General features: G+C 42.5%; 2 protein-coding genes and 3 pseudogenes across 3 annotated transcripts; 2 read left to right on the forward strand and 3 right to left on the reverse strand.

Annotated features, from left to right (window-relative positions):
* The first annotated feature begins 18,873 nt into the window (after positions 1-18,873).
* LOC138439611 (GTPase IMAP family member 5-like) lies at positions 18,874-109,536 on the forward strand. 2 transcript variants are annotated; one of them, XM_069588677.1, is made up of 4 exons: positions 18,882-18,965; positions 102,141-102,292; positions 106,136-106,184; positions 108,282-109,536. In XM_069588677.1, exons 3-4 carry the CDS (start codon positions 106,142-106,144, stop codon positions 109,157-109,159), a joined length of 921 nt encoding a protein of 306 aa, XP_069444778.1. In that variant the 5' UTR covers positions 18,882-18,965; positions 102,141-102,292; positions 106,136-106,141; the 3' UTR covers positions 109,160-109,536. The 2 variants fall into 2 exon arrangements, with proteins under 2 accessions (XP_069444777.1, XP_069444778.1); XM_069588676.1 differs by lacking the exon at positions 102,141-102,292 and having other exon boundaries at positions 18,874-18,965.
* On the reverse strand, positions 48,148-49,289 carry LOC138439840 (asparagine synthetase domain-containing protein 1-like; annotated as a pseudogene).
* On the reverse strand, positions 49,364-49,599 carry LOC138439778 (ASNSD1 upstream open reading frame protein-like; annotated as a pseudogene).
* LOC138439610 (GTPase IMAP family member 4-like) lies at positions 70,101-78,562 on the reverse strand. The gene is made up of 4 exons (XM_069588675.2): positions 76,532-78,562; positions 75,802-75,900; positions 74,438-74,491; positions 70,101-71,829 (listed from the first exon to the last, which is right to left on the reverse strand). Exons 3-4 carry the CDS (start codon positions 74,475-74,477, stop codon positions 70,910-70,912), a joined length of 960 nt encoding a protein of 319 aa, XP_069444776.1. The 5' UTR covers positions 74,478-74,491; positions 75,802-75,900; positions 76,532-78,562; the 3' UTR covers positions 70,101-70,909.
* On the forward strand, positions 93,081-94,164 carry LOC138439612 (GTPase IMAP family member 1 pseudogene; annotated as a pseudogene).
* Positions 109,537-132,453: the final 22,917 nt, after the last annotated feature.

Raw genomic sequence — 132,453 nt, forward strand, 5'->3', positions numbered from 1 at the left:
CAAGTTTAGATTTATGGCCCAGGATGTGATCTATCCTGGAGAAGGTTCCATGAGCACTTGAAAAAAAGGTGAAATTCATTGTTTTGGGGTGAAATGTCCTATAGATATCAATTAGGTCTAACTGATCTAATGTATCGTTTAAAGTTTGCATTTCTTTGTTAATTTTCTGTTTAGTTGATCTATCCATAGGTGTGAGTGGGGTATTAAAGTCTCCCACTATTATTGTGTTATTGTTGATTTCCCCTTTCATACTTGTTAGCATTTGTCTTACATATTGCGGTGCTCCTATGTTGGGTGCATATATATTTATAATTGTTATATCTTCTTCTTGGATTGTTCCTTTGATCATTATGTAGTGGCCTTCTTTGTCTCTTTTCACAGCCTTTGTTTTAAAGTCTATTTTATCGGATATGAGTATTGCCACTCCTGCTTTCTTTTGGTCTCTGTTTGCGTGGTATATCTTTTTCCAGCCCTTCACTTTCAGTCTGTATGTGTCCCTTGTTTTGAGGTGGGTCTCTTGTAAGCAGCATATAGAGGGGTCTTGTTTTTGTATCCATTCGGCCAGTCTTTGTCTTTTGGTTGGGGCGTTCAACCCATTTACGTTTAAGGTAATTATTGATAAGTATGATCCCGTTACCATTTACTTTATTGTTTTGGGTTCGGGTTTATACACCCTTTTCGTGTTTCCTGTCTAGAGAATATCCTTTAGAATTTGTTGGAGAGCTGGTTTGTTGGTGCTGAATTCTCTCAGCTTTTGCTTGTCTGTAAAGCTTTTGATTTCTCCTTCATATTTGAATGAGATCCTTGCTGGGTACAGTAATCTGGGCTGTAGGTTATTGTCTTTCATCACTTTAAGTATTCCCTCCTGGCCTGAAGAGTTTCTATTGAAAGATCAGCTGTTATCCTTATGGGAATCCCCTTGTGTGTTATTTGTTGTTTTTCCCTTGCTGCTTTTAATATTTGTTCTTTGTGTTTGATCTTTGTTAATTTGATTAATGTGTGTCTTGGGGTGTTTCACCTTGGGTTTATCCTATTTGGAACTCTCTGTGTTTCTTGGACTTGGGTGATTATTTCCTTCCCCATTTTAGGGAAGTTTTCAACTATTATCTCCTCAAGTATTTTCTCATGGTCTTTCTTTCTGTCTTCTTCTTCTGGGACTCCTATAATTCGAATGTTGGAGCATTTCATATTGTCCTGGAGGTCTCTGAGATTGTCCTCATTTCTTTTAATTCGTTTTTCTTGTTTCCTCTCTGATTCATTTATTTCTACCATTCTATCTTCTATTTCACTAATCCTATCTTCTGCCTCCGTTATTCTACTAATTGTTGCCTCCAGAGTGTTTCTGATCTCATTTATTGCGTTATTCATTATATTTTGACTCTTTTTTATTTCTTCTAGGTCCTTTTTAAACCTTTCTTGCATCTTCTCAATCTTTGTCTCTAGCCTATTTATCTGTGATTCCATTTTGATTTCAAGATTTTGGATCATTTTCACTATCAATATTCGGAATTCCTTCTCCGGTAGATTCCCTACTTCTTCCTCTTTTGTTTGGTTTGGTGGGCAACTCTCCTGTTCCTTTACCTGCTGTGTATTCCTCTGTCTCTTCATCTTGGTTATATTGCTGCGTTTGGGGTGGCCTTTTTATATTCTGGTAATTTGTGGAGTTCTCTTTATTATGGAGCTTCCTCACTTTGGGTGGGGTTCTATCAGTGGCTTGTCAAGGTTTCCTGGTTAGGGAGGCTTGTGTTGGAGTTTTGGTGGGTGGAGCTGGGTTTCTTCTCTCTGCAGTGCAGTGGAGTAACCCATAATGGGTTACGAGACATCAAAGGTTTGGGGATAATTTTGAGCTGCCTGTATATTGAAGCTCAGGGGAGTGTTCCTGTGTTGCTGCAGAATTTGCGTGGTATGTCTTGTTTTGGAACTTGTTGGCCCTTGGGTGGAGCTTTGTTTCGGTGTAGGTATGAAGGCATTAGATGGGCTCCTATTGCTTAATGTTCCCTGAATTCAAGAGTTCTCTAATGTTTTCAGGCTTTGGATTTAAGCCTCCTGCTTCTGGTTTTCAGTTTTATTTATACAGTAGCCTCTAGACTTCTCCATCTATACAGCACCAATGATAAAACATCTAGGTTAAAGATGAAAAGTTTCTCCACATTGAGGGACACTTAGAGAGGTTCACTGGGTTATAAGGAGAAGAGAAGATGGAGGAGGTAGTTAGAGGTAACTGGAATGAGATGCGGTGAGATCAAAAGAGAAGAGAGCAAGCTAGCCAGTAGTCACTTCCTTATGTGTGCTCTATAGTCTGGACCGCTCAGAGGTATTTACAGAGTTATACAGGGAAGAGGAGAGGGAGGAAGTAGACAGAGGTGACCAGGAGGATCAGAGAGAGGAATGAGTAGGAGAGAGACAAATCCTGCCAGTAACTTGTTCCGTAGGTGTTCCCCACAGTCTGGAACACACAGAGATTCCCAGAGTTGGATAGAGGAGAGATGGGGGAGAAAAGAGACAGAGGCCACCTGGTGGAGAAAAAGGAGAGTCCAGAGGAGGAGAGAGTGGTCAAGCCAGTAATCTCGCTCTCAGGTAAACTGGGGTAGTGAAGTTTGGGTTTTTAAATGTACAAAATTGGCAACAAACACCTAAGAGCAAAGATTAAAAATCTAGAGTAGAGGTTGGATTTTCAAAGATACAATATTAAAGAGAAGCAGAAGGAAAAAGGAAGAAAGAAAAAAAAAGAAAAAGAATTATTAAAAAACAAACAAACAAACAGACAAACAATCCAAAAAAAAAAAACCATCAACAACCATCCAAAGACTATATATGGTGTTTGCCTTAAAAAAAAAAAAGTCTTAAAAAAATAGTAATAATAGGTTATAGAAATAAAAATTAGAGGAGAAATAGAAGACTTAACAATTAAAAAACGTTAGAAAAAAAAAGCAAAAAAAAAAAAAAAAGGAATGATTTTAAAAATATTAAAAAATATCTGGCCCTTTCTGTTGTTATGGGCCGTGTGGGATCACCTCCAAGGTGGTTCCCTCTGTTTAACTTCTTCTGTTTGCTGGTTTTTTAGGCTCACTAGTTCAGTCGCGCTGTGGGGAGGGGGGATGCTGCAAACAAATAGCACTGTCGTGTGCACACAGTATCTCTGCCCCGCTTGACCTGTCCTTTCTCGCCGCGCACAAACCGCTCCGGTTCTAGGATGCTCAGCCGGGAACTGTCTGGGGCCGGCCCTAGGCTGCGTGCACTTCCCCGGTCCAAGCCGCTCAGGTTCGGCGCTCAGGCAGCCCTCAGAGGCACAGATTCTGCTGGGACTGCGCTTTGTGCCCTTCCCAGGTCCGAGTAGCTCAGGAGTTTGGCGAGCGCGAGTCTTGTCACCTTTTCTGCCGCTGCTGCTCAGCTTTCTGGGTGGACCGCTGGCGCACCCCGTGAGGCAGATGGTGACTGTCCAGCACCCCCAGAAGTCTTAGCAAAGGAGCCTGCTTGCAGTTAGGTACGTAAAGTCTCTCCGGGTCTGCAATTGCCCCTTTCCAGTCCTTACGGCTCTGGCTGCCTGTCCCCGGCGGGGGATGGTCTGCAGCCGGCTTTTTCCGTTCCGTCCTTTGTTCTGTGCTCGGTCCTGGCGGTGTCTTATGTTCGAGCTTTTCGCGTGGTAGCTATCCCACAGTCTGGGTTGCTAGCCCAAGTTGGATCGTTCTGGTTGCGCGTGGGGTGTTCCTGCCCGATTCTTGCAAAGCGCTGCAGCCCGCGCCTCCCGCGCGTCCCTGCCCTGCCCCCACTTCCCAATGGCGGATGCAGGCGTCTGTGCTGCTTTTCCGCTGGGGGAGTTACTGGTGGGCTTGTAATCTATTGGTTTTAATTATTTATCTATTTTTCCTTCCTGTTATGTTGCCCTCTGTGTTTCCAAGGCTCGCCACAGACTCGGCAGGGAGAGTGTTTCCTGGTGTTTGGAAACCTCTCTTCTTAAAATTCCCTTCCCGGGACGGGCTTCCCTTCCCGGGACGGAGCTCCCTCCCCACCTCCTTTGTCTCCTTTTTCGTCTTTTATATTTTATCCTACCTGTTTTTGAAGACAATGGTCTGCTTTTCTGGTTGCCTGATGTCCTCTGCCAGCCTACAGAAGTTGTTTTGTGAAGTTTGCTCAGCGTTGAAGTGTTCTTTTGAGGAATTTGTGAGGGAGAAAGTGGTCTTCCCGTCCTATTCCTCCGCCATCTTTTTCTGTTGGAAGATTTCTGATTACAGTTTCAATTTCCGTGCTTGTGATGGGTCTGTTAAGATTTTCTATTTCTTCCTGGTTCAGTTTTGGAAAGTTGTACTTTTCTAAGAATTTATCCATTTCTTCCACGTTGTCCGTTTTATTGGCATATAATTGCTGATAGTAGTCTCTTATGATCCTTTGTATTTCTGTGTTGTCTGTTGTGATCTCTCCAATTTCATTTCTAATTTTATTGACTTGATTTTTCTCCCTTTGTTTCTTGATGAGTCTGGCTAATGGTTTGTCAATTTTATTTATCCTTTTAAAGAATCAGCTTTTGGCTTTGTTGATTTTTGCTATGGTCTCTTTTTTTTCTTTTGCACTTATTTCTGCTCCAATTTTTAAGTTTTCTTTCCTTCTACAAACCCTGGGATTCTTCATTTCTTCCTTTTCTATTTGCTTTATGTGTAGAGTTAGGTTATTTATTTGACTTTTTTCTTGTTTCTTGAGGTAAGCCTGTATTGCTATGAACCTTCCCCTTAGCACTGCTTTTATAGTGTCCCACAGGTTTTGGGTGGTTGTGCTTTCATTTTTATTTGTTTCTATGCATATTTTGATTTCTTTTTTGATTTCTTCTGTGATTTGTTGGTTATTCAGCAGTGTGTTGTTCAGCCTCCATATGTTGGAATTTTTAATAGTTTTTCTCCTGTAATTGAGAGCTAATCTTACTGCATTGTGGTCAGAAAAGATGCTTGGGATGATTTCATTTTTTTTCTTTTTTTGAATTTATCAAGGCTAGATTTATGGCCCAGGATATGATCTATCCTGGAGAAGGTTCTGCGTGCGCTTGAGAAAAAGATGAAATTCATTATTTTGGAGTGAAATGTTCTGTAGATATCAAGTAGGTCTAGCTGGTCTATTGTGTCATTTAAAGTTTGCATTTCTTTGTTAATTTTCTGTTGAGTTGATCTATCCATAGATGTGAGTGGGGTATTAAAGTCTCCCACTATTATTGTGTTATTGTTAATTTCCTCTTTCATACTTGTTAGCATTTGCCTTACATATTGTGGTGCTCCTAAGTTGGGTGCATATATATTTAAAATTGTTATATCTTCTTCTTGGATTGATCCTTTGATCATTATGTAGTGTCCTTCTTTGTCTCTTTTCACAGCCTTTGTTTTAAAGTCTATTTTATCTGATATGAGTATTGCTATTCCTGCTTTCTTTTGGTCTCCAGTTGCATGGAATATCTTTTTCCAGCCCTTCACTTTCAGTCTGTATGTGTCCCTTGTTTTGAGGTGGGTTTCTTATAGGCAGCATATATAGGGATCATGTTTTTGTATCCATTCAGCCAGTCTTTGCCTTTTGGTTGGGGCATTCAACCCATTTACGTTTAAGGTAATTATTGATAAGTATGATCCTGTTGCCACTTACTTTATTGTTTTGGGTTTGGGTTTATATGCCCTTTTTGTGTTTCCTGTCTACAGAATATCCTTTAGCATTTGTTGCAGAGCTGGTTTGGTGGTGCTGAATTCTCTCAGCTTTTGCTTGTCTGTAAAGCTTTTGATTTCTCCTTCATATTTCAGTGAGATCCTTGCTGGTACAGTAATCTGGGCTCTAGATTATTTTCTTTCATCACTTTAAGTATGTCTTGCCATTCCCTCCTGGCCTGAAGAGTTTCTATTGAAAGATCAGCTGTTATCCTTATGGGAATCCCTTGTGTGTTATTTGTTGTTTTTCCCTTGCTGCTTTTAATATTTGTTCTTTGTGTTTGATCTTTGTTAATTTGATTAATATGTGTCTTGGGGTGTTTCACCTTGGGTTATCCTGTTTGGGACTCTCTGTGTTTCTTGGACTTGGGTGATTATTTCCTTCCCCATTTTAGGGAAGTTTTCAACTATTATCTCCTCAAGTATTTTCTCATGGTCTTTCTTTTTGTCTTCTTCTTCTGAAACTCCTATGATTCGAATGTTGGGGCATTTAACATTGTCCTGGAGGTCTCTGAGATTGTCCTCATTTCTTTTAATTCATTTTTCTTTTTTCTTCTCTGATTAATTTCTACCATTCTTTCTTCTACTTCACTAATCCTATTTTCTGCCTCCCTACTATTTGTTCCCTCCAGAGTGTTTTTGATCTCATTTATTACATTATTTATTATATATTGACTTAAAAAATTTCTTCTAGGTCCTTGTTAAACCTTTCTTGTATCTTCTCAATCCTTGTCTCCAGGCTATTTATCTGTGATTCCATTTTGACTTCAAGATTTTGGATCATTTTCACTATCATTATTTGGAATTCTTTATCAGGTAGATTCCCTATCTCTTCCTCTTCTGTTTGGTTTGGTGTGCATTTATCCTGTTCCTTTACCTGCTGGGTATCCTCTGTTTCTTCATCTTGTTTATGTTGCTGTGTTTGGGGTGGCCTTTCTGTATTCTGGCTGTTTGTGGAGTTCTCTTTATTGTGCAGTTTCCTCACTGTGGGTCATGTTGTATGGGTGGCTTGTCAAGGTTTCCTGGTTAGGGAAGCTTGTGTTGGTGTTCTGGTGGGTGGAGCTGGATTTCTCTGTGGAGTGCAATGAAGTGTCCAGTAGCGAGTTATGAGATGTCAGTGGGTTTGCAGTGACTTTGGGCAGCCTGTATATTGAAGCTCAGGGCTGTGTTCCTGGAGAATTTGCATGGTATGTCTTGCTCTGGAACTTGTTGGCCCTTGGGTGGTGCTTGGTTTCAGTGCAGGTATGGAGGCGTTTGGTGAGCTCCTGTTGATTAATGTTCCCTGGATTCAGGAGTTCTCTGGTGTTCTCAGGATTTGGACTTAAGCCTCCTGCTTCTGGTTTTCAGTCTTATTTTTATAGTAGCCTCAAGACTTCTCCATCTATACAGCATCATTGATAAAACATCTAGGTTAAAGATGAAAAGTTTCTCCACAGTGAGGGACATCCAAAGAGGTTCACAGAGTTACATGGAGAAGAGAAGAGGGAGGAGGGAGTTAAAGGTGACCTGAAAGAGATAAGGTGAATCAAAAGAGGAGAGAGCAAGCTAGCCAGTAATCACTTCCTTATGTGTGCTCCACAGTCGGGACCACTCAGAGATGTTCACGGAGTTATACAGAGAAGAGAAGAGGGAGGAAGGAGACAGAGGTGTCCATGAGGATCAAGGGGGAATCAAAAGGAGAGAGACAGATCCAGCCAGTAATCAGTTCCCTGTGTTCTCCACTATCTGGATCACACAAAGAGACTCACAGAGTTGGGTAGAGAAGAGAAGGGGGAGGGAGGAGATAGAGGTGACCTGGTGGAGAAAAAGGAGAGTCTAAAGTGGGGAGAGAGCAGTCAAGCCAGTAATCTTGCTCCCAAGTAAAAACGGGTACTGAAGATTAGGTTCTTAAAAGTACAAAATTGATAACAAATACCAAAAAGCAAAGATTAAAAATCTAGAGTAGAGGTTGAATTTTAAAAAATACAATATTAAAGAAAAGAAAGGAAAAAAGTCACAAAAATTATAAAAACATATATATATGAAGTTTGCTTTAAAAAATAGGGTCTCCCTTTTTTTCAAATTAATAGTAGGTTATAAAAATGAAAATTAAAGGAGTAATAGAGGACTTAAAATAAAAAAAAATAAAAAGAAAAGAATGATAGTAAAAATAGTAAAAATATATCTAGGACTTACTCTGGTATTGTGGGCAGTATGGGGTCAGTTCATTTTCGGATAGTTCCTTGATCCAGATTATATTTCTCAAGATCTATAGGCCCCTTCCTATGTAGTTGGTCCTAACTACAGGGTTTTAATCTATTGCACCTGTTACTTCCAAGGCTGTTCCCTCTGTTTTAGCTTCTTTTGTTTGCTGGTCTCTTCAGTGTCTGATTTCTGCCCTGACACAAAGTGGCGGTAGTGGACACTTTTTAGGCTCACTTGTTCAGTCACACTGTGGGGAAGGAGGGATGCTGCAAACAAATAACACTTGCATGTGATCGCAGTGTCTCAGCCATACTGGGCCTGCCCCCACTCACGGTGCATGTGCCCTCCCTGCCCACACTGCTCAGGCTCTAGGTTGCTCCGCCGGGAACCGTCTGAGGCTGGCCCTGGCCTGCATGCACCTCCCAGGTCTAAGCCGCTCAGGCTCAGGCCCTCGGGTAGTCCTCAGAGGCAGAGACTCAGTTGGGCCTATGTTTTGTGCCCTTCTCAGGTCCGAGCAGCTCAGGTGATGTGTTGTTTGGCAAGCACGGTCTCTGTGACTTATTGCCTCCCCAGTCCCTGCTGCTCAGTTTTCTGGGTGTACAACCGGCGCACCTTCTCAGGCAGATGTTGACCGTCCAGAACCCCAAGAAGTCTTAGTTAGAGAAAGAAGAAGAAAGAGAAGAAAGAAGAAGAGAAAGAAGAAGACTGCTTGCAGTTTGGTAGATAATACCTCTCTGGGGCTGCGATTGCCCCCTTCCGGTTCTGGCTGCCTATCACCGGAGGGGTATGGTCTGCAGCCAGCTAGCTCTGCTCAGTCCTTTGTTCTGTGAGTGGGCCTGGTGGTGTCTTCAGTTCACTACGGTTCACTTCAGTTCAGTTGCTCAGTCGTGTCCGACTCTTTGTGACCCCATGAATTGCAGCACGCCACCTCTCCCTGTCCATTACCAACTCCCAGAGTTCACTCAAACTCATGTTCAAAGAGTCAGTGATGCCATCCAGCCATCTCATCCTCTGCGGTCCCCTTTCCATCTGCCTCCTATCCCTCCCAGCATCAGAGTTTTTTCCAATGAGTCAACTCTTCACATGAGGTGGCCAGAGTACTGGAGTTTCAGCTTCAGCATCATTCCTTCCAAAGAACACCCAGGGCTGATCTCCTTCAGAATGGACTGGTTGGATCTTGCAGTCCAAGGGACTTTCAAGAGTCTTCTCCAACATCACAGTTCAAAAGCATCAATTCTTCAGCACTCAGCTTTCTTCACAGTCCAACTCTCACATCCATACATGACTATGGGAAAAATCATAGCCTTGACTAGACGGACCTTTGTTGGCAAAGTAATGTTTCTGCTTTTGAATATGTTATCTAGGTTGGTCATAACTTTCCTTCCAAGGAGTAAGCGTCTTTTAATTTCATGGCTGTGATCACCATCTGCAGTGATTTTGGAGCCAAAAAAAATAAAGTCGGACACTGTTTCCACTGTTCCCCCATCTGTTTCCCATGAAGTGATGGGATCGGATGCCATGATCTTCGTTTTCTGAATGGTGAGCTTTAGGCCAACTTTTTCAGTCTCCTCTTTCACTTTCATCAAGAGGTTTTTTAGTTCCTCTTCACTTTCTGCCATAAGGGTGGTGTCATCTCTATGTCTGAGGTTATTGATATTTCTCCTGACAATCTTGATTCCAGCTTGTGCTTCTTCCAGCCCAGCGTTTCTCATGATGTACTCTGCATAGAAGTTAAAGAAGCAGGGTGACAATATACAGCCTTGACGAAACTCCTTTTCCTATTTGGAACCAGTCTGTTGTTCCATGTCTAGTTCTAACTGTTGCTTCCTGACCTGCATATAGGTTTCTCAAGAGGCAGGTCAGGTGGTCTGGTATTCCCATCTCTTTCAAAATTTTCCACAGTTTATTGTGATCCACACAGTCAAAGGCTTTGGCATAGTCAATAAAGCAGAAATAGATGTTTTTCTGGAACTCTCTTGCTTTTTCCATGATCCAGCAGATGTTGGCAATTTGATCTCTGGTTCCTCTGCCTTTTCTAAAACCAGCTTGAACATCTGGAAGTGCATGGTTCACATATTGCTGAAGCCTGGCTTGGAGAATTTTGAGCATTATTTTACTAGCATGTGAGATGAGTGCAACTGTGCAGTAGTTTGAGCATTCTTTGGCATTGCCTTTCTTTGGGATTGGAATGAAAACTGACCTTTCCCAGTCCTGTGGCGTTGTTTTAGGTTAGGGTTTTTTGCGTGGTAGCTATCCCACAGTCTGGTTTGCTAGTCCAAGTTAGTTCCCTCAGAATGCCCTCAGGGCATTTGGGCCTGATCCTTACTCTAAGCAATGCAGCCTATGCCTGCCTGCCCTGCCTCCGCTTGCTAGCAGTGGGTGCAGGCTTCTGTGCTGCTTCTCCACTGGGGGAGTAACCATTGGGCATGTAATCTGTGGATTTTAATTATTTATTTATTTTTCCTTCCAGTTATGTTGCTCTCTGTGGTTCCAAGGCTCGCCACAGACTCAGCAGTGAGAGTTTTTCCTGGTGTTTGGAAACTTCTCTCTCTCTCTCTTTTTTTTTTTTTTCTGTGGGATATAATTTTTGTGCCTTTTTACTTTTTTAAAAAAAATTTTACTTTACAATACTGTATTGGTTTTGCCCTACATCAACAACTTCTCTCTTTTTAAGACTCCCTTCCTGAGACGGAGCTCCATCCCTACCTGTTTTGTCTCTCTTTTTGTCTTTTATTTTTTTTCCTACCTCCTTTTGAAGACAATGGGCTACTTTTCTGGGTGCCTAATGTCCTCTGCCAGCATTCAGAAGTTGTTTTGTGCAATTTACTCAGCGTTTAAATGTTCTTTTGATGAATTTCTGGGGGAGAACGTGGTCTCCCCGTCCTGTTCCTCTGCCATCTTAGGACCGCTAATGGTGTAATTTTGGTAGTTTCCCCAAGGCTCTTTCTTCACTTGTTCCAATGTAGAAGGATGTTTCTTGTCCACAGTTGGAAACTATTGTTTTGCTGACATCTGTACTAGCTATTATCAGCACAGTAGTAGCTTTACATTCTATATGTCTGAATTTTTATTGTCTATAGACAGATTTGTGGCTAAAGTTTCATGATACCTATCACAGTAAGGTACAGATTTACTCTAATAAAATAAGGTGTGCCCTTATCCTTAGGAACATACACATTTGACTGTATGGTTGAGGTCCTGGGGATAACACAAAAGAATTGATCTTTTTTTGCTGTTTAAATTTATGTGTAAAATATAATCTAATATGGCTTCCCAGATAGTGTTAGTGGTAAAGAGTCCTCCTGCCAGTGCAGGAGACCGAAGAGTTGCAGGTTCGATCCCTGGGTTGGGAAGATCCCCTGGAGAAGGAAATGGCAACCCACTCCAGTTTTCTTGCCTGGAAAATTCCATGGACGGAGGAGCCTGGTGGATTCCATGGGTCCACAAAGAGTCAGACATAACTGACCAACTGAAAGTCGGGTCTGACTCTTTGTGACCTTATAGACTGTAGCCTGCCAGGCTCCTCTGTCCATGGGATTTTCCAGGCAAGAATACTGGAGTGGGTTGCCATTTCCTTCTCCAGGCGATCTCCCTACCCCAGGGATCAAACTCCGGTCTCCCACATTATGGGCAGACTCTTTACTGTCTTAGCCCCCAGGGAATCCCTTTCTGTTAAGGGAGGTTTGGAAAATGCCATTTTGACCTTTGATTACTGCTGCATTTCTTCACCCCAGCATTAGGGAGCTCTGTGATTTGGAAGAAAATTTGCAAATTGATGCTTTTTTTAAAATTTAAATTGAAACTTTGCAAATGACCCTGTTCTTTTTTTTTTTCCCCTCTCATCCAAAATGTACTCATTTAAATTATTCATCACAAGGGCTCAACCAGAGACTAAAACGAAAAAATTGAAACAAAACAAAGATGACACAATTACCAACTCAGGTCCTTGGATAGTTTAATCAATAGAAACTGTTAAGAAGTCAGATGAGAAATTCAGGCACAGATTTACTGGGACCTGTGCTATAGCAGGGGGGAGTGATAAGAGAAAACAGGTGCCCTGGCTCACTCTCTGAGGAGGACAGGCTGGTTCCTAAAAGGAGTGAAGCTGGGGGCAGATCAGCAGGTTGACTCTAGGGACAGCTTAGGTGGTCTGCCCACCTTCTTGGCGGCACTGGGCACAGTGATCATGAGCAGTACTTTATTCAGAAGTGTATCTTATTTGTTCATAATTGCCCAACTTTGCACATGCATGCAGTTATTTTTATTTTATTTATTTATTTGGCTGCATTGGGTCTTAGTTGCATAATGTAATGTAATATGTTAGTTGCTCAGTTGTGTCCAACTCTTTGCAACCCCATGGACTGTAATCTGCCAGGCTCCTCTGTCCATGGAATTCTCTAGGCAAGAATTTTCAATGGAGTGGGCCATCATTTCCCTCTCCAGGAGATCTTCCTGACCCAGGGATTGAACCCAGGTGTCATGCATTGTAGGCAGATTCTTTACTGTCTGAGCCACCAGGGAAACCCCTAAGTGTGTGGGCTTCTAATTGCGGTGGGTGGGCTTAGTTGCCCTGAGGCATGTGGGATCTTAGTTCCCCAACCAGCAATTGAACCCATGTCCCCTGCATTTCAAGGTAGATTCTTAACCAGTGGACCACCTGGGAAGTCTCTGTCCTTTCATTCATTTTTTTGTTTTTTGGTTTTCCAAAACAAGTGTTTTATTTGCTCACAATCCTGTGGGTCAGATATTTGAACAGGGCTTGACTGGATGGTTCTTCTGCTTCATGTTGGCATCAGCTGAAGTCTCTCATGAGGTTGAAGTAAGCTGGTGACTGAGATTGGAGTATCCCTGATGGCTTCTGTCCTTTCATTCTTGAAGGATGTTTTCTCTGGTTATAGAATTCTGGGTTGATAGTTCTTTTCTTTCAACACTTGGAAAATATTGTGTCACTTCCTTCTGGCCTCCATGATTTCTGATGAACAGTCTGGAAATGGTTCTGAACCACCATAGAGGCAGAACATGACATGTCTTTCAAGCATCTGCCATTTCTGTCTCCCTGTCTAAAGAACAGCAGGATCCAGGCACTACTCCCCATCCCACTATGTAAGCAGGGTTGGGGGTAAAATTCTGTGTTTCTGAGTTTGGCCTTGCACATTAGCTACTTCATGATCACAGTTTACTTGAATGCCACTCAGCTCTGTAGTGAGTCTCAGCTTGATTTGGTTTTGGTCAGCAGCTGACCTCCAGGATCCATGTCCTCCTTAGGTCATTGTTGCCACTAGCATGCAATTCTCAGAGGAGACTAATGTGGAGGCAGCCTGCATTCCCCTTTAGTACCCTGCTGACCCACACCTATATAAGACCTGGCATTTCATCTCCCTGCACTGCAACAGGGATTTTCTCTAGGGGTAACTAGAGAAAATCACTACAGAGGGACATGTTCTTTTCCCAGGGCTGTCATAACAAAGTAGCACAAATGAAGTGGCTTATAATAACAGATAATAAATCATTTTTATAATAATTTATTCTCTCACAAGTCTGGAGGCTGGAATTCCAAAATAAAGGTGTTGGCAGGGCCATGCTCTTCCTGAAGGCTGTCAGGAGGATCCTTCTGAGAGAGTAACAGGCAGGAAGGCTAGGGGTCCTCCCAAGGGGAGAAAATAGACTGCAAGTTTCAGACGTTTTTCCCCTCTCTCTTAAGAGGCAGGAGGAAACAAACCACAAGTGTCAGATTTTTATTCCTCCTCTATTAATTAAACAAAATTAAAAGGAGTTTTCTTTTAAAATTCTGTGTTGCCCTGATGACACCTGGTTCCCCCTGAACTTTTCTTATGCTGTGTTAATGAACTATGTATTTATCTTAGAATCTGCCTTTCGTCAAGATTCATGTCAATTGTTTCATGGCCTGGGATGACTTCCTGGTGCCAATGCTATCTCAAAATGCATGTTATGGGTGAGGGGCCTGGTGCAACTCTCTCAGTTTTGAGGCATTTCCTTTCTCTAATTAGCATCTTGCTAATAGGTATATAACCCCTTACTATAAACTAGCAAGTGGGCACTCTTTCTGCCCCCTTCTGATGTCTATGTCAGAAGCTCTCTCTACCTCTTTTATACCTTAATACCGTTTTATCACACAAAAGCTCTGAGTGACCAAGCCTCGTCACTGGCCCTGGATTGAATTCCTCTCCTCCAGAGGCCAAGAATCCTGGTGTCATTCATGGATCATAATGACAAACTTCCTTGCCTCTTCTAGCTTCTACTGGCCCCAGGCAGCCTTACTTCAACCTCTGCTTCTGCCTTTATATGACTGTCTTCCCAATGCATGTGTCTGTGTCCAATATCTCCCTTCTAATAAGGATACCAATTGTATAGATTAAGGCTCATCTCAGTGACTTTACCTTAACAATCAAGTCTGCAGAGACCTTGTTTCCAAGCAAGGTCACATTTGTAGGATTAGAGCTTCAGTATCCTTTGGAGGGGAACACAATTCAAACCATAAGAGAGAAGAAAGGCCTAAAAAGTGAAGCTGAATATAAATGTTAATAGAGTACAAGAAACTAAAAGCTAAAACCTTCCTAAGGACACTCTCATGAGCTCACTCTCATTTCTGGACATTCATGTAAATATAATCATATCTTTATGTATCTTTTCCCTGGTTTCTTTCACTTAGTATAATGCTGTCAAGGTTCACTCACATTGTAGCATGTAGCCAGACTCCACTCCTTTTTATGGTTAAACAATACTCCATTGTATGCATATATCCATTCATCTGTTCATGTGCATTTGGGTTATTTCCACTTGTTTTAGACTATTATGAATAATGCCGCTTAACCATTCTTATAGAATTTTTGGTATGAACATGTCTTGGCAGTTCTCTTGGATGGACACTTAGGAAGTGGAATTACTACATCATGTGTTAATCTATGTTTTAAGTTTTACAGGATACACTGAAGTGCTTTCCACAAGCAACTGTGCCATGTTATATCCTCCCCAGCAGGGTATAAAGATTAAATTTATCCAGATACTTATCAGTATTTGTTATTTTTTCTTTTTGAAAGATTGTAACCCACTGAGTATGAAGTGGTATCTTATTTGGTGTAGATTTGAATTTCCCTAGTGACTGATGATGTTTGTCTTTTTTCATATGTATTATGCCCAGAGTCTGAGTCCCCAAAACTGAGAGAATAAGACGTCCACAGCAATGCAAAAGCATAAAGGGGTTTATTGCTAACTCGAGTTAGGGCCCACATCTCATCCAGCACAGTGGAATCCGACAAGAGCCCTGAGCTCTGAATCACATATACTTTTATACAGACAGTTCTTTGTTTCTGTAACAGCATAGCTGATTGGTTAAACCGTACACACGCATGGGACTTTTAAACCTCGCATCCCTATCTGGATTGGCTCCGGTCTGGTACAGGCGGGGGGCTACGGGGATTTCTCTGATTGGTCTAGCTACACTGCCTGCGGGAGGTTCCAGTGCCTCAGCTTTTCCAGAGACTAAACCTCAGGCCTAGCCTGCCCCTTAGAGCCTGTCCTGGCTCCAGTTTGGTCCTAACAATATGTTTATTGGCCATTTGTGTATCTTATTTGAAGAAATTCCTATTCAAATCTTTTGCCCATTTAAAAATTAAACAATTTGTCTTTTTATTGTGGAGTTGTTAGAGTCATGGCTTCCCTGGCTGCTCAGTCGGTAAAGAATCCACCTGCAATGCAGGAAACGTGGGTTTGATCCCTGGATTGGGAAGATCTCCTGGAGGAGGGCATGGCAGCCCACTCCAGTATTCTTGCCTGGTGAATCCCTGCAGACAGAGGATCTTGGCGGGCTACAGTCCATGGTGTCGCAAAGAGTCAGACATGATTGAGCAACTTAGCACAGCACAAGAGTTTGCTATATATTCTGGGTATTAGATCTTTACCAGGTATATGGTTGGCAAATATTTTCTCTCATTCTGCAGGTTGTCTTTTCACTTTTTGGATAGTGCTCTTTGATGGGAAAGTGTTTTAAATTTTGATTAAATATAAATTATCTGGGTTTTTTTTTGATGCTTTTGGTGTCATATATTACAGTGGGACACAACTTAGCGACTAAACCACCACCACCATTAGAAACTATGGCTTAATCTTAGTTATCATACATTTAGTCTCTGCAGATCAGAAATGCTACCCCTATTGGTAAGATACTATATTCTCAATGAATAACTGTGGGGAGAGGGAGCCTCGTCTTCTTGGTCACCCTTGCCAAGAATGGAGTTTCTGTCAACTGAAGCTGGGTTGGGGAGGGAGGAAGTAGATCATGGTTCAAGTATGATGTAGATGCTCACTGTTCTTTCTAAGATTCAGTGTATTTTTTTTCTGAAAAAATGTCTCATTTGTTATATGAACATAGGACAATGTTTAGAGACTTTTAAATTTTTTTCTTCAAATAATGTTTGTCAGTTACGGATGTTCATCAGTGACAAGTTTGCAGGGCTCCTCTCAATGTTTTGGAGGAGACCCTGTCAGTAGCTGAAATTAAACATTGGCCACATTGCTAGCTCCCCTCCTCTTCCTTTCTGCAGTGTGCCTAGGCTTTGGACAGTTTAGTTTCCCCTTCTTACTGTCCTCTATTGTAGTTGAATGAAATAGAGCTAATGGGGACCCAGGTGACACTGTCTTCCAGATTGCTATCTTATTGGGAATCTTTGAATCTCCACTAAACACAAATATGTTATACTTGCAGAGGATGAGAGAAATGCTAGTGTCACTTTTCATTTCCAGATAGTCATGTGTGACCTCTCAAAGCTTAGTGTCACTTAAGTACCATTCTTGAGGTTTTTTTTTTTTTTCATAATAAACAACAGTTAAAAGCCACGAGGCTGTTCAGCTATTTATTATCCATCTGATTTATTTATTTCCCCTGGTGGCTCAGAGGTTAAAGCGTCTGCCTGGAATGTGGGAGACCTGGGTTCGATCCCTGGGTCAGGAAGATCCCCTGAAGAAGGAAATGGCAACCCACTCCAGTACTCTTGCCTGGAGAATCCCATAGAGGGAGGAGCCTGGTAGGCTACAGTCCCTGGGGTCGCAAAGAGTGGGACATGACTGAGCGAATTCACTTTCACTTTCATTTTGAGAACTTCCTTGTTAGGATCTTGAAAGATAGCAATATAATATCCACACACCATTCCAGTTTACAACAGAGTTTATTTTGTTTCATTCATGTGGAACTCAGAAGTGCTGCCTGCTGGGTCTGCTCTGAATGAGTCCTGATGTGCTTTGGAGCCTCCCAGGAAAACCCTTTCACTTCATCCTCAGGCCAGGTCTGCCTCAGGGGTCTGAAAAGGATTCTAAGGACCATTCAGTGCAATTTCCATGATGAGATTTCTCCCTGGCCCAGCCTTTCTCTCCTATCCCTTCCTATCCACTTCGGCAGGAATAACCAGGGGGACCCAGGCCTGTAACCTAGGTTTTCTAGCCTGTGCTGTGACCTCGTGGTGATGAAGGTGTGCTGTGACCTTCAAGTGTCAAATAAGGGAGAGTAGCTTCTGAGGCACGATGTGTATTTTTCTCTGCACAACTGAATTTACAATAAATCACCCAGTTGCCCATTTGCTGAAAATATAGGGGTTTACAAGAAACAGAAAGAAGTCTGTGCTGTGATACACTGTGGTGTACATGGCAGTTGTTCCTTTACTACTTGTTAAAGTTTTACTTATAGCATCCTCTTTACTAAGAAAGCACTGATGAACATTCTCTTCGGGGAAGGATTGAAATGAAGCAAAAAAAAAGTCAAATTGGAACCAAAAGGGAGAAATGAAAATAATAGCAGAAATCGTGCAAACAAAATGACAAGTTATGGGATGCTGTCTGATGGTTATGGCAGCCTCCACATTCTTTCCTCAATTCCTGTTCTCCAAATCAACCTCTTCCACCATTAGGATCACGGAATGGCTAAGAATTCGGGGATAGCTAAGCAAACATTGTGGATTTTGGAGGTGTGGGGCTAGGAACCTAGGTAGGCAGGTAAGGAAGGAAACTGGATTTCCTGAAAGAAATAGAAAACTGTGGGAGAAAAACCCATTTCCTTGCTTCTTGCTTTCTTGGCTATTGGAGCCAAGTGGCAAATAAAGCTTATATCTGTAACTGTCTGTAACTATCCATGGCTCTGATGACACTTGGGACTCAGGAACCCTGGGAGGAGTGAGCCTGGACTAACAGAGATTCCTCATGCCAGACTCCTGGAGCCAAGGGCTGCATGAATGGTCCCCTCCATGTAGTCTCCCTTTTAGTACCACTGCTCTCTGTTCCACTGCTGGAGGTTTATAAATATAACCACGTACATCTGCAAATCAGTGTGAGTAAGCACACCAGGTCACAGTTCCTGCCAGTGGGAGTCTGGGGATTTGTTCTTGTTGGGTGAGGCCTAAATATTAGAGTTGATACCATTCCATGGGTTTCCCTGATAGCTCAGTTGGTAAAGAATCTGCCTGCAATGCAAGAGACCCCGGTTTGATCCCTGGGTTGGGAAGATCCCCTGGAGAGGGGGAAAATCTACCCACTCCAGTATTCCATGGCCTGGAGAATTCCATGGGCTGTATAGACCATGGGGTCACAGAGTCAGACATGACTGAGTGATTTCACTTCACTTTACTATAACCCCATACAGCAAGTAAAATTTTCAAAATTCTTGTGTCATAGCAGGCACATGGAGAAAAAGCTTTCAACTTGGCAAAACTGAAGTGAAGTTGCTCAGTTATATTCGACTCTTTGCGACCCCATGGACTGTAGCCTACCACACTCGTCCATCCATGGGATTTTCCAGGCAAGAGTACTGGAGTGGGTTGCCATTTCCTTCTCCAGAGGAGCTTCCGGATGCAGGGATCGAACCCTGGTCTCCCGCATTGTAGGCAGACACTTCACCATCTGAGCCACCAGGCAAAACTGAGCCACCCACCAAATGATGGGGCAACATTTCTGTCTTTTTAAAAACAAAACACTGTTTTCACTGGCCCCACCCAATCTGCTTCCTGGCTCCGAGGTCTCAGAGGTGCAGCAGTTAGAGCAAACACTGGAGCTCAAACAGCTTCTCTGGAGGAAACCAGACAACTCATCAAGCCCTTAAATCAGGTGAGCCTGTCTGAGAACAGATCCCAGGGAGACAGAGCTGCAGGGACAGTATGATAGGGGACTCTGGGAAGGGCATGGATTCTGGCCTGAGAAGGGACCAGGTGCTGTGCAAACAAGTCAAGAGGATGCTGCCAGAGAGGGGGAGTTGGCGGTAGGGAGGGGAGTAAGGATGTCTGTTAACATATTGTCCATACATCTCATTTTAACATGACAACTTTTTGCTGAATACTGCACCTTCCATCCAGTAGTTGTTGTTTGGATAGACATTGAGTACACTTGATAACCCAGACATTTCTTTTAATAGGAAATGTGTCCCCAAGGTCTTTCGAGTTAGAAGGCAATTTAGAGACCACTCAGTCTAAATCTTTTTTTAAAATTTAATTGTTATTTTATATTGCAGTACAGCTGTTGTTTAGTCACTAAGTTGTGTCTAACTCTTTACGAGGTTATAGTGAACTATAGCCTGCCAGGCTTCTCTGTTCATGGGGTTTCCCAGACAAGAATACTGGAGTGGGTTGCTGTTTGCTCCAGGAGGTCTTCCTGACCCAGGGATCAAACCCCGGTCTCCAACATTGCAGGCAGATTCTTTACTGTCGAGCCACCAAGGAAGCTCACATTGTGGTACATGTAAATCAACTAATTTTTTGGCAGGAAATGAGCATTTGAAGACTGCAGTCTGGCACTAAGGGTGCTCATTTCTACTGGGCTTATCATTGTTTTGTCTTTCCAATGGACTTCAGAACTATACACACACACATACACATACACATACACATACACACAATGAAGAATAGGATTCCTGAAAATTTTGGGGCAAGGGTTGGGGGGACTTAAAGTATATCCCACTGGACATGGACAGAGAAATGACTGCGTTATCAAGTCTCTTGGAACAATTTTTTGTGTGGTTCATTCATCACACAAAATACAATTAGGCTTGTTTCATTTGCTTTTGATTTTTACTAGGATTTTAAGTATAATTTTTGCTGTGTGATTATTTAAACTATTTACATGGTTTTAAGATCAAATCAATGAAATATAAGTATATCCAAACAAGTCTGATTCCCAGTTTCTGTCCCCATCCTCTCTTACCTTTTTCCCCCATACCCATATAAGTAACTTTTTTGTTTGTTTAGCTTTCAGATTATGTGGCCATTGTTTTTACAGATGAATGAAAAATATATGTATTACATTTTATATAAGTAGATCACATTCCTCCTTGTTAGAGAAATGCTAGTAAACTATACATTATTTTCTTCTTTGCTTTTTCCGCTTAATGCTATATCCTGGAGATGTCTCCATGCTAGGATATAAAGATATACCTCATTTTTTCTACAGTTGACCAGTGCTTCACTGTGTGAATATACCTTAGTTAATTCAACTGGGTCCCTACCCTAGTGATGGGCATTTGATAGGTTTTTGGTATTCTGAGATTCAAATAGTGGCACAGTTAACAGATTTCTGGGGTTTCCCAGGTGGCTCAATGGTAAAGAATCTGCCTGCCAAAGCAGGAGATGCAGGAGACATGGGTTCAAACCCTGGGTCATGCAGATCCCTTGGAAATGGCAACCCACTCCAGTATTCTTGCTGGGAAAATCCCAAGGAGAGAGGAGCCAGGGAGGCTAGTCCATAGGGTTACAAAGAGTTGAACATGACTGAGCACACACACACACACGTGTATGTGCACACACACACACAGAGCTTTCTGCATAATTTTCTTCCATATTCTTGTTGGGTACGTTTGGAATAAATCCTAAAATTGAGGTTGATAATAAAAGGGTAAGTGCGTATGTAAATGCACATACACAAACCTTGCTAACTTCTCCTCTAGTTGTTTTAGACTGTTCTTTTATTCCCAACAGCCATGCAGGAGAAGATCTGTTTCCCCTATATCTTTTATTTATTTAAAAAATGTATTTATCTATTTGGCTGCACTGCATCTTAGTTGCAGTATGCAGGATCTTCCTTGCAGCATGTGGGATCTTTCACTGTGACACACGAACTCTGCAGTTGTGGAGGGATTGGTTGCTCCATGGTATGTAATATCTTAGTTCCCTGACCAGGGATTGAACCCACATCCCCTGCATTGCAAGGTGGATTCTTAACCACTGGGCCACCAGGGAGTCCCTCCCCTATACCTTTTACCAATAGATTATGCCAACTAATTTCTGGGTGTTTTCAAACCTGTAGGTGAGAAATAGTATCCTAGTGCAATATTAAATAATTAATTTTAGTTTTTCTATGTTTTGATATGTTTTTCTCTATTGTGAGTGAATGTTGGTATCTTTTTATATATTCAAGGGATATTTACATTTTTATTTGAACTGTTTATTCTTATCTCTTACTCCATTTTCTATCAAGTTGTTGGTTTTTTGTTTCTCTACTTTTAGGTATTGTTTGTTTGCTAAAATATTTTTATTGAAGTATAGTTGATTTACTATAATTATAGCCAAGCAATTCAGATTTATACATATGTGTGTTTGTGTGCATGCTCAGTTGCTTCAGTCATATCCAACTCTCTGCGACCCCATGAACTGTAACCCTCCAGTCTCCCCTGTCCATGGAATTCTCCAGGCAAGAATACTGGAGTTGGTCATCATGCCTTCCTCAAGGTGATCTTCCTAACCCAGGGATCAAACCTGTGTCTCCTGTGTCCTCTGCATTGCAGGCAGATTCTTTACTGCTGAGTCACTGGTGAAGCCCATATATATATGTGTGTGTATATATATATATATATATATATATATATATATATATATATATATATATAATGTATATATATATATTCTGATTTTTTTCCTTTATAGGTTAATACAAGAAATTGAATATGGTTCCTTTTTACTATACAGTAAATTCTTGTTGCTTATGTATGTTATATATAGCAGTATGTACATGTAATGTATATGTATATGTAACATACCACTATATATAACAAAAGGTCAGCTTTCATTCCAATACCAAATAAGGGTAATGCCAAAGAATGTTCAAATTACTGTACAATTGCATTCATTTCACATACTAGCAAGGTAATGCTCTAAATCCTCCAAGCTAGGCTTCATTAGTATATGAACCAAGAACTTCCAGATGTACAGGCTGAATTTAGAAAAGGCTGAGGAACCAGAGATCAAATTGCCAATATCCATTGGGTCAAAGGAAAAGCAAGAGGATTCCAGAAAAACATCTACTTCTGCTTCATTGACTATGCTAAAGCTTTTGATGGTGTGGATCACAACAAACTGGAAAATTCTTCAAGAGATGGAAATACCAGACTAGTTTACTTACCTCCTTAGAAACCTGTATGCAGGTCAAGAAGCAACAGTTAGAACTGGACATGTAAACAGACTGGTTCAAAACTGAGAAAGGAGTATGTCAAGGCTATATATTGTCACCCTGCTTATTTAACTTATATGCAGAGTACATCACACAAAATGCCAGGCTGGATGAAGCACAAGCTGGAATCAAGATTGCTGGGAGAAATATCAATAACAGATATGCAGATGACACCACCCTTATGGCAGAAAATGAAGAGGAACTATAGAGCCTCTTGATGAAGGTGAAAGAGGAGAGTGAAAAAGCTGGCTTAAAACTCAACATTCAAAAAACGAAGATAATGGCATCCAGTCCCATCACTTCGTGGCAAATAGATGGGGAAACAATGGAAACAGTGACAGACATTATTTTCTTGGGCTCCAAAATCACTGCAGATGGTGACTGCAGTCATGAAATTAAAAGATGCTTGCTCCTTAGAAGAAAAGCTATGACCAACCTATGCAGCATATTAAAAAGCAGAGACACTACTTTGCCAACAAATGTCCATCTAGTCAAAGCTGTGGTTTTTCCAGTAGTCATGTATGGATGTGAGAATTGGACCATAAAGAAGGGTGAGTGCCAAAGAATTGATACTTTTGAACTGTGGTGTTGGAGAAAACTCTTGAGAGTCCCTTGGACTGCAAGGAAGTCAAACCAGTCAATCCCAAAGGAAATCAACCCTGAATATTCACTAGAAGGACTGATGCTGAAGCTGAAGCTCCAATACTTTGGCCATTTGATGGAAGAGCTGACTCATTGGAAAAGACCCTGATGCTGGGAAAGATAGAAGGCAGGAGGAGAAGGGAACAACAGAGGTCGAGATAGTTGAATGACATCATGGACTCCAATGGACATGAGTTTGAGCAAGCTTTGGAGATGGTGAAGGACAGGGAAGTCTGGCATGCTGGGGTCCCTGGGGCCAGAAAGAATCTGACAGGACTGAAGGACTGAACAGCTACTATGTATCCATAAACCGCACACACCTAATTTATCCCTCTTTCCTGATTTTCCCCTTTGGTAATCATAAGTTTGTTTTCTGCATCAGTTAGTCTGTTTCTGTTTTGTAAGTAAGTTTATTTGATTTATTTTTGATTCCACATACAAATGATACCATGTAATATTTGTTTTTCTCTAACTTCCCTCAATATGATAACACCTCAGTTCATACATGTAGTTGCAAATGGCATTATTTCTCCCACTGGGAGCCTGCTGGTGTCCCTAACGCTTTCCACTGGTGCCCGGTTTCACTGACAGGAGACCCCAGAAGCATGGAACCGGTTCGAGGTCCCACCAGAAATCAGTAGCCCTGACTCAACTGCGGCCTCCAGAACCCTCCCTCTTTGCCCCGCTCCCAATCCTCCAGGACGCAGGGACCCCCGCAGGGCCCCCTTACCAGGCTCGGCTCTGTGAGCTGGGTGCTGGAGTGTCGGCGGGAGCGCGTGGCTGAAGGCTGCAGGGCACGACTGCAGGGCAAGAAGGAAACCGGGGCTGACCGAGCCCGTGCGCCTCCTGTCCCTGCAGTTGGGGACACCCCTCCGGGCAGGGCAAAACTGCTGCCGCGGAAACTGGAGAACCTCGAGTTCGCTGCGTGCGCACCCCCAAAAGATGCTTGCCTTCTGAGACGGTGAGCGCCTCGTCCCCTCCCATTTCCTCTTTAAGATGGGTGAAAAGAGACCACTCTGATCCATCTCTTGCCACCTTCTGTCTTTCCATGATTAACTGAAAGAGTCCCAGACACTGTTTGTTCGTTTATTCATTCATCAAACAGGTGTAACTCCCTACAATATGTCTGGCCAAGTCCAAACAGCTGGTGACCCCACTCATAGTTCCTCCTCTCCCCTGAGCACTGGAATTTAGGGAAGACGTTGAGGAGCCTTACTGAGTTGGGATGGTGTTGTGAGAATACCTGGTGAGCTCGACTTTGTCTTCTTAGGATCTCCAAATGCAAAGACCAGAGGGGAGATGATAACATTCCATGCCAATGAGTAAGCTTTTGGTTCAGTTCAGTTGCTCAGTCGTGTTGGACTCTTTGAAAGCCCATGGGCTGCAGTGTGCCAGGCCTCCATGTCCATCACCAACTCCTGGAGCCTACTCCACCTCATGTCCATCACATTGGTGATGCCATCCAACCATCTCCTCTTCTGCTGTCCCCTTTTCCTCCCATCTTCAATCTTTCCCAGCATCAGGGTCTTTTCCAATGAGTCAGCCCTTCACATCAGGTGGCCAAAGTATTGGAGTTTCAGCTTCAACATCAGTCCTTCCAATGAATATTCAGGACTGATTTCCCTTAGGATAGACTGGTTTGATCTCCTTGCAGTCCAAGGGACTCTCAGAGACTTCTCCAACACCTCAATTCAAAAGCATCAATTTGGAGCTCAGCTTTCTTTATAATCCAACTCTCACATCCATACATGACTACTGGAAAAACCATAGCTTTCACTAGATGGACCTTTGTTGGCAAAGTAATGTCTCTGCTTTGTAATGTGCTGTCTAGTTTGGTAGTAGCCTTTCTTCCAAGGAGCAAGGATCCTTAATTTCATGGCTGCAGTCACCATCTGCTGATATCTTTTTTTTTTTCTCTAATTTTATTTTTACTTATTTTACTTTACAATACTGTATTGGTTTTGCCATACATTGACATGAATCCACCACGGGTGTATACAAGTTCCCAATCCTGAATCCCCCTCCCACCTCCCACACCATATCATCTCTCTGGATCATCCCCATGCACCAGCCCCAAGCATCCTCTATCCTGTATCGAACATAGACGGGCACTTCGTTTCTTACATGATAGTATACATGTTTCAATGCCATTCTCCCAAATCATCTCACCCTCTCCCTCTCCCTCAGAGCCCCAAAGTCCATTCTATACATCTGTGTCTCTTTTGCTGTCTCGCATCCAGGGTCATCATTACCATCTTTCTAAATTCCATATATATGTGTCAGTATACTGTATTGGTGTATTTTCTTTCTGGCTTACTTCACTCTGTATAATTGGCTCCAGTTTCATCCATCTCATTAGAACTGATTCAAATGTATTCTTTTTAATGGCTGAGTAATACTCCATTGTGTATATGTACCACAGCTTTCTTATCCACTCATCTGCTGATGGACATCTAGGTTGTTTCCATGTCCTGGCTATTATAAACAGTGCTGCAATGAACATTGGGGTACATGTATCTCTTTCAATTCTGGTTTCCTTGGTGTGTATGCCCATTAGTGGGATTGCTGGGTCATAAGGTAGTTCTATTTGCAATTTTTTAAGGAATCTCCACACTGTTTTCCATAGTGGCTGTACTAGATTGCATTCCCACCAACAGTGTAAGAAGGTTCCCTTTTCTCCACATCCTCCCCAGCATTTATTGCTTGTAGACTTTTGGATTGCAGCCATTCTGACTGGTGCGAAATGGTACCTCATTGTGGTCTTGATTTGCATTTCTCTGATAATGAGTGATGTTGAGCATCTTTCCATGTGTTTGTTAGCCATCTGTATGTCTTCTTTGGAGACATGCCTATTTAGTTCTTTGGCCCATTTTTTGATTGGGTCGTTTATTTTTCTGGAGTTGAGCTGCATAAGTTGCTTGCATATTTTTGAGATTAGTTGTTTGTCAGTTGCTTCATTTGCTATTGTTTTCTCCCATTCAGAAGGCTGTCTTTTCACCTAACTTATAGTTTCCTTTGTTGTGCAGAAGCTTTTAATTTTAATTAGATCCCATTTGTTTATTTTTGCTTTTATTTCCAGAATTCTGGGAGGTGGATCATAGAGGATCCTGCTGTGATTTATGTCTGAGAGTGTTTTGCCTATGTTCTCCTCTAGGAGTTTTATAGTTTCTGGTCTTATGTTTAGATCTTTAATCCATTTTGAGTTTATTTTTGTGTGTGGTGTTAGAAAGTGTTCTAGTTTCATTCTTTTACAAGTGGCTGACCAGTTTTCCCAGCACCACTTGTTAAAGAGATTGTCTTTACTCCATTGTACATTCTTGCCTCCTTTGTCAAAGATAAGGTGTCCATAGGTGTGTGGATTTATCTTTGGGCTTTCTATTTTGTTCCATTGATCTATATTTCTGTCTTTGCGCTAGTACCATACTGTCTTGATGACTGTGGCTTTGTAGTAGAGCCTGAAGTCAGGCAGGTTGATTCCTCCAGTTCCATTCTTCTTTCTCAAGATTGCTTTGGCTATTTGAAGTTTTTTGTATTTCCATACAAATCTTGAAATTATTTGTTCAAGTTCTGTGAAAAATACCGCTGGTAGCTTGATAGGGATTGCATTGAATCTATAGATTGCTTTGGGTAGTATACTCATTTTCACTATATTAATTCTTCCAATCCATGAACATGGTATATTTCTCCATCTATTAGTGTCCTCTTTGATTTCTTTCATCAATGTTTTGTAGTTTTCGATACATAGGTCTTTAGTTTCTTTAGGTAGGAATATTCCTAAGTATTTTATTCTTTTCGTTGCAATGGTGAATGGAATTGTTTCCTTAATTTCTTTTTCTACTTTCTCATTATTAGTGTATAGGAATGCAAGGGATTTCTGAGTGTTGGTTTTATAGCCTGCAACTTTACTATATTCATTGATTAGCTCTAGTAATTTTCTGGTGGAGTCTTTAGGATTTTCTAGGTAGAGGATCATGTCATCTGCAAACAGTGAGAGTTTTACTTCTTCTTGTCCAATTTGGATTCCTTTTATTTCTTTTTCTGTTCTGATTGCTATGGCCCAAACTTCCAGAACTATGTTGAATAATAGCAGTGAAAGTGGGCACCCTTGTCTTGTTCCTGACTTTAGGGGAAATGCTTTCAATTTTTCACCATTGAGGGTAATGTTTGCTGTGGGTTTGTCATATATAGCTTTTATTATGTTGAGGTATGTTCCTTCTATTCCTGCTTTCTGGTGAGTTTTTATCATAAATGAATGTTGAATTTTGTCAAAGGCCTTCTCTGCATCTATTGAGATAATCATATGGCTTTTATTTTTCAATTTGTTAATGTGGTGAATTACATTGATTGATTTGTGGATATTGAAGAATCCTTGCATCCCTGGGATAAAGCCCACTTGGTCATGGTGTATGATCTTTTTAATGTGTTGTTGGATTCTGATTGCTAGAATTTTGTTGAGGATTTTTTGCATCTATGTTCATCAGTGATATTGGCCTGTAGTTTTCTTTTTGTGTGTGGCATCTTTGTCAGGTTTTGGTATTAGGGTGATGGTGGCCTCATAGAACGAGTTGAAAGTTGACCTTCCTCTGCAATTTTATGGAAGAGTTTGAGGAGGATAGGTGTTAGCTCTTCTCGAAATTTTTGGTAGAATTCAGCTGTGAAGCCGTCTGGACCTGGGCTTTTGTTTGCTGGAAGATTTCTGATTACAGTTTCAATTTCCATGCTTGTGATGGGTCTGTTAAGATTTTCTATTTCTTCCTGGTTCAGTTTTGGAAAGTTGTTCTTTTCTAAGAATGTGTCCATTTCTTCCACGTTGTCCATTTTATTGGCATATAATTGCTGATAGTAGTCTCTTATGATCCTTTGTATTTCTGTGTTGTGTGTTGTGATCTCTCCATTTTCATTTCTAATTTTATTGATATGATTTTTCTCTCTTTGTTTCTTGATGAGTCTGGCTAATGGTTTGTCAATTTTATTTATCCTTTCAAAGAACCAGCTTTTGGCTTTGTTGATTTTTGCTATGGTCTCTTTGTTTCTTTTGCATTTATTTCTGCCCTAATTTTTAAGATTTCTTTCCTTCTACTAACTCTGGGGGTCTCCACTTCTTCCTTTTCTATTTGCTTTATGTGTAGAGTTAGGTTATTTATTTGACTTTTTTCTTGTTTCTTGAGGTATGCCTGTATTGCTATGAACTTTCCTCTTAGCACTGCTTTTATAGTGTCCCACAGGTTTTGGGTTGTTGTGTTTTCATTTTCATTCATTTCCATGCATATTTTGATTTCTTTTTTTATTTCTTCTGTGATTTGTTGGTTATTCAGAAGTGTGTTGTTCAGCCTCCATAGGTTGGAATTTTTAATAGTTTTTCTCCTGTAATTGAGATCTAATCTTAGTGCATTATGGTCAGAAAATATGCTTGGAATGATTTCGAGTTTTTTGAATTTATCAAGGCTAGATTTATGGCCCAGGATGTGATCTATCCTGGAAAAGGTTCCGTGAGCCCTTGAGAAAAAGGTGAAATTTATTGTTTTGGGGTGAAGTGTCCTATAGATATCAAGTAGGGCTAACTGGTCTATTGTATCATTTAAAGTTTGCATTTCTTTGTTAATTTTCTGTTTAGCTGATCTGTCCATAGGTGTGAGTGGGGTATTAAAGTCTCCCACTATTATTGTGTTATTGTTAATTTCCTCTTTCATGCTTGTTAGCATTTGTCTTACATATTGCGGTGCTCCTATGTTGGGTGCATATATATTTATAATTGTTATATCTTCTTCTTGGATTGATCCTTTGATCATTATGTAGTGGCCTTCTTTGTCTCTTTTCACAGCTTTTGTTTTAAAGTCTATTTTATCAGAGATGAGTATTGCTACTCCTGCTTTCTTTTGGTCTCTATTTGTGTGGAATATCTTTTTCCATCCCTTCACTTTCAATCTGTATGTGTCCGTTGTTTTGTGGTGGGTCTCTTGTAGGCAGCATATATAGGGATCTTGTTTTTGTATCCATTCGGCCAGTCTTTGCCTTTTGGTTGGGGCATTCAACCCATTTACGTTTAAGGTAATTATTGATAAGTATGATCCTGTTGCCATTTACTTTATTGTTTTGGGTTTGGGTTTATATGCCCTTTTTGTGTTTCCCGTCTACAGAATATCCTTTAGTATTTGTTGGAGAGCTGGTTTGGTGGTGCTGAATTCTCTCAGCTTTTGCTTGTCTATAAAGCTTTTGATTTCTCCTTCATATTTGAATGAGATCCTTGCTGGGTACAGTAATCTGGGCTGTAGGTTATTGTCTTTCATCACTTTAAGTATGTCTTGCCATTCCCTCCTGGCCTGAAGAGTTTCTATTGAAAGATCTGCACTTATCCTTATGGGAATCCCCTTATGTGTTATTTGTTGTTTTTCCCTTGCTGCTTTTAATATTTGTTCTTTGTGTTTGATCTTTGTTAATTTGATTAATGTATGTCTTGGGGTGTTTTGCCTTGGGTTTTACCCTGTTTGGAACTCTCTGTGTTTCTTGGACTTGGGTGATTATTTCCTTCCCCATTTTAGGGAAGTTTTCAACTATTATCTCCTCAAGTATTTTCTCATGGTCTTTCTTTTTGTCTCCTTCTTTTGGGACTCCTATAATTCGAATGTTGGAGCGTTTCATATTTTCCTGGAGGTCTCTGAGGTTGTCCTCATTTCTTTTAATTCGTTTTTCTTTTTTCCTCGCTGATTCATTTATTTCTACCATTCTATCTTCTATCTCATCACTTCATGGGAAATAGATGGGGAAACAGTGGAAACAGTGTCAGACTTTATTTTGCGGGGCTCCAAAATCACCGCAGATGGTGACCGCAGCCATGAAAGTAAAAGACGCTTACTCTTTGGAAGAAAAGTTATGACCAACCTAGATAGCATATTCAAAAGCAGGGACATTACTTTGCCGACTAAGGTCTGTCTAGTCAAGGCTATGGTTTTTCCAATGGTCATGTATGGATGTGAGAGTTGGACTGTGAAGAAGGCTGAGTGCCGAAGAATTGATGCTTTTGAACTGTGGTGTTGGAGAAGACTCTTGAGAGTCCCTTGGACTGCAAGGAGATCCAACCAGTCCATTCTGAAGGAGATCAGCCCTGGGATTTCTTTGGAGGGAATGATGCTGAAGCTGAAACTCCAGTACTTTGGCCACCTCATGCAGAGTTGACTCATCGGAAAAGACTCTGATGCTGGGAGGGATTGGGGGCAGGAGGACAAGGGGACAACCGAGGATGAGATGGCTGGATGGCATCACGGACTCGATGGATGTGAGTCTGAGTGAACTCCGGAATTTGGTGATGAACAGGGAGGCCTGACATGCTGCGATTCATGGTGTCTCAAAGAGTCGGACACGACTGAGTGACTGAACTGAACTAATCTTCTATTTCACTAATCCTATCTTCTGCCTCAGTTATTCCACTATTTGTTGCCTCCAGAGTGTTTCTGATCTCATTTATTGCATTATTCATTATATATTGACTCTTTTTTATTCCTTCTAGGTCCTTGTTAAACCTTTCTTGCATCTTCTCAATCCTTGTTTCCAGGCTATTTATCTGTGATCCCATTTTGATTTCAAGATTTTGGATCATTTTCACTATCAATATTCGGACTTCTTTCTCAGGTAGATTCCCTATCTCTTCCTGTTTGGTTTGGTTTGGTAGGCATTTCTCCTCTTCCTTTACCTGCTGGGCATTCCTCTGTCTCTTCATCTTGGTTATATTGCTGCATTTGGGGTGGCCTTTCTATATTCTGGGAATTTGTGGAGTTCTCTTTATTATGTAGTTTCCTCACTGTGGGTGGGGTTGTATCAGCCACTGTGGGTGGCTTGTCAAGGTTTTTTGGTTAGGGAGGCTTGTGTTGGAGTTCCAGTGGGGGGAGCTGGATTTCTTCTCTCTGGAGTGCTATGAAGTGTCCAGTAATGGGTTATGAGATGTCGATGGTTTTCAGTAGTTTTGAGCTGCCTGTATATTGAAGCTCAGGGGTGTGTTCCTTTGTTGCTGGAGAATTTGCATGGTATGTCTTGCTCTGAAACTTGTTGGCCCTTGGGTGGTGTTTGGTTTCAGTGTAGGTATGGAGGCATTGGATGAGCTCCTATTGATTAATGTTCCCTGGATTCAGGATTTCTCTGATGTTCTCAGGATTTGGACTTAAGCCTCCTGTTTCTGGTTTTCAGTTTTATTTTTACCATAGCCTCAGGACTTCTCCATCTTTACAGCACTGATGATAAAGCATCTAGGTTAAAGATGAAAAGTTTCTCCACATTATGGGACACCCAGAGAGGTTCACTGAGTTACACGGAGAAGAGAAGAGGGAGGGGGTAGTTAGAGGTGACTGGAATGAGATGAGGTGGGATCAAAAGAGGAGAGAGCAAGCTAGCCAGTAATCACTTCCTTATGTATGCTCCACAGTCTGGACTGCTCAGAGGTGTTCATGGAATTATACAGGGAAGAGGAGAGGGAGGAAGTAGACAGAGGTGGCCAGGAGGATAAAAGAGGGAAATAAAAAGGAGAGAGAGAGATCTGGCCAGTAACCAGTTCCCTGAGTGTTCTCCACCATCTGGAACACACAGAGATTCACAGGGTTGGGTAGAGAAGAGAAGGAGGAGGGAGGAGACAGAGGCCACCTGGTGGAGAAAAAGGAGAGTCCAAAGGAGGGGAGAATGGGCAAGCCAGTAATCTTGCTCTCAGGTAAAATTGGGTACTGAAGATTTGGTTTTTACATGTACAAAATTGACAACAACTACCAAAAAGCAAAGATTAAAAATCTGGAGTAGAGATTGGATTTTCAAAAATACAATATTAAAGAAAAGAAGAAGAAGAAGAGGAAAAAAACAAAACAAACGAACAAACAAAACAAAGCCACAAGAATTAGTAAAAATCAACAACATCAACCACAAAAAGACTATATACAGCATTTGCTTTAAAAATAGGGTCTTTTTTTTGAAAAGTAATAATAGGTTATAAAAATAATAATTAGAGAAATAGAGTACTTAAAAATTCAAGAAAGTTAAAAAAAAGAAGAAAAAACAATCACACAACCCCATCAACTCAAAAAAAAAAAAAAAAAAAAGAATGATTGTAAAAGTAGTATAGGTGTATCTGGCCCTTTCTCTGGTGTTGTGGGTTGTGTGGGGTTACTTCCAAAGCGGTTCCCTCTGTTTAACTTCCTCTGTTTGCTGATCTCTTTAGTGTCCGGTTTCCATCTTGACACAGGGAGGGCGGTGGTGGACACCCTTTTTTTTTTTCCTAGGCTCACTATTCAGCCGTGCTGTGGGGAAGGAGGGACGCTGCAAACAAATATCTCATCCACTCTGGGCTTGCCCCTGCTCGCGGCGCACACCACTCCAGCTCTACGTAGCTCCGCGGGGGAACCGTCTGAGGTCGGCCCTAGGCTTCATGCACCTTCCTGGTCTAAGCCGCTCAGGGTCAGCGCTCAGGAAGCCCTCAGAGGCGCAGATTTGGTTGGGTTGGGCCTGTGTTTTGTGCCCTTCCCAGGTCCGACTAGCTCAGGAGTTTGGCAAGCGCAATTGCTGTGACTATGGCCTTTCCCTGCTGCTCAGTTTTCTGGGTGTACTGCTGGCGTTCCTTCTCAGGCGGATGATGACTGTCCAGAACCCCCAGAAGTCTTAGTTAACAAAGAAGCCTGCTTGCATTTTGGTAGGTAATGTCTCTCCAGGGCTGCGATTGCCCCCTTCCAGCCCTAAAGGCTCTGGCTTCCTGTCACCGGAGGGGGATGGTCTGCAGCCAGCTATTACCATTCCATCCTTTGTTCTGTGCGTGGTCCTGGTGGTGTCTTATGTTCCAGCGTTTCGCGTGGTAGCTATCCCACAGTCTGGTTTGCTAGCCCAAGTTAGTTCGCTCTGGTCGCGCACGGGGCATTCTGGCCCGATTCTCAAAAAAGCATGGCAGTCCACGCCTTGCGAGGCCCAATTCTTAAAAAGCATGCTGCCTGCGCCTCCTGCTCCTCCCTGCCCAGCCCCCACTTGCTAGTGGTGGATGCAGGCGTCTGCACTGCTTTTCCGCTGGGGGAGTTACTGTTGGGCTCGTAATCTGTTGGTTTACTTATTTATTTATTTTCCCTTCCTGTCATGTTGCCCTCTGTGCTTCCAAAGCTTGCCACAGACTCAGCTGCGAGAATGTTTCCTGGTGTTTGGAAACCTCTCTTTTTAAAAAGAGTCTCTTCCCAGGACGGGATTCCCTTCCCGGGACGGAGCTCCCTCCCTACCTCCTTTGTCTCTTTTTTCATCTTTTATATTTTTTCCTACATGTTTTTGAAGCCAATGATCTGCTTTGCTGGGTGCCTGATGTCCTCTGCCAGCATTCAGAAGTTGTTTTGTGGAATTTACTCAGCGTTAAAATGCTTTTTTGATGAATTTTTGAGGGAGAAAGTGGTCTCCCCGTCCTATTCCTCCGCCATCTTAGGACCGCCCTCTGCTGTGATCTTTGGAGTCCCCCAAAATAAAGTCTCTCACTACATCCATTGTTTCCCCATTTATTTGCAATGCAGGGATGGGACCAGATGTCATGGTCTTAGTTTTCTGAATGCTGAGCTTTAAGCCAACTTTTTCACTCTCCTCTTTCACTTTCATCAAAAGACTCTTCAGTTCTTCTTCAATTTTTGCTGTAAAGGTGGTGTCATCTGTGTATCTGAGGTTATTGATATTTCTTCTGGCAATCTTGATTTCACCTTGTGCTTCATCCAGCCTGGCATTTCTCATGATGTACTCTGCATATAAGTTAAATAAGCAAGGTGACAATATAGAGCCTTGACGTACTCCTTTCTCAATTTGGAATTAGTCTGTTGTTCCATGCTAGTTTTAACTGTTGCTTCTTGACCTGCATACAGATTTTCTCAGGAGACATGTCAGGTGGCCTCATATCCACATCTCTTTAAGAATTTTCCACAGTTTGTTGTAAGCTTTATATATTAGTTTTTCCAGGTGGTTCTGTCAGTGACATAAGCTGTAGAAATAAGTTTTAACCAGGAGATTGAGCAGCTGGATTGGTGGGGGTGCTATGGAAAACCATGAGAAGAAGAAGGTTTGCTCACTGACTTAGAACCTACCTTAGGATTGCTGGCCTGGGAGACAAACAGGAAGAAAATTGGGAAAAAAACATATTTCCTAAACTGATCTCAAGAGCTTCTGCTCTCAGAAATCCACATAGTTTGGCTTATCCTGATATGTCTAAGTATGGGGAGACTGGGATGTTGCCCGCTAGCTCTTTATGTTCTTGCCCTCAAACCTGAGGCTTCTCAAAGTAATGTGATTACACTCAAACATCATTTAATACAATTAAAATTCTGTGATCGTTTGCCTGATCTTGTGAGCACCTGCATCCCAGAGCACAGTCTCTCCTCAGCCTACTTCTCCAGCCTCATTTCCAGTGAATCCCCTCCCCAGTCAGCCATTCCAGTGGCAGAAGATTTCAGTGCCTTTCCCAACCCACCTCGTGCTTTCCCTCCTAGGACCCTTCATCCCACCCCACATTTCTGCCAGAGTCCTGTCTGTGCTTTACCGTCCATTTCAAACTCTACCTCTTCATGTCGCCCTCCCCCCCACCCCCCCCGGTTCCTATAGGCAATTGTGTTCAGCCTGCATTGGCTCCAACAATGAAGGAAAAGTAAAGGGAGAGGCTGGCTCAATCACCCCTCTCTGGCCAAAGGACTCAGAGGACAGGTTTTTCTAGAACTCAAGCCGAAACTATTCGTGTTTCTGCAGTAACTCTCCTACTGCCCACCCCATCAAAGCTTTCAGTAAAATTTACCCTGGGGCAAATCACGTGATATGGGTAGCTATTTTGTGTCTAGACATCAACAAACTTCCATAATTGTCACCAGAGCAGAAATGAAGAAACAGCCACAAGATTCAAACCCAAGAAGAAGGCTAGCTAAAGCAAGAGGTCCTCGTCAAAAATGGAAATGAAAGAGTGCTACAGGTAATCCATAGAACTCTAGAGGAGGTCACTGGAATTTTCATATAGTTTGAAATACAGGTTAAAATCAACTTAAAATAATTTTTAAGAAGGAGGTAAGCTCCTAGTGAAATCTGGGGTGACAAATTGTTCTTAATTATTGTAAAAAATGTTGGTTCCTGTATTCTGAATACTCCACAAGTTCAAAGTTCATGTAGCTCAGTGCCCCTCAAATGTGTTATTTTTTAGAATTGCTTGGGTATTCTTTAAAAATGTCGATTCTGGGGGGACCTTGCTCAGAAATTCTGATTTATGAATCTGATGTATCTGATATTATCAGTCCACACATCAGAGTTTGGAAATGAGCCATTTATTAGGACCCCTTCATTGTACAGATGAGAAAACTGAGGTGTTCCTACAGCAGGGGTAGGAGAGACTTGAATTAGGGAGCCAATGTGTCAGGGCTCATGAGCACAAGGGGTTGAAGACCTGGTTCCTAACCTCTTTAGTCTCTTGAGGGTCCCTTACTGTGGACAGAGGGGAGAGGGGGAATCTGGGGCGGGGTTGAATTCTGATGGTTTCCTGACTCAGCACACTGTAACTTGCTCTGAAGTTAGACTGTTTTCGGGCCACAGGAAAGATCATTTGCCTGTGCTGAACGTGCAGTTTGAGCAATGTTGAAAGCCTTTTAAAATGCATTTTACTCCTAGAAATGGTTCCAGTACAGACTTTTCTTACTGTATTGGGGAAGTGTGGAAGGAGACAGACATGTGGGCCCTCCAGACTGGGGACCATGCTCATAAACCTTTTTTGAACTTCCTCTATTGGAAACTTTGACCATCTTCACAAATCCGGACACCCCATCTTAATGGGTCTGGCTGTTACTGAAAGGTCCCTGGTGGAGCCCGGGTGCTCAGACAGTAAATGCTCTCAGAACCATGTTCCTTCTGGTTGGTTGTAGCTCCTGCTCCCTGCGGGGCTCGCCTTTCCTGGTGACAGGCTCTCACTGGTGATCCAAGAAGGCCCTGATCTCTGCTTTCTCTTAGGTTGTGAGTCGGGCACCCAGTTTCCTTCCACTGTGCATAGAGGAAGTCTTTGAGACTTCAGGCCTGGAAAGCCCAGAGAAGGGGTTACGTGGTGATGACTTAAAGAAACAGGAACATTCTTTGTGGGCTTAAAGCGTTTCTTTTACAAAACCTCCCTCCTGTTGTGACTAATGTGCTGTACTCTCCAGCAGGGGCCCCTGACACCAAATATCTTGTAGGACCCCAAGGCCCCAGTCTCTTTCTAGAAGAGCTTAGGGATCTAAACGTCAGTTACTTCTTACCCTGTGGCATTTCTTCCATATAAAATAATTCCAGAGTGTCTCCTGCCCCAGAACAAAGAATATGATATTTACTTCTGGTTAAGTTGGAGAAAGATTCAAAAACCTTCAGCTTCTACACTGACAACAAGAATTGGACAGAATGAAAATATAAGTTCTCTGTGTCAAAGGATGACTGAAGCAAGGAAGCATTGAGGAACTGAATTCTGGATATAAACAGCCTTTTGTAAGTGAGGAGAGAGCTGAGGAGTCTTTTATACCTAGGGTGCTTGGTCTGGATACAAACATTTGCAGGTGTTGGCTTGTTATAGACACTATTTGCAAAGTGGAGGCAAAATCAGATGATCATTTTACAACAACATGGGCTATCGAAATAAATTGGAATCCATATGATCTTAAGGAAACGCTAAATTGTCTATCTTGAAAGCTCCTTCCTTTCCCATCACAGTATTTTTTTTTCCTAAGAAAGCAGCAGTGGAAAAGGGCCAGGAAAATAATGAGAAATTCTTCTATTAGGCCCTGCTAGTGAAGTCAAACCATTTAAAATAGGAGCCTTATACTTTTCTCAGTTCAGATGTTGGCTAGATTAAAAAATATATACAGGATAGATAGGAGATTGTTATGCATAGTGTGAATCAGGAGTGAAATTAATCGATTTAATGTGGTTCATTCTCATTTCAATTCAAGTTTTGGAGCCAATGATGTGATCACTGTAATCAGTAAACAGATAAATTAACTTGCACTATCCAGAAATTAAGCCAAACCAGGGGAAACATAAGCTTTCAGTTCAGTTCAGTTCAGTTCAGTCAGTCAGTCGAGTCCAACTTTTTGTGACCCCATGAACCACAGCATGCCAGGCCTCCCTGTCCATCACCAACTCCCAGAGTCTACCCAAACCCATGTCCATTGAGTCAGTGATGCCGTCCAACCATCTTATCCTCTGTCGTTCCTGTCTCCTCCTGCCATCAATCTTTCCCAGTATCAGGGTTTTTTCAGATGAGTCAGCTCTTCATATCAGGTGGCCAAAGTATTGAAGTTTCAGCTTCAACATCAGTCCTTCCAATGAACACCCAGGACTGATCTCCTTTAGGATGGACTGGTTGGATTTCCTTTCAGTTCAAGGGACTCTTAAGAGTCTTCTCAAACACCACAGTTCAAAAATCATCAATTCTAAGGTGCTCAGCTTTCTTTTCTTTCTTTTTTTTTTTTTTTTACTTTATTTTACTTTACAATACTGTATTGGTTTTGCCATACATTGACATGAATCCACCAAGGGTGTATACAAGCTCCCAATCCTGAATCCCCCTCTCACCTCCCACACCATATCATCTCTCTGGATCATCCCCATGCACCAGCCCCAAGCATCCTCTATCCTGTATCGAACATAGATGGGCACTTCGTTTCTTACATGATAGCATACATGTTTCAATGCCATTCTGCCAAATCATCCCACCCTCTCCCTCTCCCTCAGAGCCCAAAAGTCCGTTCTATACATCTGTGTCTCTTTTGCTGTCTCGCATCCAGGGTCATCATTACCATCTTTCTAAATTCCATATATATGTGTCAGTATACTGTATTGGTGGTTTTCTTTCTGGCTTACTTCACTCTGTATAATTGGCTCCAGTTTCATCTATCTCATTAGAACTGATTCAAATGTATTCTTTTTAATGGCTGAGTAATACTCCATTGTGTATATGTACCACAGCTTTCTTATCCACTCATCTGCTGATGGACATCTAGGTTGTTTCCATGTCCTGGCTATTATAAACAGTGTTGCAATGAACATTGGGATACATGTGTCTCTTTCAATTCTGGTTTCCTTGGTGTGTATGCCCATTAGTGGGATTGCTGGGTCATAAGGCAGCTCTATTTGCAATTTTTTAAGGAATCTCCACACTGTTTTCCATAGTGGCTGTACTAGATTGCATTCCCACCAACAGTGTAAGAGGGTTCCCTTTTCTCCACATCCTCCCCAGCATTTATTGCTTGTAGACTTTTGGATTGCAGCCATTCTGACTGGTGCGAAATGGTACCTCATTGTGGTCTTGATTTGCATTTCTCTGATAATGAGTGATGTTGAGCATCTTTCCGTGTGTTTGTTAGCCATCTGTATGTCTTCTTTGGAGACATGCCTATTTAGTTCTTTGGCCCATTTTTTGATTGGGTCGTTTATTTTTCTGGAGTTGAGCTGCATAAGTTGCTTGTATATTTTTGAGATTAGTTGTTTGTCAGTTGCTTCATTTGCTATTGTTTTCTCCCATTCGGAAGGCTGTCTTTTCACCTAACTTATAGTTTCCTTTGTTGTGCAGAAGCTTTTAATTTTAATTAGATCCCATTTGTTTATTTTTGCTTTTATTTCCAGTATTCTGGGAGGTGGATCATAGAGGATCCTGCTGTGATTTATGTCGGAGAGTATTTTGCCTATGTTCTCCTCTGGGAGTTTTATAGTTTCTGGTCTTATGTTTAGATCTTTAATCCATTTTGAGTTTATTTTCGTGTGTGGTGTTAGAAAGTGATCTAGTTTCATTCTTTTACAAGTGGCTGACCAGTTTTCCCAGCACCACTTGCTAAAGAGATTGTCTTTACTCCATTGTACATTCTTGCCTCCTTTGTCGAAGATAAGGTGTCCATAGGTGTGTGGATTTATCTCTGGGCTTCCTATTTTGTTCCATTGATCTATATTTCTGTCTTTGTGCTAGTACCATACTGTCTTGATGACTGTGGCTTTGTAGTAGAGCCTGAAGTCAGGCAGGTTGATTCCTCCAGTTCCATTCTTCTTTCTCAAGATTGCTTTGGCTATTTGAAGTTTTTTGTATTTCCATACAAATCTTGAAATTATTTGTTCAAGTTCTGTGAAAAATACCGCTGGTAGCTTGATAGGGATTGCATTGAATCTGTAGATTGCTTTGGGTAGTATACTCATTTTCACTAAATTGATTCTTCCAATCCATGAACATGGTATATTTCTCCATCTATTAGTGTCCTCTTTGATTTCTTTCATCAATGTTTTGTAGTTTTCGATACATAGGTCTTTAGTTTCTTTAGGTAGAAATATTCCTAAGTATTTTATTCTTTTTGTTGCAATGGTGAATGGAATTGTTTCCTTAATTTCTTTTTCTACTTTCTCATTATTAGTGTACAGGGATGCAACGGATTTCTGAGTTGATTTTATATCCTGCAACTTTACTATATTCATTGATTAGCTCTAGTAATTTTCTGGTGGAGGCTTTATTTTCCTGTGTAGAGGATCATGTCATCTGCAAACAGTCAGAGTTTTACTTCTTCTTGTCCAATTTGGATTCCTTTTATTTCTTTTTCTGCTCTGATTGCTATGGCCAAAACTTCCAGAACTATGTTGAATAATAGTGGTGAAAGTGGACACCCTTGTCTTGTTCCTGACTATAGGGGAAATTCAGCTTTCTTTTAGTCCAACTCTCACATCCTTACATGACCACTGGAAAAACCATAGCCTTTACTAGACAGACATTTGTTGGCAAAGTAATGTCTGTGCTTTTCAATATGCTGCCGAAGTAGTTCATAACTGTCCTTCAAAGAAGTAAGCGTCTTTTAATTTCATGGCTGCAATCACCATCTGCAGTGATTTTGGAGCCCAGAAGAATGACGTCAGTCACTGTTTCCACTGTTTCCCCATTTATTTGCCATGAAGTGATGGGACCAGATGCCATGATCTTAGTTTTCTGAATGGTGACCTTTAAGCCAACTTTTTCACTCTCCTCTTTCACTTTCATCAAGAGGCTCTTTAGTTCTTCTTCACTTTCTGCCGTAAGGGTGGTGTCATCTGCATATCGGAAGTTATTGATATTTCTCCCAGCAATCTTGATTCCAGATTGTGCTTCCTCCAGCCCAGCACTTCTCATGATGTACTCTGCATATAAGTTAAATAAGCAGAGTGACAATATACAGCCTTGACGAACTCCTTTTACTATTTGGAACCAATCTGTTGTTCCATGTCCAGTTCTAACTGTTGCTTCATGACCTGCATACAGGTTTCTCAAGAGGCAGGTCAGGTGGTCTGGTATTCCCATCTCTTTCAAAATTTTCCACAGTTTATTGTGATCCACACAGTCACAGGCTTTGGCATAGTCCAGAAAGCAGAAATAGGTGTTTTACTGGAACTCTCTTCCTTTTTCAATGATCCAGCACATGTTGGCAATTTGATCTCTGGTTCCACTGCATTTTCTAAAACCAGCTTGAACATCAGGAATTTTATGGTTCATATATTGCTGAAGCCTGGCTTGGAGAATTTTGAGCATTACTTTACTAGCATGTGAGATGAGTGCAATTGTGCGGTAGTCTGAGCATTCTTTGGCATTGTCTTTCTTTGGGATTGGATTGAAAACTGACCTTTTCCAGTCCTGTGGCCACTGCTGAGTTTTCCAAATTTGTTGGCATATTGAGTGCAGCACTTTCACAGCATCATCTTTCAGGATTTGAAATAGCTCAACTGGAATTCCATCACCTCCACTAGCTTTGTTCATAGTGATGCTTTCCAAGGCCCACTTGACTCCACATTCCAGGATGTCTGGCTCTAGGTGAATGATCACACCATCATGATTATCTGGGTGGTGAAGACCTTTTTTGTCCAGTTTTTTTCTGTGTATTTTTGCCACCTGTTCTTAATATCTCTTGCTTCTGTTATGTCCTTACCATTTCTGTCCTTTATTGAGCTCATATTTGCATCAAATATTCCCTTGGTATCTCTAATTTTCTTGAAGAGATCCTTAGTCTTTCCCATTCTTTTGTTTTCCTCTATTTCTTTGCATTGATCACTGAAGAAGGCTTTCTTATCTATCCTTGCTATTCTTTGGAAGTCTGCATTCAAATGGGTATATCTTTCCTTTTCCCATTTGTTTTTTGCTTCCCTTCTCTTCACAGCTATTTGTAAGGCCTTCTCAGACAGCCATTTTGCATTTTTGCATTTCTTTTTCTTGGGGATTTTCTTGATCCCTGTCTCCTGTACAATGTCATGAACCTCATTCCATAGTTCATCAGGCACTCAGTCTGTGAGATCTAGTCCCTTAAATCTATTTCTCAGTTCCACTCTATCCTCATAAAAGATTTGATTTATGTCATACCTGACTGGTCTAGTGGTTTTCTCCACTTTCTTCAATTTCCGTCTGAATTTGGCAATAAGGAGTTCATGATCTGTATATTGTCACCCTGCTTATTTGACTTACATGGAGAGTACATCATGAGAAACTCTGTACTGGAAGAAACACAAGCTGGAATCAAGATTGCCAGGAGAAATATCAATAACCTCAGATATGCAGATGACACCACCCTTATGGCAGACAGTGAAGAGGAACTAAAAAGCCTCTTGATGAAAGTGAAAGAGGAGACTGAAAAGGTTGGCTTAAAGCCCAACATTCAGAAAACGAAGATCATGGCATCCGGTCCCATCACTCTATGGGAAATAGATGTGGAAACAGTGTCAGACTTTATTTTTTGGGGCTCCAAAATCACTGCAGATAGTGACTGCAGCCATGAAATTAAAAGACGCTCACTCCTTGGAAGAAAAGTTATGACCAACCTAGATAGCATATTCAAAAGCAGAGACATTACTTTGCCAACAAAGGTCTGTCTAGTCAAGGCTATGGTTTTTCCAGTGGTCATGTATGGATGTGAGAGTTGGACTGTGAAGAAGGCTGAGTGCTGAAGAATTGATGCTTCTGAACTGTGGTATTGGAGAAGACTTTTGAGAGTCCCTTGGACTGCAAGGAGATCCAACCAGTCCATTCTGAAGGAGATCAGCCCTGGGATTTCTTTGGAAGGAATGATGCTAAAGCTGAAACTCCAGTATTTGGGCCACCTCATGGGAAGAGTTGACTCATTGGAAAAAACTCTGATGCTGGGAGGGATTGGGGGCAGAAGGAGAAGTGGACGACAGAAGATGAGATGGCTGGATGGCATCACTGACTCAATGGACGTGAGTCTGAGTGAACTCCGGGAGTTGGTGAGGAACAGGGAGGCCTGACGTGCTGCGATTTGTGGGGTCTCAAAGAGTCAGGCACGACTGAGCAACTGAATTGAACTGAACTGAACTGAGCCACAGTCAGCTCCAGGTCTTGTTTTTGCTGACTGTATAGAGCTTCTCCGTCTTGGCTGCAAAGAATATAATCAATCTGATTTCGGTGTTGACCATCTGGTGATGTCCATGTGTAGAGTCTTCTCTTCTGTTGTTGGAAGAGGGTGTTTGCTAGGACCAGTGCGTTGTCTTAGTAGAACTCTATTAGCCTTTGCCTTGTTTCATTCTGTATTCCAAGGCCAAATTTGCCTGTTACTCCAGGTGTTTCTTGACTTCCTACTTTTGCATTCCAGTCCCCTATAATGAAAAGGACATCTATTTTGGGTGTTAGTTCCAGAAGGTCTTGTAGGCCTTCATAGAACTGTTCATCTTCAGTTTCTCCAGTGTTACTGGTCAGGGCATAGACTTGGATTACTGTGATATTAAATGATTTGCCTTGGAATCGAACAGAGATCATTCTGTAGTTTTTGAGATTGCATCCAAGTGCTGCATTTCGGACTCTCTTGTTGACTATGATGGTTATTCCATTTCTTCTAAGGGATTCCTGCCCACAGTACTAGATATAATGGTTATCTAAGTTAAATTCACCCATTCCAGTCCATTGTAGTTCGCTGATTCCTAGAATGTTGATGTTCACTCTTGTCATCTCCTGTTTGACCACTTCCAGTTTGCCTTGATTCATGAACCTCGTATTCTAGGTTCCTATGCAATATTGCTCTTTACAGCATTGGACATTGCTTCTATCACCTGTCCCACCCACAACTGGGTGTTATTTTGCTTTGGCTCCATCCCTTCATTCTTTCTGGAGTTATTTCTCCACTGATCTCCAGTAGCATATTGGGCACCAGGTTTCCCTCATAGCTCAGTCTGTAAAGAATCTGCCTGCAATGCAAGAGGCCTGGGTTTGATTCCTGGGTCGGGAAGATCCCCTGAAGGAGGAATTGGCAATCCACTCCAGTATTCTTGTCTGGAAAATCTCATGGACAGAGGAGCCTGGTGGGCTACAGTCCAAGGGGCCGCAAGTGTCGGACAGGACTTAGTGACTAAATCAACCAACCAACCTGGGGAGTTCATCTTTCAGTGTCCTATCATTTTGTCTTTTTCATACTGTTCATGGGGTTCTCAAGGCAAGAATACTGAAGTCGTTTGCCATTCCTTTCTCCAGTGGACCACATTCTGTCCGACTTCTCCACCTTGACCCATACATCTTGGGTGGCCCCACATGGCATAGCTTAGTTTCATTGAGTTAGACAAGGCTGTGGTCCATGTGATCCTATTGGCTAGTTGTCTGTGATCGTGTTTTCAGTCTGTCTGCCCTCTGATACCCTCTCTCAGTGCCTACCATCTTGCTTGGTTTTCTCTTACCTTGGATGTGGGATATCTCTTCACAGTTGCTCCAGCAAAGCGCAGTTGCTGCTGTTATGTCGGACGTGGGGTAGCTCCTCCCGGCCACTGCTCGTGAACTTGGGTGTGGGGTGGCTTCTCCTGGCCACCACCCCTTACCTCAGACATGAGGTAGCTCTTCTCGGCTGTGCTTGTGTGCCATCACAGCTGCCCTTGCTTGTTAGACTTCAGTTTTATTGTCTGTAATATAAATTTATATGATATATGAAGAGTCAGAAAAATATGGCTCATAATCAAAAGATTAAACATTAGAAGCAGAACTACAGATGACTCATTCATTGAACTTAGGACTTTAGCTATTATAAAAGTGCTAAAGATTTATAGAAAAATAAATATAATGGGTTAAGAGTTCATTAGAGAAATAGAAATTCAAAAGTATTAATTCTAGCACTGTAATCTCAATGGACCTCATAGAATATTGACATTAAAGAAAGAATCTGTGAACTTGAAGGCAGATCATGAGAAACTAAGACTAAAGCATAAAAGGAAAATATGAAAAATAGACAAGCACAGCACTAGTGATCAATGGGATAATATCAAGCCATCTAAAGTAAGAGAAGAACAGACTCAACGGGGAGGAAAAACAATATTTGAAGATATAAAGACAAAAATTTTTAGATTTTGATGAAAAATTTCAAGTCATAAATCCAAAAATCTGAACTTTATGTGGGAAATAGAAAGAAAAACAAAATCCTGGCATTTTGGAGTCAAATTACAGAAAACTAAGAAAAAGAGAGACAGGAGAGAATAATTTAAAATCAACTAGAGGAGAGGGAAAGCCACATTACACACAGGGGGAAAATATAGGAAAAATGGCTACTTTCTTTTAAGAGCTCACTTGAACCAGAAAACACTGGAATAAGTTTTAGATGGCGAAGAAACATAAAAGATAGGCCCAGAAAAACAACCCATCACAAATGAAGATTGAAGAAAGACATTTTAAGATAGAAAACCAGAGAGAATTTGCATAGGACTTGAGATATAAGAAATGTTAAAGAAATTCTTCAAGATTAAAGAGAATGATACCAGATAGAAGTTTGGGTCAACAGGAAAGAATAAAAGTTTATGGAAATTTTAAACATTTGGGAAACATGGAAGACTACTATTTTGATCATTGCTTAGTTTCTCAAAAAAATGAAATTGACTAAGGCAAAACAATAATGACCTATTGTGAGTTTCTGACCCACAAAGAAGTAAAAAATGACAGTATCACAAAGTAAGGGTAGGGACTAAATGAAGTACACTTTCATAAGTTTCTTATATCTTCTTTGAAGTGGTCTACTATGAATTCAAGGTAGAGAATAATACATTAAGGATAAATATTTTAGTTTCTAGAGCAGCCACTAGAAAAAAACACCAAAAGAGGAGAGAAAATGGAATACTTTTGAAGAGATCAACACACAAGAATGAAAAAAAGAGTAACAATGAAAATATGGGGCAAACAGAAAGCAGAAGCAAGAGAGTAAAGGTAGACGTAAATCCCGCTCTCAATGCAGGGGCCTGGACGCAGTCTCTGGACAGGGAGCTCGATCCTACATGCCACAATTAAGAGTTCACATGCCACAACTAAAGACCCTGGCATGCCACAATTATAGATCCCAGTGCAGCCAAATAAAAAAATATTTTTTAGAAAACCTATATCTATCTAAATCCAACCATAATGATAGTTATTTTAAATGTAATTTATCTTTGACAAAAAAGCAAAGATAATCTAATAGAAAAAACATAGTCTTTTGAAAACTTTCATTTATTTTCACTTTTTAAATTGAAGTATACTTGATTTACAATATTGTATTAGTTTCAAGTGTACAGCTTAGTGAATCAGTCTTTTTTATAGATTATATTCCATTTAAGGTTATTACAAAATAATAGCTGCAATTGCCTGTGCTGTACAATATATCTTTGTTGCTTATTTATTTGCTTCATAATATTTTGTATCTTTTAATCCCATATGTAAGAGATACCCCTATTTCCTCCTTTTCTCTCTCCCCATGTATCCACTACTTTATATTTTATATCTGTGAGTCTGTCTAAAAGCATAGACTTTTCAATAAATGATGCTTGACATGCACATGCAAAAAAGAAGAAAAAAGAGCATAGTCACAGACCTCATACCTTTCACATGAATCAATTCAAAATAGATCATAGATAATAGCTGTGAAAAGAAGAGAAGCGAAAAGCAAAGGAGAAAAGGAAAGATATTCCCATTTGAATGCAAAGTTCCAAAGAATAGCAAGGAGAGATAAGAAAGCCTTCCTCAGCAATCAGTGCAAAGAAATAGAGGCAAACAAAAGAATGGGAAATACTAGAGATCTCTTCAAGAAAATTCGAGATACCAAGGGAACATTTCATGCAAAGATGGGCTCGATAAAGGACAGAAATGGTATGGACCTAACAGAAGCAGAAGATTTTAAGAAGATGTGGGAAGAATACACAGAAGTACTGTACAAAAAAGATCTTCATGACCAAGATAATCACGATGGTGTGATCACTACCCTAGAGCCAGACATTCTGGAATGTGAAGTCACGTGGGCCTTAGGAAGCATCACTATGAACAAAGCTAGTGGAGGTGATGGAATTCCAGAGCTATTTCAAATCCTGAAAGATGATGCTGTGAAAGTGCTGCACTCAATATGCCAGCCAATTTGGAAAACTCAGCAGTTACCACAGGACTGGAAAAGGTCAGTTTTCCTTCCAATCCCAAAGAAAGGCAATGCCAAAGAATGCTCAAACTACCGCACAATTGCACTCATCTCACACGCTAGTAAAGTAATGCTCAAAATTCTTTAAGCCAGGCTTCAGCAACACCTGAACCACGAAATGCCAGAAGTTCAAGCTGGTTTTAGCAAAGGCAGAGGAACCAGAGATCAAATTGCCAACATCTGCTGGATCATCGAAAAAGGAAGAGATTTTCAGTAAAACATCTATTTCTGCTTTTTGACTATGCCAAAGTCTGTGACTGTGTGGATCACAATAAAATGTGGAAAATTCTTAAAGAGATGGGAATACCAGACCACCTGACCTGCCTCTTGAGAAACCTATATGCAGGTCAGGAAGCTATGGTTAGAACTGGACATGGAACAACAGATTGGTTCCAAATAGGAAAAGGAGTTTCGTCGAGGCTGTATATTGTCACCCTGCTTATTTAGCTTCTATGCAGAGGACATCGTGAGAAACGCTGGGCTGGAAGAAACACAAGTTGGAGTCAAGATTGCCGGGAGAAATATCAATAACCTCAGATATGCAGATGACACCACCCTTATGGCAGAAAGTGAAGAGGAACTAAAAAGTCTCTTGATGAAAGTGAAAGTGGAGAGTGAAAAAGTTGGCTTAAATCTCAACATTCAGAGAACGAAGATCATGGCATCTGGTCCCATCACTTCATGGCAAATAGATGGGGAAAGAGTGGAAACTGTCAGACTTTATTTTTTGGGTCTCCAAAATCATTGCAGATGGTGATTGCAGCCATGAAATTAAAAGACACTTACTCCTTGGAAGGAAAGTTATGACTAACCTAGATAGCGCATTAAAAAGAAGAGACATTACTTTGCCAACAAAGGTCCGTCTAGTCAAGACTATGGTTTTTCCAGTGGTCATGTATGGATGTGAGAGTTGGACTGTGAAGAAAGCTAAGCGCCGAAGAATTGATGCTTTTGAACTGTGGTGTTTGCGAAGACTCTTGCGAGTCCCTTGGACTGCAAGGAGATCCAATCCGTCCATCCTAAATGAGACCAGTCCTGGGTGTTCATTGGAAGAACTGATGCTAAACCTGAAACTCCAATACTTTGGCCACCTCATGAGAAGAGTTGACTCATTGGAAAAGACCCTGATGCTGGGAGGGATTGGGGGTAAGAGGAGAAGTGGACCACAGAGGATGAGATGGCTGAATGGCATTACCGACTCATTGAACATGAGTTTGTGGGAACTCTGGGAGTTGGTGATAGACAAGGAGGCCTGAGATGCTGCGATTCATGGGGTCACAAAGAGTCTGACAGGACTGAGCGACTGAACTGAACTGAAAGATGTACAACTGTAAAACTCTTATTAGAAGATAATATTGGAGGAAATCTAGGTGACCTTGTATGTGGTGATGGCATTTTAGATACAAAACTAAAAGCATGATTTATGAAAGAAACAATTGATAAGTTGAACTCTTTTGAAATTGAAAACTTTTGCTGTGCAAAAGACATTTTAAAAAATGTGCAATAAAACAGAACACAGAAAATATGAAGTAGAAAATCAAAATTAGATTTTTGTAAAATTTGTCAAGTTAAATGTCTAAACAGGTAGATCAAACAAAAAGAAATAATATTAAATTGCCAATGTCAGAGTTCACAGAGGAATTATTACTATAGTTCCTAATCATATCAAAAGGATGATAAACTATTTTGTTTCTGCAAATAAATTCAACTACTTAAGTCTAGTGGGAAAATTCCTTGAAAAACACAATGTATCAAAATGAGTATAAGAAGAAATAAAAAACAAAATCAGAATAGGCTTTTACATTTGATTTTAAAAGACATTATAATGTTAGTAGAATAATGTGCAAAAATTTTGAATCACTGTGTCCTACACCTGAAACTAATATAATGTTGTAAATCAGGTGTACTTCAAGAAGATCAGTTTGTTCATCTAAAGAAATATGATGGTCAACAAGGGCTGTGATGACCATGGAATCAACCCCTCCAGAAAAGAGAATTGGAACATTTGCTTTCCTATTACTAGTTTTCAAAACTTCGCTTGGTGTCAGGTTTTCATCCCTAGGTAAACACAAGACATATCTCTTGACTGTGATACTCAGAACACCAGTGAATTGCTGAACTACTTCTTTCATGTGTTCATCAGTAAGAAAGATCTGACGGGTCTCTTGTCAGTGGACTCCTGGAAATGCTGCTTCAATGGGTCTCAAACGCAGCTTGTGGCAATGCCATATTTAAAGGGACAACAGATTCTTTAAGATATAGTTTGGCTTCATTTGCTGCCACCAAGACAAATGTTGGCAAGCGTGCTGAAATCTCAGTCAGGATATTAACACATTCTCTAATATCATCTCCCCCTCCCAGAATTGTATTCCCAAGGATATAACTTTAAAACGACAGATTTGGAAATGGAAACAGACTTGAGATCAATTCTGAAAATTCCAGATGCTGGAACTTCCTGCCACTGATCCGGCCACTCCAGATGCTTGGGTGCCAACTAAAGAGAGGCAGAAACTCTTGCCCAAGTTCCTAAAATGCCAAAGCAAGCTACGACGACCAAGAAAGTCCCTACCAAACCATAAAGAATGGCTAGATGCTTGATAATAAATAAAAGGACAAGGACCTTGGACTTTTGAGAAGAGCAACAAAATATCAGATTCATTCTTACAAGATGAAAGATAATGAAACATGATTTGCATATCATTCTCTTCGGCTTGGACCTTGATCCCACTAAAGACTTCTCTATTCCACAGGAGTACATTGCCTCTTTCATCTTCCTAGGCTGGGCAGTCAACACATCTCTTAAGTGAAGGACACGGCCAGAGAATAAACACTGGTAGTTAACATTGGGCCTTGACAACTGTTACTCCTATTGGGCCCCGTTTAAGATTACACGGTAAATACTCTTTCAAATCTTTGCAAAATGCTCAACAGAAAAGCTTATTGCCCAACAGATGCCACACATTGATATGTAAAATCAAGTTGGCTATTTCTTGATTTTGGTCTTCTCTGAGTTTTCTATTTCTTGATATTCTTTCCTTAGCTCATTGAATGTATTTTTGCTTTCAGAAAGCATTTCTGTTCGGTCTGCAGGAAAGAATATGTTGCTGTTTTGTTGCTGCCTATATACTTTCCTGTTCTTCTTCAGGTTAGAAAGTTCATCCACAACGACTTTTTGTTCTTTAATCTTTGTTGAGCTCTTCCTTGTGCAGGGTCGAGCTTTCAGCAAGGACCAGCCCATCGAGGTCCTCAGGTCGCTCACCCCGGCTGGGCATCTCTGGGGAGAACCAAATATTCTCCCAGCAATCTTGATTCAAGCTTGTGCTACATCCAGCCTGGCATTTCACATGATGTACTCTGAAAATAAGTTAAATAAGCAAGGTGACAATATACAGCCTTGACATACTCCTTTCCCAATTCGGAACCAGTTTTCATGTCCGGTTCTAACTGTTGCTTCTTGACCAGAATACTAATTTCTCCGGCGGCAGGTAAGGTGGTCTGGTATTCCCATCTCTTTAAGAATTTTCCACAGTTTGTTGTGATCCACACAACAGTCAAAGGCTTTAGTGTGGTCAATGAAGCAGAAGTAGATGTTTTTCTGGAATTCTCTTGCTTTTCCTGTGATCCAACAGATGTTGGCAATTTGATCTCTGGTTCCTCTGCTTTTTCTAAATCCAGTTTGAACACCTGAAAGTTCTCTAATTAATGTATATTTTCACTAAACATGGGAGAGTTCTGTTTGCTTCATAGTCTCAGAAGTTTCTCAGAGTTTTCTGTATTATACTTTCAACACAATTTAAAAATTATTCTTGGGCTTTTTATTTTATTTTGTAGTTTTTAATAGAAATTTATTTATTTTAATTGAAGTCTAATTACTTTACAATATTGTATTCGTTTTTTGCCATACATCAACATGAATCCACCATGGGTGTAGATGTGTTCCCCATCCTGAACCCCCCTCCCCCCTCCCTCCCCATGCTATCCCTCTGGGTCATCCCAGTGCACCAGCCCCAAGCATCCTGTAAAATGCATTGAACCTGGACTGGCAATTTGTTTCATATATGATATTATACATGTTTCAATGCCATTTCCCCAAATCATCCCACACTATCCCTCTCCCACAGAGTCCAAAAGACTGTTCTATACATCTGTGTCTCTTTTGCTGTCTTGCATACAGGGTCATCATTACCATCTTTCTAAATTCTATATATATGCGTTAGTATACCGTATTGGTGTTTTTCTTTCTGACTTACTTCACTCTGTATAATAGGCCCCAGTTTCATCCACCTCATTAGAACTTATTCAAATGTATTCTTTTTAATGGCTGAGTAATACTCCATTGTGTATATGTACCACAGCTTTCTTATCCATTCATCTACTGATGGACTTCTAGGTTGCTTCCATGTCCTGGCTATTACAAACAGTGCTGCAATGAACATTGGGGTACACGTGTCTCTTTCAATTCTGGTTTTCCTCCGTGTGTATGCCCAGCAGTGGGATTGCTGGGTCATAAGACAGTTCTATTTCCAGTTTTTAAAGGAATTTCCACACTGTTCTCCATAGTGGCTGTACTAGTTTGCATTCCTACCACCAGTGTAAGAGGGTTCCCTTTTCTCCACACCCTCTCCAGCATTTATTGCTTGTAGACTTTTGGATCGCAGCCATTCTGACTGGCATGAAATGGTACCTCATTGTGGTCTTAATTTGCATTTCTCTGATAATGAGTGATGTTGAGCATCTTTTCAAGTGTTTGTTAGCCATCCGTATGTCTTCCTTGGAGAAATGTCTGTTTAGTTCTTTGGCCCATTTTTTGATTGGGTGGTTTATTTTTCTGGAATTGAGCTGCAGGAGTTGCTTGTATAGTTTTGAGATTAGTTGTCAGTTGCTTCATTTGCTATTGTTTTCTCCCATTCTGAAGGCTGTCTTTTCACCTTGCTTAGAGTTTCCTTTGTTGTGCAGAAGCTTTTAATTTTAATTAGATTCCATTTGTTTATTTTTTCTTTTATTTCCAATATTCTAGGAGGTGGGACATAGAGGATCCTGCTGTGATTTATGTCAGAGAGTGTTTTGCCTATGTTCTCCTCTAGGAGTTTTATAGTTTCTGGTCTTATGTTTAGATCTTTAATCCATTTTGAGTTTATTTTTGTGTATGGTGTTAGAAAGTGTTCTAGTTTCATTCTTTTACAAGTGGTTGACCAGTTTTCCCAGCACCACTTGTTAAAGAGATTGCCTTTTCTCCATCATATATTCTTGCCTCCTTTGTTAAAGTTAAGGTGTCCATAGGTGTGTGGATTTATCTCTGGGCTCTCTATTTTGTTCCATTGATCTATATTTCTGTCTTTGTGCTAGTACCATACTGTCCTGATGACTGTGGCTTTGCAGTAGAGCCTGAAGTCAGTTCAGTTCAGTCGCTCAGTCGTGTCCGACTCTTTGCGACCCCATGAATCGCAGCACGCCAGGCCTCCCTGTCTATCACCATCACCCGGAGTTCACTCAGACTCATGTCCATTGAGTCCGTGATGCCATCCAGCTATCTCATCCTCTGTCGTCCCTTTCTCCTACTGCCGCCAATCCCTCCCAGCATCAGAGTCTTTTCCAATGAGTCAACTCTTCACATGAGGTGGCCGAAGTACTGGTGTTTCAGCTTCAGCATCATTCCCTCCAAAGAAATCCCAGGGCTGATCTCCTTCAGAATGGACTGGTTGGATCTCCTTGCAGTCCAAGGGACTCTCAAGAGTCTTCTCCAACACCACAGTTCAAAAGCATCAATTCTTCGGCACTCAGGCTTCTTCACAGTCCAAGTCTCACATCCATACATGACCACAGGAAAAACCATAGCCTTGACTAGATGGACCTTAGTCGGCAAAGCAATGTCTCTGCTTTTCAATATGCTATCTAGGTTGGTCATAACTTTTCTTCCAAGGAGTAAGCGTCTTTTAATTTCATGGCTGCAGTCACCATCTATGGTGATTTTGGAGCCCAAAAAATAAAGTCTGACACTGTTTCCACTGTTTCCCCATATATTTCCCATGAAGCGATGGGACCGGATGCCATGATCTTCGTTTTCTGAATGTTGAGCTTTAAGCCAACTTTTTCACTCTCCTCTTTCACTTTCATCAAGAGGCTTTTTAGCTCCTCTTCACTTTCTGCCATAAGGGTGGTGTCATCTGCATATCTGAGGTTACTGATATTTCTCCCAGCAATCTTGATTTCAGCTTGTGTTTCTTCCAGTCCAGTGCTTCTCATGATGTACTCTGCATAGAAGTTAAATAAGCAGGTGACAATATACAGCCTTGACGTACACCTTTTCCTATTTGGAACCAGTCTGTTGTTCCATGTCCAATTCTAACTGTTGCTTCCTGACCTGCATAAGGATTTCTCAAGAGGCAGGTCAGGTGGTCTGGTATTCCCATCTCTTGAAGAATTTTCCACAGTTTATTGTGATCCACACAATCAAAGGCTTTGGCATAGTCAATAAAGCAGAAATAGATGTTTTTCTGGAACTCTCTTGCTTTTTCCATGATCCAGCAGATGTTGGCAATTTGATCTCTGGTTCCTCTGCCTTTGCTAAAACCAGCTTGAACATCAGGGAGTTCACGGTTCACATATTGCTGAAGCCTGGCTTGGAGAATTTTGAGCATTACTTTACTAGCATGTGAGATGAGCGCAATTGTGCAGTAGTTTGAGCATTCTTTGGCATTGCCTTTCTTTGGGATTGGAATGAATACTGAACTTTTCTAGTCCTGTGGCCACTGCTGAGTTTTCCAAATTTGTTGGCATATTGAGTGCAGCACTTTCACACCATCATCTTTTAGGATTTGAAACAGCTCGACTGGAATTCCATCACCTCCACTAGCTTTGTTTGTAGTGATGCTTTCTAAGGCCCACTTGACTTCACATTCCAGGATGTCTGGCTCTAGATGAGTGATCACATCATCATGATTATCTGGGTCGTGAAGATCTGTTTTGTACAGTTCTTCCATGTATTCTTGCCACCTCTTCTTAATATCTTCTGCTTCTGTTAGGTCCATACCATTTCTGTCCTTTATCGAGCCCATCTTTGCATGAAATGTTCCCTTGGTATCTCTAATTTTCTTGAAGAGATCTCTAGTCTTTCCCATTCTGTTGTTTTCCTCTATTTCTTTGCATTGATCACTCAGGAAGGCTTTCTTATCTCTTCTTGCTATTCTTTGGAACCCTGCATTCAGATGCTTATATCTTTCCTTTTCTCCTTTTCTTTTTGCCTCTCTCCTTTCTCAGCTATTTGTAAGGCCTCCCCAGACAGCCATTTTGCTTTTTTGCATTTCTTTTCCATGGGGTGGTCTTGATCCCTGTCTCCTGTACAATGTCATGAACCTCATTCCATAGTTCATCAGGCACTCTATCTATCAGATCTAGGGCCTTAAATCTATTTCTCACTTCCACTGTATAATCATAAGAAATTTGATTGAGGTCATACCTGAATGGTGTAGCGGTTTTCCCTACTTTCTTCAATTTGAGTCTGAATTTGGTAATAAGGAGTTCATGATCTGAGCCACAGTCAGCACCTGGTCTTGTTTTTGTTGACTGTATAGAGCTTCTCCACCTTTGGCTGCAGAGAATATGATCAATCTGATTCCGGTGTTGACCATCTGGTGATGTCCATGTGTAGAGTCTTCTCTTGTGTTGTTGGAAGAGGGTGTTTGCTATGACCAGTGTGTTTTCTTGGCAAAACTCTTATTAGTCTTTGCCCTGCTTCATTCCGCATTCCAAGGCCAAATTTGCCTGTTACTCCAGGTGTTTCTTGACTTCCTACTTTTGTATTCCAGTCTCCTATAATGAAAAGGACATCTTTTTGTGGTGTTAGTTCTAAAAGGTCTTGTAGGTCTTCATAAAACCGTTCAACTTCAGCTTCTTCAGCATTACTGTTGGGGCATAGACTTGGATAACTGTGATATTGAATGATTTGCCTTGGAGACGAGCAGAGTCTCCAACTCTGAAGTCAGGCAGGCTGATTCCTCCAGTTCCATTCTTCTTTCTCAAGATTGCTTTGCCTATTCGAGGTTTTTTGTATTTCCATACAAATGGTGAAATTATTTGTTCTAGCTCTGTGAAAAATACCATTGGTAGCTTTATAGGGATTACATTGAATCTTTAGATTGCTTTGGGTAGTATACTCATTTTCACTATATTGATTCTTCCGATCCATGAACACGATATATTTCTCCATCTATTAGTGTCCTCTTTGATTTCTTTCATCAGTGTTTTATAGTTTTCTATATATAGGTATTTAGTTTCTTTAGGTAGATATATTCCTAAGTATTTTATTCTTTTTGTTGCAATGGTGAATGGAATTGTTTCCTTAATATCTCTATTTTCTCATTATTAGTGTATAGGAATGCAAGGGATTTCTGTGTGGTGGTTTTATATCCTGCAACTTTACTATATTCATTGATTAGCTCTAGTAGTTTTCTGGTGGAGTCTTTAGGGTTTTCTATGTACAGGATCATGTCATCTGCAAACAGTGAGAGTTTTACTTCTTCTTGTCCAATTTGGATTCCTTTTATTTCTTTTTCTGCTCTGACTGCTGTGGCCAAAACTTCCAAAACTATGTTGAATAGTAGTGGTGAGAGTGGGCACCCTTGTCTTGTTCCTGACTAGGGGATTTTATTTTGTATTGCTGTTGTTTAAAAATCACAAGTTATGTGTACTTGGCTATTGTTTGTAAGACAGTTTTTATGACTTAAAAAAAAATTGGCATCCATCGGTTTACTAAATTCTATTGTTTGCATAGTTTATTAGTTTATTCTCTTGATTTCTCCCAGATATATAATCAAAGCGCCTATAAATAATGATAATTTCACATCCATCTTTATGTTTTTATACATGTGGCTTCTTTGTCTTTTATGGTTTCAGTATATATTTCCTCTAGAAAAAAGTTTAAAATAGTGTTAATAGTGAACATTTTAATCCCCCAAACATCCACTAAAGCTCCAAAATCTTTATTGAAATCTTTTTATTAATAGAATACACTCCCTGAAAAACCTTTTAGTACCAGCTCTTCTTAGCAGTTCCAGAGAATAAAGGTGGGAATGAAGCATTCAAGTACCCAAAGATGTTCTTGAAGGCCAGAGCATTAAAAAAAAAGAAAGAAAGAAAGAAAGAAAGAAAGAAAGAAAGAAAGAAAATCTTAGGATAAAATAAAGTGGAAAAGGTCAGAAGTGACCAGACATGGCCAGTAACACTTAAAGGGGGAAAAGAGGAGAGGAGGAAAAGAAACAAACAAACAAACAAACAGAAAAAAACCAAAACATTGTGATGACCACAGCCCAGGAACACAGACCCACTGAAAGAGTGAGATTCAATCCCCAAGTAATGCTTCCCTCCTCACTCCTCCCTACAACACAAGACACAAGATGAAAACAGTGAATAAAGAGAAGTGAACAGCAAGATACAAGTTCTATTTAAGAAGGGGTTTTAGGGAAACCCACAGACAATGGGGGCAAACAAATAAGGGCACCAGAGGAGAATGAAGCTCCAGCAAACATTAAACACAGCCCAGCTCCCAGCCAGGTCAACATAAAATCTCACACCGCAGGCCTATTCACCTTAATTCCTCGTATCTGATATTATCATGTCCGACTTTCAGCAACATTACAGGATGTGCTAAAGGCAGGAGAAAACACAGAAAGCAAACCTTAGACCCAGACTCTGATGTGACACAGATCTTGGAATGTTCAGGCACAGAATGTGTGTGGATATACCCAAGTATAGAGAGACACTTATTGTAAAGAATTGGCCGGTGAGGCTTATGGGATTATGGAGGTGACAAGTCTCAAGATCTAGGGTCAGCAAACTGGTGACTCTGGAGCCAATGGAGCAGCTGAAGAAGAAGCTGGGGGAGGAAGAGAGTCAGGGAGTATGCATCATGATGGAGAAGACAGAGGATGTCTGCAGGAAGGGGAATTCTCAAAAAGGGAGGAAATCAGTAAAAAATCACTCTGCTGGCAGCACGTTTTCTGAAAGATCTGCTGCTTTGGTTTATGCCTCTGAATTCTACTAGTCCGAATGCAGGATAAAGTAGTAACAACACTCGTGTTCCTGTTTCCCCTGTTGATGTTACTAGCGAAGTCATTCAGTTGTGTCCCAGTCTCTGCGACCCCATGGATTGCAGCCTGCCAGGCTCCTCTGTCAGTGGGGTTTTCCAGGTGAGAACACTGGAGGGGGTCGCCACCAGGGCTGCAGACAAGTGCAGCCCACAGAACTTTCTGCGTCGGGGGTCTTCTCACAGCTGATGGCTGCACTCTCAAGGGTAGTTTTGAGCTGAGCTTCCGGATCACGTATTACAGAAAAAATATCTGCCATGTCCTCTATGTGTGTGTATGTCTGGGGTACTGTCATTGATCTCCTCCATTCAGCCTGCAGTGTGTTAGCTCTCAAAGGAGAAACAGAGTTCAGGAGAGCACATGGCCCCAGGAGACACAAGACATGGGCATTCCTCCTGCCCCACAGACAGCGGGGCAGTAAGTCCAAGGCCGTGGTGACTGTGCCTGTGTGTGTGAGTCTGTGTTTCTGTGTGTATTGTGCTTGAGAATGTGTTGCAGGGGTGCTGTGCATACTGTGTTTGTGTGTATATGTGTATGTATATGTGTGTGTATTATATTTGTGTGTATGTGAATGTTGTGTGTGTCTATTTGTGTATAGATGAATATATGTGTGTTATGTTTGTTTGTATCATATGTACGTTTATACGTGTGTTTGTATGTTTGTGAGTACATGCATGAATGGCGTGTGTTGTGTTTCTATGTATGAGTTGTTGTGAATATATCTGTGAGTGGTCTCTGTGTCTTATGTTTGTGTTTGTGTGCTGTGTATGTATGTTCATATGTCTGTGAGTAAATGTGTATTCATGTGTGTTGTATGTGTGTGCTATGTTTGTACTTTAGTACGTGTATGTGTGTAAGTAGTGTATGTGTTGTGTTTGTGTGTATATTTTGTTTGTATGTTTGTGAATGTGTTTCTCCTGAGAAACCTCACAAGGTAACAGATCTGCTCCATGTTGGAGACAAACACTGGCGCGTGGCCCACGTGTGGTGATGCACTGTCCAGCAGGGTCTGGGGTGAGGCGGCCAGGGGCTGGGCAGATAGCTCTCTGGGCTTGAGAGTGGATGACTGGAATTCCTGGTGGGCGACATACCTTCCTTGGCAAAGAGGACTGGGAATTGCTCTAGAAAACATCGTGAAATGTCCTGGAATCGTTCAGGGGGAGAAGATATCAGGAATATGTAGTTTGGACTCAGCATCCACATCTCCAGGGACGTGGCGGCTCTGGCAGCGTGACCACCCAAGTCAGTGGCCTGGAGCTGAGTGCCGAGGACCCGGGGCTCCTGGCAGGACTGGACCTCATGTGGAGAGGGAACCTATGCATGTCTGCCGCCCTGCTCACTGCCCAGCCTACGGCCTCTGTGGCCCTCACTGCCAGGCTCCCCCCACAGATCGTTCAGGCCCCATGAGCCCCTCACCAGCCCCTCCAGCAACGTTCTGCTCATGTCCACCCAGAACCCTGGCCACTGCTCCCAGGACAGTGTCTGTCAGGATGCATCTCTGATCATTTCTCCCCATCACAGAATCACCACCCACCAAGTCATGAAGGGGAAAGAAGGGGAAAACAGGGTCCCTAAAGGAGGTAGTGGGTGTCTCAGACACCCCCTACCCAGTCCCATGCCAACAAACCAACACAGACAGCTTCCATGGGCAAGAGAAAGGCAAAAGTCAGGAGCCCCTGAAAGCTTGGAGGAAACATCAATAAGACACATGATGGTTTTTTTCTGGATGGAGGAAGAAGAATTCGAAATCCCTCTCCTGGAGGAACCTGAAGAAGGCGCATTTCAAGATCTTTCTCCAGATGGGTCAGGAGGTAGAACAACTTTCTAGCAGACATGAACTTGAGAGAGGTGGGGCTGGGGCCTGAGGGGCAGGTGGTGTGCTGGGAGGGGCAGCGGGAGTCCCCCCTGACAGAGATTTGCCCACCGGGGTGGCCATCACCAGGTGTTTGTGTTGGGCCTCCCTTCACCCCAGCCAGACAGAAGGGAAGAGCCCCTGATGGTGCTGTGGGTCACAGGGGGTGACAGACCACAGCCACTGCCCCTTCACTGAGTGTCAGGAAGGATGTGTTTGTGGGTGTGGCAGACGGCTCACCCTAGGCCCCTGGTGGGTGTCGCGCTGGCTCTATTATAAGACTCTGAGGACCACCGGGGCTGAAAAGCACTAGTGAACACATAGGATGCAATCAAGGGCCCACAGGTCTGGGCTCTGTCTTCCCAAGGGGCTCCCTCCCCCCAAAAGCTGTTTCATCAAGGTCAGGGGCTTCACTTTCATGGGCTCAACTTGACATCTAACCTGGGGAGACAGAACTTAGGAATTTAGGAATGCTGGAAATCCATCACTTTCCTGGATAAAGGAATTGATTGGCAACTTATTATGCATTTCAACGCAACTATGTTTTAGTAGACAAACTTCAGTGGCCTGAGCCATTGGGAGAAGCCCTTAATATTAAGCTGCATAGGAGAGCGACAGTCCCAGTGTTCACACCCGATTTATCCTTTTTGTAGCAATTGGGGTTAAGTATTACTTTAAAATTCCTCTTCTGTGCTCAATGTATTTGGCTTTTAAGTCCAAAGGCATGGCATGAGTGTCTCCAGGCTTGCCCAGATGGGAGACCACTGTCTTCCTCTAGCTTTGCATCTGAGAGTACAGATGGACATTGCCCTTCCCTGCTTCTGTGGAACTCCCAGTCATTCACTCAGGTCACCTGGGGAAGTTGGAGGGAGCCCATATCTTCCAGTCAGAGTTGGTGGGTGGGTCAGCCCACCAAGGCAGAAAGGCAGGAGAAATATATCCCTGCTGGGCAGAGCTGGAAGAAGATGGTGCCAGTCCTGGCCTCAAGAGGCTGAGGGATCTGCACTGAGACACAGCAATGTCTTCGCTGGGAACAGACTGGGAATGAGCTAGGGTTTGATGCTTCTCTATGTGCTGTGGGTCCTGGGACCTGCAAGGCCAGAAGGAATTCCCTTCATGCCCTCCAGCCGCAGTCATTTCTAAAATCTGGACATGGAGTCCTCAGTATTAGATGGGCATGAAACATCTATTCGCAGCTGATGGTGCTGATATTCTCCTGGGTGAGGGTGTCCAGCCCAAACTTCACCGGTGGAACTTAGGACTGTGACCCCAGTGTGAGTTGTGCTGTGGAGCTGGGAATCTGGCTGAAAGGCCCCCACCTTCACAACACTCCTTGTTGGGAAAAGTGTAGGTAATGTGACGTGTTCGATCATGGCAGGGAGACGACAGACACAGAGGCTTGTGCTTCCAACTTCACCCTCTTCCTGGAAAGGGTCTCCAACCAGAGGTGCTCGAGGAAGCTCAAGCTCCCAGTTCATGAGGGGATGATCCCACCTGGTATAGGTGGCCTGAGAAGAAGTTTCAAAACAGAAGCATAAAATGTGGCGATCTACCATATGATCCCACAATTCCACTTCTGGGGAATATACCCCATAGAGTTGAAACAGATGGTGAATATATGTTCACTGAGGTGCATAGTAGCATTATTCACAATAGCAAAAAGTGGAAACAACCTCCCAAATCCATATATATCTGAATATGGATTCATATATACACCTACATTCATATATACACCTACACCTACAGTGGAATATTATTCAGCCTTAAAAAGGAAGGCAATCCTGACACTTGCTCCAACATGGATGAACCTTGCACACATTATGCAAAGTGAATAAGCCAGACACAGTAGGGCCAAAATTGCCTGATCCCAGTAATGTGAGGTCCTTAGAACAAACACATGGAGAGAGAAAGAGCAGTGGACGTTGCGTGTTGGGGGAGGCAGGATGGGGAGTGTTTACTGGGGACAGGGTGTCATTCGGGAAGATGGAAAGATCTTGAGATGCCCAAGTGATGACTGCCCAAGTGTGAATATACGGAAGGCTACACCTAAATATGGTTCAAACAGTACATTTTATGTTATGTATTTTCTACCTTAATTTTCCCCCAAAAAATTCAGAAAAGAGAAAAGGAAGGAAAGCATGTGAACCTAGGGCATATCTCGGATGCAGACGCTGGTCTTCCTTTGTCCTGCCCCCACCCAAACTGTGTGCCCCCGGGTAGGCTAAAGCGGGGGACAGGCTCTAACCCTGACCCCTACCTTCTCTTGTTGCTTCCAGGGCTGCGGGGGTGATGAAGGGACCCTGCAGACGCTGAAGCTCATCCTGGTGGGAAAATCTGGGAGCGGGAAAAGCACCACGGGGAACAGTATCCTCAGGAGGAGAGTGTTAGAGTCCAAGCTCAGCGCTTGCCCGGAGACCCAGGCCTTCCAGCAGGGGCACTGTGCGTGGGAGGGGAGGGAGCTGCAGGTCATGACGCCCCGGACATCCTGTCCTGCTGGGTAGCGCTGTGGGGGACCACTCTGAGTGCACGCCTCTGGGGCTTCCTGCCTGTCTCCCTTGGCCTGGAGTGCACCTCCAGGCCTCTCACTTGCCTGCTCCATCCCAGGGGGTCCCTGTCCCCTCCTGTCTCCAGGGCAGCCTCTGGGAGAATCTGTAAATTCTTCAAGGGTAAGTGAAATAAAGTCATTTTGTTTCTAAGTGAATTACCCATTACTTCATAGCCACTAAACTAACAGCTAAAGTCATTCACATGTCCTTTAAGATAAGAACATAAATATCTTTCACTTAGGTACTTTCTTTTTAACCCTGTTGGCTTAATTGATCTCATCCTAGAAAATAAAAGTATTGACCAAATGACAGGCACTGTCACTCACAAAACGTCGTCACTAAATGGCAAATGGCAATCACTTAAAACACATCTTTCATTAAAAATTCTAAAGGAATTGCTTAAAATTTTACGGAATATGGGGCTTTCTCTCCTTTATTACTAAAACTCAAGGAAAATCCCTCCCACGACATTTCAGAAGGAAGGGGAATTGTTGCTTCACACCATCACTCCCTGAGCATCAGAGAACAGGGAAGGCATTGTCGGTTTATTCTGGAAATCCCATGAAAGAAAGAGGTTCTGTGGATGAGGTCACGTGTAGGGGGAAGAGAGGGGGTTGTCTTGGCCAAAGCTGTGAAAATAGTGACCTTTGGAATTCATTATTCTCAAAAAAAAAAAAAAAAAAAAAATCCCTACACTGGAGCAAAGCACGAGAGAGATCTGGAGAATCCAAAGTGACCAGTGAGTCCATTGGCTGCTTGCTCCTTGGTGGGTCAAAGCAGTGGCTAAAAATTTCAGGAAAGTTTTCCAGCTCTAAATTCTCCTGTAATAACTTTCACACACTCTGTAGAAAATTAAAAAATAATGAGAGTTTTTAAACAACTGTTGGAAGACGCTGAGAGTGACCAAGTACAGGGAGAGGCTATGGGGAACTTGACACTTCACTCAGGGGCCACGTGGCCGTCACATGTAAGTGGTTCCCTGTGGGGCCCTAAATGGGAAACCTTAAAAAAGATGGATTAGCTTTGTGGTTGAAAACTAAGATGACGACTGGCGGAAGAGATAGGGGCGTGGTCTATGTTGTAGTTTTTGATTGGCTCTCTTGATTTTTGTGTACGTGGACAGTGTGTGATCACCATAGACTCTTGTTATAATGAAGGCACGTGACGATTTGACCTTTAACGTGATTGGTGTAACTATGGCATATTATGATTTGACCTTTAACGAGATTGGTGTAATTATGGCACATGACGATTTGACCTTTAACATGACTGGTGTAACTATGGAAAGTCTCTAGCAAAACCCCCTTGCTTGTTCGTATAAACCAAGAGTTTGTGGCAGTAAAGCGGAGCTGCTTAGATGGCACCCCTGTCTCTCGCTCACCCCTGTCTCTCGCTCACCGAGGGACTGGGTTGGCAGGCAGCAGGCTCACCTCTCCTCGGGACCCTTTGGCTTTGCTGAGGGAAGTTCTGCTGCCTCTCTCTTTCTGCGGAGCGCCCCCCACAGTTTCCCCTGAGAGCAGGTCTCCATCCTGCTGATCCAGGGATGTCGCTCAAGCAGAAATTCACAGGATGGAGTTGGCAGCCAGAGAGGGTAGATATTGACGGAGAACTCCCACAGAGGGGCATGGGTGGGAGCATGAGCAATTCTGCTTAAAAATTCCCTTCAAATCTTTGGACGACCCAGGAATTGTGGTCTCTAAAGGGTCCAGGGGAAACATTTTAGAAGGATGAATAAGCTGGTCAGAGATTTCAGCAGTTGCCCTCAGCAGCAAAGACAGAATTTTAGATTCTAGTCCACCAAGTATTCCACTGAAATACTAGTGGGAGTAAAGATCACCTCAGGACTAAGGGACTTGCCCTGAAAGAGCGAAACTGGAACAGCTCCTTGGTTTTGACATTAAGCCTTCCCAAGTTAAGTTCAAAGGCATCGACCAGTAATTTAAGTGCCTGCTGGAGCAAACCCAGTACTCTTCAGAAGAGCATAATAATATCCCAAGTCTCTACAACATGCTATGGAGAATATCCTGTAAACTATTAAAAGTTCTTATTTTTAACATGAAGGTTCAGTTCAGTTCAGTTCATTCTCTCAGTTGTGTCTGACTCTTTGTGACCCTATGAATCGCGGCACACCAGGCCTCCCTGTCCATCACCAACTCCCTGAGTTTACTCAAACTCATGTCCATCGAGTTGGTGATTCCATCCAGCATCTCATCCTCTCTCATTCCCTTCTCCTCCTGCCCCCAATCCTTCCCAGCATCAGGGTCTTTTCCAATGAGTCAACTCTTCGCATGAGGTGGCCAAAGTATTGGAGTTTCAGCTTTAGCATCAGTCCTTCCAATGAACATCCAGGACTGATCTCCTGTATAATGGACTGGTTGGATCTCCTTGTACTCCAAGAGACTCTCAAGAGTCTTCTCCGACACCCACAGTTCAAAAGCATCAATTCTTCAGTGCTCAGCTTTCTTCACAGTCCAACTCTCACATCCATACATGACCACTGGAAAAATCATAGCCTTGGCTAGATGGACCTTTGTGGGTAAAGCAATGTCTCTGCTCTTTAATATGCTATCTAAGGTAGAAAGATTGAAAGTTATAAAACTTCCCTCTACACATGTTTATCTGCATCTCATAATGTTTTGTGTGTTCTCTTTTCGCTCTCACTCAGTTTATGATATTTTGCATATTCTTTGTGATATCTTCTATCACTCATGGATTATTAAGGAGAATGTATTTAATTTCAAAATATTTGAGGATTTTCTAGAAATTGCAGTATCCAGCATGGTAGACACTAGCAATATGTGATTATTGAACATTTGAAATATAGCTATACCTGGGAAACTGAACTTTTATTTCATGATAATTTGTTTTAATTTAAATTTAAACACTGAAGCACTGTAAAATAATTTACTATAGAAATACACTTCACTCTAATGGTTGTATCACATATTATTGTTGTATAGCAATGTAAACCTTGGGAACATTTATCGTTTCTAGTGTCAGAACATAAGGACATCATCACTGATTTAGTCAATGTCCGAAGACATTTGTCCCTTTGAACAATCTTCCTAATGAGTGTTGTGGTACTTTTATGAATACTTTGTGTAGACAGCATGGGTAACAGTGATACAGAGCTACATTTAGTTGTTAATAAATTTAAATCCTGATGATTATTTTACCTATACTAGATTCAGATTAAGTTTTAGTTAAAAGTAAGCATGGAGAAAATTTAAGCTTCCAGATGAAGTTGATGCAGAATGAATGGAGATGACAAAGCAGGTACTAAAACTGGAACAGGAGAGAGAAAAAGCCTGGAAGATATTTTACAACATTCAGGATGAATGGTAGTGCAGTGGGCTGCAGTGCAGTGAAACCAAGAAAAAAGAAACAAACAAAGGTGTTAGAGATCTTTTCAGTAAATACATACAGGGTTTGATGAAAGGGTTCCTCTTAGCCATCAGAAACAGACTTGACAAAACTAGTAACGGAAGCCAGAACTGAATGGCCAACAAAAAACACTCTGGACGGGTTTTAACAGACTCAGGAGTTGCAACTTGGGCCAGCTATAAAACAGCTTGGGTTACTGGGGGAAAGAAAAAGTTCAAACGGAGAGATGATGAAAAATATTATTACTCTGGTTATGGAAAGTTTTCTTGCAAATTTTAAAAGAAAAAAACTAAAAATTCTAGTGTATACAAAACATGAAAGACCTTCCACCAAATAATTGCCCAGAGAGACCTTTAAAATAATATCAAAGAGCAATGGATTTAAAGTTTTAAAAATTGCAAGTCTTTTTCTTTAGAGCTACATGAGAAGTGTGACTTTAGACATGATTGATATAACCCTGTGAGTATGCCTTTATTTTTTTAAGCCTTTCTCCTTTTTATTTTAGCCATGGATGGAAATGTGTGATTTTCTCTTGACATGAAAATATTTTCAATGCATGGTGATCTTGCCTTATGGGTTTAGTATTTTCTGCATAACTGATACAGGAACTCCTATATGATTCCCCTCCATCCTGTTTTAAAAGTCAGAAAAAAGCAGCAAACTGGGAGGGAAATAGCTTATCCTCAGAGTAGTAATGTTTGAAGGCTTTCAAAGTATGTTGGTTTTTCCCTCCTTCCAACTGCATGTCTCCATTTTCTTCTTCAGTTCAGTTCAGTTGCTCAGTCGTGTTCAACTCTTTGTGACCCTATGAATCATAGCACACCAGGCCTCCCTGTCCATCACCAACTCCCGGAGTTCACTCAAACTCATGTCCATCCATCCATCCGTCTCATCCTCTGTCGTCCCCTTCTCCTCCTGCCCCCAGTCCCTCCCAGCATCAGGGTGTTTTCCAATGAGTCAACTCTTTGCATCAGGTAGCCAAAGTATTGGAGTTTCAGCTTTAGCATCATTCCTTCCAAAGAAATCCCAGGGATGATCTCCTTTATGATGGACTGGTTGGATTTCCTTGCAACTTTCTTCACAGTCCAATTCTCACATCCATACACGACCACTGGAAAAACCATAGCCTTGACTAGACGGACCTTTGTTGGCAAAGTAATATCTCTTCTTTTCAATATGCTATCTAGTTCGATCATAACTTTCCTTCCAAGGAATAAGCGTCTTTTAATTTCATGGCTGCAATCACCATCTGCAGTGATTTTCTTCTCACAGCTCACAAAATGTAAGGGTCTTGTTGTTGTTAAGAGTTGTTCTTTGTAGGTTTTTTTTTCCTTTCCCCAGATGAAAGTCCTATCTCTCCTTTGTTTGCTTCTCTATGCAGTATTTGACTTGCTCAGTTCTTGCCTGATTGTGTCAATGAGCTCTTTTAGCTGTGCTTAGTCGCCCAGCATTTCACATGATGTTAGCCACCCAGCATTTTGCATGATGTACCCTGCATATCAGTTAAATAAGCAGGGTGACAAGATACAGCCTTGATGTACTCCTTTCCCAATTTGGAACCAGTCTGTTGTTCCATGTCCAGTTCTAACTGTTGCTTCAAGATTGCTGGGAGCAATATCAATAACCTCAGATATGCAGATGACACCACCCTTATGGCAGAAAGTGAAGAGGAACTAAAGAGCCTCTTGATGAAAGTGAAAGAGGAGAGTTAAAAAACTTGTTTAAAACTCAACATTCAAAAAACAAAGATCATGGCATCCAGTCCCATCACTTTACAGCAAACAGATGGCAAAACAATGTGAACAGTGATGGAATTTATTTTTTGGGCTCCAAAATCACTGCAGATGGTGACTGCAGCCATGAAATTAAAAGATGCTTCCTCCTTGGAAGAAAAGCTATAACACTGGGATAACCCAGAGGGATGGTATGGGGAGGGAGGTGGGAGGGGGGTTCAGGAATGGGAACTTATGTACACCAGTGGCAGATTCATGTTAATGTATGGCAAAACCAATACAGTATTGTAAAGTAAAAAAAAAAAAAATTAAAAAAAAAAGAAAAGTGATAACCAACCTAGACAGCATATTAAAAAGCAGACATTACTTTGCTGACAAAGGTCCATCCAGTGAAAGCTTTGGTTTTTCCAGTGGTCATGTATGGATGTGAGAGTTGGATTGTAAAGCAAGCTGAGCACTGAAGAATTGGTGCTTTTGTACTGAGGTGTTGAACAAGACCCTTGAGAGTCCCTTGGACTGCAAGGAGATCCAACCAGTCCATCCTAAAGGAGATCAGTGCTAGGTGTTCATTGGAAGGTCTGATGCTGAAGCTGAAACTCCAATACCTGGCCACCTTATGTGAAGAACTGACTCACTGGAAAAGACCCTGTTGCTGGGAAAGATTGAAGGCAGGAGGAGAAGGAGATGACAGAGGATGAGATGGTTGGATGGCATCACTGACTCGATGGACATGAGTTTGAGCAAACGTCAGAGGTTGATGGTGGACAGGGAAGCCTGACAGGCTGCAGTACATGGGATCGCAAAGAGTTGGAGACGACTGAGAAAATGAACTGAAATGACCAGGCTGAATGCCTAGTTTATAGTCTGGAAATGACTTACTACACAGCATCAGTAAATTGGTAAAAAAAAAAAAAAAGAAAAAAAGAAAAAGTCAGACACCAGAGAGGGAGACTCTTATGCAGCATTAAATATATATATATATATATATATATATATATATATATATATACACACACACACACACATATATATATACATATTTATATATGTGTGTTTGTATATATTGGAGAGGGGCATGGTCACCCACTCCAGTATTCTTGCCTGGAGAATCTTCATGGACAGAGGAGCCTGATGGGCTACGGTCTAAGGGGTCCCAAAGAGAAATCGGACATGACTGAGTGACTAAACACACATACAGGTGTGTGTGTGTGTGTGTGTGTGTGTGTGTGTGTGTGTACATATATAGTTGTTCAGTTGCTCGGTCATGTCCGACTCTTTGCCACCCATGGACTACAGCATGCCAGGCTTCCCTGTCCTTCACCTTCTCCTGGAGCTTGCTCAAACTCATGTCCATTGAGTTAATGATGCCATCCAAACATCTCATCCTTTGTTGTTCCTTTCTCCTCCTGCCTTCAGTCTTTCCCAGCACCAGGGTCTTTTGTAATGAGTCAGTTCTTCACAACAGGTAACCAAAGTATTGGACCTTCAGCTTCAGCATCAGTCCTTCCAAAGAATATTCAGGCTGTTTTCCTTTAGGTTTGACTGATGTGATCTCTGTGCAGTCCAAGGGTCTCTCAAGAGTCTTCTCCAATACCATAGCTCAAAAGCATCAGTTCTTCAGCAATCAGCCTTCTTTATAGTCCAACTCTCACATCCATACATGACTACTGAAAAACCCATAGCTTTCAGTATACAGACCTTTGTTGGCAAAGTGATATCTTTGCTGTTTAATACACTGTCTAGATTTGTCATACCTTTCCTTCCATGGAGCAAGCATCTTCTAATTTCATGGCTGCAGTCATCATCCACAGTAATTCTGGAGCCCAAGAAAAGAAAATGTGTCACTGTTTCTACTTTTTCCCTTTCTACTTGTGATGAAGTGATGGGACCAGATACCAGGATCTTTGTTTTTTGAATGTTGAGTTTTAAGCCAGGTTTTTCACTCTCCTCTTTTACCCTCATCAAGAGGCTCTTTAGTTCCTCTTCGATTTCTGGCATAAGGGTGGCATCATCTGTGTATCTGAGGTGATTGATATTTCTCCTGGCAATCTTGATTCCAGCTTGTGCTTCATCCAGCCTGGCATTTCTCATGATGTTCTCTGCATATAAGTTAAGTAAACAGGGTGACAATATACAGCCTTGTCATACTCATTTCCCAATTTTCAATCAGTCTGTTGTTCCATGCAAGGTTCTAACTGCTGCTTCTTGACCTGCAAATAGATTTCTCAGGAGACAAGTGAGGATGTCTGGTATTCCCAACTCTTGAAGATCACAGTTTGTTGTGATCCACACAGTCAAAGGCTTCACCATAGTCAATGAAGCAGAATTAGATGTTTTTCTTGAATTCCCTTGCTTTCTCTATGATCTAACGGATGTTGGCAATTCGATATCTGGTTCCTCTGCTTTTTGTAACCCCAGCATCGAAATTGTAAATGTTATTATATATATATGTTTTTTAAAAGTCACATTCCTTAAGTATCAGGGAAGGGAGCCAAGTCCTTGGTAATTAGTAAAGCTAGTGGAAGTGATGGAATTCCAGCTGAACTCTATAAAATCCTGAAAGATGATGCTGTTAAAGTGCTGCACTCAGTGTGCCAGTGTGGAAAACTCAGCAATTGCCACAGGATTGGGAAAGGTCAGTTTTCATTCTAGTCCCAAAGAAAGCCAGTGCCAAAGTATCATGAATAATTACATTGAATACATGTCAATCCAGTCTTGGATATGTCTCAGGGACTTTAAAACTGCACATTCTTATAACAAAACAAGTATTCATATGCCCATGTTCAGATTATTTTGATGAAATGATTAAAGTAATGAGATGGGAAATAAATAGCAGAATGATTTTCTTTGTCTCATTTACAGCATTAACCTGGGATGCAAGAATAAGAATAATTGAAAGTATTTATACTGAAAATTACCACTGCAGCTAGCTTGTTTTTTTTTTTTTTTCATCTTAAGCCTGAATTTAATTTTCTTTGAGGAGTATATGTGCTTCTTTGGTTGAATATTTGCTTGTGGAAAGTTGTAATACAAAGCATATTAAATTCACACATAAGAATTTTGACTGAAATGCTGATGATGAAAACTATAGAGACCAAGTCCTCCCACATTCTGCAGAGTGAAATAGAATCTGTCTGCTCAGAGTGACCGCCTCTGCAGGAGTCCTGTGCTTCTTTGCCAGGTGCTTCTCATATCCTTGGGCCTTTGCTAACTTCCCTGGTGGCTCAGTTGGTAAAGTGTCTGCCTACAATGTGGGAGACCTGGGTTCAATCCCTGGGTTGAGAAGATCCTCTGGAGAAGGAAATGCAACCCACTCCAGTACTCTTGCCTGGAAAATCCCATGGACGGAGAAGCGTGGTAGGCTACAGTCCTTGGGGTCACAAAGAGTCAGACATGACTGAGCGACTTCACTTCACTTTAGGGACTGAACAACAACAGCAATAGTTTCTTTCCAATAGTATGTTAGTTTCTACAGTACAGCAAAGTGAGGCAGCTATAGATAGATAGCAGCTATATTAAAGGTTCAGTCCTATATGTTTGGGGGAAATCAGGGCAAGGCACATGTCCCTGTTTTGGACAGAATGGGTTAGGGCATGAAGAAGATGATTTTAAGATGACCAAGGAAGGAGAGTTGGCATAGGTCACATGTGACCTCCAGATCATGTTGGAAGAACATGGAAATGTGCTTGGGGAAAGCCTACACATTACTAGGTGAAGAGGACCCATTGGAAGAGGAGAAAAGGGACAGGCATGTCTCTGTTTTATCCATAGATTTAAAAGAATTTTTGTAGCAGGAAAGCCACAATGGTCTCAGAAACCTTGGTTACACATAATTTCTACCAGTACATAATGATGAATCCAAGGAGAATGTAGACTGACTGACAGAGGGGTTGAGAATGTGGCTCAAACCTTCCGGGGGAAAAAGGGGAGGGGAGATGTCTGGAGGGTGGACCAAGTCTACACCAAAATCATCTTGAACTTTTACAAAAACTGAAATTCATCCCTGTGGTTTTTTTTTTTTTTGACATTTTAATCTTCTTTATTTAAAAAATATAATTTTTTAAAAATTTAATTTTATTATTATTATTTTTTTACTTTACAATATTTATCCCTGTGTTCTTAGAAGGACTAGTGGTGCTTTCCAAGAAGAAAAATAGATTCCAATTTGGACAAATATGAGAGAACAGAAAAGTTTTATTAAAATAACAATAAGCAAATAATATATCTGCATGGGGCAGTTGTTAGTTTCACAGGAAAAGGAGAAAGAGAACTGATTATTCAGCAAACTGGTTGTTATTGGTCAAAGCTTTCCTACAGATACATCTGAATACACCAGGCATTATTCTCTTATCTGTTGAATATCTTTTGAACCTTTTGGCATTTCAGGTAGTTGAGTTCTGAAAGATCTATTTGCCAGAGAACTCTTTGTTCATAATGGTCAGTTGATAAGGAACACTTTGAAGCCTTCAGTAAAATTATAAGTGAACAAATTTCCATTCATCTAGAAAGATGTCTATCAGTATCTACTTCTGTAAGCTTAACTAATGGAAAGAATTGATCTTTCTAATAAACTATAAGGGTAAGATGATCAGCGCCATCTAAAGACAAAATAAGAGAAAAACCTGTAGGGGAAGATCAACCACCAATCTAGAAAGAATCTAGAGGAGAAATCTTTTCTAGGGATAAAGAGAAAAAGCTTGGAGTCATCTTCTTTGGTCTCCTGCATTTCCTGTCTTGGTGTCTCTGAGAAAGAATTCACAAATTAGGGAGCATCTTTCTGCTCCCTAATACTTTCTGCTTTGGAGTTTCACAAGTTGAGAATTTATCCCTTCCCTGTTAAATCAATCAAACATATACCAAATTATCAATAGTGAACTTACTCTCTTTAGCCCTGACAGTCTCAGAGAAAAAGGAGAATGCTCTGAGTTACATGAGGAACGACCACCCGAAAATATGTAGGAAATATAGACAGATTTTCATGAAGTTTAATCCTTAAACAGAGAGAAGACATGGGAAGCAACCTCTAACAACTTAAAGATGAATTCAAGTATCTCATTCTGACTCAAAACATCATCTCTGGCTGTTTGCTGCCTTGAATCCCAGTAAGCTTCCCTTTCTGCTAATTCCCTTTCCATTTTCACCTTCCATTTTTGCTGTTCTAGTTCATCCTTCAGCTTTCTGATTTCCTCTTCGAACTCCTGTTTTATCTGAGCTTTTGCTCTCTCAAGCTCTTCTCTGTAATTTTCTTCTAACACTTGGGTTTGCTTCTGAATCTCCTCCTCGGTCTTCTGATACCGGCTATTCGTGTAGTATCTCCCCTTGCACTTGTTCACCACATCCTGGACCAGGGTCAGCAGCTGCTCCCTCTGGTCCTCCTGCTCAGCTCCTGTGGCCTTGTTGTTGAAAACACAGTAGCGACCTCTGAACTTGCGAATCAGCTCTTGGATGGCTCTAGGAGCTTGCTTTAAGTAATCATGGAAATCCATGCCATCTAAGTCATCTTTCCGGGTGAATAAGAGAATCATGTGTTCCCTAGCTCTCTCTCCAAACATCGTCAGGATCTTCTCTGTGGCTTTCTGGCCTTCGGGTGTGTAACGGCCTAGTGGGATGACCAGGAGAAGAGCGTGAGGCCCTGGGGAGGTCAGCACCATGCAGCGGGTAATCTCCTTGACAGTCTCAGCATCTGGGGCCTCCGTGTCAAAGAGGCCAGGTGTGTCCACGACGACAACTTCTCTCCCCTTCCAGGTGCTGCTTCCTTTCTTACAGTGCTTGGTGATGGATACAGCAGAAAAGATAGATGGAAACACTTTCTCTCCGAGGATGCTGTTTCCTGTTGCGCTTTTTCCTGCCCCAGTCTTACCCACTAAGATAAGTCTCAGCTGGGAATCTCCAGGGTTTGCAAGCCCTGGAACATCAGGAAACAAAAGTCTCAGTGTTAGAATGAACTTCAACCATCTCCCCTGCAAGGCTCTCGCCCACTGAATAAATATTCAACCCTGAATATTCATTGGAAGGACTGATGCTGAAGCTGAAGCTCCAATACTTTGGCCATCTGATGCAAAGAGCAGACTCGCTGGAAAAGATTCTGATGCTGGGAAAGGTTGAAGGCAAAAGGAGAAGGGGGTGGCAGAGGATAAAATGGCTAGACAGCATCACCAAATCAATGGACATGAATTTGAGCAAACTCCAGAAGAGAGTGGAGGACAGAGGAACCTGGCAAGCTGCACTCCATGGGCATGACTTAGCAACTGAACAACAATAACAACAGGTATTTTTCAGGATCCCTTTCAGCTTCTTACTCTGACCTTGTGGAAGCAAACAGCTCATAGAGGAGGAAACAATGTGATTAAGAAGAGGACTCTGAGTTGCTACCAGTAGCTGTTCTTCATAAGATAGGAGGTAACACAAAATTGACTATGTATATTCGACTTCCTAGGAAAGTTGAAAGTTAATATCAGAGAAGTAGAGCACAGCAATTGAAACCTGAATTTAAACACCAAATCATCTACCAGCTCTTTCTGTGCTGGTATTCCGCAAGTCTCTGCATATCCCTACAATGTGTCTATAAAGTCAAAGTCCTCTGGATTTGTCAGGCATAGACCCAGGACCAGAGGGAGGGCAATTGACAATCACAAGTGTAAGCCTGTTTTCTGAGAAGGCAGACCTTGCTGGGTGACCCTTGAGCTTAAGGGTCTGATTCCTGCATCAGGAATCCTATGTTATATCTACCCATTTCTGCTTTGAGACAATGCCTACATTATCCCACATACAACATCATAGACAATGTTACCAACTCCAGTTTATTTTCAGAGCCATCACCATTCACCCAGGTCCGCAGACTGGAAAGCTAGGAGTCACCCTTGACTCCCTTCTTTCCCCACTTTCCAGATCCAACCCATCAGCATATTCTCTTGGCCCCAGATCTGTTCGCCTGTCTCTGTTTTGAAGATCATCATTCCAGTCCAGATTCCATCACCACCCCTGCCTCAGCAGTCTCCTAACAGGTGTCTCCACTTCTTCTTTGTCCCTTTCAGTCTATTCTGTGAGTTGAGCTAATCTTTAAAAAATATCAATCAAACAGAACCAGGAACTTGCAGAAACCCCTCCTATGATGTCCATAAAATCTGTGGACACAGATTTATCTCCCACACACTTTCTGGTGAAGTGTTTGCTGATCCCTGAATCCCTAAGGCAGAGTTTTCCCCATTTGAGAACTAGAATCCCAGGATAAAAAAAGTAAATTTCCCAATGCTGTAAACACTGGATATGGGATGGCTAAGATTTATCTAAGAAAAAATGTACATAAGAATTCAGAGTATTCTTAATAGTTGGCCTCACAATAGAAGCTCCAACCTAAGGAGATCCCAGGGCATTGGCTGGCTTTAGAGACAGGCTGTAGGAAATTCATGGCCCAGCAGTAAAAGGGCACCAAGGCCAGTGCCAACACAGCAACTATTGGCTAATGCTGATAACGAATGGATGGCTACCTCTGAAGATGGCAGCCATAGCCACGAAGGAGTCCATCTCTGCACTTGTGCCTCTTGGGAAGGTGGATTCTCAGCTCTTCTCATCAAGATGCTGGGTCTGTTTCTCCAACCCTTCAGTCTGACTGGGCCATGTGACTTGCTTTGGATCATAGGATCATGGAAACATGGTTAAGCAGAGAATCCAAAAGGACTGACATATTGTGCTTTGCCTTCTCTTTCTGATTTTTGGAACCCTATACCTACCCTGGACTAGCCTACTTGATGAGGGGCACAAGGCCCTGTTACCCTGTCTGCCTGGTTGACCCAGAGCTTGCTGACCACCAGACACGTCTGTGAGGCTATCCAAGATTATTGTGTTGCATCCTGAACCACCAGCCGAGCACCCACACATGAGTCAGTCTGGCTGAGATTAGCCAGGTGGGTCCAGACCCAGGCATGGCCCAAATGAGTGACCCTCAAAATTAAGAGCCATGTAAATTGTTGCTGTTTTAAGTTCCTAAATTGTGGGATGATTTGCTAAACCAGCAAAAGCTCAAATGATAGAATCTATCCCTAGGATAAAGAGGTAGAGGGAGGGTTAGATGAGAAACGGAGTGATCAGTCTGTTGACTTTGTTGGTTAGAGTGAGGCTCCTGGGAGCAGGGAAATTAGGGGCCTGAATGAGGCATTGATCACCCCCATGTTCCTCCTTCCCAGTACTCTCGGGCTGAAGAGAGGGGCAGAGAAATCACCTGGGAGTCCACAACCCCTGATCTAGTGTGCCCACATGGTAGGAAGTAACAAAGAAGAAACCTCATCAAGCCCGGGAGCAGTCAGGGTACTGGAACTCTCCTCCTGCTCGCTGTTAAGCTACATCACAAGGAGGATGCAGAGAGGATGGAGAGAATGAGAGAGCAGAGCAAATGAAGGGAAACTGAGAAATGTGGTTGAAGACGTTTTGCTCTTGTACAGGTTGGCTGGATGACAGGGCAGGAGAGTCCCAGCCCTCCCTCGAAGCCTGGCTGCCCTCCTCAAGCAGCCTCTCACCGTGGCTGGTCCTGGGTGCGCTGAGGTACTGGGCTGCCATTGTGGTTTGGATTCCTGGGAATAGAGAGGCAGAACTATGTTATGTCAGGGAAATGCAGAACAAACCAGGAACATTGACCTCCTGTAAACAACACTTTCCCTTTCTTCATAAACTTGCTACTCGATCTCTCCTCTCTTTCTCAATACTTCTTAATTCTGATTTCAGTCTCACTTTCAGACTGCCGAACTTCTTTACACAGATGTTAGTGCTTTAAGTGCTTTCTTGGCACTGGTTCTGGGTGCCCTTTTCTCCTCTATTCAGTGAATTATCGCTCTGAATGCCATTTATATGTAGTCTGCAGCCTGGACCCTTCCCACAGTTCCAACCTTTTCTATCCCATTCAAATTCTCCATTTGGCAATTTTATGGGCATCTCAAACTGATTTGGACAAAATGAAACCCTGACCTCCATCTCCAGCCTTGTTCGCATTTCAGTAAATGACATCATGAAATGGCTCATGCAGAATCTTGGGGTCATCTCTAAAACACTTCTTTCCTTACTCACAGTCCATCACCAAATCCTATAGATTTTTGTTCCCCAAATGAAAAATTATCCATTTCTCCCCATCTCCATGTGAATCCAATCCTATCGTTTGATTGCAATGTATTAGGCTCCCAGATGATACTGTATCTTCAATCCCTCCTCTACTCAATAGTCAGATGCCTTTATAAAATTTATAATCAAAGGATAATTGCTTTACAGTATTGTGTTTGTTTCTACCAAACATCAACATGAATCAGTCTTAGGTTTACCCATGCTCGCTCGAACTTGAACATCTCTCCCACCTCCCTCTGCATCCCGTCCCTCTAGGTTGTTACCGAGTCCTGGTTTGAGGTCCCTGAGTCGTACAGCAAAGTCCCACTGGCTTCCTATTTTACATATGGTAATGTATATTTCCATGTTACTCTCTCTGTACGTAGTCATATGCCTTTTTGATATTTGTTTTTTTTCCTCTTGTTTAGATCTTCTAATGAATTGCTTTGTTTTTGATTTTTCAAATAGTTGAAAGCCCTTGGAATTGTCCCAAAGGCCTTGTACAATCAATTTCTCTCTCTCTTTCAAAAAGTTTTCATCATACTGGCCTCCTCAGTGTTTCCTGAATCCTCTAAGCTCCCCCCAGCTCCTAGACCTTTGAGGAGCACTTCCCCCTCTCTGGAGCACTCCCACCCCCACCCAATGGCCAACTGGTTTCTGCTCAGCGCTGAGGCCTCAGTGTTTTGTTATTTCTCCAGAGGGGTCTCTCCACCCACATCACCAACCAAGAAGACAGGTTTGGTGTGGAGTTTGTTCTAACCATACCCAAGAGTTTCTATAGAATACATACCAAGATAGGAAGTTGTTTGATTTTTTTTTTCACTCTATCCTTGTAGACCGCTAGCTTTATGATGGTGAACCTTCTGTGTCTTGCATATGCCCTTATTCCCTAGGAAAAAAGCACAGTATCCGACAAAGCATGGATCTCAAAAAATATTTGTTCAATAAATGAATTGATTAACCCCCCCCCCCCCCCACTGTTTCTTGCCTCCTCTGTGACTAAGCTTTATGTCTTGCTTGCTTCTGGCTGTGAAAAAATTTATCTTTTCCTTAGTAACAAGACATTGCCCTTGAAACATGGCATTACATTTCAGATGTTTTCTTCCATCACTACGTACTAAGGTTGGGCAACGGAGAAAGCCATTTGAAGAATTCTTAGCAGAGCAGATTTTAACTAGAGCAGGCTGAAAATGCTATTTGTTAAAGACAGAGTCATCTGATAGGAATGCATCAAATACAAAAATTGAAACACTTTCTTTTGAAAGTCGATTAGGAATAAGAGTAGGAAATAGCTTCTTATAAACTGGGAAGTGAAATCACAGAATTCTAAAGAATAAGCTTTGTTCGCAAAGCTGATGTTGGTTGTGAGCATTAGGAGAAGGAGTAAGATACCAGAAAAAGTAGCACACAAGGTTTGGGTTATGTCTTAAAGTCTACAGTCCAGTCTGTGGACTCTGTCTTCAGCATTCTTTAATGCAGTTCTGTTTATCCTAATTCAGATATAAAACCAGAGGACTGACCTTCTCTACACACTGACACTGGATGGCTGAATTCTCCTCCTACTGTAAGGAACAAGCATCAGTTGGTCCCCTGCTTCTCCTGAATGGTAGACAGTAACAGGGGTTAGTGTCTTCCTCCTCCTGTCTTCTAAAAGCTTCTTGTCATGATCGGCTCAACAAGCAGGGTTTCGGAAAGTGTGATATGGCGAGAGAATGAGAAACGAGACTCAAGAATTCAGAGAAAAGTGAGGATCAAAGGACCAACACGGCTCCAAGGTGAAGGTGCCGAACTGAATCCAAGCCAGCTTAATTATACTTTCAGACGTGAATGAAAGAATATGTGGGGAGTTAAACTGTAACTCATGTGGCCTTCAGGGCCAAAGAACAAAATGATCATTAACCACTGAGTAGTTAAGAAACAGTAACCAATAACAACTATGGATGGAGGTTTGTGACATTGAACTGGAGACAGGAATCAAGACCATCACCAAGATAAAGAAATTCAGAAGAGCAAAATGGCTGTCTGAGGAGGCCTTACAAATAGCTATGAAAAGAAGCTAAGCAAAAAGCAAAGGTGAAAAGGAAAGATATACCCATTTGAAAGCAGAGTTCCAAAGAATTGCAAGGAGAGATAAGAAAGTCTTCCTCAGTGATCAATGTAAAGAAATAGAGGAAAACAATAGAATGGGAAAGGCTAGAGATCTCTTCAAGAAAATTCTAGATACCAAGGGAACATTTCATGCAAAGATGGCCTCAATAAAGAACAGAAATGGTAGGGACCTAAAAGAATCAGGAGATATTAAGAAGAGGTGGAAAGAATACACAGAAGAACTACAAAAAAGATCTTCACCACCCAGATAATCATGATGGTGTGATCACTCACCTAGAGCCAGACATCCAGAATGTGAAGTCAAGTGGGCCTTAGGAAGCATCACTGCGAACAAAGCTAGTGGAGGTGATGGAATTCCAGTTGAGCTATTTCAAATCCTGGAAAATGATGCTGTTAAAGTGCTGCACTCAATATGCCAGCAAATTTGGAAAACTCAGCAGTGGCCATATGTCAGGGGATGTTTAACTTTAAGGAGTCCAATATGTTACACTTTTCTTCCTTTGTGTGCCAGGATTCTCTGTTTCTTATCAGTTTCTATTCTGGGAATGAGTAGAGCTGCACACAGTTCTCAGGACTGAGATCATGGGAAAGGGTACCTGCTTGGATTCCTTTCAGTAGCTCCCTTCAGTGACTCTTTTCAGTGTCAGAAACCTTGTATGTATTAGACTATGCATTTTGTTGCAATTGATGGAATTGCATCCTTTGTAATGGCTGAGTAATCACTTTGCTAAAGATATATAGTCCTTCATTTCTGCTAATAAAATACTCTTGCTCCACTAGAGACTTGGGTCCCCCATGTCCTTCTTTCTGTCTTCATTCTCTTTGGAGCATGGAAATCTGCCAAGCTCACTCTCTTACCCGGGCTTTCAAGACTTCCTTGAGAGGACTTACTGTGCCTTCGTGAGTGGTACAAATCCCGTGCATAGGCTTTATTGGTTTTCCACGTAACCCTGGAGATACTTCTCTCACTCTCTCTCCTTTTCCCTCTTTCTTTTCGTTGACTCTGGTGCACCAGGCTCCAGTCTGTAAACAAGACCACAGCTACAGGACTTGAAAAGGTCACTTTTCATTTCAATCCCAAAGAAACACAATGCCAGAGAATGCTCAAACTACCGCACAGTTGCACTCATCTCACAAACTAGTAAAGTAATGCTCAATTTTCTCCAAGCCAGGCTTCAGCAATACGTGAACCGTGAACTTCCAGATGTTCAAGCTGGTTTTAGAAAAGGCAGAGGAACAAGAGATCAAATTGCCAACATCTGCTGGATCATCAAAAAAGCAAAGGCGTTCCATAAAAACATCGATTTCTGCTTTATTGGCTATGCCAAAGCCTTTGACTGTGAGGATCACAATAAACTGTGGAAAAGTCTGAAAGAGATGGGAATACCAGACCACCTGACCTGGAAGGTGAAGAAAATCCAGCACAGGGGAAGGCCCATCATGCTGGAAACCGGGACTGCTGCTGCTAAGTCACTTCAGTCGTGCCCGACTCTGTGCGACCCCATAGACGGCAGCCCACCAGGCTCCCCCGTCCCTGGGATTCTCCAGGCAAGAATACTGGAGTGGGTTGCCATTTCCTTCTCCAAAGCATGAAAGTGAAAAGTGAAAGTGAAGGTTTCTCAAGTGCCCCTTAAGAAACCTATATGCAGTTCAGGAAGCAACAGTCAGAACTGGACATGGAACAACAGACTGGTTTCAAATAGGAAAAACAGTATTTCAGGGCTGTATATTGTCACCCTACTTATTTAACGTCTATGCAGACTACATCATGAGATATGCTGGGCTGGAGGAAGCACAAGCTGGAATCAAGATTGCTTGGAGAAATATCAATAACCTTAGACATGCAGATGACACCACCCTTATGACAGAAAGTGAAGAACTAAACAACCTCTTGATGGAAGTGAAAGACAAGAGTGAAAAAGTTGGGTTAAAGCTCAACATTCAGAAAATGAAGATCATGGCATCTGGTCCCATCACTTCATGGCAAATAGATGGGGAAACAGTGGAAACCGTGGCTGACTTTATTTTTCTGGGCTCCAAAATCACTGCAGATGGTGATTACAGCCATGAAATTAAAGATGCTTACTCCTTGGAAGGAAAGTTATGACCAACCTAGACATTATATTCAAAAGCAGAGACATTACTTTTTCACGAAGGTCTGTTTAGTCGAGGCTATGGTTTTTCCAGTGGTCATGTATGGATATGATAGTTGGTCTATAAAGAAAGCTGAGTGCAGAAGAATTGATGCTTTTGAAGAGTGGTGTTGGAGAAGACTCTTGAGAGTCCCTTGGACTGCAAGGAGACCCAACCAGTCCATCTTAAAGGAGATCAGTCCTGGGTGTTCATTGGTACGACTGACATTGAAGCTGTAACTCCAATACTTTGGCCACCTGATGGAAATAACTGACTCATTTGAAAATATTCTGATGCTGGGAAAGATTGAGGGCAGGAATAGAAAGGGACGACAGAGGATGAATTGATTGGATAGCATTACCGACTCAATGGACATGGGTTTCGGTGGACTCTGGGAGTTCGTGATGTACAGGGAGGCCTGGCATGGTGTGGTTCATGGGGTTGCAAGGAGTGGGACACTACTGAGTGACAGAACTGAACTAAAGACTAATATTCTTATCTATAGATTTTCCACCAGACACGTAAAAGATGTGACTCTGAGACAGCAGTTGGGAAACAGTCTGGGGTCGATTTTCCAACCCCAGGATCATATCATGTTTTCAAGATTATGAACTATTCCCTCTGGATTGTTCCAAGAGTCATGCCTTATAGCATCCAGTTTATCAATAATTATAAATTTCTTTTATGGCCCTTGACAGGGCCTGCTTTGCTTTTGTTCTTCCCATCTCCTGCATCTCCCCCTTTATGATTTTGCACATGGCAAGAAATGGCGAGGAATGCTAGTTGCTGTTGTTGGCTTCGCTGTCTCTTGATCATTCTTCTCCAGGCTATACAGAAACACAAACACATAATTAATAGCACTCCCATAACCAGAGCAATTCTGTATCCAAATGTCTTGATCTGTTTTAAGGGATTAAGAGAAGAAAGATTATCAGCAACAGTATCAAGAAAATCTAATCCAGAAATTACATCAAGATGTTTATTAAAAGCTTTTAGTATATCTTGTAGATCTTGAACATCTACAGAAATATTACCTTGGTTCAATAGGTGTTGTTTAACTTTATCCCAGTTGAATTGTGTCTTATTATATTTGAAAGCCATTACACAAAAGGAAGTATAGTTCCAATCACATCTTAATCTCACCTGTTTTTGTAAACTGATGAATTGACCTGCTAATAAAATAACAGATTGTTAAAGGTTGGCCACTTGGGAGGCTGACTTTCCATCATTTTTTCTTGAGTGGTCCAAAGGACATTGGCATCTTTATGCCATTTTTGTACAAAATGAACTGTTTGTATAGATTTATGAAGAGCCATTCTGGCTATGGCTGCCATAGTGGTAATAGCGATAATGCTTAAGATGGCAGCAATGAGCAATCCCAAAACACGTTTAACACGTTTAAGATTATTCAATATTACTTCAATAACATATAATGTAGGGCTTTCCTGCCAAGGTAGTTGTAAATCAACTGGAACCTATATGCCAGTTCTGGTTTTAAGAATGTAAATACTTTGCCAACTTTCATCAAAAGAAACGGTATTATTTACACATGTATAAAATGAACAGTTAATACATGTTCCATTCAGTTCAATTCAGTCACTCAGTCGTGTCCGACTCTTTGCGACCCCATGAATCGCAGCACGCCAGGCCTCCCTGTCCATCAACAACTCCCAAAGTTACTCAGACTCACGTCCATAGAGTCAGTGATGCCATCCAGCCATCTCATCCTCTGTCGTCCCCTTCTCCCCCTGCCCCCAATCCCTCCCAGCATCAGAGTCTTTTCCAATGAGTCAACGCTTCGCATGAGGTGGCCAAAGTACTGGAGTTTCAGCTTTAGCATCATTCCTTCCAAAGAAATCCCAGGGCTGATCTCCTTCAGAATGGACTGGTTGGATCTCCTTGCAGTCCAAGGGACTCTCAAGAGTCTTCTCCAACACCATAGTTCAAAAGCATCAATTCTTTGGTGCTCAGCTTTCTTCACAGTCCAACTCTCACATCCATACATGACCACAGGAAAAACCATAGCCTTGACTAGACGGACCTTAGTTGGCAAAGCAATGTTTCTGCTTTTGAATATGCTATCTAGTTTGATCATAACTTTTCTTCCAAGGAGTAAGCATCTTTTAATTTCATGGCTGCAGTCACCATCCACAGTGATTCTGGAGCCCCCACAAGTAAAGTCTGACACTGTTTCCACTGTTTTCCCATCTATTTGCCATGAAGTGATGGGAACGGATGCCATGATCTTTGTTTTCTGAATGTTGAGCTATACGCCAACTTTTTCACTCTCCACTTTCACTTTCATCAAGAGGCTTTTTAGTTCCTTTTCACTTTCTGCCATAAGGGTGGTGCCATCTGCATATCTGAGGTTATTGATATTTCTCCCAGCAATCTTGATTCCAGCTTGTGTTTCTTCCAGTCCAGCATATCTCATGATGTACTCTGCATAGAAGTTAAATAAGGAGGGTGACAATATACAGCCTTGACGAACTCCTTTTTTTATTTGGAACCAGTCTGTTGTTCCATGTCCAGTTCCAACTGTTGCTTCCTGACCTGCATACAGATTTCTCAAGAGGCAGGTCAGGTGGCCTGGTATTCCCATCTCTTTCAGAATTTTCCACAGTTTATTGTGATCCACACACTAATCCAAAATTGGGATCATATTTTGCTGGTCCAATCATGCAAACAGGAATTCTTACACAAGTCTGAATAGTGTGGGTAGAGCTTTTTGTAAAATTAAAGGTAGCTTTTGGGTCATTTAAAATATATTCAGTATATTGTCCCTTCCAAGTGATTAGTTCTTTTATGCCATGGGCATTTTCCATATTTCATCATAAATAGGACAATGATCTAAACGAGGCTCAGGGGAAGCTAATCCTACTGCATGCCATATGAGGGGTTGACTACCATAAGTACTAATTGCTTTATCATTATTTACCCATGGGTAAGACACTTTAGATTCTATAAGTTTAGGAGTTCCTTGGGGTCCCCAATCAATAATGGAGCCTTCTGCAACATTTAATAATAAGTGACCTTCTGCAACACATCCAGGAACCTCAGGTGGATTCATCATGCTGGAAGTTTCCTCTTTTTCTGAAAACATAAGAGCAGTTACCAGAAGGAGGGAAGTGTTATCCTCATTTGATTCTTTGAGAACTGACAGCCAGTTTTGATATCCTGTTTTAAGACGTATACTTCCAAGACCAATACAAATAGGAGTGGCAATCAGAGCCTATGGTATACATATCAATTGACTACCTTCTTCCTTTACAGTCTATTTTAATGTGTCCTGATTTTCCACATTGGTGACATCTTATATCTGTCTTTTTATTAGTTTTAGACAATGCTTGAGCTAGAAGTTGCATTTTATATGGTTCTGACCCAATATCCTGGCAAACTTTAAGATATTCTTCTACAGGGTCACCTTGTGCTTTGAGAGGCTGAATCACATTTTTGCATTCTGAGTTAGCATTGTCATAAGCAAGAACATGCATCAGCAAATCTCTCCAACCAGGCTGTGAAACTGTTTTATGTAAATTTTGACATAACCTGGCAATAAAATCTACATAAAGTTCCCCATTTGATTGTTTAATTTGGGTAAATGAAATCGAGGCTTGTCCGGGTGGATTTATTCTCTCCCAGGATTTTAAACATATCATTCTCACTTGAGTGAGTAATTGATGATCAAATTGTAACTGAGCTTGAATGCCAAAATGTGCCCCACTACCCGTCAATTGATCGAGTGTTGTATCAACTGGCGGGTTGGTTGTCACATTTCTGTGAGCTTGTTGATTTGCCTCATCTTGCCAACAGGTCCTAAATTGTAAAAATTCTGAGGTGGATACCAAGTTCTGGCTATCATTTCCCAATCATAAGGAATTAACCGTTCAGCTTGTGAAAGTCCCTGAATTAGTCCCATGGTATAAGGAGGATTGGTTCCATATTGGGTACATGCCTGTTTCATCTCCTCTATGGTTTTTTTTTTTTTTTTTTGGCAGGTTGATTTTCTTTCTTTTTTTTTTTGTTTTTTATTTTTTAAATTTTAAAATCTTTAATTCTTACATGCATTCCCAAACATGAACCACCCTCCCACCACCCTCCCCATAACATCTTTCTGGGTCATCCCCATGCACCAGCCCCAAGCATGCTGCATCCTGCGTCAGACATAGACTGGCGATTCAATTCACATGATAGTATACATGTTAGAATGTCATTCTCCCAAATCATCCCACCCTCTTCCTCTCCCTCTGAGTCCAAAAGTCCGTTATACACATCTGTGTCTCTTTCCCTGTCTTGCATACAGGGTCGTCATTGCCATCTTCCTAAATTCCATATATATGTGTTAGTATACTGTATTGGTGTTTTTCTTTCTGGCTTACTTCACTCTGTATAATCGGCTCCAGTTTCATCCATCTCATCAGAACTGATTCAAATGAATTCTTTTTAATGGCTGAGTAATACTCCATTGTGTATATGTACCACAGCTTTCTTATCCATTCATCTGCTGATGGACATCTAGGTTGTTTCCATGTCCTGGCTATTATAAACAGTGCTGCGATGAACATTGGGGTACATGTGTCTCTTTCAATTCTGGTTTCCTCGGTGTGTATGCCCAGCAGTGGGATTGCTGGGTCATAAGGTAGTTCTATTTGCAATTTTTTAAGGAACCTCCACACTGTTCTCCATAGTGGCTGTACTAGTTTGCATTCCCACCAACAGTGTAGGAGGGTTCCCTTTTCTCCACACCCTCTCCAGCATTTATTGCTTGCAGATTTTTGGATCGCAGCCATTCTGACTGGTGTGAAGTGGTACCTCATTGTGGTTTTGATTTGCATTTCTCTAATAATGAGTGATGTTGAGCATCTTTTCATGTGTTTGTTAGCCATCCGTATGTCTTCTTTGGAGAAATGTCTATTGAGTTCTTAGGCCCATTTTTTGATTGGGTCGTTTATTTTTCTGGAATTGAGCTGCATAAGTTGCTTGTATATTTTTGAGATTAGTTGTTTGTCAGTTGCTTCATTTGCTATTATTTTCTCCCATTCAGAAGGCTGTCTTTTCACCTTGCTTATATTTTCGTTTGTTGTGCAGAAGCTTTTAATTTTAATTAGATCCCATTTGTTTATTTTTGCTTTTATTTCCAGAATTCTGGGAGGTGGATCATAGAGGATCCTGCTGTGATTTATGTCTGAGAGTGTTTTGCCTATGTTCTCCTCTAGGAGTTTTATAGTTTCTGATCTTACATTTAGATCTTTAATCCAATTTGAGTTTATTTTTGTGTGCGGTGTAAGAAAGTGATCTAGTTTCATTCTTTTACAAGTGGTTGACCAGTTTTCCCAGCACCACTTGTTAAAGAGATTATCTTTACTCCATTGTATATTCTTGCCTCCTTTGTCAAAGATAAGGTGTCCATATGTGTGTGGATTTATCTCTGGGCTTTCTATTTTGTTCCATTGATCTATATGTCTGTCTTTGTGCCAGTACCATACTGTCTCCTCTATGGTTTTAAAAGGTATGGCATTATAATCATAGCGCATTCCTCCTCGGGAGAATTGAGGATCTGGTGCGATTTGAGTTACAGCCACAGGAAGAAACAGGGTCTTCATCCCCCTGCAACTGTGCCATAGAACTCCATTTTGTACAGTCATCATTTTATTATGACACACAATTATCTGTGGTTTAAAAGCAAATCCATCATCCCAAGAGCTTTCAGGATTGAAGGCGGGGCAGGGCGGGGGGAGGGTAGCATAGTAGCAGTTGGTTGAGTGAGAAAGATCTGTTCTTGACTTCTATCATCTTTTTGGCTCTTGTTTTCCATTTTTATTGGTTGTTTCTCTTCCTCATCACCTATGTTTTCATATAAATTCATTTCCTCCATTTGTTCTTGTATTGTTCTCCAGAATCCCCTGAATCTGAGGTTTCAGATTGCAGGGGTCCTAAAGCTGTGCTAAGATTCCCTACTGGCCATAGGCATAGGAATCTTTTCGCCACTTTGGTAGGCAAGGCACAGGCAACACGTAACTTCTTGCCATTCCTCATGCCTCAAAGTCCCTTTATCTGGATCTAGCCAGTAGCAATATTTTTCAATGGCAGAAAACAATTCTTTAAAAGAGGTGTGAGATATCTCAACCCCCAAACCTTTTAACAAAGTTTTTAACACTTGCATATAGTCACTATGCTTAGAAGGATTTTGCTCCACTGTTACCCATTCAGAGAAAAGCGAGGATCAGGGGACCAACACCACTCCAAGGTGGAGGTGCCGAAACTGAATCCAAGCCAGCTTTATTAGACTTTCAGCCATAAATGAAGGAATATGCGCAGAGTTAAACTGTAACTCATGTGGCCTTCAGGGCCAAAGAACAAAATGATCATTAACCATGGAGCAATTAGGAAACCATAATCAATAACAGATCAGTAACTAAGACTAATATTCTTATCTAGGTTTTCTTCCAGACACGTAAAACATGCGACTCTGAGACGCTAGTTGGGAAACAGTCTTGGGTTGGTTTTCCAACCCCAGGATCATATCTTGTTTTCAAGATTATGAACCGTTCCCTCTGGACTTGTTCCAAGAGTCTCATGCCTTATAGCACCCAGTTCAGTTCAGTTCAGTTCAGTCACTCAGTCGTGTCTGACTCTTTGCGACTCCATAGACCACAGCACGCCAGGCCTCACCATCCATCAGCAAATCCCAGAGTCCACCAAACCCATGTGCATTGGCTCGGTGATGCCATCCAACCATCTCATCCTCTTTCGTCCTCTTCTCCTCCTGCCCTCAATCTTTCCTAGCATCAGGGTCTTTTCAAATGAATCAGCCCTTCACATCAGGTGGCCAAAGTATTGGAGTTTCAGCTTCAACATCAGTCCTTCTAGTGAACCTCTACGACTGATCTCCTTTAGGATGGACTTGTTGGATCTCCTTGCAGTCCAAGGGACTCTCAAGAGTCTTCTCCAACGCCACTCTTCAAAAGCATCAATTCTTTCATGCTCAGCTTTCTTTATAGTGCAATTCTCACATCCATGCATGACCACTGGAAAAACCATAGCCTTGACTAGACAGACCTTTTTCCAAAGTAATGTCTCTGCTTTTTAATATGCTGTCTAGGTTGGTCATAACTTTCCTTCCAAGGAGTAAGCATCTTTTAACTTCTTGGCTGTCATCACCATCTGCAGTGATTTTGGAGCCCAGAAAAATAAAGTCAGTCATGGTTTCCACTGTTTCCCCATCTATTTGCCCATGAAGTGATGGGACCAGATGCTATGATCTTAGTTTTCTGAATGTTGAGCTTTAAGCCAACCTTTACATTCTCCTCTTTCACTTTCATCAAGAGGCTCTTTAGTTCTTCTTCACTTTCTGCCATAAGGGTGGTGCCATCTGCATATCTGAGGTTATTGATATTTCTTCCAGCAATCTTGATTCCAGCTTGTGCTTCCTTCAGCCCAGTGTTTTTCATGATGTAGTCTGCATATAAGTTAAATAAGCAGGGTGACAATATACAGCCTTGACATACTCCTTTTCCTGTTTGGAACCAGTCTGTTGTTGCATGTTCAGTTCTGACTGTTGCTTCCTAACCTGCCTACAGATTTCTCAGGATGCAGATCAGGTGGTCTGATATTGCCATCTCTTTAAGAATTTTCCACAGTTAATTGTGATCCGCACAGTCAAAGGCTTTGGCATAGTCAATAAAGCAGAAATAGATGTTTTTCTGTAACTCTCTTGATTTTTCAATGATCCAGCAAGTCAATCCTAAAGGAAATCAATTCTGAATAGTCATGAGGGGAACTGATACTGAGATTGAAGTTCAGATACTTTGGCCACCTAATGCAAAGAGCTAACTCATTGAGAAAGACCCTAATGTTGAGAAAGGTTGAAATCAGGAGGAGAAGGGGAAGAGAGAGGATGAGATGGTCAGATGCCATCACAAACTCGATGGAAATGAGTTTGAGCAAGCTCTGGGAATTGGTGATGGACAGGGAAGCCTGGCATGCTGCAGTCCATAGGGTTGCAAAGGGTCAGACACCTTTAGCGACTGAACAAGAACAACATTTTAAAAAGTTAAAAGTATTTATGAAAAGCAAAACTCATGAGTAGAGCATCTGTTGGAGTGAGATATGTAAAAATTTTTTTTTTATATTTTGCATTGTAGTATAGCTGATTAAAGAGTGGGACACTTTTAAAATATCTTTCTTGTTGGCTCCATAAATTGCAAGTGTTGCTTTTCTTTTGGGAGAGCTCTGCCCATCATGAAAAATGCCTTTCTTTTATTAAAAGAAAGCTGTTTCTCATGAGCTAGATCTGTTATTGAAGTGATTGACATCATGATTATATGTCATAGTGTCCTGAGTGTTGACATCCTTTTAGAACTTAAGTCTAGAAATTCAGAAATGTTAGGTGCTGTTTGTATTTGTCTTTCATTTATTGTTTGTGGCCAATATTTGCTCTTTCTTTTCAGTCTTATGAATAGTATAATTTTTAAAAAGCAAACCAAATCTAATAATATGTTCAGTCAGTTAAGTTTAGTCACTCAGTCGTGTCCAACTCTTTGCGACCCCATGAATTGCAGCACACCATGCCTCCCTGTCCATCCCCAACTCCCGGAGTTCACTCAAACTCACGTCCATCAAGTCAGTGACGCCATCCAGCCATCTCATCCTCTGTCGTCCCCTCTCCTCCTGCCCCCGATCCCTCCCAGCATCAGAGTCTTTTCCAATGAGTCAACTCTTCCCATGAGGTGGCCAAAATACTGGAGTTTCAGCTTTAGCATCATTCCTTCCAAAGAACACGCAGGACTGAACTCCTTCAGAATGGACTGGTTGGATCTCCTTGCAGTCCAAGGGACTCTCAAGAGTCTTCTCCAACACCACAGTTCAAAAACATCAATAATTCGGCGCTCAGCTTTCTTCACAGTCCAACTCTCACATCCATACATGACCACAAGAAAAACCATAGCCTTGGCTAGATGGACCTTTGTTGGTTAAGTAATGTCTCTGCTTGTGAATATGCTATCTAGGTTGGTCATAACTTTCCTTCCAAGGAGTAAGCGTCTTTTAATTTTGGAGCCCCCCAAAATAAAGTCTGACAGTTTCCACTGTTTCCCCATCTATTTTCCATGAAGTGATGGGACCAGATGCCATGATCTTAGTTTTGTGAATGTTGAGCTTTAAGCCAATTTTATTACTCTCCTCCTTCACTTTCATCACGAGGCTTTTTAGTTCCCCTTCACTTTCTGCCATAAGGGTGGTGTCATCTGCATATCTGAGGTTATTGATATTTCTCTAGATATTTCTCAAGCAATCTTTTTTTTTTGTTTTGTTTTTAAACCAACAGTGTACTTTTAATTAAGGAACCCTAGCTGTGCAGGGGGTGGCAGGGGGTGGTGGTGGGGGGTTGCATGGAGGTGGGGCTGTTTCCACACAGGAAAGTGTCTCCGTGATGGACATGGGGTCTCTAAAAATAGCCATGCTGAGAGCCTAATGGCCCTCAGCATAATCGCTGATGTCAGGGGAGGTGGTGTCTTGGCATCTGCTCCCTGGCTGAGCGGGAGGCCCTGGAGCCCGGCCAGGAGGATGATCCTGCTGGCAGGGCCAGGGGCAGGTGAGGGCCAGCAGTGTGGGAGGAAGTGAGGCCAGGAGGTTGGGGAGCAGTTCTTAAGGACTTAGAGAAAAGGTGGCCGAAGGGACCAGAAGCTGGGGTAGAACGGCCTTGCAGACAGCAGGAGTCAAGCAATCTTGATTCCAGCTTGTGCTTCTTCCAGCCCAGCATTTCTCATGATGTACTCTTCATATAAGTTAAATAAGGAGGGTGACAATATACAGCCTTGACGAACTCCTTTTCCTATTTCGAACCAGTCTGTTGTTCCATGTCCAGTTCTAGCTGTTGCTTCCTGCCCTGCATATAGGTTTCTCAGGAGGCAGGTCAGGTGGTCTGGTATTCCCATCTCTTTCAGAATTTTCCCCATGCCCAAGGTCAGGGGCAGCGGCCAAGAGGAGCAACTCCACGTCCATGGAGTGGTGGCTGTGTGGGTGCAGGAGGGTCAAGAGGTGCTACTCCACTTTCAAGGTCAGGAGGGGTGGTGGTGAAGAGATACCCCTCGTCCAAAGTAAGGAGCAGTGGCTGTGCTTTACTGGAGCAGCTGTGAAGAGATACCTGGCATCCAAGGTAAGAGAAACCCAACTAAGATGGTACATGTTCTGAGAGGGCATCAGAGGGCAGACACACTGAAACCAGAATCACAGAAAACTAGTCAATCTAATCACACAGACCACAGCCTTGTCTAACTCAATGAAACCAAGCCATGCCATGTGGGGCCACCAAGATGGGTGGGTCATGGTGGAGAGGTCTGACTGAATGTGGTCCACTGGAGAAGGGAATGGCAAACCACTCAGTATTCTTGCCTTGAGAACCCCATGAACAGTATGAAAAGGCAAAATGATAGGATACTGAAAGAGGAACTCCCCAGGTTGGTAGGTGCCCAATATGCTACTGGAGATCAGTGGAGAAATAACTCCAGAAAGAATGAAGGGATGGAGCCAAAGCAAAATCAATACCCAGCTGTGAATGGGACTGGTGATAGAAGGAAGGTCCGATGCTGTAAAGAGCAATATTGCATAGGAGCCTGGACTGTCAGGTCCATGAATCAAGGTAAACTGGAAGTGGTCAAACAGGAGATGGCAAGAGTGAACATTGACATTCTGGGAATCAGTGAACTAAAATGGACTGGAATGGGTGAATTTAACTCAGATGACCATTATATCTACTACTGTGGGCAGGAATCCCTTAGAAGAAATGGAGTAGCCATCATGGTCAACAAAAGAGTCTAAAATGCAGTGCTTGGATGCAATCTCAAAGACGACAGAATGATCTCTGTTTGTTTCCAAGGCAAACCATTCAATAACACAGTAATCCAAGCCTATGCCCCAACCAGTAATGCTGAAGAAGCTGAAGTTGATTGGCTCTATGAAGACTTACAAGACCTTTTGGTACTAACACCGAAAAAATAAGTCCTTTTCATCATAGGGGACTGGAATGCTAAAGTAGGAAGTCAAGGAACACCTGGAGTAACAGGCAAATTTGGCCTTGGAATGCAGAATGAACCAGGGCAAAGGCTAATAGAGTTTTGCCAAGAGAACGCACTGGTCCTAGCAAACACCCTCTTCCAACAACACAAGAGAAGACTCTACACATGGACATCATCAGATGGTCAACACCAAAATCAGATTGATTATATTCTTTGCGGCCAAAGATGGAGAAGCTCTATACAGTCGGCAAAAATAAGACCAGGAGCTGACTGTGGCTCAGATCATGAACTCCTTATTGCCAAATTCAGACTTAAATTGAAGAAAGTAGGGAAAACCGCTGGACCATTCAGGTATGACCTAAATCAAATCCCTTATGATTATACAGTGGAAGTGAGAAATAGATTTAAGGGCCTAGATCTGATAGACAGAGTGCCTGATGAACTATGGAATGAGGTTTGTGACACTGTACAGGAGACAGGGATCAAGATCATCCCTATGGAAAAGAAATGCAAAAAAGCAAAATGGCTGTCTGAGGAGTCCTTACAAATAGCTGCGAAAAGAAGAGAAGTGAAAAGCAAAGGAGAAAAGGAAAGATATAGGCATCTGAATGCAGAGTTCCAAAGAATAGCAAGGAGAGATAAGAAAGGTTTCCTCAGTGATCAATGCAAAGAAATAGAGGAAAACAATGGAATGGGAAAGACTAGAGATCTCTTCAAGAAAATTAGAGACACCAAGGAAACATTTCTTGCAAAGATAGGCTCAATAAAGGACAGAAGTGGTATGGACCTAACAGAAGCAGAAGATATTAAGAAGAGGTGCAAGAATACATGGAAGAACTGTACTAAAAAATCTTTAGGACCAAGATAATCATGATGGTGTGATCACTCACCTAGAGTGATCCTGGAATGTGAAGTCAAGTGGGCCTTAGAAAGCATCACTATGAACAAAGCTAGTGGAGGTGATGGAATTCCAGGTGACCTATTTAAAATCCTGGATGATGATGGTGTGAAAGTGCTGCACTCAATATGCCAGCCAATTTGGAAAACTCAGCAGTGGCCACAGGACTGGAAAAGGTCAGTTTTCATTCTAATTCCAAAGAAAGGCAATGCCAAAGAATGCTCAAACTACTGCATAATTGAACTTATCTCACACGATAGTAAAGTAGTGCTTAAAATTTTCCTAGCCAGGCTTCAACAATATGTGAACCATGAACTTCCAGATATTTAAGCTGGTTTTAGAAAAGGCAGTGGAACCAGAGATCAAATTGCCAACATCCGCTGAATCATCGAAAAAGCAAGAGAGTTCCAGAAAAACATCTATTTGTGCTTTATTGACTATGCCAAAGCCTTTGACTGTGTGGATCACAAGAAACTGTGGAAAATTCTGAAAGAGATGGGAATACCAGACCACCTGACCTGCCTCCTGAGAAACCTATATGCAGGTCAGGAAGCAACAGCTAGAAGTGGACATGGACCAACAGACAGGTTCGAAATAGGAAAAGGAGTTCGTCAAGGCTGTATATTGTTACCCTGCTTATTTTACTTCTATGCAGAGTACATCATGAGAAATTCTGGGATGGAGGAAGCACAAGCTGAAATCAAGATTGTTGGGAGAAATATCAATAACCTCAGGCATGCAGATGACACCACCCTTATGGCAGAAAGTGAAGAGGAACTAAAAAGCCTCTTGTTGAAAGTGAAAGAGGAGAGTGAAAAAGCTGGTTTAAAGTTCAATGTTCAGAAAATGAAGATCATGGCATCCGGCCCCATCACTTCATGGGGAATAGATGGGGAAACAGTGTCAGACTTTATTTTTTTGGGCTCCAAAATCACTGCGGATGGTGATTGCAGCCATGAAATTAAAAGACGCTTACTCCTTGGAAGAAAAGTTATGACCAACCTAGATAGTGTATTCAAAAGCAGAGATATTACTTTGCCAACAAAGTAATAGTCAAGTCTATGGTTTCATCTAGTCAAGGCTATGGTTTATCCAGTAGTCATATATGGATGTGAGAGTTCGACTGTGAAGAAAGCTAAGTGCTGAAGAATTGATGGTTTTGAACTGTGGTGTTGGAGAAGACTCTTGAGAGTCCCTTGGATTGCAAGGAGATCCAACCAGTCCATCCTAAAGGAGATCTGTCTTGGGTGTTCTTTGGAAGGACTGACGCTAAAGCTGAAACTCCAAACTTGGCCACCTCATGTGAAGAGTTGACTCATTGGAGAAGACTCTGACTCTGGGAGGGATTGGGGGCAGGAGGAGAGGGGACGACAGAGGATGAGATGGCTAGATGGCATCACCGACTCGATGGACCTGAGTTTGAGTGAACTCTGGGAGTTGGGGATGAACTGGGAGGCCTGGTGTGCTGCGATTTATGGGATCGCAAAGAGTCGGACACGACTGAGTGACTGAACTGAACTGAATGGCCTGTATTACAAAGGGGCATCTTCTAGAGAAACGTTCAGCAGCTGCTGGAGCACCGTGCACGTGTGAAGGCAAAGACGGGAGAAATAGACGGGTAGTGACCACCTTGGAGTGCCCAAATCTCACACCAGGTCACTCAATAAAGTTAAAGTGAAAGTTGCTCAGTCATATCAGACTCTGCGACCCCATGGACGACGCACTCTATGGAATTCTCCAGGCCAGAATTTTTGGAGTGGGCAGCCTTTCCCTTTTCCAGGGGATCTTTCCAACCCAGGGATAGAACCCATGTCTCCCACACTGCAGGTAGATTCTTTACCAGCTGAGCCACAAGGGAATCCAGTAATGGTTTGGCCCCAAACACAACCATGGAAGCGCTCTGTTCTCCTTTGCTCGCAAGGCGTCCAAGAGACCCGAAATCGGGACATGTTGCTCTCAGGTTCCGAAGCTTACAGACCACTCGTGTCCAGAGGTTTCCAGGAGTTCAGGTCCGCCCTGCAGGAGCGCAGGCTGCGCCTCCTCCTGGCCGGGAGGTCGGGGACCGGGAAGAGCGCCACGGGCAACAGGATCCTCCAGCGGAAGCACTTCCTCTCCAGGCTCGCGGCCACGGCGGTGACCAGCGCCTGCGCCACGGGGAGCTGCCGCTGGGCCTCGTGGGACGTGGAAGTCCTCGACACCCCCGACCTCTTCAGCCCCGAGGTCGCCCAGGCAGACCCGGGCTTCGAGGAGAGAGGCCGCTGCTACCTGCTGTCGGCCCCGGGGCCCCACGCCGTGCTCCTGGTGACCCAGCTCGGCCGCTTCACCGCCCAGGACCTGCGGGCCTGGCGCGGGGTGAAGGCGCTCTTCGGGGCGGGCATCGCGGCGCGCGCCGTCGTGGTCTTCACCCGCAGGGAGGACCTGGAGGGGGGCTCGCTGCAGCAGTACGTGCGCGACACCGACAACCGCGCGCTCCGGGAGCTGGTGGCCGAGTGCGGGGGCCGCTGCTGCGCCTTCGACAACCGAGCGGCCGACGGGGAGCGGGAGGCGCAGGTCGGGGAGCTGATGGGGCTGGTGGTGGAGCTGGTGAGGGACCAGGGCGGCCCCCCCTACACCAACGACGTGTACCGCCTGGCGCAGACCCTGGGCGGGCTGAGCCTCGAGGAGAGGCTGCGCAGGGTGGTGGAGCGACTAGCCGCCCGCGCGCTGAGGTAGCGGGAGCTTTGGCCACTGGCCGGTTACCCAAGGCGGCTCCGGGGACCCTGTGTAAGCTGGGCCTGGCCGCCCTGCTGGGCCCTCTGTTGCTGCTGTGCCTTCTCTGCAGGCACCTGCCGGAGGCGGTGACTGTGTGACCTTCAGTCTTGCAGGTCAGTTGGCAAGAAAGGACCTGGACGCTTGGATCTGAAGGGAGATTTCAAAGGAATCAGTTTTCAGAAATGTCATGTTTACTCCAGCACATAGTTTTAAAATAAAGTTGTACCACTTGAAAACATCCTTAAAATGTGTTATCTTGATGTACTGGTCATCTGTGAGAAATGGTAAAATGACTGGCAGTTTTCAGTAGAAAATGGATTCCTAGCCAAGGGAAAACCCACTCTTTTTATTTTGAGCTTGTGTGTGTCTGTTTGCTGGTTTGTTTGTTTAGACACTGCCTTTCTCTCTTTGGACTGCTATTTTAAACAGAAAGAGAGAGAATCTGGGTGGCTTAAAAACAAGACATTTATTCCTCACAATTCTGGAGGCTGGAAGTCCAAGATCATGGTTGGGTTTGGAGGAGAGTCCTCTCTGAGACTGCAGAAGGCCAACTTCTGACTGTGATCTCACACTCAATTAGAACAAGGGACAATTCCAATGATGAGGAATATACCCTTCTGACCTAAGACCCTGCCAATGACACCACCTCCTAACACCCTCCTCTCCAGACTAGGTTTTCAACCTGTGAATGTTGGGGGGGGGGGGGAGGGGGCAGACACAAACATTCAGACCATAGCCTATACAGACTCTTCTTGGTATTTTCTAGTTCCTATAGGTAGTTTTCTCCCTTCAGTGTTCTTGCAGATTTTTATTATCATCAAGGAAAGAGAAGTCACAGTCAAACATGCTAATGTTTAATTCCAGGTGACACTGAAAATCGCTCAGTCCTGTCCAACTCTTTCCAACCCCAGGGACTATACAGTCCATGGAATTCTCCAGGCCAGAAGTTTTGGAGTGGGCAGCCTTTCCCTTCTCCAGGGGAACTTCCCAACCTAGGGATCGAAACCCAGATCTCCCACATAGCAGGCAGATTCTTTACCAGCTGAGCCACAAAAAGAATCCACCTAGCAATGCAGGAGATTCACGAGCTGGGTAATTGATCCCTGGGTCAGGAAGATACCCTGGAGCAGAGAATGGCAACCCACTCCAGTATTGTTGCCATGCACAGAGGAGCCTGGTGGGCTACAGTCCATGGGGTTGCAAAGAGTTGGACAGGACTGAGCACACACACATACATCAGTTTATTTACCAGTGCAATGACTTAGAACCAAGAAGTTAAATGTGACTATACTGAAAATAACACAGTTTCAACCCACCTAAGTCCTTGAACCCCATCGTTACATTGTGTAAACAATTGTTATCTCGTTATCATTTCCTTATTTCTGAAACAACATTTCAAAGGGAAGCCTTTCTGTCAGCCACGCCCTAGTTAGGAGGTGTGGATGTGGGAGGACACAGATAGCCCAAGACTATCAAGGCTCAAGTGTGCTAAGGGGGAGGCTGATGTGCAGGGGACCTGGAGCAGGCCAGAGGGATAATGGAGGGCAGGGGGAAAGTGAAGTTGTGCTCAGGCACCCTAGGGCCATCCCAGTTCCGTGGAGCAGGAGCGTATGCACATGCGCTTCAATGCCACCTCAGAGTAAAGTTCTGGGTACTCGGGATGGACTCTGGCTTTAAGGCTACCTGCAGTTGGGGGGCCTGAGGGCAGTGACTTAGACTCAGTGAAGTTGAGTTGGAAAAAAAAAAATTATTATCAATTCCTTCTTTAGCTGCCTGCTGGGCCCATGCAGGGACTCTCAGCCAGAGAGAAAATCCGTCTACAGCCTGAGGCACCCAGGAAAGGGCTGAGGTAGCGGGGACCGCCAAGTTTGCAACTTTCCCATCCAGGGCCACGTGTGAACGAGCATGGACTGTGGGCCAAAACTGCTTACCACAGGACTGAATTTAACCTGCTGTTCTTTCAGTTTTTCGTTTTCTCACATCCGAATGTACATCTATACCCTCCAATTTCTATCATTACTTATTATTTGTCTTGTTTGTAAATGTTAATACGATTTTTTAAGACAAATATGAGTGTTAGTTGCTCAGTTGTGTGCGACTCTTTGCGACCTGATGGACTGTAGCCTGCCAGCCTCCTCTGTCCATGGAATTCTCCTGGTGAGAATACTGGAGTGGGTTGTAGTCCCTTCTCCAGGGGATCTTCCTGACCCAGGGATTGAACTCGAGTATCCTGCATTGCAGGCAGATTCTTTACCATCTAAGCTATCAGGGAAGCACCAAATATGAGTGTTAGTGTTATCAAATTCTCATGCAAACTGTAGCATCTAGAAATATATAGGATCAGAAGAAGGCTTGACATTGTGGGTAAAATGCCCTGCTTGAAGTATCAGTGGGACCATTGTGGGGTGCAACAGAAAGAGCAGGAGATGTGCGGAGGGCTTGTGTACCAAAACTCATCCCTATGAATTTGCTCAGAGACTTTGTGGCCAAGGGGCTTCATCTTTTCTTGAGATGTATATATTAAAATTAATCTTAATATGTATGATGAATTAATGCAAGAGAAAGCACTTTGTAGGTTAAATTCCATAAGAATATGACACAAATGAAAAGTATAGCAGAAACATCATCATAATAATCCTCATAAATAAATTTCATACTCATAAATACATAAATTTCACACTCGTGAATACTCCACATTTAGTATTTTTAATAATAACCATTCCACATTATTCTATTCCACAGAGTTGGGTGCTAGTAGTAATAAAAGGTCCGTATGATTAGTCATCAAATATATTTACAAAGTACAAAGTTATACTTATTCTTTAAAATATTTCTAGTTTCTAATTCTTAGATTTAAAACTATATAGACTCATAAGCGGGACATCACTGGTGGCTCAGACAGTAAAGAATCTGCCTGAAATGCAGGAGACCTGGGTTCGACCCTTGGGTTGGGAAGATCCCCTGGAGCAGGGCTCAGAAACCCACTCCATATTCTTGCCTGGAGAATCCTCATGGACAGAGGAACCTGGCAGGATACAGTCCATGGAGTTGCAGAGTCAGACAAGACTGAACGACTAAGCACGGCACAGACTCATAAGTAAATGGAAGACACAATTTTTAGTTTTTTAAGTGTAATAATTTAAGAACTTCCCTGGCATCTCAGAGGTTAAGACTCCCTGTTTCCCCTGCAGGGGGCATGGGTTCAATCCCTAGTCTTGGAACTAAGATCTCACATGCTACACAGCATAGCCAAAAAGCATTTAAATATATATATATAATTTAATAATACACATGTAAAAGAGGAGAGCGAAAAAGTTGGTTTAAAGCTCAACATTCAGAAAACGAAGATCATGGCATCCGGTCCCATCACTTCATGGGAAATAGATGCAAAACAGTAGAAACAGTGTCAGACTTTATTTTTTTGGGCTCCAAAATAACTGCAGATGGTGACTGCAGCCATGAAATTAAAAGACGCTTACTCCTTGGAAGAAAAGTTATGACCAACCTAGATAGTATATTCAAAAGCAGAGACATTACTTTGCCAACTAAGGTCCGTCTAGTCAAGGCTATGGTTTTTCCAGTGGTCATGTATGTATGTGAGAGTTGGACTGTGAAGAAGGCTGAGTGCCGAAGAATTGATGCTTTTGAACTGTGGTATTGGAGAAGACTCTTGAGAGTCTCTTGGACTGCAAGGAGATCCAACCAGTCCATTCTGAAGGAGATCAACCCTGGGATTTCTTTGGAAGGAATGATGCTAAAGCTGAAACTCCAGTACTTTGGCCACCTCATGTGAAGAGTTGACTCATTGGAAAAGTCTCTGATGCTGGGAGGGACTGGGGGCAGGAGGAGAAGGGGACGACCGAGGATGAGATGGCTGGATGGCATCACTGACTCAATGGACGTGGGTCTGAGTGAACTCCGGGAGATGGTGATGAACAGGGAGGCCTGGTGTGCTGCGATTCATGGGGTGGCAAAGAATCAGACACGACTGAGCAACTGAACTGAATACAAAATAGATAATAAAGCAAAATAATGCAGGATTGATCATAAAATAGAAAACATAATTGTAGAGAGAATACTATAAAAATTTAATGCTTAATATTTTATGATGAAAACTACCTCATGAAGTATGAAGGATAATTATCATTAATAACCATTTATTTGCAGAGGAAAGTAATCTACTGAGAATCAAGTGATTTTCTAAAGGCAAAAAGTGGCAAATCAGAACCTGAAATTATCATTCCTTACTGTCATATAAAAAGAGCTTCCTTAACCAGACACAGGATCAAAACACTATAGCTTCTCAAAAATGCTCTAAGTGAATGTATATTCATATCATTTACATAGATCTCTTCTCACCTTTTATCTCTTCACGCATAAAAATTCCTTGTTCTTGTGTTGATAAGCTTCTTTCCTATTTTCATGCCCTATTGCCTGGATCAGCTGTCATTTTACACAGAGAGGTTCATCTTTGGCTTACTTCTGAGAGTTGTTTTTGGCCATGATGAGGTTTTCGAGGGGATTTCAAACAATGCATGCCCTCTTACCTAGTCTTGTACCATATTCAGTGTTGTACAATATTCAATAATTATGCAAAATATTCAGTGTTCATCAGCCTGGCTGGACAGATGCTACTACTCCTTCAGAGAATACCATGTGGACTGAATTCCCTAGAAGAGGAATTCTTATAAGTCCTTAGGGAAGCCAGAGCTAGACTATGACCCAAGACTTTTTTTTTCCTGCCCTGGAGCCTTCATCTGATAGTGATATACCTTTTCTTATGGAACTGGATTTGTGCTTGCTTATTTCAGCAACAAATATTTTGATTTTTTTTTCTAAATTTGCCTTTTACTTTTTCTTTTAAAGTAGTTATCTTCCAAAATAATGTAGTGTTTTGTTGTATTTTTATATCTTATGAAAGTGAAAGTCGCTCAGTTGTGTCCTGTGCTTTGTGATCCCATGGACTAGTCCATGAGATCCTCCAGGCCAAAGTACTAGAATGGGTAACTTTTCCCTTCTCCAGGGGATCTTTCCAACCCAGGGATCTGTCGGGAGTGTGTAATTTCCTCGGTTCTGTCTCATCACAACAAAAATTTGAAGCACTAGATGTTAAAGTCCTTTAACAGACCGCGTCTCAGCTCTCAGAGAGTCTGTGTTACAGTTCTCGGACAGATCAGTGTCACAGCTCCGTGTTACAGCTCAGTTTTATTTAGAAAATAAAGGAAAATACATCCTCATGAGGGCATGCCAACCCAAAAAACAATAAAGAGGAGAGAGTGCGAGAGAGAGAGCAAGAGAGAGAGAGAGAGGAAGGGAGAGACAATCCCCCCCCACCCCCCACCGCCCTTTGGCTCCTCTTTTTTGTTTTTTCCCTCCCCTGGGCCTGCTATGTAAACTGGGCTAGCCAGGAGTGCTGTTTGTTCTACCTGAGGTTCTCACTCCAGTCCTCAGACCTTCCTTTGTTCTTTTTTTCTCAGGCTTTTCCCTTCCTGGTCTTTTAGCCACCACCATTCTGGACTCCTTTTTCCTATTCCAACTACCTAACAGATCGAACCCAGGTCTTGCACATTGCAGGCAGATTCTTTACCAGCTGAGCCACAAGAGAAGCCCCAGTATAGTCCATGTGGTACCCACTCGAGTGGGTAGCCTATCTCTTCTCCAGTGTATCTTCTCAACCCAGGAATCCAACCAGGGGTCTCCTGCATTGAGGGTGGATTCTTTACCAACTGACCTATGTGGGAATATGTTATATTCAACCTCATTCTTGGCCCAATTCTTATTTTGTGTTTCCTTCCACTCTTTATCCCCATTAAGTTTCAGTTCAATTCAGTTCAGTTGCTCAGTCGTGTCAATTCTTTGTGACCCCATGAACTGCAGCATGGCAGGCCTCCCTGTCCATCACCAACTCCCGGAGCTTGCTCAAACTCATGCCCATTGAGTTGGTGATGCCATCCAATCATCTCATCCTCTGTTGTCCCCTTCTCCTCCTGCCCCCAATCCCTCCCAGCATCAGAGTATTTTCCAGTGACTGAACTCTTAACATCAAATGGCCAAAGTATAGGAGCTTCAGCTTTAGCATCAGTCCTTCCAACGAATATTCAGGGTTGATTTCCTTTAGGATTAACTGGTTTGATCTCCTTGGTGTCCAAGGGACTCTCAAGAGTCTTCTGCAGCACCACAATTTAAAAGCATCAGTTCTTTAGTGCTCAGCCTTCTTTACAGTCAAACTCTCACATCCATACATGACTACTGGAAAAACCATGGCTTTGACTATATGAACCTTTAATGACAAAGTGATGTCTCTGCTTTTTAATATGCTGTCTGGGTTTGTCATGGCTTTCCTTCCAAGGAGGAAGCATCCTTTAATTTTGTGGCTGAAGTGATATTTTGTGCCCCCCAAAATAATATCTATCACTGCTTCTACTTTTTCCCATTATATTTGCCATGAAGTGATGGGACCAGATGCCATGATCTTAGTTTTTTGAATGCTGAGTTTTAGGCCAGACTTTTGACTCTCCTCTTTCATCCTCATCAAGAGGCTCTTTAGTTCCTCTTGGCTTTGTGCCATTAGAGTGGTATCATCTGCATATCTAAGGCTGTTGATATTCCTCTTGGCAATCTTGATTCCAGCTTGTGATTCATCCAACCCAGCATTTCACATGATGTATTCTGCTTATTGGAGAAGGCAATGGCAACCCACTCCAGTACTCTTGCCTGGAAAATCCCATGGATGGAGGAGTCTGGTAGACTGCAGTCCATGGGGTCGCTAAGAGTCAGATACGACTGAGCGTCTTCACTTTCACTTTTCACTTTCATGCATTGGAGAAGGAAATGGCAACCCACTCCAGTGTTCTTGCCTGGAGAATCCCAGGGACGGGGGAGCCTGGTGGGCTGCCGTCTCTGGGGTCCCACAGAGTCGGACACGACTGAAGTGACTTAGCAGCAGCAGCAGCAGCAGCAGCATTCTGCTTATAGAACTTCCCAGGTAGCACAGCTAGTAAAGAATCTGCCAGCAATGCAGGAGAAAGTGAAAGTGAAGTTGCTCAGTCATGTCTGACTTTTTTTGATGCTGTGGACTGTAGTCTGCCAGGCTCCTCTATCCATGGGATTTTCCAGGCAAGAATACTGGAGTGGATGGCCATTCCTTTCTTCTGGGGATCTTTCCAACCCAGGGATTGAACTCAGGTCTCCCACATTGCAGGCAGACTCTTTACCATGGCAACCCAGGAGACACCAGTTCAATTCCTGGCTGAGGAAGTTCCCCTGGAGAAGGGATAGGTTGCCCATGCCAGTATCCTTGGGCTTCCCTGGTGGTTCAGATGGTAAAGAATCCACCTGCAATGAGGGAGAACTGGGCTCAGTCCCTGGGTTGGGACAATCCCCTGGAGGAGGGCTTGACAACCCACTCCAGTATTCCTGCCTGGAAATCCCCATGGGCAGAAGGGCCTGGTGGGCTTCAGTCCATGGGGTTGCAAAGAGTCAGACAGGACAGAGCAACTAAGCAAAGTGCAGCACATTCTGCGTATAAGTTAAATAAGCAGGGTGACAATATGCAGCCTTGATGTACTCCTTTCCTGATTTTGAACCAGTCAGTTGTTTCATGTCCAGTTTTAACTGTTGCTTCTTGACCCACATACCAGCACCACAGTTCAAAAACATCAGTTTTCAGGAGACAAGTTAGCCTGGTATTCTCATCTCTTGAAAAATTTTCCAGAGTTTGTTGTGATCCACATAGTCAAAAAGAACTGCCTACCACTCCTCAAAAATTACATACACACTCTCTCTCTAAGAACAGACTTAGACTCTAACCCAAAAAACAAAAGACAAGGACAGTGGCTCTCTGCCTCCCAGTTCTGTGGAGTTTCTGGAAAGGAAGAGGGTTCCATTCTATCCTGTTCTGCACCTTGCTCCAACTTTGCACAGAAGGTAAAAAAGTTCTCCGCGAAAACCCAACACTCCCACAGAGGCAACCAGTGGGCTTTAGCAACGAGGGGGTGAGGGACGGGGACTTGGGGGGGGGGGTGTCCATATTTTTCTCTCTCACAATCCAAACATCACTTCTTTTCTTCTCTCACGTCTCAAAGAGGAAATTAGAGGGGGGCGAGGCGCTCGGGGTCTTCGACAGGAAGCATCCCTGAGTGCGGCGGGGGTTGGGGGTGGAGGTTCGGGGCCGGGGTTGGCGCGCGCACGCCTAGAACCCAGTGCTCTCGGTTTCGGCCGCAGCAGTTTCTCGCCGGCCGCAGCAGTTTCTCGCCGCCCGGAGGCGACAAGGGGCGCCCTCCGTCAGCCCCACCTTCCTCTACAGTCGTGCCCTGCAGCCTTCGGCCGCGCGCTCCCGCTGACCTGCCCGCATCCAGCCCGCAGCGCCGTGCCTGGTAAGGGGACCCTGGCGGGGATCCCGGGGTTCTGGGGAGGCGGCGGTGGCTGGGGGCGGGCGGGGTGGGGGGGCGGCGAGAAGAAAGCAGGAGGGGAGCTGGGGCTGGGGAGGGCGTCTGGAGCCAGCAGTTGAGTCAGGGCTACTGACTTGTGGTGCGACCTCACACCGGTTCCATGCCTCTGGGCTTCCCCGTCAATGAAACCCGGTGCCGATGGAGAGCGTTATGGACAACAGCGGGTTTCCAGTGCGACTGAAGCGGGTTTGGGAACCGCTCACTCCGCGTTCACAGCCCATCGCTTTCCACAGGGCTGCGATCTTTTCCGTGTTGTGGCTTACTTCTTAGCTCGTTTGATTTTCATAAGCTTCACAGGGTTTCATTGAGCTTCACTAATAGTCACTAACAGCACCACCTCCCAGAGACGGCAGGGTGCAGGAATCCATTCCTTCCACAGGATGAGTACCCTCAATGAGTCACGTGTTCCCAATGAAACCTTTAAGTGGATATTGTTCCAAGACCTTGATCTTCTGAAAGCCACCCCATTCTCCCCCAGAGACACCACACGTTTCCTGCGACATGATGTAGAACTCGATTCTATGGCAGAGAGACCCCAGAGTGTACAGGAACCATCCCTTGGTCTGCTGTCAACCCCCTATGAGCGCCGTGTTATGAAATTATGATGCTAAACTGTGAAACCAGCGATGCTGGGAAACAGAGGGACAGGGGCACACCGGGAAGGAGAGACTCATAAATGAGGAAAATGAAAAATATTTTTACCTTTCCAAAAACAGCATACATGAGAGAGCCTGCTTTCCCACGGTTTGATAGAATAATGTATTGTCAAGATAACATCAGGTTCGTCCAATTTAAAGATCAGAAGGTACACGATGTTCATTTGCTTCGATCCTCCTGCTGTTCCTGTCAGATACCTGTATAATCTCTGCTCACACACCATCTCTCTCATGATTTCTGATCCTGTTTGGGGAGGATTAGGATTTTCTTTGTGGAGAAGAAATCCGCCTTCATTCTTCATTCCCCCACTTTTGTTTACACTGCGATTGACACATTGCTCAGGGTTTACAATGCTTCTAGATCTCTTCCTAGGCTTGATTCAGTCCTTTTAATATCCTGTCATTTTGGCATCGCCGTCAATATTCTTTCTGACTAGTCTCTGGACACTTTGGTATTTGTTAATATCCACCCCCAAAAATCCGTTCTTCACAGGCTGTGTCTCCCTGGCGGCCTGACCCTCTCAGAAGATGGTTCAGGAGAATGGTGCTGCACCTCTGCTCACCAACTGGAAATTTGATGGCGTTGTGGCAGCCACAGAGCTCCATTTGGGTCACACTGATCATCAAGCCACAGAAAAACACCAGATTGTTTAAAACTGAAATCCTTCCATTCTGAGCAACTTCTGTCCCCTGCAATTTTATTTTGAATTAAAAAACAAAAAATGCACCCAAAATTTCGCAATGCACTTCTCTTTGTTGGTTTTAGGGCAAGCTTCCAGCCTGCTGGCTTCAGTTTTGTCTTGACCAGGGATGGCAACATAGTATGTGATGTTCCAAGAGACTGGTTGACTTTATAATCACTTTTCTGCCCTGATGAATCTAGGAGAATATGCAGGCAAAATGTGCCATTTTTCACTCTTAGCCCCATGGCAGTTGTGTGATCATGGGCAGAGCAGTTAAGGTTCAGTTTCCCAATATTTTAATAGAAATTTTAATGCCTATCTTGGTCACATCATGGGGAATTTTGAAGAACAATTAAAAGAATGAACATGAAAGAAACTTTAAAATTTAAAATAAATGCACAGAGGATTATTATGATGGTAAAGTTCATCAACATTGTCACCACTATCTTCATCACCTTTACCACATTGATATGCTGATTCAAATATATAGAAAATCTCATCTGAGGTAGAAATGATGTCAGAGAATTTGCAGTTTTAGCGAAAGCTGGAGTATAATTTATCAGAGGCAAGGACAGCATGTGGGAAAAGGTGGTGAGGAAAATGCTTTTCTGGGGCTGAAGGAAGGGAAAGGGGTGTGGGAGAAAAAGGAAAGGAAAGAAGTTGTCTTAATATATTCTGACAGTGTGACAAGGGATGGTTTCCCTAATGGGGACCATTTCTGTGCAACCCGATGGAGTGAATAGAAAAATGTAGAAAAGGTAGGAATACCAGAATCAAGCTAAATAAGCAAATCAGTTATGAAAACCATTATGAATTCAATGTTAATCAATAAAATGCAAGTTTAAACCAATTAAGACATAAGACATTTTAATGTATGCTCCAAAGGGTAACCAAAAAATTAAAAATCTAGTATTACTAAGTGTAAGTGAAGATTTAAGGGATGCTCACATGTGGCTGCTGCCAGCATGATAGCAGAAGTGTCCTGGAGTGGGACTTGGCAACATCTAGTCAGGTGGAAGCTGTCCATGCCAGAGATTGTCATATGCACAAGATGTGTGCAGGACTCTTCTGCAGCACTTTTGGTAGTAGCAAGGATGTATTTGGAACTCCAAATGTTTGTTAAGAAAGAATTGGATAAAATGTTACATAAATAATGTCACTTCCATAAAAGATTGAAATACCAAAAAGTACTATATCTTAACTATAGGCCGATGTGTGTACAAGTGTAAATACACGATTGAGAAAGGGACATAAACATCTCGGAATACTGATTACCCCTGAAAGGAAGAGTGAGAATGAGACTGGGAAGTGGAGGAGTCAAAAAATAAAGACATGGAGCTGTATGTGTAATGTTCTTTTAATGTTTTCAGTCCAACAGAATAGCAGCAATAACAATGCCAAAATACTGAGATTTGTTCATTGCAAATGGTGGGCATTCATTTCCTTCTTCTGTGTATTTCTCTCCTTAAAATGTTTGTTTCATGACTGCATAATCTTTAAAACTGACGAAGTAAAATACAGGCTCAGAGTTCATCTTAATTATAGTTGCACATTGCAGGCTTGCCTTTTCTAATGGACGCTTATCTTTTCTAGCACCAAGAAGAATGACACAATAGCATGCCTCAGCTGAATGAAACCTTTATCTCCACGGTTTTGCCAATTTCTGGTGACATTGACTGGGATTTTTAAAAGTGGCTATTGATTTAAAGACATTTGATTTAAAACTGAGCAGGCAATGACTTTATCCTGAATTTGTCCCGAATGTTGCTGCTGTCCCTCAGTCAGGGCACCAGTTTCTCTCCCCCCAGCTGCTCAGAGGGAAGGAGGTGGTGACCATGTTCGGGCCTCTTCCCCTTCTCCCTCTCATGTCCATCCTCAAAGGAGCCCTGGACCCCAATTCCACACTCCCACTGGAAGGTGCATTGTACTTTCCTCTTTGCCACTGGAATATTCATCTGATACAAAGAGTTTCTGGGATTGGAAATGCCTGGTAATTCAACAAAGCACTATTCATTTACAGTAAGGCAACTTTTATTCTCTAGTCTAGCAAGTTTGCCTACTCTGATTCTAATAATAATAATAATAAAATAATAAAAAGCCCGGCTTCTCATTCCTAGAGGAAGGCTTTCTATATTTCACACCTTTTCAGCTTGAAGGGAGATAATCAACTGATGTGTATTCAAACATTTCTTGCTTTCCTGTAGAATGAGAAAAAAGCAAGAGTTCACTGTGTTAACATAACCTAGCATCACCCGCCTTGCTTAAAGTTATATATGGATATTTGAAAGCAAAGTATAAGTTAGAAAGTTAGCAATGGAAATGACTCATGTAAGGATAATTATTTTGGCTGTCTAAATTGGAGGTGTTCTCAGGCCTTACCAGCTCCTATAAGGACACTTGCTTTTATTCCTTTCTTCCTTTTATTCCAGAAGCGAATGGAAGGACTTCAGAGGAGCAGATACGGAACCATGGCTGAAGGTAAGAAACCCTCCAAATTCTCAAACTTTCTGGGCACCAGGCGAAAATCACTGTCTTCCCTCCTCCACTCCCTGACCTCAAATATTAAGACAGAAGAGAAACCCAATTATTTTAAACTGCAGGAGAAAAAGGTAGCTATCGTGTTCTTTGGGCTTCCCTGGTGGTTCATCTGGTAAAGAATCCACCTGCAATGAGGGAGAGCTTGGTTCGATCCCTGGGTTGGGAAGATCCACTGGAGAAAGGAATAGCTAGCCACTCCATTTTTCTGGCCTGGAGAATTCCATGGACTGTATAGGCGTAAAATAACAGATTTTAGGAGCCTAGAATGAATTTAATTCATTTGAGCTTATAAGAACTCCAGAAATCCTTGCATTCTCACTCTCTTCATCCCTAGAAGACTTAGCTCTTGGTACAGAGTGACCTCGCCAACACCACTTTTGTTATAATTTCTTATAATTCTATCAGCGACAGCAATGATCTTTCCAAAATATGTATTTCTAACATTCTTATCATCTCTTCTTCAGCCACCCATCCAGGGTCATCTGTCAGACTCTGTCCCTGACATTAACCACAAGCCTTCCCAATATTCAAATCCCTACCCTAAGAGCAGAAACCCAGGGACATTCGGCTGGTCCTCAGTGGGAGGTCATTGAGACTCTAACATCTGAGACTTCCTTTACTCCCAGGGTTCAGATGACTGTGATGAGCAGTCTGTGTGCCTGGGAACTGGTGGGTGAAAAGCAGATGATAATATTTTCTCATTTATGATTTATCCTCACCTCCTTGTAATTTCACCTGAGATTAGCATGAAACTGGCCTAAGTAACATCATGGGAAAAGCAAAGGATCACTTTTCTTTCTGAAAACCTGTATTTTCATTGGTCCTGAAGAAGTCCTTGGAGCATCCTTCATAGTGTAGCCATTCTGGCTCTTGGCTATGGGTCCAAGCTTGGGCTCCCAATGTGGGCTTCCTATCAGTCAAGAGCCACCCAAAGTTGTAGGCAAACACCTGTACGATTTTCATATCACTGTTTGGCAGAGAGAGGTCCATAGCTTTCATGAGATACCATGAAAAGTCAGTGACAGAAAAATCTTATGAATCACTAACTTTACCAACAGAGACCTACTGTATGGCACAGAGAACTCTGCTCAATATTCTAAATAATCTAAATAGGAAAAGAATTTGAAAAAGAAAAGATACACACATAGGAATGACTGACTCACTCTGCTGCACACCTGGAACTGAAACAACAGTGCTCACCATCTTGTTGTTGCTCAGTCGCTCAGTCATGTCCTCCTCTGAGACCCCATGGACTGCAGCACACCAAGCTTCCCTGTCCTTCACCATCTCCCGGACTTTACTCAGACTCATGTCCACTGAGTCCATGATGCCATCCAACCATCTCATCCTTTGTTGTCCTCTTCTCCTCCTGCCTCCAGTCTTTCCCAGCATCAGGGTCTTTTCTACTGAGTCAGCTCTTCTTTGTTTCGGGTGGCCAAAGTATTGGAGTTTCAGCTTCAGTATCAGTCCCTCCAGTGAATATTCAGAGTTGATTTCTTTTAGGATTGACTGGTTTGATTTCCTTGCAGTCCAAAGGACTCTCAAAAGTCTTCTCCAACACAGTTGGAGAGAATAGTTCAAAAACATCAATTCTTTGGTGCTCAAACTTCTTTATGGTCCAACTCTCACATCTATACAGGACTACTGGAAAAAACCATAGTTTTGACTAAACAGATCTTTGTTGGCATAGTGATGTCTCTGCTTTTTAATACACAGTCTAGGTTTGTTATAACTTTTCTTCCAAGGAGCAAACATCTTTTAATTTCATGTCTGAAGTCACCATCTGCAGTGCTTTTGGAGCCCAAGAAAATAAACTCTCTCACTGTTTCCATTGTTTCCCCATCAATTTGCCATGAAATGTTGGGACTGGTGCCATGATCTTAGTTTTCTGAATATTGAGTTTTCAGCCAGCTTGTTATCTGCTTCAAGAGTAAATAAAAATTTAAAATTAAAAAAAAAAAAAGAATCACTAGTATGGTAAAACAAGATAATTTTCTCTCTCTCTCTCTCTCTCTCTCTCTTTTTTTTCTTTTACAGAACATCAGGGCTTTGAACCCTCCTCCTCGTTGAGGATCATCCTGGTAGGAAAAACAGGCAGCGGGAGAAGTGCCACTGGGAACAGCATCCTCTGCCAGCCCGTCTTTGAGTCCAAGCTGGGGGCCCAGTCGGTGACCAGGAAGTGTCAGAGGGCAACAGGCAGGTGGAATGGGAGGAGCATCCTGGTGGTGGACACACCCCCCATCTTTGAGGCCGGGGCCCAGGATCAAGAGGTGTACCAGAACATTGGGTCCTGCTATCTGCTGTCAGTGCCAGGGCCCCACGTGCTGCTGCTGGTGACCCAGCTGGGGCGCTTCACCGAGCAGGACGTGGTGGCCGTGACCAGGGTGAAGGAGGTCTTTGGGGCAGGAGCCGAGAGATACATGGTCATCCTCTTCACTCACAAGGAGGACTTGGCGGGCGGATCCTTGGATGAGTACGTGGCAAACACAGATAACCTCAGGCTGAGGAGCCTGGTCCGGGAGGTCGGGCGGAGGTACTGCGCCTTCAACAATCGGGCCTCTGGGGATGAGCAGAGAGAGCAGCTGGCCCAGCTGATGGCCGTGATCGAGGAGCTGGAGCGGGAGCACCAGGGCGCCTTCCTCACCAACGATCTCTTCTTTGATGCACAGATGCTCTGGCAGATGGGGGGTGGCGCCTGTGGGGAAGATCAGAGGCGCTACCTGGACAAGGTACGGCTGCAGGTAGCAAAGCAAAAGCAAGACTTGAAAGAGGCTGAGAGAAACTGTGTCTTCAAGGCACTCCTCCGACTCAAAGCCTGGATCGTTTCTCATACCAAAATATTTGTTCTTCTTGTCCTATGCCTTTTGATTTTTCTTGCCATTGTAATTATTTTGTGTAGTATCCATCAAGGCTGAGCACTTTCAGATATCACCTGCCATCAGCTTCCATTTTTTTCAGAGTCAGTATATCACCGACTCAATGGACATGGGTTTGGGTGGACTCTGGGAGTTGGTGATGGACAGGGAGGCCTGGCATGCTGCGGTTCATGGGGTCACAGAGTCGGACACGACTGAGTGACTGAACTAAACTGATATCTATCTATGTTGATCAGGAACTTTATTTGCTTTTTACATAATTTCACTTTCAATTTCACTTCCTTGCATCAGACACGCCATCCCTTTTCTTCAGTTGCTTTTTAGGTAAATAAAATGCAAAGGAGAAAAAATTCCCATTTCTGTTGTGTTAAAAATGGTGAAGGCAAATAATAAACTAAATGCACACCATCAAGAAATATCGAGGAGTTTGCATAAAGGAAAATGAGTGGACTGACATGCTGTGTGAGCGAGCATCTTACCGGGGACCTACTTTTTACAGTTGAAATTGCTTATTTTATATGAAACATACTCTGACTTCCTTGCAGGTTGTACCAAAAAAAAAAAAAAAAAATTATACACTCCACAGGAGAGAACGACTAGGATGTTCTGGGACATCTCTGGGGTGTGAAGAGGCTGGGGGAGAAAGGAAGAAGGCCCTGGAGACAGGGTGGAGAGGAAGATCTCCGATAGTCAGCCACTGGGAAATTAAAGAACCGGAAATCCTTAGAGCAAGGCTGGATAAGAGCCAGATGGTGAGTGTAGGAATGCAGGCTTACCCGGACATCTGGTCTCCTTCAACACTCAACCATCCTCTTGAGCATGAAAGCCACCCTGGGCAAGAAGGAAGTGACCTGCAAAGCTGCATTCTCTACAAGTTTAGAAATTTGAATTGCATGAACTTTTCCTATGTGGCGATGAAACATTCTGCTTCTTTTTATTTATTTACCCGTTAAAAAAATGTAAAAGCCCTCCTCAGCTCACAGGTTATACAGAACCAGCCTCGGCCTGGATTTGCTCTGCAGGCTGTGGTTTGCCTACTCCCGTCTTAGAGGAGATTTTCCATCATGGGTTGAGCTGGGATGTAGTGGAACATCTTGAACCCCAAGGTCAGCAAAATCGTGTGTGATACCTGCAGAAATTTGGAGAAAGGGTGGCATTGCACATTTCAGTGGTAGAAAAGAGAAGTGGGCAGACACTGGGGTGATGTCTGATTGGTGGTCACCAAATCAGTGGAAAGAGGAAATCAGATGAGGGAGGGGCTGGGTGACCCCTTCCCAACTTCTTCTATGGAATAGCTGCCTGTCCCTTCATACCCTATCGGGGAGACCCACAGTCGCACAGCCTGTGACTGGGTGGGTAAGTGATGAACTCTCTGTGATGCCCAAGCTCACTGTCCAAGTCCCTGCTGGTGATAAAGGTGCGGTTGATCTCGACATTGCTATCCCATAAACAATTCCAATCTTGTGCAAGGGGTATTATGTGTGAGCTCCTCAAACCCTTGAAACACCAAGCAACTCGGAGTTCTCAGACCAAGGACCTCCTCCTCAATGTGGTCTTCCCACACTGTCTGATCCAAGTTGGCCTCTCCCTTCCTTGACTTCATCCTGTCCCGTTCCACCCACACATAGCTGAGTGCTGAGTGTTGGGGTCTCTGCTGGGCACCAGGGATCTGAGAGAAGTAAGGCCAAAGGCACCTGTGCAGTAGAGGGAGGAAGGCATATAAAAATGAGGGTGAGCCAGAAGTGAGCATCCACACAGGGAAGCCAGAGTAGCCCTTGTTGGTCATGACTAGAGAAAGCCTGAGCAGCAATGAAAACCCAGTGCGGCCAATGAACAAAATAAAGTAAAAATGGGTGTGAGAAAAATTTGTTCATGGTGGGATGTCAACCAGAAGGAGAGTGAGGGCTCAGGGGCAGAGGCGCCTTGGCCAGGGTGGGGCTGGGGCTTCTAGAAACTTGCTGGCCCCTCCCTCCAGGACTGACTTCAGGCAGAGTGAGCAGGCAAGCCATTCAGCCCCACAGTAATCGAAGTCTGTGCCCCAACCGGTAATGCTGGGTCAGGCAGGAGATTGAGAATCACTGGAGGAGCAGCTGAGGGACCAGGCTGGGAGATGGGTCTTGGGCGGGTTCAAGGCTTTTCTCCACAAGGTTTTTAAGCAGGTTAGGAATTTCAGGAAGATCACACTGCAGGAATGTGGCAGTTGGACCAAGTAAGTGTGAGCCTGGAAACATGGCATCACATTCAGAAGAAAAGAATTCCATCTCAGCCATCCACTGGGGCCTGAGCTGTAATGGGAGGTGTGGGGATGGAGAAGACAGGACAGGAATGGGGACACAGGGGGTAAATTGACACGGAGTGGCACTAATATCAAGGTTGGGAAGGAGCCAGCTTTCTGTCTTGGCCTCCCGTGGGCCCTGGCTCCCTCCACTGCTCAAGGCCCTCAGAGGAGACTAGGCTGAGCAGAGGAAGGCGGAGACTTCATATCTGGTGGAGTAGACCTTGAACCTCTGTGATGGGTGGTCTCCCCCTCCCTCCAGGGAAGGCACTGGACCAGGGAAACTCACTAAAGAAAGTATCTGGGAGCAGGGCTGCCGGAGGATGGCCTCCCTCCAGGGATGCAGATGGTCAGTTCCCAGGCCTCCCCACAATGAGAAAGCATCTCTCGCCCAAGGAGCAGCATTTCTCAGTGAACCAGATGGCATTCCACCTTGGCTGACTTCCTAGGGGAGTAAAGCTGGAGGGTGAACCCAGAATATTTTGCAGTAGAGGAGGAGACAGGGTCGCGCTCCACCTTGACTCACACATGGATGTTCCCCAACATGATCTCTTGGAAAGTGTTCAAACATGAGCACTGATTCTCCCTCAAAAGGGAAAGGAAGCACAGAAAAAAGCCACCTGGGGGCCATCCCATTTCCTCTGACCCTCCTTTTGTCATTTTCAGGATAATTCATTCCAGGGGTTTTTCACATTCTTGGGATGCAGTGAATTTCCATTTCTTGAAGTGGGAACTTTAGATATAGGCAGAGGTCCTCCCTGTCACCTGATAAAAGAGAAATTCATTTATTTATTCTCGATTCACTTTTTTGGCAGGAAGCATGAAAACACAGGTGTTCTGATAAATCTCAGGATTTATTTTAAAGAGATATGAAGAACTCTTCATTAGTTCAAATGTTTTCAAATGCAGGTAAAAGATACCCCAAACTCCAATGGCTTAAGTAATAAGGGAATATATTGGCTGGCATAATCCTTGGAAGAAAAGTTATGGCCAACCTAGATAGCATATTCAAAATCAGAGACATTACTTTGCCGACTAACGTCCATCTAGTCAAGGCTATGGTTTTTCCAGTAGTCATGTATGGATGTGAGAGTTGGACTGTGAAGAAGGCTGAGCACCAAAGAATTGATGCTTTTGAACTGTGGTGTTGGAGAAGCCTCTTGAGAGTTCCTTGGACTGCAAGGAGATCCAACCAGTCCATTCTGAAGGAGATCAGCCCTGGGATTTCTTTGGAGGAATGATGCTAAAGCTGAAACTCCAGTACTTTGGCCACCTCATGCAAAGAGTTGACTTATTGGAAAAGACTTTGATGCTGGGAGGGATTGGGAGCAGGAGAAGAAGGGGACGACCAAGGACGAGATGGCTGGATGGCATCACTGACTTGATGGACGTGAGTCTGAGTGAACTCCGGGAGTTGGTGATGGACAAGGAGGCCTGGCGTGCTGCGATTCATGGGGTGGCAGAGAGTCAGACATGACTGAGCGACTTAACTAACTAACTAACTAAATCAGAAATCAGAGATGGGGTGGGCTTCAGGGCTGGTTAATTCAGGAACTATGGTTGATTCCATTACTCTGCTCGGCTTTGAAGTGTTGGGTAAGTTGGCCGTGGAGAAAAAGAAAGTAAGCCAGGCATTCAGGCAGAAAAAGATTCATTATAGGAAGAAAGAAAGAAAGAAAGAAAGAAAGAAAGAAAGAAAGAAAGAAAGAAAGAAAGAAAAAGAAAACTGGCTTTAGAGAAAAACCAGTGCCCTCCCTTTACAGACAACCCATCTTATACTTTTTGATGGGTAATCATGCCTCGAAGGGAAGGGGCTTTAGTTTATTTTTAGCCTGCAGCTGGGGTCTTTTGGTCATGTAGTTGAAGGGATCTCACAGTTAGGTGGTCACATAGTTTTGAGAAACTGGCACCAGCAGGGAGAAACAGGATATTGCCTTTAGGGGAAACAGGATGCCCACCAGGGCAATGTGGCCACTGTGACTTCATCTCTTGTTTGTCAGGGCACCACAATGGGCCATATTTTAACTATATGCCATGAGCCCCTTGTGAACCCTAACGTTGCAGCCTTTTTGATATAGGGTAGGGGCTGAAGGTCAGGCTTCTGTATCTGCTTTGTGCTGGTTTTGTCACAGGAAGCACACTGATTGAAACCACACACCCTGGCCAGGCACCATAGTAAACATTTGCATGAATTATTTTACAACAGGAGGTCCTAGTAAGGAACATGGAACTGATAAGCCTCTACCAACCAGAAGAGTTCAGAAAGGTCAAAAGGAGACACTACATTTCCAACCACCTCCCAGAATCCTTCTCTCTGGCATCCATCTTGGCTGAACAAGACATGCACCACCAGGAAGGACTCTGAGTCACAAGGATTGGCTAAAGACAACCCAGAAACTAATCCCATCATCATAAAACCCAAGACGGCAAGCCATGTGGCAGAGCTGTTGTCCTGGGTTCCCTTACCCTGTTGCTCTCCACCCGGTACCCTTTCCAATAAAATCTCTTGCTTTGTCAGCACGTCTCTCCTTGGAAAATAATTTCTGAGTGTTAGACAAGAGCCCAGTTTCGGGCCCTGGAAGGGGTCCCCCTCCTGCAACAGTTTGGGGCATTGTCATGGGGTAAGATAAGAATAGGCTGGAATGTGGTTTAAGGGAAGTCAGAGTGGGCTCGAGGCTTGTGATAATTGGAGCGAGTTAGAAGTAGCTCATGAACAGTCTGGCTGGTAAAGGCTCATAGGCAGCCCTTCAGGAAGTTTGAGAAAAGACACATTAGACAGGGGCCAAAAGTCAGAATAAGGGTTAATATGAGAAGGGGTCTAGCACAGGTAGGACCCATGGCATCCAATCCCAATTGCTTAAGCAGTTTTCTCATGATTTACTAAGGTGTTGATGTATTCTTGAGGCCCTATTTATCAGATTCCTTGCTGCCTGTTTTGCAACACCCTATTTATTGGCGTAGAAGCAGCAGGCTTCATCTAGAAAAAGACAAAGGCTTCCTTTTTCTGCTGTGAGATGGTCTAATCCTCTCCTGGTTGGAAGGACCACATCTGTCAGGGAATCTAGTTGGCCCTGGAGAGTGATAAGGCCAACAGCTACTTCTAGGCTCTCAGTAAGATTCTTAGAGAGGCTGTGATAGTTTAAAGAGGTAATGAGTCCTGCAGTCCCTGTTCCAATCCCCACCACTCTTCCTAAGCTTATCAACAAGAGAATGAATTGAATTGTTTGTTTGGATTGGTTGTGGATTAGTGCTTTTCAGAAGTTTTGGTTGTTAAGAGGAATAGAGATACCAAGTAGGATCTGGGTTATTGAAAGGGGCAGAAGAGATATGAGAGAAATGAGGTATCAAGTCTTCTAATGTCTCATTGCAAGTGTTAATTGGAGGCTCCAAAAAATTAGAGATGAAATTTCAGTCTGAATTAGGCAATAAGGAGTTCATGATCTGAGCCACAGTCAGCTCCCTTTCTTGTTTTTGCTGATTGTATAGAGCTTTTACATCTTTGACTGCAAAAAATATAATCAATCTGGTTTCGGTGTCGAGCATCTGGTGATGTCCACGTGTAGAGTCTTCTCTTGTGTTGGAAGAGGGTGTTTGCTATGACCAGTGCGTTCTCTTGGCAGACTTCTATTAGGCTTTGCCATGCTTCATTCTGTACTCTAAGGCCAAATTTGCCTGTTACTCCAGGTGTTTCTTGACCTCCTGCTTTTGCCTTCCATTCCCCTATAATGAAAAGGACATCTTTTTGGGGTGTTAGTTCTGGAAGGTCTTGTAGGTCTTCATAGAACTGTTCAACTTCAGCTTCTTCAGTGTTTCTGGTTGGGTCATAGACTTGGATTACCATGATATTGAATGGTTGGCCTTGGAAACAAATGGAGATCATTCTGTCATGTTTGGGATTGCATCCAAGTACTGCATTTTAGACTCTTTTGTTGACTATGATGGCTACTCCATTTCTTCTAAGAGATTCCTACCCACAATAGTAGGTATACCAGTCATTTGAGTTAAATTCACCCATTCCAGTCCATCTTAGTTCGCTGATTCCTAGAATGTTGATGTTCAATCTTGTCATCTCCTGTTTGACCACTTCCAATTTGCCTCGATTCATGGACCTAACATTCCAGGTTCCTACGCAATATTGCTCTTTACAGCATCGAACCTTGCTTCTATCACCAGTCCCATTCACAGCTGGGTGTTGTTTTTGCTTTGGCTCCATCCCTTCATTCCTTCTGGAGGTATTTCTCCACTGATCACCAGTAGCATATTGGGCACCTACCGGCCTGGGGAATTTCTCTTTCAGTGTCCTATTTTTTGCCTTTTCATACTGTTGATGGGGTTCTCAAGGTAAGAATACTGAAGTGGTTTGCCATTCCCTTCTCCAGTGGACTGCATTCTGTCAGACCTCTCCACCCTGACCCGTCCATCTTGGGTGGCCCCATACAGCATGACTTAGTTTCATTGAGTTAGACAAGGCTGTGGTCCGTGTGATCAGATTGGCTAGTTGTCTGTGATCTGGTTTCAGTCTGTCTGCCCTCTGATGCCCTCTCTCAGTGCCTACTGTCTTACTTGGTTTTCTCTTACCTTGGATGTGGGGTATCTCTTCATGGCTGCTCCAGCAAAGCACAGCCACTGCTTCGTACCTTGGACATGGAGTAGCTCCTCCTGCCCATAACCTCTGGCGTTGGGTAGCTCTCCTGGCCGCCACCCCTGACCTCGGGCGTGGGGTTGCTCCACTTGGCCGTGCTTGTGCGCTGTCACAGCCGCCAGTGCTTGATAGACTTCAGTTTTATTGTCTGTAATATAAATTTATAGGATATATGAACAGTCAGGAAAATATGGCTCATAATCAAAAGATTAAACAGTAGAAGCAGAACTACAGATGACTCATTCGTTGGAACTTAGGACTTTAGCTATTATAAAAGTGCTAAAGGATTTATAGAAAAATAAATATAATGGGCTGAGTTCATGAGAGAAATATAAACTCAAAAAGTATTAATTTTAGCACTATAATCTCTATGGACCTCATAGAATATTGACATTGAAGAAAGAGTCTGTCAATTTGAAGACAGATCATGAGAAATTGAGACTAAAGCATAAAAGAAAAATATGAAAAATAGACAAGCACAGCACTAGTGATCAATGGATAATATCAAGCCGTCTAATGTAATTAGAACCCCAGAAAGAGAAGAACAGACTCAACTGGGAGGAAAAACAATATTTGAAGATATATAGACAAAAATTTTTAAATTTTGATGAAAAATTTCAAGTCATAAATCCAAAAATCTGAGCTTTATGTGGGAAATAGAAAGAAAAACAAAATCCTGGCACTTTGGAGTCAAATTACAGAAAACTAAGAAAAAGAAATAGAGAGACAGGAGAGAATAATTTAAAATCAACTAGAGGAGGGGGAAAGCTACATTACACACAGGGGGACAATATAGGAAAAATGGCTACTTTCTGATAAGAGCTCACATGAGCCAGAAAGCACTGGAGTAAGTTTTAGATGGTGAAGAAACATAAAAGATAGGCCCAGAAAAACTACCCATCACAAATGAAGATTGAAGAAAGACATTTTAAGAGAGACAACCAGAGAGAATTTGTCCCCCCTACCCCCCTTCTCTCCCCTAGTAGGACTTGAGATATAAGAAATGTTAAAGAAATTCTTCAGGATTAAAGAGAATGATACCAGATAGAACTCTGGGTCAACAGGAAAGAATAAAAGTTTCTGGACATTTTAAAGACGTGAGAAGCATGAGAAGACTACTATTTTGATCATTGCTTAGTTTCTTAAAAAAATGGAACTGACTAAGGCAAAAACAATAATGACCTGTTGTGAGTTTCTGACCCACAAAGAAGCAAAACATGATGGTGACAAAGGAAGGGTAGGGGCTAAATGGAAGTACACGTTCATAAGTTTCTTATATGTTCTTTGAAGTGGTCCACTATGAATTCAAGGTAGAGAATAATACATTAAGGATAAGTACTTCAGTTTCTAGAGCAGCCACTAGGAAAAAACACCAAAAGAGGAGAGAAAATGGAATACTTTTGAAGAGATCAACACACAAGAATGAAAAAAAGAGTAACAATGAAAATATGGGGCAAACAGAGAGCAGAAGCAAGAGGGTAAAGGTAGACGTAAATCCCACTCTCAATGCAGGGGCCTGGACGCAGTCTCTGGACAGAGAACTAGATCCCACATGCCACAATTAAGAGTTCGCATGCCACAACTAAAGATCTTGCATGCCAGCATGCCCCGATTATAGATCCCAGTGCAGCCAAATAAATAAATATTAAAAAAAAACTATATTTAAATCCAACCATAATGATAGTTATTTTAAATGTAATTTATCTTTGACAAAAACCCAAAGATAATCTGATAGAAAAACCATAGTCTTTTCAAAACTTTTATTCATTTTTGCCTTTTAAATTGAAGTATACTTGATTTACAATATTATATTAGTTTCGAGTATACAGCATAATGAATCAGTATTTTTTTATAGATTATATTCCATTTAAGGTTATTATAAAATAATGGCTGTAATTCCCTGTGCTGTACAATATATCTTTGTTGCTTATTTATTTGCTTCATAATATTTTGTATCTTTTAATCCCATGTGTAAGAGATACCCCTATTTCCTCCTTTTCTCTCTCCCCATGTATCCACTACTTTATATTTTATATCTGTGAGTCTGTCTAAAAGCATAGACTTTTCAATAAATGATGCTTGACATGCACATGCAATAAAGAAGAGAAAACAGCATAGTCACAGACCTCGTACCTTTCACATGAATCAATTCAAAATAGATCATAGATAAAGATGTACAACTGTAAAACTCTTAGAAGATAATATTGGAGGAAATCTAGGTGACCTTGGATTTGGTGATGGTATTTTAGATACAAAACTAAGAGCATGATTTATGAAAGAAACAATTGATAAGTTGAACTCTTTTGAAATTAAAAACTTTCGCTGTGCAAAAGGCATTTTTAAAAATGTGCAATAAAACAGAACATAGAAAGTATGAAGTAGAAAATCAAAATCAGATTTTTCTAAAATTTGTCAAGTTAAATCTCTAGCCAGGTTGGTCAAACAAAAAGAAATAATAATAAACAGCCAATATCAGAATTCAAAGAGGAATTATTACTATAGTTCCTAATCAAATCAAAGGGATGATAAACTATTTTGTTTCTGCAAATAAATCCAACTACTCAAGTCTAGTGGGGAAATTCCTTGAAAAACACAATGTTCCAAAATGAGTATAAGAAGAAATCAGAAACAAAATCAGAATAGACTTTTACATTTTATTTTAAAAGACTTTATAATGTTAGAATAATGTGCAAAAATTTTGAATCACTGTGTCCTATACCTGAAACTAATATAATGTTGTAAATCAAGTGTGCTTCAATTTTAAAATAGAAGAAAAGAAAAAGAAAAGAGGTTTGGTGGAGGGTGGAGGGCTGTTCATTGGGGGTCAAAGTGTGTGGGGTGAGTTGGTAAAGGAGGGAAGGAAAGAAGGAAGCCTGAATTCCATAGTTTCACTGAAATTATGGGTGCAAAGCAAAACAAAGCAAAACTCAGTGAACAAACGAAGAATGCTGAGAGTTGTAAGAAAGGTCAGTCTCATGGAATAACTGTAAAAGCTTACTAGCTAAAATTTTAATTCAGCTCAGCTCAGTTCAGTTCAGTCTCTCAGTCATGTCCAACTCTTTGTGACCCCATGGAATGCAGCATGCCAGTCTTCCCTGTCCATCACCAATTCCCACAGCTTGCTCGAACTCATGTCCATTGTCGAGTGGGTGATGCCATCCAACCACCTCATCCTCTGTTGTCCCCTTTTCCTCCCTCCTTCAATCTTTCCCAGCATCAGGGTCTTTTCCAGTGAGTCAGTTCTTCACATCAGGTGGCCAAAGTATTGGAGTTTCAGCTTCAGCATCAGTCCTTCCAATGAACATTCAGGACTGATTTCCTTTAGGATGGACTGGTTGGATCTTCTTGTAATCCACGGGACTCTCAAGAGTCTTCTCCAACACCACAGTTCCAATGCATCAATTCTTCGGCGCTCAGCTCTCTTTCTAGTCCAACTCTCATATCCAAACATGACCGCTGGAAAAACCATAGCTTTGACTAGACTGACCATTGTTGACAAAGTAATGTCTCTGCTTTTTAATATGCTGTCTAAGTTGGTCATAGCTTTTCTTCCAAGGAGCAAGCATCTTTTAATTTCATGGCTGCAGTCACCATCTGCAGTGATTTTGGAGACCAAGAAAAGAAAGTCTCTCACTGTTTTCATTGTTTCCCCATCTACTTTCCATGACGTGATGGGTCCAGATGCCACGATCTTTGTTTTATGAATGTTGAGTTTTAAGCCAGATTCTTCCCTCTCCTTTTTCACTTTCATCAAGAGGCTCTCTAGCTCTTGTTTGCTTTCTGCCATTATGGTGGTGTCATCTGCATATCTGAGGTTATTGATTTTTCTCCTGGCAATCTTGATTCCAGCTTATGCTTCATCCAACCTGACATTTCACATGATGTACTCTGCATATAAGTTAAATAAGCAGGGTGATAGTGTACAGCCTTTATGTACTCCTTTCCCGATTTGGAGCCAGTCTGTTGTTCCATGTTCAGTTCTCACTGTTGCTTCTTGACCAGCATACAGATTTCTCAGAAGGCAGGTCAGGTGGTCTGGTATTTCCATCTCTTGAGGAATTGTCCACAATTTGTTGTGATGAACACAGTCAAAAGCTTTGACATAGTCAGTGGTGCAGAAGTAGGTGTTTTTCTGGAACTCTTTTGCTTTTTCTATGATCCAATGGATGTTGGCAATTTGATCTCTGGTTTCTCTGCCTTTTCTAAATCCAGCTTGAACATCTAGAAGTTCATGGTTCATGTACTGTTGAAGCCTGGCTTGAAGAATTTTGAGCATAACTTTGCTAGCATGTGAGATGAGTGCAATTGTGCAGTAGTTTGAACATTCTTTGGCATCGCTTTTCTTTGGAACTGGAATGAAAACTGATCTTTTGCAGTCCGGTGGCCACTGCTGAGTTTTCCAAACTTGCTGGCATATTGAGTACAGCACTTTCACTGCATCATCTTTCAGGGTTTGAAATAGCTCAACTGGAATTCCATCACCTCCACTAGCTTTGTTCGTAGTGATGCTTCCTAAGGCCCACTTGACTCCACATTCCAGGGTGCCTGGCTCTAGGTGAGTGATCACACCATCATGATTATCTGGGTCATGAAGATCTTTTCTGTATCGTTCTTCTGTGTATTCTTGCTACCTGGTCTTAATATCTTCTGCTTCTGTTAGGTCCATACCATTTCTGTCCTTTATTGTGCCCGTCTTTGTGTGAAATGTTCCTTTGATATCTCTTTAATTTTCTTCAAAAGATGTCTATAGTCTTTCCCATTCACTTATTTTCCTCTATTACTATGCATTGATGACTGAGGAAGGCTTTCTTATCTCTCCTTGCTATTCTTTGGAATTCTGCATTCAGATGGATATATCTTTCCTTTTCTCCTTTGCTGTTAGCTTTTCTTCTTTTCTCAGCTATTTGTAAGGCCTCCTCAGATGATCATTTTGCCTGTTTTCATTTCTTTTTCTTGGGGATGGTCTTGATCACTGCAGCCTGTACAAAGTCAGGAACTTCTGTCCATAGTTCTTCGGGCACTCTATCAGATCTAATCCCTTGAATCTATTTCTCAGTTCCACTGTATCCTCATAAGGGATTTGATTCAGGTCATACCTGAATGGTCTAGTGGTTCTCCTTACTTTTTTCAATTTAAGTCTGAATTTGGCAATAAGGAGTTCATGATCTGAGCCAGCTCCTGCTCTTGTTTTTGCTAACTGTATAGAGCTTCTCCATCTTTGCTGCAAGGAATATAATCAGTCTGATTTCAGTGTTGATTATCTGGTGATGTACATGTGTAGAGTCTTCTCTTGTGTTGTTGGAAGAGGGTGTTTGCTATGACCAGTGTGTTCTCTTGGCAAAACTCTGTTAGCCTTTGTCCTGCTTTATTTTGTACTCCAAGACCAAATTTACCTGTTACTCCAGATATTTAAAAATTTTAATTAAAAAGTTTAAAAAGCATTTCCCATCAAACAAAGGACATCAACAGAAGCATTCCACTAAGATGCAGCTACCAACAAGGTTACATTATTACAAGAGGGGGCATATCAGCAAGTGAGGGAAGAGAGGAACTCCACTTTGAGTTTTCTTACATCACATTGCTTTGTCTATGGTTTCAGATGATGGCTTACAATCATCTCCTTCGGGAGCATCCAGAGCATGATGTGGCGATAGCTGTCAGCTCCTCGGAATTGGACATGGGCATACCTCACAACCCACTCCGGTACTCTTGCCTGGAAAATCCCATGGATGGAGGAGGCTGGTAGGCTGTAGTCCATGGGGTCGCTAAAGTTGGACACGACTGAGCGACTTCACTTTCCCTTTTCACTTTCATGCATTGGAGAAGGAAATGGCAACCCACTCCAGTGTTCTTGTCTGGAGAATCCCAGGGATGGGGGAGCCTGGTGGGCTGCCGTCTCTGGGGTTGCACAGAGTCGGACACGACTGAAGCAACTTAGCAGCAGCAGCAGCAGCAGCAGCAGCAGCAGCAGCAGCAGCATACTTCAATGTGGTCTCTTCTAACCAGCCCTTCACCAGTTCATTCCCACATGTCATCCTCACTCTGTAGCCTCAGTGAGTGCTCTTTGATCTGCATTCTCGTTCCGTGGACAAAGCTGACCAATAATCCCTTTAAATTCCTTTGACTTTACACTATTATGGTGACTTAGGGAATCAAAACCACCAGGAGTAAATTACTATCACTTTGGTGATGGAGCAAAGAGGCCATCTGGAACATTTCAGCCCCAGCAGATGCAACAGGGAGAGGAACCAATGAACACAGTTGACCACCAGGGAGGCACAGAGGTGTGGCGCTAGGCCAGTGTCCCAGCTTTGCAGCCATTTGAGCCACCAAGTGAAGCCCCAGTCTGCAAGGAGCAGAGGCAAGTGACACCTTCTCTGCTCTGCTTGATGTACAAGCAGACATGTAAGATCATGAGCAAAACTTGCTTTTTGCCACTGTTTTGGAGTGATTTGTTATTTAGCAATAGATTATTGGACCACCTGGATAGATTCTTAGACATGGAATTGCTACACGATTGGTGGTTGCGTTTATAATTTTGATAGACATTATTGGAGTGTCCACAATAAAAATTTTAACCAAACTAATTATATCAGCATTTTGTCAATTTCCCCATATGCTTGTTAATGATTTTATTTGCCAACCTGATCAATGAAAAATTGTGTTCCTGTCTTTTTTATACACATTACTCAATATGAATGTAGTCAAATTATTTTTCATATGTTAAAGAACTGTGTCTTTTTAATTGGTATCTAGGGTTTCCCAGGTGGCTCTAGTGGTAAAGAACCCACCTGCCAATGCAGGAGACATAAGAGTCTCAGGTTGGATCCCTAGGTGGGGAAGATCCCTTGGAGGAAGGCATGGCAACCCATTCTAGTATTCTTGCCTGGAGAATTCTGTGGACAGAGGAGCCTGGTGGGCTACAGTCCATAGGGTTGTAAGTAGTCAGGCATGACTGAAGTGACTTAACATGCAGATATTTGTTGGGGCTTCCTTGGTGGCTTAGATGGTAAAGAATCTGCCTGCTGATGTGGGAGACCCTGGTTTGATCCCTGGGTTGGAAGAATCCCCTAGAGGAGAAATGACAACCCACTCCAGTCCATATGATTTAAAGTGCTGTTTTGTTACTCACATTTAAATTCTGTTTCTAATTGGTTTGATATTGATTTGTAGAAGTTCTTTATGCAGCCAAAAATGATCATTTTCCCTCCTCCTCTTGGATTCTTTAAAAAAAAAAACAAAATGTATATATGTGTTCACTGCTAATACATTGTGGCTAGTATCTAGAAGAATGTTCAACAATCCCAATTTGGTAGCCCTCCTTGTTTCTGACTTTTGTGACAGAATCTAAATGCTTCCACTTAAATAAAGTGCAGGCTTTGATGCTGAGATGTAAATTTTTATTTTTGGTAAAAAGGTAACCAATTATTAGATGCTGAATTTGTACTACATTACCTTCCAACAGATATGGCCATGATTGGTTATGTTGCTCCATAGCTTTATAATACCTTAAATTATGTGAAAATATATCCTGATATATGGGCTTCCTGGGTGGCTAAGCAGTAGCGAATCCATCTGCCAATGCAGGAGGCACTGGCTTGATCCTGGGTCTGGAAGACCTGGGGAAGGAAATGGCAACCAACTCCAGTATTCTTGCCTGGGAAATCCCATGGACGGAGGAGCTGGGTGGGCTATGGTCCATGGGGTTGCAGAAGAGTTGGATATGCCTTAGTGACTAAACAACATTTCCTGATAGTCAACCTTCTTCGTATACTTGGGGCAAATCTTTATCATCTAAGATTTTGCTGGATTCTATTTGATAATAAAGAATTGAAAATTTTTGCATTTCTTCAAGAATGATCTTATTCAATTCTAAAACAAAGAAATTCTTTTCCTTTTGATTGCTCTGTTTCTGTCTGTATCTGGTTTTGGGATCTCATTTTCCTTCCAAACATATCAACCATGGTGTTTTTCTTGAATAGCTACTTGCATTCCAGAGGAATTCTGGTTCTATCTTTTAAGAAAATAAAATTTTTACCATCACCACCTTTCCCCATCACCTCTTCGTTTCCTAGGCAAGCCTGGCATTAGGCAAAGAGTACAGCATAGGAAATGTTATTAAGGAAATTGTCAGAGTGTAAAATGTAAAAAGTCTAATGTAAGCTGATGGGAGAGGGTAGTCCCAAAGGACTTCTGAGAAAAAGTAACATTGTTTGAGCTGAAGTTGATAAGTGAGACAAGGGGATTGGAGGTGTTTCCAGGAAGAAGTAGCAGCATATTTCAAGGCAAGTAACTACATGGAGCTCTCAGGTATTTAAAGGAAGCAAGGCTGGCTAGAAACCAGAAGCACAGATTGTGTAGAATGAGGCTGGAGATCAAGACAGGAATTTGTCAAGTTTGCATCCTGAGTGTAGTTTTGCAAAACATTAGAAACTTACTCACTAACAGACGTGAGACTGTAGCGTTGCAGCCCCAGTTTTGTGAGTTGTGTGAAGAATGCTTTCGAAAGCTCTGTCCTTTATCCTGGGTGGAGCCGGAAAGTGGGAATGCTTTGAGGACAACTGCCCTAGGGCAGGGTCATCATTTACATTGTTGAAGATGGGTTGCCATCTTGTGCCCTGGACACAACTATGAACAGAAGTAGGAGGTCTATCTTTGAGGCATCTTCAGTTTCTGGCTTTCTTCCTATATAGCACAGTAGGACATTTCCTGATTGCCCAAAGTACTACTACATTTTCTTTCTTTGAAGTTCATCCTAGATGAGAGGGTCCAGTGCTGACTTTCTCAACCAAAGCCTTTTACATTTCACTTGCACTTTGTCTGTCTCCTTTAGGATTTCCAGGTAGCTGATTTAATCCGAGGTGGAAGGACCTTCTAAAGAATGTGCCTGAGCCCTGTGGTGCTCAGATTTTTACCTTGCATCAGACTCATTTGGAAGGTTTCTGAAAACACAGATAGCTGCATTCTATTCCCAGAGTTTCTGGTAAGTTTGGGATGGAGCTCAAAACTTTGCATTTCTAACGAGTTTCCAGTTCATGCTGATGCTCCTGATCCAAGGCCCGCACATTGAGAAACACTGGTCTAGTACACAGGAAGTCTGCAAAGTAGCTGATAGTAGCAGTTTCCATGACTCTGGGAACCATCGGAGTAGGTAGCCATTCATATAACCTATGAATAGATTCTGATGTCTCTGATGTCCCTCTAATGTGTTAGAGGATGATGTAATGGAAAAAAGAAGAAACCAATCTGGGTTCACTTCTATAGGTGTCCTCATATATTGATGAGGAGACAAGAACCGACATGAGTTTGGGTAAACTCTGGGAGTTGGTGATGGACAGGGAGGCCTGGCGTGCTGTGGTCCATGGGGTCACAAAAAGTCAGACATGACCGAGTGAACTGAACTGAAACAGATAGGAGGAAATGGTATGAATGATGGTTTGAAGGTAGAAGCATTGCACAGGTGAGAAAAAGAGCACAAGTGAACTAGGTGAAACAGACACCAGTGCAATGTATTTCCTTTGGGCTAAGCACTGTGCTTTGGTCTTCCCAGGTGGCACAGTGGTAAAGAATCTGCTTGCCAATGCAGGAGATGCAAGTTTGATCCCTGGATCAAGAAGATCCCTTGGAGGAGGAAAAGGCAGCCCACTCCAGTATTCTAATCCTATGGACAGAGCAGCCTGGTGGGCTACAGCCCATGGGTCTCAAAGAGTTGGGCACGACTTAGCAAATGAGCAGAAGCAGGAGCAAATGCGTGTCTTATAGCTTCTTCTCACTTAGCCACACTGGGAAGAAGAGATTATTATCTCCAAATCTAAATAAGTAAAAACAATCAGAAAAGTGAATAACTTGAACAACTTAGAGAATGAATGTGGGGCCAGAGCCTGGAAGGGGACTTTCAGGACCTCAGGCCTATATCGCTGCATATTTTACAAGGTAGCCAAATGGAAGGAATTGGGGCTGTGAAGAAAGTTTGCAGACTGATGTAAATCTGTCAATTCCAGCCGAAAAGTATGACCTGAGACATATAGTGGGGGATCTTGAGCAATAGACATGGGATAAAACTGAGCTGCATAATCTTGATTTGGTAAGTGGAGATTAAAGAAGCAAAATGGGGATAAGTGGGAAGTTACCATCTATCACATAAACTCCTGTTTCTCTCTCCCTTCCCCATATTTTCTCTTATTCTGCCCATTCCTGGGTTACCCAGTGTCAGTTGGGCCCCTCTTCCACTTTCTCTCCTCACTTTCTTGCACAATGTCTTAAAAAAAAAAAACACAAACCTGAGGTATAGCTGATTTACAATGTTATCTAGTTTCAAGTGGATGTGCTGCAAAGTGAGTTAGTTGATTCTTTTCCATTATAGGCTATTACAAGAAGCAGAATGTAGTTTCTTGTGCTACACAGTCTATTTTATTATGGTAATCTATCTTACATACACTGGTGTGTATCTGTTCACACCAAATTTCCAATTTATCCTCCCCCCCCTTTCCTTTTGGTAGCAATGTTTGTTTCTGGTCTGTGAATCTTCTGCTTTGCAAATGAGCACATTTGTATTTTTTTTGTGTGTAGATTCCACATATAAGCAATATCATATAATACTTGGCTTTCTCTCTCTGACTTACTTCACTTAGTATGATAATCACTAGGTCTATCCGTGTTGCTCAAAATGGCAGTATTTCATTCTTTATTATGATTGAATAGTATTCCTTTGTATACATGTACCACAACTATATTCTGCATCTTGTAATAACCTGTAATGGAAAAGAATCAACTGAATCACTCTGCTGTGCATCTGAAACTAGGACAACACTGTAAATCAACTATACTTCAGTTTTTTTTTTTTTAAGACATTGTGCCACAAAGATAGGAGAGAAAGTGGAAGAGAGGCCCAGAATGATACTGGGTAACACAAGTTTGGGCAATTCAGTTCAGTTCAGTTGCTCAGTCATGTCCAACTCTTTGTGACCCCACGGACTGCAGCACCCCAGGGTTCCCAATTCATTACTAACTCCTGGAGCTTGCTCAAACTCAAGTCCATTGAGTCAATGACACCATCCAACCATCTCATCCTCTGTCAGCCCCTTTTCTTCCCTCCTTTAACCTTTTCCAGCATCAGGGTCTTTTCCAATGAGTCAGTTCTTCACATCAGGTGGCCAAAGTACTGGAGTTTCATCTTTAGCATCAGTCCATCCAATGAATATTCAGGACTGTTTCCTTTAGGATGGACTGGTTGGATCTCCCTGCAGTCTAAGGGACTCTCAAGAGTCTTCTCCAACACAACAGTTCAAAACCATCAATTCTTCTCTGCTCAGCTTTCTTTATAGTCCAACTCTCACATCCATATATGACTACTGGAAAGCCATAACTTTGACTAGATGGACTTTTGTTGGCAAAGTAATATCTCTGCTTTTTAATATGCTGTCTACTCTTGCCTGGAAAAACCCATGGATGGAGGAGCCTGGTAGGCTGCAATCCATGTGGTCATTAAGAGTCAGACATGACTGAGCGATTTCACTTTCACTTTTCACTTCCATGTATTGGAGAAGGAAATCGCAACCCACTCCTATGTTATTGCCTGGATAATCCTAGGGACAGGGTAGACTGGTGGCTTGCTGTCTATGGGATAGCACAGAGTTGGACACGACTGAAGCGAAATAGCAGCAACAGCAGGTTGGTCATAGCTTTTCTTGGATAACTGTGATATTGAATGGTTTGCCTTGGAAATGAACAGAGATCATTCTGTCGTTCTTGAGATTGCACCCAAGTATTGCATTTTGAACTCTTTTTTTAACTATGAGGGCTACTCCATTTCTTCTAAGGGATTCTTCCCCACAGTAGTAGATATAATGGTTATCTGAGTTAAGTTCACCCATTCCAGTCCATTTTAGTTCAATGATTGCTAGAATTTCAATGTTCACTCTCGTCATCTCCTGTTTGACCACTTTCAATTTGCTCTGATTCATGGGCCTAACATTCCAGATTCCTATGCAATATTGCTCTTTACAGCATTGGACTTTACTTCCACCACCAGTCACATCCAAAACTGGATGTTGTTTTCGCTTTGGCTCTTCATTCTTTCTGTAGTTATTTCCCCACTCTTCTCCAGTAGCACATTGGGCACCTACTGACCCGGGGACTTTATCTTTCTGTGTCATGTATTTTGCCTTTTCATACTGTTCCTGTGGTTGTCAAAGTAAGAATCCTTATGTGGTTTGCCATTCCCTTCTCAAGTGGATCATGTTTTGTCAGAACTCTCCACCATAACCTGTCCGTCTTGGGTGGCCCTACACAGCATGGCTCATAGTTTCATTGAGTTAGACAAGTCTTTGGTCCACGTGATCAGTTTGATTAGTTTTCTGTGATTGTGGTTTTCATTTTGTCTGCCCTCTGAAAGATAAGGATAAGAGCTTATGGAAGCTTCCTAATGGGAGAGACTGACTTTGGGGGAAACTGAGTCTTGTTCTGATGGACAGGGCATTGCTCAGTAAATCTTTACTGAGGGGAAGAGGAGTGGGCAGAGTAAGGAAAAATAATGGGGAAGTGAGAGAAAAGCAGTTTATGTGGATAGATGGTAAGTTCCCTCTTGTCCCTATTTTGCTTCTTTAATCACCACTTACCGAATCAAGATTATGCAACTTAGCTTTATTCCATGTCTGTTGCTCAAGAGACTCCCCCTATATGTCACAGATCATACTTCTTGGCTGGAATTGACAGATTTATCCACTCACCTGTTGATGGACATTTAGATTCACACGATGTCTTTTTTAACACTCTTGACTTCAGTTCCTTGCCTCACTACATCAGGGAGTCTGAAATACCCAACCCTATGAGAATACTGTTTCCTTCGGCTCTGGTTTTGGGTCCCAACAGATTCCAGAACTGATGAGTCTGAGGGTCCCAAAGAGTCGAGCAGAGGCACTAGCTTTCGGGATAGGGCATTGCAAACTGCCTGCTATCACTCTGTGATGAGAACACCCGTATCTTGATCTGTGACCAGAAAAAGCAGTGGATGAGCTCTCTAGAACATCTGACTTATCTTCTCATCCTCCTGTGTGAGATTCTATTCCCGAGGGCAAGGCCTCATCTCCCAGTCTTCACCCCTGCAAACCCAGAGCTCACAAGCTCCCTTTTGCTGTCTTGGTTCCCAAAGAGAGAGGGTGTGGAAACCATTGTTGGTGTCTTCTTGGCACACCTCAGTTAGCCCTTCTAGATGATCTGGCTCTGGAAGATAGAGGGAGCCTGGTCAGGAGGTCCTGCAGCTTTGGTCAGAAAAACCTGCATGTCTAGGACAAGAAGGGACCTTAATGCATCACTCAAACCTCAGCTCAAGAAGCCCTGGGGACCTGAAGCAGTCAGAGGAGTGGGGGTCAGGGGGATGTTTGTCGGGGAAGGGGTCCTGGTTAGACTGTAAGGTGGGAGGGATGGGGGGTGGGTGCAGTGGGGGCAGCCCAAAGAACAGGATCCATGCTCAAGACCCACATTTCTCACATTTTTTTGCCCGTGGCTACTCTTTGTCAGCAAGTTTATATCTCATAAGGGACATGGAGGGCATGGTGTCTGCACCAGAGTCCTCATGAGCAAGGGGCTCCCTGCAGGAGGTGGTGGAAAGTCCCGCCTCTGCTCATGGACTGGACAGGCTCTGTCCATCCCACCCTTCCCTCGCCTTTCCATTTTGTTCCATTTTATCGCATTCCTTCACACCAGTATCCACTGCGCACCTTCAGTGTGGTCAGCTCTGTGCAGTAGTATTTATAAGAGGAGATCTCAGCCTAGTTGGGAGGAGAATCTCATCCACAGGACATAAATAGAGGGTAAAATAAACCAGCAATTTGTGTGGGACCCAGAATGAATGAAACAGAAGTCAGGGGCTAGGGGAGAAGAGCCAGCAGGAAGCCAGCCTGTGTCATGGGGACCGATGAGGTGAAAAGGCAGTTGATAGTTCTTCAGAGAGTAGGACCCTGCTGAGGGTTCTGAGAATCTCAGACTTGAATCCCACCTCACCCTCTCTTTTCTGCTTCTCTGCACATCACCCTGCCCTGGTCCTGCAGGGAATGCTGAAGGAAGACCACCCAGTTAGAACAGGTGTGAAGTTCAAGTCAGTGCAGTGTGTGGCTAAACCAGGGCTCCCACCCCATTCTGTGCCTGCCCCCCTTCATCCCCTGTGTATGTCCTTAAACTACCTTTATATCTCCTGCTCACTGATACATTCTCATTGAAATTTCGAAGATATAAGTGAAAATGGAGTAGAGGGAGTGCATGTTTTATTAGAAATCAGAGCAGTTTGTATGTAATTCCCTTAGTGAATACAACTACATGGAGAACTGAATAACAATGAAATAAAACTTTTGGACTAAACTACAGACAGTGTGTTAAAAAGCAAAGATATCTCTTTGCTGACAAGGATCTGTATAGTTAAGGCTGTGGTCTTTCCAGTAGTCATGTACAGCTGTGAGAGTTGGACCATAAAGAAGGCAGAGTGCCGAATAATTGATACTTTTGAACTGTGGTGTTGGAGAAGACTCTTGAGAGTCCTTTGGAAACAAGAAATTCAAGTCACTCAATCCTAAGGGAAATCAATTCCGAATACTCTTTGGAAGGACTGATGCTGAAGCTGAAGCTCAATACTTTGGCCACCTGGTGTGAAGAGCCAACTCATTGGAAAAGACCCAGATGCTATGAAAGACTGAGGCAGAAGCAGAAGACGGCAACAGAGGATGAGATGGTTGGATGGCATCCCCGACACCATGGTTATGAATTTGGGCAAACTCTGAGTGATGGTGAGGGACAGGGAAGCCTGGCATGCTCCTGTCCGTGGGGATTCAAAGAATCACACATGAGTTGGCAACTCAACAACAACAACAGCAATATTTAGATGAAAATTCATAATCTTCAATATGTATACATGAATATGCAATTAAAAAGAAGAGCAGAGTAAAACCAATGAGCTCAGAAGAAAGGATATAATAAAGAAAGGAACAGAAATTAATGAAATATGAGACAGCACAAACAAGCATATCAAAATTTGAAAACTAAAGTTAATTCTTTGGAACGACTGACAAAGTTCTGCTAATACTGATTGAAATAAAAAAGACAGTGAACATAATAAAAATAATAAGCATCATAAAAATGATTACAGCTATATATTCAAAGGAGATTTAAACATTTTTAAAGAGAATTCTGTGCCATAAATTTTTATGGAAATAAATCTGAAAATAAACAAGCTATAGAATTTCAGGTAGCAAAGAAAGCAATGGGATTATTAATTGCATGGGAAGAAATACTTTCTTGATATTTCCCAAACTGTATCTTTAAAATATCTGATTCTTTTAAATTTTTCTGGAAATCTAGACAAACTAATGGTAAACACGACCAATGTGTTAAGAAACATACTAGAGATTATGCATGCATTTTCAACAATTATTTTTTTTTAAAGCAAGGCTTTCTTTTGTTTTTGTCAAATTATTACCATCCCTCAAACTTGTCCCCTTTGAGCTATAGCCTGTGTTCTAACCCTCTTTCCAATTCTCACAACACATTGGATACTTTTCCAGAAACATTGACTTTAGAGGTAGGGATCCTAAAAGAGAATTAGTCTTTTTATTTTATGGCTACCTCTTACAGCTTTGAGATGGCTAGATGGCATCACCAACGCGATGGACATGAGTTTGGGTGAACTCTGGGAGTTGGTGATGGACCGGGAGGCCTGGCATGCTGCAATTCATGGGGTTGCAAAGAGTCGGACATGACTGAGTGACTGAACTAAAATGAACTAAACTTACAGCTTTACCATTGACCCTAATCAGGTTGGGCATTTTTGAAAATTAAAATTAATTCTCAGGTCAAGCTGTGATCCCTGTAAACAGTCAGGAGTTTTGCTGCAGACACACCACAGGCTTGGCAGGACAGGACTCCTACACAGGTGTATTTTACTGGTCAGACCTGAGAGCCCCAATGCCTGTGGCTGGACCTTTGATTGGAGGTGACAGCTGGTCAGATAGGACTGGGCAGAGAGGGATCCAGGAGACAAATGTCCTCATCTCATTTTCTGGCTCCCATGGATCCTCTGTTGGCCTCCTCACTGGTGGTGTCTGAGAGAGAGTCAGAGAACATTCCACCCCAGGATGTGGTTCCTGGCAGGGCCAAAAAAGGACCAAAAAGGGAAGACAGTGGATCTGCAGGGGGAAATGGAACATTCTGGCACAGAGCGATCTGAATTTATAGGCAGAAGAACTTTAAGCCAACACCTAGAAAAGGAAAGCAGAGACAAATAAGACAACTGTTTTTGAAATGGGCCTTTGGAATTATTGTTTATTTGAGGCTATTACAAATGTTATTATTTATCTTTTTGTTCATTTGTTGGAAAAAAATATACTGAAATAAATCAAAGGGTCTATAGTAAAAAGTAAGTTTCCTCCC

The sequence above is a fragment of the Ovis canadensis genome, chromosome 4, assembly GCF_042477335.2.
Source record: "Ovis canadensis isolate MfBH-ARS-UI-01 breed Bighorn chromosome 4, ARS-UI_OviCan_v2, whole genome shotgun sequence".
NCBI lineage: Eukaryota > Metazoa > Chordata > Mammalia > Artiodactyla > Bovidae > Ovis > Ovis canadensis.

Bases quoted from the DNA above. Each gene is read 5' to 3' on its own strand.
- LOC138439610 (XM_069588675.2), bottom strand. From the start codon at position 74,477: ATGGCAGCCCAGTACCTCAGCGCACCCAGGACCAGCCACG. The intron at 71,830-74,437 runs GTGAGAGGCTGC...CTGATGTTCCAG, and splicing joins CGCACCCAGGACCAGCCACG to GGCTTGCAAACCCTGGAGAT.
- LOC138439611 (XM_069588676.1), top strand. From the start codon at position 106,142: ATGGAAGGACTTCAGAGGAGCAGATACGGAACCATGGCTGAAG. The intron at 106,185-108,281 runs GTAAGAAACCCT...TTTCTTTTACAG, and splicing joins ATACGGAACCATGGCTGAAG to AACATCAGGGCTTTGAACCC.